This window comes from Henckelia pumila, chromosome 3 (genome assembly GCF_033568475.1).
Source record: "Henckelia pumila isolate YLH828 chromosome 3, ASM3356847v2, whole genome shotgun sequence".
In the NCBI taxonomy this organism is placed as follows: Eukaryota; Viridiplantae; Streptophyta; class Magnoliopsida; order Lamiales; family Gesneriaceae; genus Henckelia; species Henckelia pumila.
Window position 1 is genome coordinate 79,534,174 of NC_133122.1, and position 144,179 is coordinate 79,678,352.

Consider the following 144,179-nt stretch of genomic DNA (forward strand, 5'->3'; position numbering starts at 1 on the left):
GAAGAATTTATGAATAGATTTCTTTATGAATTAACTTGGTGGATGGTTAAGTGATGTCGAACCTCTAGCATTCATTGCTTATTGAATTTTTCTCTCGTAAACTCGTGGTTATTTAATTTTATTTATTGCAATTTTTAGTTATTTAAAATCAAACCATTCTCGTAGCTCTACATAGGATTAAGATTTTATTAGTTTCAAATATTTAATATAATATCATTTTATTCATTCTCTGTGGGATCGACTTGGACTTAATTCCTATATTTTAACTTGACATCGTGCGCTTGCGAGCGAAAAACACGCAACAAGTTTTTGGTGTCGTTGCCGGGGAGTGAATTTTATTTGATTTATATTAAATTGTGCTAATTAGTCTTAATTTTTATTTAGAGCATTTTATTTTATTTGTTGGTTCTAATTTTAAAATTTTCCCTGTCTATGCAGTTTATGCAAAAAATCCAAAGTTACGACTCACTGCTCTTTGATCCGGAAATCGAGAAAACTGCTAAAGCTTTGAGTAAAGCTAGAAGAGAAGAGTTGTAACAAATGGCTGAAGAAAGGGAAAGAGCTGTCAATAATGCTCCGGTGCCGATCAGAGATCACTTTCGACCGGTGATCAATACTCATTATTCTGGGATAGCTCGCCAGAACATCACGACGAATAATTTTGAGTTGAAGCCAGCTCTGATTAATATGGTGCAGCATAATCAGTTTAAGGGTGCAGCTACTGAAGATCCAAATTTGCACCTGCGTACTTTTTGGAGATCGCTGACACAGTGAAGATTCATGGTGTTACTGAGGACACCATTAGACTACGATTGTTCCCGTTCTCTCTTAGGGACAATGCTCGTAGTTGGTTGCAGTCACTACCTCTAGGGAGCATCACTACATGGGAAGACATGACATCTAAATTTCTGGCTAAGTACTTTCCTCCTGCCAAGTTTGCCCAACTAAAAATTGAGATCACAACTTTCAAATAGCAAGGTGGGCATGGCTCGGGAGGTTCGGACGCTCCAAACTGGTGTTCGGAGTACCCGAATGTGATCGGAGTCAGGATCGGAGGCCCGAGGAGTTCGGAGGATCCGAAGAGGAGTTCGGAGGATCCGAATAGGATCGGAGGCTCCGTCGGTGGAATCGGAGGACCCGAACAGGGTTAGGGCTTACTTCATCAATTACGTCAGCAAGGTTACGTCATGGCTGATGTCACTGATGGGACTTCGAAGGACCCAAAGTTAGGATCAGACGATCCGAAGTCATGATCGAAGGATCCGAACCAGTTCGGAGGGCCCGAAGCCGAGTTCAAACGGCCCGAACTTCGTCTATAAATAGAGGAGCCGAGGTTCATTTGTGGCTCGCTCATTTCCTCTCTTCTCTCTCGATTCCTAAGCCTTCTAACTCAGATCTAGGGAGATCTAGGCGTCCTACGGGAAATCCGGAAGTGGCTTAGTGATCTAGATGTCGTCGCGGAGCTGTGGCCTAGTTTTGAGGCTATCGACAGCAAAGGGCTAACGACGGACGCAGGTATAGCTTTGGCATCCTAAAAATATTTAGAAGAATGCACTAGCTTAGTTAAGGCTTTTAGAGCTTTATTGTTTATGCATGGATATTTGCATTGTAGTAGCAGTAGACTAGACTAATAGGCTTAGAGTATAGGCCAGTGGAGCTAGGTTTGGACCAGCAGTGTTAGAGGTACGTAAGTGCTGACCGAGATAGCCGGCATGATATAATTGCATGTATGCTGCATGAGTATGTGTTATATGTCTTATCATGTTTTAGCATGTTTTACCGTCTTAGCACATGCACGATTTTACGTGTGACTACATCCTGAGAGATGTGAGTCATTGACAGTCTCCATAAGGAACAATGATCTCATTTTGGACTCGAGTCAGGTATGAAAGTTTCCATATGGAACTTGTATCCTGTTTTGGATTTGGGTCAGGATGGGGTTGGCTCAGTCCTGATATGGAATATACGAGTAACCCACGGAGTCACTCTCTAGCCGGTACTGTATATTCCCGACGCCATGAGCAAGTGTTTTTTGAGTTTTAAATCATATTGTGTGTGCATATTTGTATTTATATCATTGCTTCGTATTGAGCGTTCTAGCTCACGCCCCTATGTTTGGGTATTGTGGTGTACCTTGTGGCGGGGCAGGTTTGAGGCTGGACGGTCCAGGCGGCTCCCAGCAGGATTGAGCTTGGGAGAGTGCGAGGTTGTAGAGGGTAGAGATTTGTTTACCCTGAACCTTTGATTATGTTGTATAATATTATTTATATACGATTATTATCGTCGGTTGTATTCTGCCGATTGGATTTGTTGTATTTTAATTATCCTCTCTTTACGCTTTAAATTTTAATTGCATGCGCTTTTATAGTAACTCTTATTAGTAGTGGATCCGGTACATTTTTGGTATCAGAGCGCATTGCACTGGGAATTTCATAAAGCGGATTAAGTTATTATCTGTTATTGTGTAACAGATGACAGATTACGATGAGAGCCACGATAGCGGAGGCGGCAGTCATTGGGGCGATCCGAATGATCATAGACGTCGTCAAGGACAGATTGAGGAGCGCAAGAGAGTGAGCATGCGCAGATTTAAGGAGGTTAGCCCGAAGCCTTTGACGGGAGGTGAGACAGCTGAAGAAGCTGAGGATTGGCTTGAGAGGATGGAGCAGTGTTTCCAGGAGTTCCGTTGCACAGCCGAGGATAGGATAGAGATTATTGCCTTTATGCTAGAGGGACGCGCGAGGAAGTGGTGGAGATCTACTTCCGCTCCGTTCATAGCAGCTAAAGGAGTAGCCACATGGGCTGAGTTCCGTACTGCTTATCAGAGGTTGTATTTTCCTTCAGCTCTTAGCCAGGCGAAAGCCAGTGAGTTACTGAGTTTGCGACAGGGGACGATGACGATCGAGGAGTACCAGCAGAAATTCTTTGATCTACTACCTTTTTGTTCTCATGTTGCTGATAGTTCTATGGCAAAGTTTGACCATTTCCTTCAGGGTTTGAATCCTGATATTCATCGGATGGTTGCTGTGGGCGGCGATGGGACTTACGAGGATTTGGTGGACCGTTGTCGCCAGGCTGAGGAAAGTATTCGGAGGAACAGGGGACTTTACTCTTCTTCTTCCAGGTCAGCGAGTGCCAGTGCTTTGGGCTCTAAGGGACAGTCTTTCAAGAAGCCAGGAGGTACTTCTTCTTCTTCCTCTGGATCTGGTGGAGTGCATAACTTTGGCGATCAGAGGCCGAACCGTTGTCGTCAGTGCAGACGCAAACATCCGCCAGGGCAGTGTGGTCGATCGACCAGTGCATGCTTCCAGTGTGGCCAGGAGGGTCACATGAAGAGGGATTGTCCGATGCTGGTTGGAGCAGCGAGTGGTTCCGGAGGTTCTCAGGCATCTGTTCAACCACCTCAGTACCAGCAGCCACCTTTCCAGCAGCAGTTTTCGCAGAAGCGCCAGTAGCCGCAGCAGTCTCAGAGACAGCCTACTCAGACTCTTTCTCGAGGTCATTCTTCTTTGAGGCCACGTGCACAGGGTCAGTTCTTTGCGCTTAACCAGGAGCAGACAAAGGCTAACAGTGATCGGATGATTGCAGGTATCTGTAGTTTATGTGGTTTTCCTGCATATGTTTTAATTGATACCGGTGCATCACATTCTTTCATATCAGCACGTTTTGCTAAGAAGTATAAGTTGTCATTCATTCCTTTAGACGTCTTGCTAGTAGTTTCTACTCCTATGGGTAGTGAGGTTTTAGCCAAGAGTCTAGTTGTGAGTTGTGTTTTGGATTTTGAAGGGCATCAGCTTAGTGCTAACCTGATGATTCTAGCGATGGAGGATTTTGATTGCATCATTGGGATAGATCTATTGACTGCCTACCAAGCGATAGTGGATTGCTATCAAAGGTTTGTTCAGTTTCTACCAGAGGATGACGAGTCATGGTATTTCTATGGGAGGGAGCACGACCTCTGATGCCAGTAGTTTATGCTCTGAAGGCCTGATGTGCTTTAGAGTCTGGCGGGGAAGGCTACCTTATCTATTCCATTGACACATCCTTGGGAGAGCCAGATATCCAAGAGTTACCAGTGGTTCGTGACTTTCCAGATGTATTTCCAGAGGAGATTCCAGGTTTGCCACCAGTGAGGGAGATCGAGTTTGGCATCGAGTTACTGCCAGGGACTGCACCGATTTCCAGAACTCCTTATCGTTTAACGCCATTAGAGATGAAAGAACTGCAGAAAAAATTAAAAGATCTTCTTGATAAGGGCTATATTCGACCCAGTGTTTCGCCGTGGGGAGCCCCAGTACTGTTTGTCAAGAAGAAGGATGGTCAATGTGGTTGTGTATTGATTACCTTCAGTTGAATCAAGCGACAGTAAAGAACAAGTATCCTCTTCCGCGGATAGATGATATCTTTGATCAGTTACAGGGTACTTCTGTCTATTCGAAGATTGATCTTTGGTCTGGGTATCATCAGTTGCGAGTCCGACAGGATGATGTTCCTAAGACAGCATTTCGTACACGGTATGGACACTATGAGTTTCTAGTGATGCCGTTTGGTCTGACGAATGCTCCAGCTGTTTTTATGGATCTGATGAACATAGTATTCCGCGATTTTCTGGATAAGTTCGTGGTGGTGTTCATCGATGACATTTTGGTGTATTCTCGCAGCATGGATGAGCATGTCTATCATCTCTACACTGTATTGCAAGTCTTGAGGGAGAGACAGTTGTACGCGAAGTTGAGCAAGTGTGACTTCTAGATTGACCGAGTTGTGTTCCTTGGTCATGTCATTTTTCAGGAGGGCATATCTGTTGACCCTAGCAAGACAGAGGCTATTTTTAATTGGTCGCGTCCGGCTACAGCTTCTGAGATTCGTAGTTTCCTTGGTTTGGCAGGATACTATCGGCGTTTTGTTGAGAACTTCTCTCAGATAGCTAAGCCTTTGACTCAGTTGACGAAGAAGGATGTTTCTTTCGTGTGGTCAGATGCTTGTGAAGATAGTTTTCGTGAGTTGAGATCATTTGACGACAGCTCCAGTTCTTGCTTTACCGTCTGGATCAGGTGGTTTTGTAGTCTTCACTGATGCTTCTCTCCAGGGTTTGGGGTGCGTGTTGACTCAAAATGGCCACGTGATCGCTTATGCTTCTAGACAACTGAAGACTCGCGAGGAGAACTATCCCGTTCATGATCTAGAGCTTGCAGCCATTGTCTTTGCCTTGAAGATATGGCGTCACTATTTGTACGGAGAACGATTTGAGATCTTCACCGATCATAAGAGTTTGAAGTATCTGTTCACTCAAGCTGAGTTGAACATGAGGCAGCGTCGTTGGATGGATCTGTTGAAAGATTATGACTGTGAGATCAAGTACCATCCAGGTTCTTCTAACCCCGTTGCTGATGCGCTTAATCGCAATGTCTATGTGAATTCCCTTCGTACCAGTTAAGTTTCGAAGGCAGTGGAGGAGTGTTGTTCTTTGGGATTCACATTCCGTCATAAGAAAGAACAGCAAGGGATTCATGTTTCTTCTGTGCTTGCAGAGTCAGCATTGTATCGACGAATCCGTGAAGCTCAGAGTTCTGATCTGAAGACGCAAAAGTTGGCCCGTTTGGTTGAGGGTGATAGTACTTCTGGTTTTTATCTGCAGGGAGACGGTCTGTTGTGTCTTTCTGGTCGAGTAGTTGTACCCAAGGATTCTACTTTGAGGAATGAGATCTTATCGCAAGCTCACTGCAGTCGATTCTCTGTACATCCAGGCAGCATGAAGATGTATAAGGATCTTCGCACTCGATTTTGGTGGAAAGGGATGAAGCGCAGCGTTTATCAGTTCGTGTCCCGATGCCTTGTGTGTCAGCAGGTCAAGGCAGAGTTTAGACGACCCGGAGGGTTACTTCACAACTTAGATATTCCTGAGTGGAAGTGGGAGCATGTGACGATGGACTTTGTCACCTACTTGCCTATGTCTTCCAGGAATTGTGATGATATTTGGGTTGTCGTGGACCGGTTGTCGAAGTCAGCGCATTTTCTTCCCTATAACCGCGATTATACCTTTGATAGGATTGCGCAATTGTATGTGCAGGAGATTGTTCGATTGCATGGGATTCCGTTGAGCATTGTCAGTGATAGAGATCCGAGAATCACCTCGAGATTTTGGGGTAGTTTCCAGCGAGCCCTTGGTACTACTTTGAGCCTGAGTATGGCTTATCATCCAGAGACAGATGGACAATCCGAGCGTACTATTCGCACTTTAGAGGATATGCTTCGCGTGACGGTGATGGATTTTGGCCCAGCGTGACATGATCATTTACCCTTGGTGGAATCGCTTATAACAATAGTTTCCATCGCAGCATTGGCATGGCACCATTTGAGGCTCTTTATGGACGTCGTTGTCGTACACCTTTGTTTTGGGACGAGGTTGGCGAGCGTCAGGTTGAGGGTCCTCAGATGATTCAGCAGATGACTAACGCAGTGGAGTTGATCCGACGCAGGATTAAGGCGGACCAGGATCGACAAGCTAGCTACGCGAACACTCACCGGAGACCGTTACACTTCGAGGTGGGAGAGCATGTGTTCTTGCGTGTGTCACCTTTCCGGAAGGTGATGAGATTTGGTCGCAAGGGTAAGCCGACACCGATATTTATTGGTCCTTTCAAGATTCTCGAGAAGGTTGGGGATGTGGCTTATCGTCTGGCCTTGCCACCCGATCTTTCGGAGATTCACGATGTGTTCCACGTGTCCTTGTTGAGGCAGTACATGGCGGGCGAGTCGCATATTTTGCATCCTACCGAGGTAAAGGTAGATCAGGATCTATCATATGTGGAGAAACCCCTGCGGATTCTAGACAGGAAAGACAAGGTACTTTGTAACAAGCGTATACCGTTGGTGATGGTACAGTGGCAGCGCAGAGGTACAGAGGAAGCTACTTGGAGTTAAAGAGTCGGATGTTAGCTAAGCACCCCGAGTTATTTTGAGATTTTGTACTTCTTTGTACCGAGTTTGTACTTGTTCAGTTGTAATAAAAAATATTCGTGTTGAATCCTATACTTTTCCTCTGACTTTAATTTCGAGGATGAAATTTTTTAAGTGGGGGAGAATGTAGTAACCCGTATCCAAATCTTATGATTAATAGGTAATTAATCAAGTGATCATGTTTAAATTTAATAAAACATGATTAAAGAAATTCCAAATGAATTAACAGAGTCCAAAAATATATCCAGAACACTCGAAAATGGTGGGCATGGCTCGGGAGGTTCGGACGCTCCGAACTGGTGTTCGGAGGACCCGAATATGATCGGAGTCAGGATCGGAGGCCCGAGGAGTTCGGATGATCTGAAGAGGAGTTCAGAGGATCCGAAGAGGATCGGAGGCTCCGTCGGTGGAATCGGAGGACCCGAACAGGGTTAGGGCTTACATCATCAATTACGTCAGCAAGGTTACGTCATGGCTTAAGTCACTGATGGGACTTCAGAGAACCCGAAGTTAGGATCGGACGATCCGATCGTGTTCGGACGATTTGAAGTCATGATCGGAGGATCCAAACCAATTCGGAGGGCCCGAAGCCTAGTTCGAATGGCCCGAACTTCGTCTATAAATAGAGGAGCCGAGGTTCATTTGTGACTCGCTCATTTCCTCTCTTCTCTCTCGATTCCTAAGCCTTCTAACTCAGATCTAGGGAGATCTAGGCATCCTACGGGAAATCCATAAGTGTCTTAGTGATCTAGACGTCATCACGGAGCTATGGCCTAGTTTTGAGGCTATCGACAGCAAAGGGCTAATGACGGACGCAGGTATAGCTTTGGCATCCTAAAAATATTTAGGAGAATGCATTAGCTTAGTTAAGGCTTTTAGAGCTTTATTGTTGATGCATGGATATTTGCATTGTAGTAGCAGTAGACTGGACTAATAGGCTTGGAGTATAGGCCAGTGGAGCTAGGTTTTGACCAGCAGTGTTAGAGGTACGTAAGAACTGACCGAGATAGCCGACATGATATAATTGCATGTATGCTGCATGAGTATGTGCTATATGTCTTATCATGTTTTAGCATGTTTTACCGCCTTAGCACATGCACAATTTTACGTGTGACTGCATCCTGAGAGATGTGAGTCATTGACAGTCTCCATAGGGAACAATGATCTCATTTTGGACTCAAGTGATGTATGACAGTTTCCATATGGGACTTGTATCCTGTTTTGGATTCGGGTCAGGATGGGGTTGGCTCAGCCCTGATATGGAATATACGAGTACCTCGCGGAGTCTCTCTCTTGCCGGTACTGTATATTCCCGGTGCCATGATCAAGTGTTTTCACTTGAGTTTTAAATCATATTGTGTGCGCATATTTGTATTTATATCATTGCTTCGTATTGAGCGTTCTAGCTCATGCCCCTGTGTTTGGGTATTGTGGTGTACCTTGTGGTGGGGCAGGTTTGAGGCTGGACTGTCCAGGCGGCTCTCAGCAAGATTGAGCTTGGGAGAGTGCGAGGTTGTAGAGGGTAGAGATTTGTTTATCCTGAACCTTCGATTTGGTTGTATAATAATATTTATACACGATTGTTATCGTCGATTGTATTCTGCCGATTGGATTTGTTGTATTTTAATTATCCATTTTTTACGCTTTAAATTTTAATTGCATGCGCTTTTATAGTAACTCTGATTAGTAGTGGATCCAGGTTGGGTCACTACGGTTTGTACGAAAGAAATACGGGTCAATGAGACTTTGCATTGACTACAGAAAACTAAACCAAGAAACGGTAAAGAATCGTTATCCTTTGCCTAGAATAGATTATTTATTTGATCAGTTGCAGGGTTCCACTGTGTATTCCGAGATCGATCTGAGGTCTGAATACCATCAGCTGAGAGTTAGGGATGAAGCTATACCCAAGACTGCGTTTTGAATGAGGTATGGTCACTTTGAGTTCATTTTTATTCCGTTTGGATTAACGAATGCACCAGCGGTATTTATGGGTCTTATGAATAGAGTCTTTCAGAGATATATTGATGACTTCGTGATTATCTTTATTGATGATATTTTGATCTACTCTAAGAATCTGTGTGATCATGCTGAGCATTTGAGAACTTTTTTGAAAACGTTGAGAGCAGAAAAGTTGTATGTCAAACTATCAAAGTGTGAATTCTTGTTGAGAAAAGTGATATTTCTTGGGCATGTTATATCTGGAGATGGGATATATGTTGATCCGAGCAAGGTCGAAGCAGTGATTAGTTGGCCTAGACCGACATCTGTACCGGAGATACGGAGTTTTATGGGTTTAGCAGGTTATTATCGTAGGTTTATTAAAGATTTTTCTAGCATTGAAAAACTTATTACTCAGCTTACTCAGAGGAATGCACCGTATATCTGGACTGAAGCTTGTGAAGCAAGTTTTCTTGAGTTGAATAAGAGGCTTATGAGTGCACCAGTCTTGACGATTCCTTCAGGTACTAGTGATTTTGTTGTATATTTCGATGCTTCTCACAGGGGATTAGGTTGTGTGCTTATACAGAAAGATCATGTTGTTGCTTATGTCTCGAGACAGTTGAAGCCACATGAGACGATATATCCAATTCATGATCTTGAATTGGCAGTGCATTGAAGATTTGGCGACATTATCTTTACGGTGAGAAGTTTGAGATTTATTCTGATCATAAAAGTCTGAAATATTTGTTTTTGCAATCTGAATTGAATATGAGACAACGAAGATGGCTAGATTTATTGAAAGACTTTGATTGTGAGATCAAATATTATCCAGGAAAGTCAAATGCTGCTGCAGATGCCCTAAGTAGGAAGGTATATGCTTTATCCTTATCTACTGTAGGTGTATCTAATTTAATTGAAGATTGTTGTATTTTTTGATTGACATTTGAGACAGATATGAAGCCTATTCGAGTTTGTGCTATTTGAGCTGAGTTTGAGTTGTTGATGAGAATCAAAGAAGCGCAAAAATAGGACTTGAATATTCATAAATCCATTGAAATGGTCAAATCTGGACATCAATCCGAATATAAGGTTAGAGCTGATGATGTTTTATATGTGAATAACCGAATAGTTGTTCCAGATGTTGCAGATTTGAGACATAATGTTTTGAAAGAAGCGCATTGCAGTAGATTCAGTATTCATCCTGGTGGCAGTAAAATGTATAATGATTTGAAGAATCTTTACTGGTGGAAACAAATGAAATCGGATATCACTGAATATGTATCTCGATGTATGAATTGCCGAAAGGTGAAGGCTGAGAGGAAGAAGCCGGGTGGATTATTTCAGAGTTTATCTATTCCTGAATGGAAATGGGATCACATTTCCATGGATTTTGTAACGAAGTTGTCATGTTCATCCCGAGGTTGTGATGCGATTTGGGTGATTATTGATAGGTTGACGAAATCATCCTATTTTATTCCATACAAAATGACATATCGACATGATCAGATGGCAGAATTATATGTCGGAGAAGTGGTAAGATTGCACGGTGTGCCTAAATATATTGTGTTTGATCGTGACCCTAGATTTACCTCTCATTTTTGGCATAGCATGCAACAAGCTCTTGGTACTCGATTGCATTTGAGTACTGCATATCATCCTCAAACTGACGGACAGTCAGAAAGAAAAATTTAGAAACTTAAGGATATGCTTAGAGCTGTAGTGCTTGATTTTAGCACTAACTGGCAAGATTCATTACCACTTGTGGAGTTCTCGTACAACAACAGCTATCAGACTAGTATTGAGATGGCTCCATTCGAAGCGTTGTATGGAAAGAAGTGTCTATCACCATTATATTGGGATGATGTATCAGAAGTACCTGAATTTGGGCCTGATATTATTAGAGAGATGACTGATATAGTTAAACTCATTCAGAAGTGAATGAAGACGGCTCAAGACAGACAGGTAAAATATTCAAATGTAAGACGTCGGCCATTGTGTTTTGAACAGGGAGATAGAGTGTTCTTGAAAATTTCACCTTTCAGAGGCACTGTCAGATTTGGCAAAAGAGGAAAATTGTCTCCGAGTTTCATTGGTCCATATGAGATTATCGAGAAGATAGGTGATCTTGCTTATCGACTTGTATTGCCTCCAGTGTTATCTGGTATTCACGACGTATTCCATGTTTCTATGCTGAGGAAGTATCAACCAAATGCATCTCATGTTATCCACGTAGACGAAGCTTAACTTGACGAGACTCTGAGTTATTTTGACCAGCCTATTCAGATTCTGGATCGTAAAGAAAAGCAACTCAGAAACAAGAATATTCAGTTAGTCAAATTTCAGTGGAGTCGACATGGAGTTGAAGAGGCAACTTGGGAGACTGAAGATGACATAAGACAGAGATTCCCTGATCTATTTCACTGATGTGAGTTCTTATTCAGTTTTCTGTTATTTATTATCTTATGTTTATTGATTTCTTGTGATTTCGAGGACGAAATCATATCTTAGAAGGGGAGAAATGTAAGGTCTGGGATTGTTTGATTTAATCCAAAAATATTTATTTTTAATCCGATAATATTTAATTTGAGAATATTTAGAGTTTAGATTTAAATTCTAATATTCTTAAATTATTTAGGATTGAAATTGAATTAAAAATATTTGTCGAGGACTGTTTTGCAATTATTGAAGTGTTCAGGGACTAAACTGCAATTTGGCTTGAATATATCTATTTTACCACTTGCCTTGTATTATTATCATCAGCTTCAACGTGTTAAGAAAGGAGAAGAAGAACAGCAGCTGAACCCCACGCTATTTTTGTTCCTTCAAATCTTTGATTTTCGATATCCGTCCGTCAGAATTCAGTTCTGAATATATATCTGCGATCACCTCGATGAGAGCTACGTTCTGGTATATATTTTCTGAATTTCTCTCATGTTTTGAATGTTTACATGAAGATGGAATTCAATTATTATTGCTTCAATATGTTTATAAGCCAGCATGTATTATATATTCGAAGACGGATCAAAGAAAGAACGCCGATTGGATTTGTTATAAATTTTAGAAGATATTTTCGAACACTTTCAATTTTGAAATTCTGTTTTGAGTGTGTGATATGCTGATATGAGTTAAATATAAAGTGTATGAGATTGATGGATTGATTTAAATATAGTTTCGGTTACCGATTTTGTACCGTTATGCCGTTGGTTCAAGAGTTTGATCAAATTTGAGTTTAGATTGCTTGAGCTGGATAAGATATGAGTTGTCGCTAATGTTCATAGATTAAATATCATTCATTTCAGCTTGGTATTAAAGTTGATCGAGCTCGGGAATCCGGAATTCGAATCGGCCAAAGAAGTGATCAAGGTTGAAGTTGTTTTGCACTTGAAGATTGAAATGAATTGGAATAGAGTTTGATATGTGTGTTCTTGATGATATATTTAAGATTTGAAGCATTTCAAGAACAAGAAATAAGAAGGTATAAGATAACATCGAGTGTCAGGGATTTGATACTCGAGAATGATGATTCGAGAGTTATCCCGTTAAATCACATACTTGTTTATTGTTTGTTCTTGTTTTAGAACTTGATGTTGTTGATCCATCTCAGGTAGTGGATCTTTGATTTTTATATGATATGATAAATGAATTGATTCTATTGCCAAGGTCTGATACCACCTTATTTTTTAGTCATATGTGACGACGATAGATGGATATCCATGTCAAGATCGGATATAAATCTTGATGGCAGAGATTTTATACGAATCAATTCTTGATATTTATATATATGCGTTATATTACTATATTCTTAAGTCTATATGTTTAGAGTTAAGATGATGTTAATTTAACGCATGTATATGTTGATTATACTGAGAACTATATTCTCACCGGATGTTTTCGGCTGTTGTCTTGTTTTGTATGTGTGCATGGCAACAGATGGGGCTGGACCTGGCCAGAGTCAACGTGGGTAGCTCATGAGAGAGTTGTAGATGTGGGAATTCGGTTTGTATTGTGTATTTTAGATAGCATCAAACATGTTAGAAAACTTATGGCTTGAGGTAGTTGATGTACACTTATGATACTTTATGTAGTTTTGTTTCTTTAATGCCTTTTGAACTATCTGTTTGACGTAAGAAATGCATGTAAATATGTTTGAGACTTGATAAATGGATTTGTGTAGTTTCCAGCATTGTTATATCATATTATGAGATGGTAAACGTTTGAGTTTTCTTGCATTTTCTGAACTGTACAATCTTTGCCAAATTTCTGATTTTTTTAGCAGGTCACGGACCCTGTGCATGCCTCCGTGCATGGTCCATGTGCTCTCACATTTTGAAATAAAATTTTTTTGGCTGTGCACGGACCCCGGATATGCATCCGTGCATTCATGTGGTCTCGATGTGAGGCAGTAACATCCAGAATTTGAAATGATGAGCATGGACCTGGACATGGATGGGGGCACGGGGTCTGTGTATATTTTAACTTTGAATCTTCCCCTACAGATTAATACACGGACCTGGGTCCGGACCTAGGCACGGGGTCCGTGTATATTTTAAAAAAATGTTGGTTGTTTCAAATGATCTTGGATGTTATTGTTTAACTTCTATTATTTGCCCTAAATTGATATTAGCAAATTGAGGCCCCACAGCATCAATCCCATGCACAGTTTATATGGAAGTAAAGCGAAAAGAAAGTGCAAGATTGATCAGACCACATCCAAGAGGGTGGATGAACCACCTTGAATGTCGCCACTAAAGAGAGGAATATAGTCGGGCTATAGACTATAAATTTAGTATTGACTGGAAGGCAACCCAATGTTCTTTACCTTACTTTTTAGTTTCTTTTTGCCTAGTTTTATTTTTATTTTTATTTTATTTTTACTTCTTTCCCTTCCAGTTTGTCGTGCCTGACTGATATACCTAGTCTGCTGCTACCGTCCCAAATGATACTGCCAAATAGGAAGCAGATGAATCCAAAACCAGGGGAGTTTATGTTTGTTTTGTATTTGTGTATTTGTTCTGCATTATGTTCATTGTTTTTGAAGCATTAAGGGCAATGCTTTGGATAAGTATGGGGGGTAGACTAATTTATTTCATTGTGTTGTATTTGTGTTGCATTCATAATGTTTCGTGTTTGTTTGCATATAGTTTGTTTTTTCTGTTGTTGTTTGAATGTGTGCATGAGTAGGATGAGAAATGGTAGCCAATGATGATGAAGTTGAAAAAAAAATAGATTTTTGGGAAAATTTTTGCTCTTGCTTGGATATGAGAAACCGTAGGTTGAACAGTGAATAATTTTAAGCCTCATGTTAGACCAGTGAAGTGTAGCGATATCATTGATGATGTTTGTCTGTTTGACCATTGCACGTCATTAGGTGTTTAGTGATCTTGATTTTGTCCATTGAGTTTCAATGATTTTCTGACATTACACTTATGATCTTGGGCGCACCAAAATTTTTGAAAATTTTTAATTGATATGAATTTTTAAAAACAAATTTAACTCCATCCGGGTCATTATCAAGTAATTGAAATCCAAATTACTTTTTTCTTGGCTAATAATGCAGATTCATTAATGGGGTTAAAAACTTAAAAATCTAAATTTTTGAAATAAAATTAATAACAAATCCATCCGGGCCTGGAAAGGGATTGAAATCCAAATCATCGATCCATGGCTAAGTTTGCGGGTTCAATGGGATTGTGGCTCCATCCGGGCTATAGACGAGGGGATTTAAATTCAAATCCCATCCTAGTTATAGCTAATTTTGCGAGTAATTATTGGGGCTTAAGAAAAATCCGATGTAAAATTCGGAGGTGCGTAATTTATCTCAAGGGAGGTGTTCTTGTGTTAGAGGTTGTTGAGAGGAAGGGACACTTGATTGTAAAATTTGCATTGATATGTCATAGGTCGCTAAGCAGTCGTAAAACGAATTTTTTTTAAGTTGCATGTAACTAGAATAACATGGCACACATACAAGTTCACGCTAAACCAATGGTATACTATAGAAAATCGAGAGCAGTTGTGATTTTGTTTGGTGTTTGAACTTCTCTGAGGCTGTGAATTTCTGTGACTCAATTCTACTCGTTTTTTTGTTTGAATTATGTTATTGTTAGACTTGCTCAAGGGCGAGCAAGAGTTAAGTATGAGGGTGTTGATAAGTGCATTTTTTATGCATTATTTTGTGATATTTTTATGTCGTTTTTGCATTCGTTCATATTATTTTATTTGTGTTTTCGTGCATTTTAGCTTCACATCATTCCTTTGGTTTATTTGCAGAAAACGACGAAAACTCGGTATTTATGATGAAGAACAGAAGTTGTTGCTTTTGAGAAGAAAAGAGCGCTATTGCGCATTCAAGAAAAGAAAAGAGAAAGAAGAAAAGATTATAGTGCATGCATTGGCGATGATGTTGTGTCGCGAAGAAATTGGAGCATAAGAATCCTCGCGCTGGAGCGAGACTTTTCTCGCACTCGTGCGCGCGATCAAAGTCCTAAAACTTGCAAAAAGTCGCACGCTCGAGTGAGCCTTTCTCGCGCTCGAGCGCGAATCGGCAAGGGGCAATAATTCGGAGGATTCCTTGTGATGTGAGGAATTTAATTTCCTTGTGTTTCATACCACATAAATAGAAGATATTATTGATTGATGTTTTTAAGAGACAAGGCGGCGGCTACTACATCATCCCATTCTATTCTTCTTCCTTTATTTTTTAATTTTGGTTGATGTTTTGGATTGAAAACTTTTATTGCAAATTATGTTAGACCTTGATTAGTCGTTTCTTTTCGATCAAGGCCACGTGACTGGGCCGAACAAATCTATGTAGAAAAATTGGATGTTTATTTGGGATTTTTCATATTTTGTTTTATATTATTGATTATTAGATTCATATTTGTCTTGTGAATGATCTGGCCAATTGTTTTCTTACATGTTAATTGATTCTAAATCAACAGAGGAAGAATTGATTTTGATCACTCTAATAATTAACACGAGGTAAAATTGACTAGAAATAGTATTCGATTTCATCGTGCAGTTTTAGGTGAAAACTAAATTTTCACAAATATTTAATGCATTCAAATTTGATTATAATTATGAAAATTAATCCGTCAATATTTGAATAGGTTATGTGAGACCTCGGTTCTAAACAACTAATCTCGGATAATACAACAATTAAGCATACAAGATCCAAGACTAAAAGTAATACTGAATTTTTTTTTAAAAAAAGGGGTGTGCTCGGTCTGCTAAAAACTGCAGACCGGGCGCCTCCAAACCCCCAGCCCTAATGTTCTGCTAAACAAGGGTTGCGCTCGGTCTGCTAAAAGCAGCAGATCGAGCGCGGCCAAAACAGAAAACCTACCGCTTGGCTCGGAAGGGGGTGCGCTCGGTCTGCTAAAAACTGCAGACCGATCGCACCCTGCACCAGAACAACAAAAAAAGAATCAACTAGCCAACTCAACCAAAATCCATTCTAAACATAACAAGATACATAATACATGCAACGACAACCTTTAACCACAAGGCTCGCATATTCAATACAGCATAAACAACGAAGTTCGAGATCTAAACATGTTCCAACATAAACTAGATAGACATGCTGAAACGACTTCTAAACCGAGTCCCACTGCTAGCTCTCCCTCTTGTTGTTAACCAGGTCTTCACTGACTTGATCCTTCCCCTTCAGTTTCCAAGTACACTTAAAAAACAAAGCAACAACCGGATAACTCCGGTGAGAATTATATTCCTAGTAAAAGCAACATAACAAGAAATACATGTAATATAACAACAACATGCTTTCAAGACAACATAATCAATTACAAGCGAATGATATGCATGTCTTTAAAATAGGGAAATAAACTCTGATAAACAAGGGGTTTCTGCTCTGTTTTTGGGATCCCAAGGATGAGATCACGTAACGACTCACCGACTCACCTAATCGAGGTGGTGTCGCGTATCCCACTCCCCTAGACTTTGGTGCGACTATAAGGAGTATGCTGACACTAGGTGAACCTCTACACCCAGGCCACTCACAGTATAGCCCCCAAAACGTCTAAATAAAAAGGGCTGTTCTGCCCGCTGAAATCAAAGGTTTGGCTCAATATGAATGCATAAGAAAAAATAAAGCATTAAGCCATATAACAAAAACTCAATCAACAACAAAGTACAAGTTCCACATGTTAGAACATGTATTGATGCAAGTATGTGATTTTAAGGAAAACTCGAGAACTAACTGTCCCGAGTATGCTATCCCGCTAACGATGACTATTTTTACCTTGCAAGCAAGTAGCTCCAACTCTGGATAAGCTACAACAAAATGTTATATCATAAACTATACAACCTAACAACAACAACTGTTCAAGGTAATCTCTTTACCGTTCTTTGTCCAACTCTTCGATGATCAAATGTTGTTAACAAGGCTCGACAAACTCCCAACGAATCTGTACGGAGGCAAGAAGATCAACAACTACGATCAAAACTCAATGCCAAAGTTCTACAACTCAAAAACGGTTCAAAATCTCTAAAACTCAAACCGGCGGAATAACGGCTATAAACTGATCAAACCGGAAACGCAGACAGCAGCACAACAATGATACTAACTCATAAAAATGCTAAGACAACAATAACAAAGCAATTCCAACACATCTCAAATCCTCATTTTCGAAAATAGGCTTTAAAAAATCATAACAAATCCGAACGTTGCTCTATTTCTAAACCGACAGAAAATAAACGATCAGAACTCTGCCAAGAACAACATACTCAAAACTCAATCGAATCTAACAACATCCAAGAAATAGAATGTATCTGATCGGAGAAAAACTTACGGTATAACGAATCTCTCGCTGTAGTGATCGCTAATCTGCCTTTAGAAATAAATTTCAACGGACGGATTGAGCTTGGGGAGAAATCTAAAAGCTTGAAAAGGGTAGGAGGCGTTAAAAATGGAGGAGGAACGGCCAAGGGAGGTGATGAGGTGCTTTGAAAAGTCAAACAAGTGTAGATAATATATAAAATCCAATATTTGTGTTTTAGTCCCTGAAATTTCCAAAATTTGTAAAATAGACCCTGATCAAAATCAAGTCGGCTCTTGAAATCTGTAATCTCCGATTAACTCAAATAAGCTCATTTAAGATAAAATCAGGAAATTACAATTCTCCCCCTCTAAGAAGAGATTTTATCCTCGAAATCAATAAGAATCACAACTCATAAGATAGAATAAAGAACAAAAGACAGTAATAAGAACTCACGTCATCCGAATAACTCCGGAAATCGCTGTCTCATGTCAGATTCTATCTCCCAAGTTGCTTCCTCGATGCCGTGATGGCTCCACTGCACTTTCACCAACGGAATCAACTTGGTTTTGAGCTGTTTCTCCTTCCGATAAAGGATCTGAATTGGTCGTTCAAAATAGCTCAGAGTCTTGTCTAACTCGGCTTCCTCAGGCTGAATAATATGAGAAGGATTTGGATGATACTCCCGCAGCATAGAGACGTGAAAAAACGTCGTGAATACCACATAAAGATAGAGGAAGAGCAAGTCTATAGGCAAGATCGCCTATCTTCTCGAGAATCTTGTACGACCCGATGAATCTACGAGATAACTTACCTCTCTTTCCAAATCTGAGAATGCCTCTGAAAGGAGAAATCTTAAGGAATACTTGGTCTCCCTGCTCAAAACTCAGAGGTCTATGTCTGACATTCGAATACTTTGCATGTCTATCCTGAGCTGACTTCATTCTCACTGAATGATCTTAACTTGCTCTGCCATATATCGAAGCAAATCCGATCCCAAATCAGGTGACTCGGACAAATCATCCCAAAACAATGGAGATCGGCACTTCTTGCCGTACAATGCCTCAAAAGGCGCCATACCGATACAATGCCAACTAGTGCCAAAGTCTAGCACTACTGCTCAAAGAATATCCTCTAATGTCTGGATAGTCTGCTCTGACTGTCCATCGGTCTGAGGATGATAAGCTGTACTAAGATGCAATCAAGTACCAAGTGCCTCCTGAAGACTGTGCCAAAAGTGCGAAGTGAATCTAGGGTCTCGGTCTGAAATGATAGACTTTGGCACACCATGCAGTCTCACAACATTTCTAACATAAAACTCAGCCATCTGATCGTGACGATACGTCATCCTGTACGGAATAAAACAAGCAGACTTCGTCAATCGGTCGATCACTACCCAAATAGCATCGCATCCTCGAACAGATCGCGGTAGCTTCGTGACGAAATCCATAGAAATGTGATCCCATTTCCATTCAGGAACAGATAGACTATGCAACAGACCACCCGGTCGCTTCCTTTCTGCTTTCACTTGCTGACAGTTCAAACATCGAGATACAAACCTCGCAACATCACTCTTTATTCTCTTCCAAAAGAACTGGTTTTTCAGATCGTTGTACATCTTACGACCTCCAGGATAAACACTGAACTGACTGCAATGAGCCTCTTGGAGAATACGCTGTCTCAACTCAAAAATATCAGGCACAACAATACGGTTATTCACAAACAAAACATCATCTCTAACCTGGAATTCAGACTGATGACCAGATCTGACTTTCTCTACTAAAACCTAAATGTTCGGATCAGGCTTCTGTGCTTCTTTGATCGAAACAAATAACTCTGGCTCGGCTTGAATAGCAAATACTCTTATAGTCTCTCTATTTGTTTCAAACTCTAAACCAGAAGTGCAACAATCATCGATCAACTGAGAAACATTGATAGTAGAAAGAGATAAAGAACAAAGTTTTCGGCTCAAGGCATCTGCAACTACATTCGACTTTCCCGGATAATACTTGATTTCACAGTCAAAATCCTTCAAAAGATCTAACCATCTTCTCTGTCTCATATTCAGCTCTGCCTGTGAAAACACGTATTTAAGACTCTTATGATCAGAAAAGATCTCAAAAAACTCACCATATAGATAGTGACGCCAGATCTTCAAAGCAAATATGATCGCAGCTAGTTCAAGATCATGAACCGGATAACGAGTCTCGTGCGGCTTTAGCTGCCTCAATGCATATGCTATCACGTGCTTATGCTGCATAAGAACACAACCCAAGACTCGGTTAGAAGCATCACAATAGACTGTGAAACCTCCAGTACCTTTCGGAATAGAAAGAATCGGAGCACTGGTCAGTCTCCTCTTCAGATCAACAAAGCTAGCCTCACAATCTGCAGTCAAGACAAAAGGCTCTTCCTTCTAAGTCAGCTGGGTAATCGGCTTGGCAATAGAAGATAAGCCCTCGATGAATCGAAGATAATAACCAGCTAAACCCATAAAGCTTCGGATCTCAGGCACTGATGTCGGTCTAGGCCAATTCATAACCGCTTCAATCTTGCTGGGATCGACAAAAATCCCATCTCCAGAAATAATATGAACGAGAAAGACAACTCGATCTAACCAGAATTCACACTTAGATAGCTTGGAAAACAACTGCTCAACTCGCAAAATCTGCAAGACGGTCCTCAAATGTTCTGCATGGTCAGTACGGTTCTTTGAGTAGATAAGAATATCATCGATGAAGATAATGACAAACTCATCTAAATAACGCAGGAAGATACGGTTCATCAAACCCATAAAAACTGCTGGAGTGTTAGTCAAACGGAACAGCATGACTATAAACTCGAAATGACCATACCTCGTTCGGAATGCGGTATTAGGAACATCTTCCTCTCGCACTCTCAGCTGATGATAACCTGACCTCAGATCAATCTTCGAATAGACAGAAGAACCCTGCAGCTGATCAAAAAGGTCATCTATTCGGGATAAAGGATATTTGTTCTTGACTGTAGCCTGATTCAGTTGACGATAATCAATACAGAGCCGCATAGAACCATCCTTTTTCCGAACGAAAAAAATAGGAGCACCCCAAGGCGATACACTAGGTCTGATGTATCTCTTGGAAATCAAATCCTCAAGCTGCTCCTTCAACTCTCTCAGTTCAATCGGTGCCATACGATACGGAGCTTTGGAAATAAGTTGAGTACCTGACACCAAATCAATGCTGAATTCGATCTCTCGAATAGGCGGCAATCCACGAACTTCTTCCGGAAACACATCAGCAAAATCTCTAACCACTGGTATATCAACCAATTCAGGGCTAGATTTCAGTACATCAACTGCATAAACCAAAAATCCCTCTGGACCTCTCTGTAAAAACAAGTCATAGATAACACTTAAATCAAAGGAATTCTAGATCGAGAACCCTTACCAAAGAATTTCCACTCGTCTGCCATTTCAGGTCTAAACCTGAAGACCTTCAGAAAACAATCGACGGTTGCCCTGTACTTGTTTAAAGCATCTATACCAACAATACAGTAAAAATATGACAGCCCAAGTACAATACAGTCGAACTCTAGAAAATTTCCCTCAAAACAAAGTTCACAGTTCCTGACTAATCTGACAGAAACAATACCTCCACCCAAAGGTGAAGTAACAGCTACTACAGTAGGCAACAACTCAGTAGGCAAAGCATGCAATAACACAAATTTCTCATAGATAAAGGAATGATAAGCACATGTATCTATCAATATATGAGCAAAATAACCAAAAATTGAACATTTACCTGCTATAACATCGTCCGGTGCTGCCTGAGCCTGATCCTCTGTCAAGGCAAAGACTCGTGACTGCTGTCTCGGAGGCTGGTTCGCACTAGGGTTACCTCCCTGTCTGTTCTGCTGCTGAGGCTGGAAGGAGTGAACTGCAGAAGACTGTCTCTTAGGCTGTGCTGTAGGTCTATATGAACTCCCACTCTGAGCTCGATCTCTACTATGCTGAGGGCACACCTTAGAAAAGTGTCCCGGTTGCTGACAGGTATTGCAGTTCCCAAATACTCCTACACATTGATCCGATGAGTGTCTACCCCCACACTTGTTGCAGAACATGGATGAAGATCCAGAACTCTCTCCTGAACCGAATTGCTTGGAACCACTGGAACTAGAAGAACTGTTCCCCTGCCTCTTGAATTGTTTCCCTCTTGCTTTGTACTGATCCTTTCTGTTTCCCCCACTGCTTCCTCCTTCATACCTCTGCTGTTGGTTTTGATACTGAGGTGGCTGATTCTGATACTGAGACGGTTGGTTCTGAGACTGTCTCTGCTGCTGAGGTACCATCTGATTTCCTCTCTGTCTCCACAAACCCGCTTCAGCTCCCTTTTCGTGATTCATGGCATCCTCAAAGTTATCAGGCATAGCAGTGTTTACCAACGTGAAGATGTCGGGATTCAAGCCGTTGATGAACTGATCGGCTTTGGCTTCTTCACTGTTGGCAATGTGCGGTGAAAAATGCAACAGACTATCAAACTTGTCTACATACTCCTCAATGTTCAGATTCCCTTGCCTCAGATTGGCAAACTCTGCTCCCTTGTCCTTTCGGTACGAAATAGGGAAAAACCGCTTATAAAATTCAGATTTGAAAAGAGTCCAATTAACAACTGTACCTCGATTCTCCATGGATCTCTTCGTCATGATCCACCAGTTCTTAGCAACACCACGAAGCTGATGAATGACTAACCTAGATCGGCGGTCGTCAGAGTAATCAAGGGAATCAAACAACTGATCAATGTTGTCCAACCAGCTTTCACAATCAACTGGATTTTCTGTACCCAACAACAAGGGCGGATTAAACGACTGAAACCTCTTCAGCAAGGTTTACATAGGCGTCGCTGTGGCATCCAATTGATCGACTTCAGTACTAGCTTGCTCATTCGGAGGAGTAACAGGCGGTGGGTTTCTGTTAATAACTCGACGAGGACCCATCTGATAATCAAAGGTTAGTACACAAGATATCTCAATCGCTAAAATTCGGTGCCCTTTACAACCGCTCAGAAAATCGGATACCAATAGATAACAGAAATAGTTATATCTCAAGTAGTTCATGCTTTATAAATTAAATCACAAAATCATGTAATTCAATTAATTCCCAATTAATAAAGCAGGCTCGCGTAGAATTAAATAAACAATAAAATAACTCAAACACATGCGAGGAGCCAATAGATGGGGACTCGAACTACCCCGCTCACTCTAATTCAACCAACAATCTCATCGCTCTGATACCACTTACTGTGAGACCTCGGTTCTAAACAACTAATCTCGGATAATACAACAATTAAGCATACAAGATCCAAGACTAAAAGTAATACTGAAATATTTTTTGTTTTAAAAGGGGGTGCGCTCGGTCTGCTAAAAACTGCAGACCGGGTGCCTCCAAACTCCCAGCCCTACTGTTCTGCTCAACAGGGGTTGCATTGGGTCTGCTAAAAATAGCAGATCGAGCGCGGCCAAAACAGAAAACCTACTGCTTGGCTCGGAAGGGGGTGCGCTCGGTCTGCTAAAAACTGTAGGCCAGTCGCACCCTACACCAGAACAACAAAAACAGAATCAACTAGCCAACTCAACCAAAATCCATTCTAAACATAACAAGATATATAATACATGCAACGACAACCTTTAACCACAAGGGTCGCATATTCAATACAGCATAAACAACGAAGTTCAAGATCTAAACATGTTCCAACATAAACTAGATAGACATGCTGACACGACTTCTAAACTGAGTCCCACTATTAGCTCTCCCTCTTGTTGTTAACCAAGTTTTCGCTGGCTTGATCCTGCCCCTCCTATTGCCAAGTACACATACAAAACAAATCAACAGCCGAATAACTCCGGTAAGAATGATATTCCCAGTAAAAGCAACATAACAAGCAATACATGTAATATAACAACAAAATTCTTTCAACACAACATAATCAATTACAAGTGAAAGATATTCATGTCTTTAAAATAGGGAAATCAACTCTGATAAACAAGGGGTTGCTGCTCTGCTTTTGGGATCCCGAGGATGAGATCACGTAACGACTCACCGACTCACCCAATCGAGGTGGTGTCGCGTATCCCACTCCCCTAGACTTTGTTGCGACTATAAGGAGTATGCTGACACTAGGTGAACCTCTACAACCAGGCCACTCACAGTATAGCCCCCAAAACGTCTAAATAAAAAGGGTTGTTCTGCCCGCTGAAATCAAAGGTTTGACTCAATATGAATGCATAAGAAAACATAAAGCATTAAGTCATATAACAAAAACTCAATCAACAACAAAATACAAGTTCCACATGCTAGAACATGTATTGATGCAATTATGTGATTTTAAGGGAAACTCGAGAACCAACTGTCCCGAGTATGCTATCCCGCTAACAATGACTGCTTTTACCTTGCAAGCAATTAGCTCCATGTAAGGCCCGAAAATATTAAATTATTAATTACGGGATTTGAGAATTAAATTCCATATTTTGGGCAAATATTGATTTGAGAAGTTATGGGAATTATAGATTTAATTTTCGAGCCGAAAATATTTAATTTGAGAATTGACGGATTTTGAGAATTAAATTCCGAGAATTCTTAAATTAAAAGATTAAATATTCGATTTGAATATTTATGGAATTTAAGATTAAATTCAAAGTTTTGAGAATTATTAAGATTTAATTCGGAAGTGAAACCCGATCAGGGACTGATTTGAAAATATCAAAGTTGCAAGGGCTAAAGCGCAAAAGGCCGGGATTATTTATTTAATCCAAATTTATTTCATTTTAATCCGAGTACATTTAATTTGGGAATATTTAGAGTTTTGATTTAAATTCTAATACTCTTAAATTATTTATGATTGAAATTGAATTAAAAAGAGGGTCGAGGACTGAATTGCAATTAATGAAGACTTGAGGGACTAAATTGAAAAATATGTCAATACATATCTGATTTAAATAGATAAATCAGATGGATACGTGTATTCACTTCATGGAATTCAGAAATTCTGAACAGAGGAGCCGAACTTTTTTTATTTCTTTTGATTCTTGATTTTCGAAACCCCGTAACTTTTGATCCGATCGTCCGATTTCAATTCCAAAAAGTGTTCTGGAATCCTTGCAACAAGGAATTCGATTTGATGTAAACTCTTGATGTTTCTCATAGCTTTCAAAATCAGTATATGGGCAGAGATCAGAATTTTATGTTTCGACCATGTTCTTGAACTTCTATCGATTATATATGCGAAACCAAATCGAAGATTGATTCTTGAATGAACTTGTTATGGTTTCCAACTGGTATTCGAGGATTTTAGCTGCTGGTATGCTAATTATGATGATGTTTTGCTGGTTACTTTGCATATGAATTGTATTCGAAGTCGGAAATGTATTCGATAGTTCGTCGGTTATCGGTTTTTAATCGACGCCGTCGATTAATGATTTGAAGTTATTTTGATAGCCTATAACTGAGATGAGATATTTGTCTAGATGTTATTGACGAGATAGTAATTTTATTTCTCAGTATCAGACTACTTTTGAAGGCTAATGACACAAGACGTCAAAGTCGAACCGAAGAAGACGAAGTGAGATTTGAAGCGTTCAAAACAGAGGAAATACGAAGGTATAAAACGACATCGCGAGTCAGAGATTTGAAACTCGAGAATGAAGCTTCTTGAGTTATCCCGCAAAAATCACATACTTGTTTATTGTTTTGATTTGATTATGATGTTGTCGATCCATCCCAGGTAGTGGATCTTTGATTTGAGTCATTATGATTATGATATGAGATGATATTGAATTGATTCTATGCCGAGGTCGGAGGGTGACCTTATTTTCGAATCCGAAATAATTTTTATAGATGGATATCCATGTCAAGATCGGATACGAATCTTGATGGCACATATGATATATGAATCAATTCTTAATCGAGATATGCGTTATTTACTCTATTGTCGAGTCGTTTACGATTAGAGTTGATATGATTTATTTAACGCATTTATATGTCGATTATACTGGGATTTTTTTCTCACCGGAGTTTATCCGGCTGTTTCTTTGTTTTTTTTATGTGTGCATTGCAACAGATGGGGCAGGAGCTAGTCTGAGATGACGTTGATAGCTCGGGAGCGAGACTTAGCAAGTGTGGACTCGGGTTTTAAGCTGAAGGATGGTAGTTAGATAACATCAAACTTGATAAAAACTTATAGACTTGAAGCTCACATTTGATTCCTTTTGTAGCTTGCTTGATTAATGTCTAGTATGTTATTTGTTTGATGTAATAAACGCATCATTTGATGCTAGGGATTTAGTATATGAATGTATGCATGTTCCCAAATTTTATAACATGTCTAGACTTGATTTTTATTGAAAATTCCTGATATTGTTTCAAGTCTTGACAGCAAGCAGATGCTGCAACTTTTCTGGACATAGTGCCCGCTCGATCAAGTGAGTACGTGCGATCAAGCGCGGCCTGTAAATTTCAGAAACAGAGAAGTAAAACTTGGAGCGCGCTCGATCGCATGAGTACGTGGGATCGAGCACGGCCTTGAAATATTGGAACCCGAGAGCTGAGGATTTGAGCTCGATCGATCGGACGAGTTCATCCGATCGAGTGAGGTGATGATTTTTTTTAAAAAAAAATTTAGCTCTTGGTTTATTATTGTCTTTTTGTTTGATTAATTGTTTTTATTAATCATTAATTGCCCTAAGATGAGATTAGCAACTCGAGGTCCCCACAACAGGTGGTATCAGAGCTTAATTTTCTTGGACTGAGATAGAAGCTGAGCGGGGTATACTAGGTTGCATGCATTTATAGTATTGCATGATTATGCATTACTTGATTTGATGATTTAATAAATTGCATGTGAGCATGATCTACTCTTGAAACCAAAATGCATGTCTTTCTGATTTATAAATTTTTGAGTTTCTTATACATGTTGTTTTAAGATTTCCTTGGGTGACGTAAGCACCCCAGACTGAACAGAATTGTATTGCTCAGCTAAAAGAAGTATCTCTGATTGAACAAAATAGTATATCAGCGAATGAATAGATGATATTGCAGGTAGAAGTTGGCTTGAAGAACCTGATCAGTTGTTCAATTACTTGAAAGATACAGATGAATGTCGTATCAGATTGATTGTATACAAACTCCGAGACCTAGCAACCAGCTGATAGATTGTGACGAAGAAATGCTGAAAGAAAATAGGTATATTGTTTTGTTGATAAGTTCTTAGAACAGAGTTTGATTAACGGTTCTTTGCCACAGCAGTTAGAAAAGCTGAGAAGGCAGGTTATGCCAAGAAAGAAAAATAGCCAGAAAATAGAATATATATCAATCAGAAGCAGAGAAATTTGACTACTGAAGAATGCATTGCTAGATTTGCAAAGCCTACTACGATTCTTTGAATTGTAGATGATTAAGAAGTTCAATATTGAATTGGTTATTCAATTCAGAGACTATGTCTGAGTAAATGTTGACGACTGAAACATTTTATGAAAGAAATAAATAGAGCTAGAAGAGCTGAAGCTAAGAGAATTGAAGCTGAATGATGATGCAGATGGAATGAAATTGTAGATATGCCACAGTGTGTGAGATAATCACAACCAACTACAATTGTCCTTCCAGAACGGATATGACGAAGACGATATGAAAGTAGTTTCTTTAGCTCTAGCGGACTAAGATAGATTAGTTTGAGTCTGAATGCAGAGTATGCTAATAATTATTACACTCATTGTGGGAGGAGACGTCCTAAAAATCGGTGTAAAAAAATCTGGAATCAGATTTAGAGGAAAGTAGAATGAAGAACAGATCCTGAAGTGTACAGAGGAGTAGAATGAAAGTGCATCTGAAAATAAAAATTACAGGTAACAAATTTATTTTGTTTTAACCTGTTTATGTTATTGGTACAACAGATATATGATAGTTGAAAGCTTATTATATGTTTACCTCCGTATCAGAAAAGAGAATTTGTGAATTGAACTGAAGAATGGAACTACTGATTCGAAGAAATGAAACTGAACATGATTTTTTTCATACGTGAGATATTTGGTTACGTTGCATGATAGATGATGATGCTATAACCAAGTGCTGATTAGTGATGTTTTCAGATTCTTGAATCACTTGATTCTGTGATTTAAATAATCAGCATGCTTTATGCTTTACCAAGTACATGTTTACCTGAATATCTGAGTTGAGTGGAAGCATGTATTACGTGACACTAAAGTAGAACTAGTTCTTGATCAGAACACGAGTTATTGAGAATGTATGCATAGTCTGATCAAAGGAGGGCCGAAATAGAATTGATGAATAGCAGAAGATTGATGATAAGAAACGATTGAATTAGATCAACAAGAACATAATGTGCATATGAATATGATGATATAGTATGGAATCTAGAATTAAGATTCTTTGATTTCGGATCAGTGTATATTGTGTTGATTACAAATATATTTCGAAATAAGTATATTCTATGCACTAGATATGTTCAAGATCTAAACAAGCATTGGTAGATATATCAATGAATAGAGATTACAGATATGTTCCAGTAAGAGTTCAACTTTAGTTTAAGTTGTGAACTGGAATTCAATAGCGAATTTATGAATTTATGAATTGAATACTACTTTTGTGGTTTATAGAATAGATGACGATATGAAAATCAGTTACAGTTGAGTCTTTTCTTTGATTATGCTGAATCGATTACATCAATTGGACATATGATTCTTGAAATATTTGATTTGAGTGGCTCTCCTTGTTTTGTTCATAGAGCCTGAGTTGATTTACTCATTCTGAGTTATGAGATGCAAGTTAGTTGTTTTCACTTAGCAGAGCTTGCTATCCAAAATACTTGAGTTTTTGGATGACCTTGATTCAGAAATTTTCTCAATCTTGATTTATTTCTTTTGATTTTGAGAATTATTGATCCTTTGATGAAAACTTCAGCATATTTTAAGATTTTTGGTTCGTAACTGATAGAAAGATTTGATTACTATCCAGTTTTTGGAGTGAATGTATGATTTGGCAGTAATTTGGAAATAAAAATGAGAACTGAAATAGGCATTTGATCGATTGAATTCAGATTTCTGTGTATTTTGGTTTGAATATATTCAGACAAATATATAAACAATCAAAATGATTTTCGATTAGAAATGAACTAGAATTGTTCAAAAGATGAAAGAAACACAGAAAGTAAATCAAAGTGATTAGAATTCCGTAAAGAATGTCAGATTGAGATATCGCAGATTAGAATGGATGAGTTATATTGTGATTGATTATATGATTGTGCTTGATATTTCCGAAAAGAGATATCAGATTCTGAAAGAAATTCACAACCATGAATTCAATATTCATCCAATAATTTTTCTATCCTCGGATAAAGCAAACATATGTAATAGAATTTGTACGTTTTAGAAGCTAAACGTATAGAGAGAATTTCAATTGAAGTTGAAAAGCATTGCCCAGATGGGTTCAGTGACAGTTTAGAGACTCCGAAATTGAAGTGAAGTCATGATTTGATAGATTACGTTACTAAACTACCAATATGAAGCAGTATGCATGATGTAAACTGTGGTAGTGATGATTGAATTAATTTGAATTACTGAAGAATATGATATGACTTATGATCAGATTGATTGAAATTACTGAATAAGATGATCTATAATCATGATAAAATCACTGATTTGTGACCAGAATTGTTGTGAGATTGCATAGTAAGCCAAGGATTATTGTTTCATATTGAGACAGTAGGTTACTATTGAATTATGATTCAGATTATCTGAAACTCTGAGTACTCTTTGATGTAAAAGTACAACATATTATCCTTGAAGGATAGTCAGAGCAGAAGAATCGAATTTCAAGAAGAAACTATATCGGATATGATATAGATTATCAAAAGCTCTGAGTACTTTGGAATCTGTGAATACAACATATTATTCTCTGATGAATGGATAGTCTGAACAGAATAATCAGATTTTTTTTTTCAGAATACGTTGTATGAGATGTGATACAGATATGAATAGATAGCTATTTAGAAGTTAATGATATGATGAAATTACAGGAATAATTGAAATCTATTGTCATGATAGAGACCTTAGATCTATTTAATCGACTGTGGCATTGATTGATCGATGTTCTGAGTATTTGGTTATATTGTTGGAAAACGGTGATCAGATCAATCAGAATTGATACCCGGTGCAGCGGAAGTTTAAAAAATTTATATGGAACGATTCCATATCATGGGTATCAAAACTTTACGATTAAATTGTGCGTGTAAAAATTAAATAACAATTAAATTTTTACCTTGAAATCTCGAAACGAGATTATGGACACCAACAGATTACTCTGCTCTTGTTGTATATCCCAGGAACTGATGGACGAACAATTCTTCAATCAGGTCCACGAACAGAAGTTTAATCCCTCTGATAGATTGCACTAGAAAATCTATCAGAAGTTTCTACGAAGAGAATTAACGAATTTGATCCGTTAAACCAGACTGCAAATTCAAAATTCACAGGCTGGAATTTTTCGAGCAGAGAAGGGAGAGGGGGCGGCGGCCACTAGGAAGAAAAACCCTAGTCAATTTCGAAAATTATGCCTCTGTTGTGATCAATTTCTGTACTGCAATAACTTATTTATAATGTGGGCTGCTAACAGCTTAGGGCCCATTAGTCATAAGTTCAAGCCTGACAAGCAAAGCTCGCATGTTCAGAAATTAATAGAAAATTCATCGTGACTCAGATTGTTAAACCAATTTCACCAATGTGCATAGAAACCATTTCTGCAACTTTTAAAGTCAAGATAAATTTTCTGAATCCGAATTCATTGATTTCCAAAAATGCCCATCCCTATGTCATTTTAGGAAATCTTACTCTTCTACTCTGATATAAGAAGTCCTACTTCTTTGTTCATTAAATTTAACTCTTTAAATTTAACTATCTCAACGGGGATTAAAAATCCATTACTTGTGTGACCCTCAATGGTTCAGGGATACAGCTAGCCGTGGGCTCACAACTCCTTGTGACTCGAAACAACAATTTCCTACTTGCCCATCGAATCATGGTAAGAGCGCCTAGCAACATCGCCCCATGATTCCCTAGGTATCACTGATAGTGCCTGCAAGAACCAATAGATTTTGGTTAGCGTACAGTACGGTCCCTTCATCCATATATCCCGATCGAATCAACAACCATTGGTAAATCGAGAGTCGTTCGAGATTCGATAACTATGCAATGCATCTTGAAGATCAAATAGTGACATCGCATGTGCTACTAAGAAACCATTTCTTAAAACACATCATGTACTCTGGCCAGAGATTCGTCACACTAATATCTCCTCAGATTGCATAGGATATCCACACTAGCAAGTATGTGGTAAATCCTTGACAACAAAGCATCGACTCCTATATGTGTCGTAACTGTACCCAATCCCGACACCTGATGACCCCAATAGAGTCGGTAAACGAGTCAAAGTACAGTACTAGCATATAGAGTCTTAATGATGTTTCAAGTAGTAAGGACTAATGGTGTACAACCAAAACCGCGGACTTTATCCACTCGATAAGTGATAACCACTTGGAAAGTCCGGATAGGGTAGTTCGATCATTCATCGTATGAATATCCATTTGCATGCTTTGAACATCTCTATGTTCCATACCAATGAAACGTGGTACTCGGCATCGCAAATGCTAGTCTCAATCTCGAGTGATCCTTATCCTTATTAACGGACGGCTCAATCGACTAGGAGCTGTTTAGAATATACAGTGACTATAAGATGTGTTTCATGATAGCCATCCCCATGTGCCACCACATCTTACATACACTATAGTATATTCAAGGTCTTCATCTAAACATCTTATAGTATGTCACAACATAATAATATGATAAAAGATAATGTAAACGCCATTATAAAAGTGTAAATTATATTAAACAAAAGATTGTTTATACATAGAGTCATAAAAGCCCTTAGCCACAAGTTGGCTCACCGGGCACCCACTCTTTCAATCTCCCACTTTCCCTAAAGCCAACTAGTCATACTACGCAGTCCCATTGCTTCGCGATGTTTGTCAAATAATGGTCCTGGCAAGGGTTTAGTAAGTGGATCAGCGATATTGTCTGCAGAGGCCACTCTCTCGACAGTGATGTCTCCTCTTTCCACGATCTCCCGGATGATATGGTATTCTTTCAGTACATGTTTGGATCTTTGATGAGACCTTGGTTCCTTTGCCTGAGCAACGGCACCCGTGTTGTCACAGTACACCGGGACTGGACCAACAACTTCAGGAATGACGCCCAACTCTTGGACAAAATTCCTCATCCAAACGGCCTCTTTAGCAGCAGCTGATGCCGCAATGTATTCTGCCTCAGTGGTGGAATCCGCTGTGGTGTCCTGCTTGGAACTCTTCCAAGAGACAGCACCGCCATTGAGCATGAATACAAATCCAGAAGTTGACTTCGAGTCATCCACGTCACTTTGGAAGCTAGAGTCAGTATAGCCTTCCAATTTCAGTTCTCTTCCTCCATATACCATGAACATATTCTTAGTCCTTCGTAAGTACTTAAGAATGTCCTTCACGGCTTTCCAATGCATTTGACCGGGATTGGCTTGATATCTGCTCGTGACACTCTGAGCAAATGCTACATCCGGTCTGGTAGATATCATCCCATACATGATACTACCTATGGCTGACGCATATGGTATATGTGTCATTTTCTCTATCTCTTCATCAGTCTTGGGACACATGGACTTGGATAGAGAAACTCCATGACACATAGGTAGATGTCCTCTCTTGGACCTATCCATTGAAAACCTTTTCAATATGGTTTCGATGTAGGTTGCTTGAGTGAGTCCTATCATTATCTTAGATCTATCTCTATAGATCTGTATCCCTAGAATATAGGATGCCTCACCCAAATCCTTCATCGAGAATCTACCTGATAACCATATCTTTGTTGACTGCAACATCCCTACATCATTCCCAATGAGTAAGATGTCATCAACATAAAGTACTAAGAATGTCACAGCATCCTTAACTACTTTCTTGTACACGCATGGTTCCTCCGGGTTCTTGATGAAACCAAAATCCTTTATTGTTTCATCAAATTTTTGGTTCCAACTTCTTGATGCTTGTTTGAGACCATAGATTGATCTCTGAAGCTTGCATACCTTATGCTCGCTTCCCATGGATGTGTATCCCTCAGGCTGCATCATATAGATTTCTTCCTTAATGTTTCCATTAAGAAATACAGTCTTCACATCCATTTGCCATATCTCATAGTCATACCAAGCAGCTATGGCAATAAGGATTCTTATGGACTTGAACATTGCAACTGGTGAAAAGGTTTCATCATAGTCAACTCCTTGTCTTTGAGTATAACCTTTCGCCACCAATCGTGCCTTGTAGGTCAATACCTTACCATCAGGCCCAAGCTTTCTCTTGTAGATCTATTTACACCCTATTGGAACAATTCCATCGGGAGGATCTACTAAAGACCAAACTTGGTTTGTATGCATCGAATCTATTTCCGACTGCATAGCTTCAAGCCATAAATTTGAATCCGCATCAGAAATTGCTTCCTTGAAGTTTCTTGGATCACATCCAACGTCGGGTTCATCTTGATCCCCTTCAAGAAGAAGACCATATCGAATAGGAGGTCTAGAAGTCCTCTCGGATCTTCTAAGTATAGGCGTGTCCTCTGAAGATTCTTGAGGTATGGGATCATTATTTTGTATTTCGGATTCTTCTCGAATTTCTTCGAGTTCCATCATCTCGCCTTTATTATCCAATAAGAACTCCTTCTCCAAGAAGGTGTCATTCCTTGAAACAAACACTTTTGTTTCAGTAGGATGATAGAAATAATATCCGATTGAATTCTTCGGATACCCTACAAAATAACATAAGGTGGATCGACTATCCAACTTATCTCCCACTGTCTGCTTCACGTAAGCAGGACATCCCCAAATCCTCAAGTACGAATACTTAGGAGCTTTGCCATTCCATAACTCGTATGGTGTTTTATCCACTGCTTTGGTGTGAACGTTGTTCAACAACAACACCGCCGTTTCAAGCGCGTAGCCCCAAAACGAAGGTGGAAGCTCAGTGAAGCTCATCATGGATCGAACCATGTCCAACAAAGTTCGATTACGACGCTCCGATACACCATTCAGTTGAGGTGTCATAGGAGAAGTCCACTGAGAGAGAATCCCATTCTCTTTCAGATAGTCCAAAAACTCGGTACTTAAGTATTCTCCACCTCGATCCGATCGAAGTGCTTTAATACTTTTACCTAGCTTGTTTTCTACTTCAGCCTTGAATTCTTTGAACTTTTCAAATGCTTCAGACTTATATTTCATTAAATATAAATACCCATACCTTGAATAATCATCAGTAAAGGTAATGAAGTAGGTGTGGCCAAATTGAGTACCAATTCTAAATGGACCACAAACATCTGTATGGATCAAATCCAACAGATTTTGACTACGCTCAGGTTTCCCCTTGAATGGAGATTTAGTCATTTTTCCTTTCAGGCAGGATTCACAAGTAGGTAGAGAGTTAATATCAGATATATCAAACATGCCCTCTCCCACTAGCTTGTTCATCCTCCTTGAGGAAATATGACCTAGCCTAGCATGCCAAAGGTTTGCCGGGTTTTGACTATCGATTTTCCTTTTGTTCGTTGTTACCGGTTTATCAACATAATTTATTGGAACGTCTTTTAATTTTAAGTTATATAGATCATTTTTAAGTTGTCAATTTCCAATCAAACATTCATTCTTGTAAATATTGCAAATCCCATTCACAAAATTGCAAGAAAAACCATCTCTATCAAGCATAGAAACAGAAATAATGTTTTTAATCAAATCTGAAACAAATAAAACATCTCTCAAAAGTAACTTAAAATCGTTCTGCAAAATTAAATAAACGTCTCCCACAACTTTGGATTCAACTCTAGAACCATTTTCGAGCCTCAGCTGGGTCTCACCCATTCTAAGCTTGCGACTTCTTGTCATCACCTGCAAATCATTGCAAATGTGAGATCCACATCCGGTATCCAATATCCAAGAAGTAGTATTAAGTGAAACATTTATTTCAATATAGAACATACCCTTCGCAGTTTGCAACTGCTCTAGATATTCCTTGCAGTTACGTTTCCAATGACCGGGTTTCTTGCAGTGATGGCAAACGTCCTTGGACTTTTCCATGTTTGAAGCTTTTGTCTTGTTCTTCTTCTCGGGTCCGGTTTTCTTGGATGGGTTAGAACGTTTCTTAGCCTTTGTACTTGGCCCCTTCTTAGCTGAAGAAGAGGAGCCCACCAAGAGAACTGGTTTATCCTTCTTTAAAGTGGCTTCATATGTTACAAGCATATTGACCATCTCTTCAAGGGAGGCCTCTATCTTGTTCATATTGAAATTCACCACAAAACCGTCAAACGAAGAAGGAAGAGAGAGAAGTAATAAGTCCACATTGAGTTCATGCTCCAACACCAAATCAAGCGTTACCAACTTCTGTATGAGCCAAATCACTCGTACCCCATGATCTCGGACCGAAGTCCCTTCACGCATGCGACACGTCATTAACTCTTTTATAGTAGCGAACCTTTCAGCTCTCGATTGAGCCCCAAAAAGTTCCTTGAGTTGTACGTGAATGTCAGCAGCATTCACGGTATCCTCAAATCGCCTCTGGAGTTCATCAGACATCGAAGCTTGCATATAGCATTTGGCCTTGATATCATGGTCCCACCATATATCAAGTTTGGCCAACTCTTCCGGACTTATATCAGCTGGTGCTTCCTTCGGAGGAGATTTTTCTAACACGTAGAGCATCTTCTCCGAGGTCAAGACAATCTTCAACTTACGGAACCATTCCGTATAGTTTGCGCCAGTCAGTTTATTTTGTTCGAGAATAGAGAATAGTGGATTGCGCGAATTCATCTTAATGAAATACTGAAAAGAAACAGACAATAATCAGTGATTGTTTAATTAATTTACTAAGATATAAAATAGGCGAAATTTATTTTATGAATCTCACTCCCACTATTTTAACGATTTCACTACCCTCTAGTGAAAACGGGAAACTGTTTTCCTTAGTGGGAACATCGAGTCCAATTGACAAACTATGGTCCCGAATAATATCAGCCAACCATAATTTTCAAAAGGTAGAGCCCAATTGCTTCCAAAACAACCTCCACGTTTTTACCTCATGTCCAATAAGGGCCCAATAATATGACGCCGTTTATTGTGACATGTCAAGATGACCCATCAATATTAAGTTGTGATGGACGGTCGCCATGTGGATCCCCCAATAATATGAGCCGATCTCATGGGAGTTTCACCCAACTTACAACATGTGTCGATCCAATGTACAGCTTTCCGACGAACGGGCCCCCCCAATAATATGAGTCGGACCGTATCCGCGGGTAGCATCTCATACATTGATCGTTGATGGAAGGTAGGAACATTTAAACAATATTTAAATTTCCTTTATTTATCTTGATATCAATTTTAAATCATATTTAAAATGAGGGATTTTAATTTTTGAAAATTTGTCTCATCATTTAAAATTTGTATGCTTGCGGGATTCATACAATTTAGTCTAAAACATGCATACAACGATAATATCATATATCATATAGGATGATCGATTCCATTTCTAATCGACCCCTGGTTGTCAATCACGAGTCTAAGTCCAATCCTAGGTAATATGAAAGTATGCAATGCAATCCTATTACATTGAGCTTCCAATTTACATTTCTTCAGTCTTTATTGTCTGCTGGGCCCACCTTTGTCTTCAAATCTTCATCTCCCACTAAGTCTAATGTATTTACAATAAATAACTATGACAAGTAGGGGATACATTTTAAGGGGTGGGAACGGGCCATAAACCAGGCCCACTTTTATTACATATGACAATTCATATTGGGCCATAAACCAGGCCCATTAATAAATCCAACAACAATAAAAACAAATGCAAATTTCTTAACATACACCTACAAAATTGGTCATGGCAATCGATCATCCTTATCCAATAATATTTAATTCAAAATTAATTTATTGGATAACATGCAATGGCAATTTAAATCAAAAAGGATAAAATCATATTCCATATATAAAATCTTATTTTACATACAAAATCATATTTTATCTTTTTATCAAATAAAATCATATTTTACATATAAAATCCAATTTTATACATAAAATCATATTTTACTCAATATTTCCATAAGATCATATCTTATCATCAATTGTACCAAAAATAATTAATTTCATAAAATCTGATTTACCGGATAAAATCTATAAATTTTCCAAAAATTCAAATTTATCCAAAAATCAATTTTAAAATTTTCGGACTCGAACAATTCGATCCGACGCCTCGTGGACCAATCAAAAACAATTTTCGATCGGACCAAAAATAGAATTTTAACATATTAAAATTTTAATTAAAAAATAAAAATTAATTTTCCCGGGCCGCCCGGGACGATCCCGGGCAGCCCGCGCCCCAAAAGGGGCTCGGGCCGGGCAGCCCGTCGCTGCCCCTTGGGCAGCGATGATCGCTGCCCGTGTTTTGCCCGTCAAAAATTTTAAATTTTTATTTTGTTTCAAAAACCGAGGCTTAAAAAAAAAATTTTGTACAATTGATTAATTTAATCGCTTGATCTGAGCAACCTGGCTCTGATACCACTGTTGGAAAACGGTGATCAGATCAATCAGAATTGATACCCGGTGCAGCGGAAGTTTAAAAAATTTATATGGAACGATTCTATATCATGGGTATCAAAACTTTACGATTAAATTGTGCGTGTAAAAATTAAATAACAATTAAATTTTTACCTTGAAATCTTGAAACGAGATTATGGACACCAACAGATTACTCTGCTCTTGTTGTATATCCCAGGAACTGATGGACGAACAATTCTTCAATCAGGTCCACGAACAGAAGTTTAATCCCTCTGATAGATTGCACTAGAAAATCTATCAGAAGTTTCTACGAAGAGAATTAACGAATTTTATCCGTTAAACCAGACTACAAATTCAAAATTCACAGGCTGGAATTTTTCGAGCAGAGAGGGGAGAGGGGGCGGCGGCCACTAGGAAGAAAAACCCTAGTCAATTTCGAAAATTATGCCTCTGTTGTGATCAATTTCTGTACTGCAATAACTTATTTATAATGTGGGCTGCTAACAGCTTAGGGCCCATTAGTCATAAGTTCAAGCCTGACAAGCAAAGCCCGCATGTTCAGAAATTAATATAAAATTCATCGTGACTCAGATTGATAAACCAATTTCACCAATGTGCACAGAAACCATTTCTGCAACTTTTAAAGTCAAGATAAATTTTCTGAATCCGAATTCAGTGATTTCCAAAAATGCCCATCCCTATGTCATTTTAGGAAATCTTACTCTTCTACTCTGATATAAGAAGTCCTACTTCTTTGTTCATTAAATTTAACTCTTTAAATTTAACTATCTCAACGGGGATTAAAAATCCATTACTTGTGTGACCCTCAATGGTTCAAGGATACAGCTAGCCGTGGGCTCACAACTCCTTGTGACTCGGAACAACAATTTCCGACTTGCCCATCGAATCATGGTAAGAGCGCCTAGCAACATCGCCCCATGATTCCCTAGGTATCACTGATAGTGTCTGCAAGAACCAATAGATTTTGGTTAGCGTACAATACGGTCCCTTCATCCATATATCCCGATCGAATCAACAACCATTGGTAAATCGAGAGTCGTTCGAGATTCGATAACTATGCAATGCATCTTGAAGATCAAATAGTGACATCGCATGTGCTACTAAGAAACCATTTCTTAAAACACATCATGTACTCTGGCCAGAGATTCGTCACACTAATATCTCCTCAGATTGCATAGGATATCCACACTAGCAAGTATGTGGTGAATCCTTGACAACAAAGCATCGACTCCTATATGTGTCGTAACTGTACCCAATCCCGACACCTGATGACCCCAATAGAGTCGGTAAATGAGTCAAAGTACAGTACTAGCATATAGAGTCTCAATGATGTTTCAAGTAGTAAGGACTAATGGTGTACAACCAAAACCGCGGACTTTATCCACTCGATAAGTGATAACCACTTGGAAAGTCCGGATAGGGTAGTTCGATCATTCATCGTATGAATATCCATTTGCATGCTTTGAACATCTCTATGTTCCATACCAATGAAACGTGGTACTCGGCATCGCAAATGCTAGTCTCAATCTCGAGCGATCCTTATCCTTATTAACGGACGGCTCAATCGACTAGGAACTGTTTAGAATATATAGTGACTATAAGATGTGTTTCATGATAGCCATCCCCATGTGCCACCACATCTTACATACACTATAGTATATTCAAGGTCTTCATCTAAACATCTTATAGTATGTCACAACATAATAATATGATAAAAGATAATGTAAATGCCATTATAAAAGTGTAAATTATATTAAACAAAAGATTGTTTATACATAGAGTCATAAAAGCCCTTAGCCACAAGTTGGCTCACCGGGCACCCACTCTTTCATATATGTGATTGCATTATACCATTTCTCTGATCGATGGACTATCTGAGTTGATTTTCCAGATTTTGAGAATATTCTCAGAACTCTAATATCTGATTTGGTATTAATTGATTTGATGAATTGCCACTTGATTATATGATTCTTGTAAAAGCTATCGAGTCGATATCGAGATAGTGCTTTAATGATACGACAAGAAGAAAACCATATTTCTTTGTGTTGAAATGATATGTCAGAAGTATTCGACATCGGATCAGATGTGATTGGAAATACACAGAGAATATACATATGAATCTGTATGAAATGAAAACAGAGAAAAAGAAACAGAGTTAGTAAGTGAATGATAGATATAACTTTTGAAGTTGTTACTGATTTGTCAACAAGAAAGTTATTTTTGAATTAACGTCATTCGATTCAGAATAGAGAAAGAGCAGTGTTTGATATACAAATTCATAATATGAATATTAGATATTGATCTTGAAACGATGAACATAATGACAGTATAGACTTGATATATCATCTATGCAAAGCATAGAATGATATAAAGAAAGAAACAAGTCGTCACTGAAGCTGTATTTCACTGACTGAGATGTCAGACAGAATTGATGATTTGATTGAATGATTTATTCTTTCCAGTTTGATATGATGGATCCGATTCATTCCACATATCTAAGACAAGGAAATATCAGTTCGATTTTTTCTATGTACTTTAATCAGAGATATTGACGAGATTTTGAGTTAAATCGAATATTTGACAGATCCTTGATTAAGAAAAGAAAGAACTCAGAAAAAATTCTTTTCAGTTAATTAAAGTACAAGAAAATAGAAGCAGATTCGAAGAAATAGTCTGATAATAAAAGAAGAGATGAAATACGAAGATCTGAGTTAGATGATTGAAGTGAGAATTACTTCAGATAATAATTCAGTCTATCAGATTGAATAGTTCGATTGAATATGATTTCGAGGACGAAATCATTCCTTAGAGGGGAGGAATTGTAAGGCCCGAAAATATTAAATTATTAATTACGGGATTTGAGAATTAAATTCCATATTTAGGGAAAATATTGATTTGAGAAGTTATGGAAATTATCGATTTAATTTCCGAGCCGAAAATATTTAATTTGAGAAATGACGGATTTTGAGAATTAAATTCCGAGAATTCTTAAATTAAAAGATTAAATATTCGATTTGAATATTTATGAAATTTAAGATTAAATTCCAAGTTTTGAGAATTATTATGATTTAATTTGGAAGTGAAACCCGATCAGGGACTGGTTTGAAAATATCAAAGTTGCAAGGGCTAAAGCGCAAAAGGCCGGGATTATTGATCTAATCCGAATTTATTTCATTTTAATCCGAGTACATTTAATTTGGGAATATTTAGAGTTTTGATTTAAATTCTAATATTCTTAAATTATTTAGGATTGAAATTGAATTAAAAAGAAGGCCGAGGACTAAATTGCAATTAATGAAGACTTGAGGGACTAAATTGCAAAATATGTCAATACATATCCGATTTAATTAGATAAATCAGATGGATATGTGTATTCACTTCATGGAATTCAGAAATTATGAATAGAGGAGCCGAACTTTTCTTATTTCTTTTGATTCTTGATTTTCGAAACCCCGTAACTTTTGATTCGATCGTCCGATTTCAATTCCAAAAAGTGTTCTGGAATCCTTGCGATGAGGACTTCGATTTGATGTAAGTATTTTGATGTTTCTCATAGCTTTCAAAATCAGTATATGGGCAGAGATCAAAATTTTATGTTTCGACCATGTTCTTGAACTATCGATATTTAGAGAAACCAATTAGCATCTAAATTTCAATCCTAAGCATGCTAAATTCAAAAATTCACAATTTTCATCTAATCTTACACATGCATTTTTAAAACACAACAAACAGTCAAGAAATTTCCATTGCAAATCTTAACTAAGCATCTCAATATCTGAGCCAACCAAACACTGTCCACATGAGGCCTCCGACACTATATGCAGAAAGGTACCTTCCAGATCTAGGGGAAACTGCTCCTAATGGTGCTGCCTTTGCTGGCCCTGCGGCCTCTGCGTCGCTGCTGATGCGGTCTAGGAGAATCTGAGCCCTTAGATGACCCAAGATAAGGCTTCTTTGCTGGCTGCTGCAAGGAATGTCCTCTAGATGACTACTGGAACTGCCCTTCTTCTGGAATTCAGCCTGCATCTACTTCCTCCCCTTCTCATACCGGTACGCTCGATTCACCGCTACCTTGAACGTCATCACATCCACCATGGAAACATCAAGCTTGACATCAAACCCCAAGCCCTTAGTGAAATATCGCAGCCTCACGCTCTCCAGTGTATCATTAGTGGTCACGAAGTGACACCTCCGCTCGAACTGTCTCAAAAACTCAGCCACGGACCTGTCTCTCTCTCGGAGACTCATGAAGTCACAAATCAGCTGGCCTCGTACATACTCTATGAAGTTCTTCTCGAAGAAACCCGTCTTGAAAACCCTTCACATCATCCTGGCCCGGTCAAGACCAGTCACTGCGCCCTCCCACCAGAGAGCCTCATGCTTTAGCATGTAGATTGAGCATCTAACTTGATCAGCATCCTGGATCCTCATGTAGGCAAGTATCGTCTCAATTTTTGAATCCACTCATCAGCCACAAGTGGATCAGTGGTCCTTGCTTGCGGAACTACTTAGCGATGTCCCCTTCATGGGTCCTCTTAGGCTGCCCAGTCTGATGCTCAAGTAGTCTGGTGATACCAGCTAAAATGTCCATGTTGTCCCTCTCAAAAGCTGTGAGTGGTAGAGCAGCAGGTGAAGGTAGAGGCGAAGGTGGATCCTGATTACCCGTCTCGCAACTATGTGTCTCGAAGGCATACTGGAATTCTCAACATTCCCTCACGCAACCGTAATGCATAACTAAGTATTTTAATATAAAACCTTTATAACAAAAATTTAGTGAAAATATAACTCATGGGTCCCACTATTAAAACATAATTAAAAGAATTTAAAACTCACAGACTGGCAGTGCGAATTCTGAGCTCAACGTAGCAGGCTAGCTAACCCTCCAAGGACCTTGCTCTGATACCAAATAAAACGATTTGAATTTTTTTAAAAAAATTCTACATATATTCCCATACATACATGCAACTATACTTAAAATAGATTTTCTATAAAGTATAATGTAAAATTAAAATCAATTATATGCTAATAATTTAAAATACTCGAACAAATTAAAAATCCATGCATGGATGTTAAATAACGTAAAATGCGGAAAATAGTTTAATACAATCTCATAATCAGTGAAACATAAAATCGCGAAGGTCACGGGTGTGCTAGCTCGCCACGAATGCACAGAGGTCCTCGTTGTCAGTTGGGATAACAATCTCCTTACTAACATCAAACTCAGCTGCACACCATTTAGATCTAATGAGCCTAGAGGCTCAGCATGCTCTACTCTTTAATAACAAATACTACATAATAAGGTCGCATACAAGCACATATCGCATAAAAATATCCTGAAGTTCCTTATGCATGCATGATCATAAAAACGTTTTCATAATACTGAGTCATAAATGTTCATCATAATCTTGATCATAAACATAATACGTAACATAAATATGTAACATAAGCATTGGCATTTCATAAACATAAAAATCATTTTCCCTGTGGGTGGTATCAGTGAAGTGCAACCATAAGCGATTGATCAATCTAAAAAACAACGTACGTGGCGGCGAGGTTCACCCAACCTTAACACGGGGATTCCCTACGCCTATTATGCCACTTCACCCAACCTTAACACGGGGATCCATAGGCTCCTGAACATAAGTGGAGAGGTAATCGGGCCCGGTATCCTAACTTCCAATCCCATGAGTGTCACAAATCATATCAACTTCCCAAAAATATTTTCTTTACATGCTCATAATCTTATCAAAAAATACATGCACGAATCATCAAATTAAAAATATCATTTTGTAGAAAATACCTCCTTTAAATATATATTTAATTCATTTTCCATAAAATTCATACTTATATCAAAATAAACATATACATCTATTAAATATATATTGACGGACTATTTTGTTTTCCACTGGCTAGTTCGAGTTGCTTCCCCTTAAATAAAGCTCATAAACTTAGATTGGCTCATTAACACTTATCCTGACCCAAAAACACTTAGTCTATCCCAATCACACATAAAATGACCCAATTAGACTTAGATTGGCCCAATAGTACTTTGCCCACCCATTAAAAAATTTAGCCCAATTAATAAATTAAGCCCAATAAATATCTTAAGTCAAATAAGCTTGTCCCAACAAGGAAACTTGTCCCAATAAACAAATTTAGCCCAACTGACAAACTTGTCCCAATAAATAAACTTGACTCAATAAACAAACTTGACCCAATAAGCTTACTTTGTCCAATAAATAAACTTAACACTTGCATACCTATAGACGTCTGATAACTGTGGTTATAGATGAACTCCACTAGAGGTAATCTCGACTCCCACAAACACTAAAAGTCGATCACACAATCCCTCAACAAATCCTCGAAGATATGAATAACTCGCTCTGACTGTCCAACTGACTGGGGATGCAAAGCAGTACTGAACAATAAATTCGTTGTCAAAGCTGCATGTAGACTCTTCTGATTATCTTGCCTAATTCAATTTGGATTAAGACATATCTATTCGAATCGACTGCGAATCTGCTACCAAATCTAACTCGGTATACTGGAATCCTTGTTGTGAAATTTCCTCGCAAGCGTACGAGTGTCAAGTTTTAGTATAATGAAAGAGAGAGTGTCGATCCCACAGGGAGTAAAATGAAAATATTCAATACTTGTAATTAAAATAGTCTTAATTTTATCTAGAAAATCAAACGTCGAGAATTTTTTAGAATAAATAAAATAAATAAAGAGAAATTATCAAGCTCACACACACACAAATTTCGATGAATTATCAATCAGAGAAAAATAGTCTAGAGGTTTTGATTTCACTTGGTCTCGACAATATTCAATCCTAATTAATCTATTTTATGAATTTCCTTCGATTAATAACCAAGAACACTTAGATTATTCTATTCCCTTCTTCCGAGCAACAAATAGAGTGTATCAACTACAATTCGATTTCAATATCCCTATTAAAAATCTAGATGTAGTGATATGTGTAAAATGATGTTCCTTAAAGGTTCTATTAAAGCTATATACTCTCCCGAGCTATATAAACAATTAACAGTGTAGTTCCTATTGATCCTACTCAAAATCCCCTCTCCCGAGCAATGATTCTAAGTAAATATAACAACTCAATTTATGGCCAATAAATTAAGAAGACATTCAATTCTAGAAACACAATTAATCTATAGAAATTCAACTTATTAAAATCAAAGATTCATGAATATGTCTCAACCAAGCTACGTCAACCTCTAGACTAGAAAAGTTTAGTTCATGCTCGAATTCAATAAAAACCAAATAATGTTTAATATCTCAACCATAATTCAACAATCAAAAGAAAATAAAAAAAAGAAACAAAGCCGTCGTCTTTCTTCCATGTCCGGTCGAAAAGTCTTCGTCTTCGTTCCAAGCAATCTTCAGTTCTTCAACTCCAAAAACTCACAGAAGTGTTCTCTCAAATATTGTGTGTATTGGTGGCTGATAGATCGTTCCTATGACTCGAAAAATCCCCTAAATATGACCTAACAATCGTCCAAAATAATACCAAAAATATCCCCAAAGTTTCCATAAACAATCGGACTCTAATATTCCAAACAGACGACAGCGCAGGCGCGCCGGAAACAGGGCGGGCGCGCTCTCAATTCGCAACACAAACTTTTGAACATTCTTCAACGGCGCGGGCGCGCCTAGGGTCAGAGCGGGCGCGCCCTCAACTCGACTTTTCTTCTTGAGTTCTTCAGTAACAGCGTGGGCGCGCCTAGGGATAGGGCGGGCGCCCCTCCAGCTCGAACTCAGCCTTTTTCTTCTCTTTTCCAACTCTTGAATTTCCTTGTAAACTTCCATCTTTTAAGCTTATTTCCACTTGAACACATTGAAGTCCATAACTTCCTACAAACACAAAAACAACAACAATTTCACGCAATATTTACCAATAAATTCCAAAAGTCATGTAAAACCATATACAAATTAAGTGCACAAAATGCACTTATCAAATTCCCCCAAACTTGAACTTTTGTTCGTCTCGAGCAATGCTAACACAAACTCCACTCAATTTCAAGAACAACAACCATCAAGAATGACTATGGATTAATGACCTTAGTATGGAATTCCAAAACAATTTAAATCCAATCATCTCTGCCCTACTAACACTTGAAAAATAAGTTAGCCAGAAAAGTAATTCAACCTCATAAACTCATAAACTCCGCAACTCACGTTTCAAAATACTCTTCTCTTAACTCAATTCAAACATTCACAAATCATGAGGACTTTCATGGTAGAACAGGATCAAATTCAAGGATATATCATCACAACCACACTCAATTGGTTTAATTCAAAGAACGTAGTGTGTGAGTGTTTCGATAAAGAATTCATAATCATTAAAGTTTCAATCAACAGTCCATAGGCTAAATTCTCGCAATCCCTCTCCACTAGTATATTGGGCAACTGTGACTCGGTCAATAGGACTTAATAAGCTTATAATGCAAGGCCTGGCTCATGGCTACAAATGAAGGAAAAGAATTCAAATAAGGAGTAATTCACATTTATGCTCAAACTCTAATGTCAAATCCTTTTCATTCACAACTTCACACTTATTTCACTTCATTGATTTTTCAATTTTTTTCACAACTTTTCTTTTCACAACTTTTTCAACTCTTTTTCTTTTCTACTACCTTCCTCATTTCCATTCATCCACCACACCATTCCATATTCACAAATAAAAACTAGGAGCATATAACAACTTAGCATTCAAATTACTCCCTTAAAGGTAGGAAATAGTGTATAAGCTATTTAGATAGTCAATGTATGTCCTTGAAATAATGAAGAATGGGGGTTTCATCACACGTTTACACGCATGCCATTCGGTTTTCAATAAAGCTCAAACAAGGTACTAGGGATAACATATATAATAGGTAGCTTGAAAGGCTCAAACGAATTCAGAAAAATCGCCTAAATCATTCCTAATCACAGTTTTGCCCGTATTTCGCCTCGAGGGGTGTCCGAACTAGTTCTAGACAAGTCTCAATCCACAATTAAATCATACAAATCTCAATCAGTGCAGAAAGGAATAATCATTAGCAGTAAACGATGATTTTCACAAGTAGTTTCAAAATTCTCGTACCTCTAAGTACAAATATGCGTGTAAGCTCAAATGGGCAACTAAGGATAAACTGATTCAATAAAATTCAAGGCCCAAAAAAAATCCAAACAATGCCTCAATCATTTTTATGTTTGTCTGTCTCAAGATTCAGATTCAAGAAAAATCACAGAATATATAGGAGTTCAATTGTTCACTTGGTTCCGTTTATTTCAAAATTTTGTCAGCTAGGCAGGTATTCATGAACTTCAATCACAAAACAAAAATTAACATCATTGGCCATCAATCCATTTCATTATGATTTCTCAACATCATTCACCAAAAAAAACACAATTACATAAATTTCTCAAATTCAGCCACACACCAACACAACACAACTCCTAAGAACCAAACAACTAAAATAAAAACAAAACAAAAGCAAAAGCAACTAAACAAAAACAATAAAAGTCAGAACTGACACAACTCCCCCAAACTTAGTACATTCATTGTCCTCAAAGAATTAAAACAAGAAAGCATAAAGGACATGTACCACAAACGACGACCGTCAGTGGTCGTCGCCATCATCAGCGGCATCATCATGGGACGGACCAGAAGGGCCAAAAGTGGGCGGCCACTGTGGATACAGAGGAAATGGATGAGTCGAACTAGCAGCCTGTGGAAACTGATGTCTCAAAGCATCTGTAAAATCCATCATGTAGTCCATAAAGACACCAGTAGTCTGCTGAAATGTCCGAAACTCTTGACGGTGCGCTCTCAATTCATCCTCCAGAATAGCAACACGATCGGGTGCAACAGGGGGTGCTTGAGGTCGGGGTGCAGGGCCGCTTCGTGCAGCTGCTCGCTCATTAAAATCTCGCCTCTCAGCGCGAGTTCGGTGCTCAGAAGCCGGTATCATGCGAAAAGGAGTATGACAAGCAATAGGAGCAGTAGCTTTCAATAATTCTTCATTCTGGCCCCACTCAACTCCAGCAGCTTCACAAAGATCAGTGATAAGTGCGGGCAAAGCAAACCCGCCAGTCGTCTTACCTGCCGCCACACCCTGAATATTTGCTTGACAAATCTGTCCCAAGTCGATTGCTTTGCCCTCCAAAATACAATAAACAAGAATCGCTCGTTCTCGTGTCACCTCATGCTCGTGGTCAGTCGATTTAAGACGAGCACACACAAAGTTGTACCACAGCTTAGCATCAGGAATTAGCTCGGTCTTCTTCAACTTAGAAGGCTGATGATCACGGCCCATGCGCCATTCCGTGCCCAAAACACAAATACGGCTCAGAATCGCCGCGTAATCCACTTCATTCACTCGATACTCCGCATACTCATCATGAAATACTGGCGGAAGGTTGTACAGGGTGTTAATAGTGTGAGCATCAAAAGGAACCAGCTGGCCTCGGACAAGCACTTTCAACTGCATGTGCTTTACTTTCAAGTTCGCATAAAATTCACGAACGACTGGGACGACTGCATCCTGAGGTGGCTTAACAAAATTTAACCATTGACGCCCATTCACAGCCCTACCAATTGTAGGCAAAAACTCATCGTTCCCAAATCCCAATGTCGTGTCAAACCCACGCTCCGGTAATATCATTTTGCCTAGACAATTTTGATAATGCTGTTCGGCACTCTCATTCCAGAAACGCTGCGGCTCAGGCTCCGAATTAGCATGAGAAGAGGATGTAAAAGATTTTTGTTTCTTCTTTGGTGCCATGAATCAAACACGTAGTGTGTACCACAAGTCATGCAACAAATAACCAATTTACCACAATCACAACTTCCCCAAACTTAAATCTAATCCACAATCCACACACAACAACAACCGCTTCCGCAACAATCCAATAGAAATCACACTTCAAAGATCGATTAATCAATTAAGACTTCAAGACCCACGAATCGCACGAGTAGAATTTCAAAATACTCACCACCCAAAACACTTGTAGAAGTACCAAAAGAATGACTTACTCCATATGAGTCCGAGAAGAGTAGATAATCAAAAGCTTTCCCAATGTACAATCCTCCAAAAATTAAATGAGACGTGCCCTGGATAAAAGTGGTTCGACCGTCCCGCGTCAAATAGATGATGAAAGAAATTAGATTGTGGGGGGTTGAGATAAGGAGGTAGACGAGCCGATTAAAACAATAGAAGAGGGGAAAAATCGTGAGGAAGAAGGTGGACAAGAAATAGGGAAAAGATTTGGGAGGAAGAAAAGAAAAGAGTAGGTTATATGGAAGAAATCGGTGTCGGGGCGGGCGCGCGAGTGGTAAGGGCGGGCGCGCGAGTGGTAAGGGCGGGCGCACCTGCATCTCGAAAATTTTTTCAAAAATATGGTACAGGGATGGCGCGGGCGCGCTGAAGAAGGGGCGGGCGCGCCTTGAGCTCGAAAAAATTCACAAAATCATTGCAGGAGCGGCGCGGGCGCGCCTAAGATCAGAGCGGGCACCCCTTAATCTCGAGAAAAGTTGATTGGATTGAATACGTGACTGCGCGGGCGCGCCTGTAGGTGGGGCGGGCGCGCCTTCGACTCGAGATTGGCATCCAAAATACTGAAAAAATCAAAGAAAAAAAACAAATTACTTCCAAAACAACAAAATTAACAGTAAAAACTAAAAACAAAATTAAAACGAGAAAGCAAAAAAAAAAACTAAAAAAAAAAATATATATTAGGTGGCCTCCCAAAAAGCGCTTGGTTTAAAGTCCGCAGCCCGACTTGCACCAGTCTTTAGTTGGGATCATTAAGCAATGCGCTGGATGCGGGTGGTACTTCATTGCCAAAGTAGTGCTTGACTCTCTGCCCATTGACCTTGAAAACTCTTCCATCTGTACATCGCAATTCAATGGCACCATGTGGATAAAAAGTCTCAACGAGAAACGGCCCTGACCATCGCGATTTCAACTTCCTTGGAAATAATTTCAAACGAGAGTTAAATAGCAAAACTTTCTGACCCGTTTTGAATTCCTTATGCACAATGACTTTATCATGCCACTTCTTTGTTTGCTCTTTGTAGATTTTGGCATTCTCATATGCTTCACTTCGGAATTCATCCAATTCATTCAACTGTAGTTTCCGCAACTCTCCGGATGCTTCGAGATCCATGTTTAGCTTCTTGATAGCTCAAAACGCCTTGTGCTCCAATTCCAACGGTAAATGACATGCCTTAACAAAAACCAGCCTGTAGGGAGGCATCCCAATGGGTGTTTTGAATGCAGTGCGGTAGGCCCAAATAGCGTCATCTAGCTTGATTGGCCAATCTTTCCAATTTGTCTTAACCATTTTCTCCAAGATTTGTTTGATTTCCCGGTTAGAGATCTCCGCCTGGCCATTGGTTTGAGGATGGTATGCACACGCCACCTTATGTTTGACACCATACTTAGTGAGCAAGGTATTAAAAATCTTATTGCAGAAATGCGTACCTTCATCACTGATTATTGCTCGTGGAGTTCCAAACCGCGTGAAGATATTCCTTTGCAAAAATTTAACTACAACACGAGCGTCATTAGTCGAGGTGGCAATGGCTTCCACCCACTTCGAAACGTAATCAACTGCTAATAAAATATAAGTGTACCCAAAAGAAGGGGGAAAGGGACCCATAAAATCAATACCCCACACATCAAATAATTCTACTTCTAAAATATTTGTGAGGGGTAATTCATGCCTTCTTGAAATAGTTCCCGTTCTTTGACACTTATCACATGATTTCACCAAGGTATAACTATCTTTAAACAAAGTAGGCCAATAAAAACCAGATTGTAATACCTTAGCAGCAGTTCGGGTGGGTCCAAAATGTCCTCCATAGGGGGAAGAATGGCATTGTTCCAAAATTTCATTTGCTTCTTGCCCCGCCATACATCTTCGAATCACTTGATCGGCACAACGTTTGAAAACATAGGGATCATCCCACAAGTAGAACTTAACGTCATGGAAAAACTTCTTCTTTTGATGTCTATTCAACTCTGGAGGCATAGCACCACAAGACAAGAAATTCGCAATATCAGCAAACCATGGAATAAAGGAACTTACCTCAAAGATTTGTTCATCCGGAAACAATTCATTTATGCTCTCCTTCTCCTTCACGTCTTCTAGCTCCAATCTTGACAAGTGATCAGCAACTTGATTTTCGCTACCCTTCTTGTCCTTGATCTCAAAATCAAACTCTTGTAAAAGTAGAATCCACCTTATCAAGCGTGGCTTGGCATCCTTTTTGGTAAACAAGTAGCGAATTGCTGCATGGTCAGTATAAATAACTACTTTAGTACCAATTAAATATGGACGAAATTTATCAAAAGCAAAAACTACTGCAAGCATCTCTTTTTCGGTGGTAGTGTAGTTTTGCTGTGCGTCATCCATGGTGCGACTGGCGTAATATATAGCTCTGAAAATCTTATCTCTCCTTTGGCCTAATACCGCACCCACTGCATAGTCACTAGCATCGCACATAAGCTCAAAGGGCTCCTTCCAATCTGGCACAATCATGATGGGTGTTGTGGTCAATGCCGTCTTGATCTTTTCAAAGGCCTGCAAACAATCATCATCAAAAATGAATGTAGAATATTTTTCAAGTAAATTACACAGGGGTTTTGTAATCTTAGAGAAATCCTTGATGAATCGCCGATAAAACCCTGCATGGCCTAAAAAACTTCTGATGCCCTTGATATTCTTCGGAGGTGGAAGCTTCTCTATTGCAACCACTTTGGCTCGATCTACCTCTAATCCATTGGATGACACTTTATGTCCAAGGACAATGCTCTCTTGAACCATGAAGTGACATTTTTCCCAGTTAAGAACTAAATTCTTTTCTTGGCACCTCTGCAAAACAAGAGACACATTATGCAAGCAATGATCAAAAGAGTAACCAAATACTGAAAAGTCATCCATAAACACTTCCATCACATCCTCCACCATATCTGCAAAAATCGCCATCATACACTGCTGAAAAGTTGCAGGTGCATTACACAGTCCAAACGGCATCCTCCTGAAAGCAAACGTGCCATAGGGACACGTAAAAGTAGTCTTCTCCTGATCTTCCGGTGCTATAGCAATTTGATTATAGCCTGAATAACCATCTAAGAAACAGTAATAGCAATAACCAGCAAGTTTATCAAGCATTTGATCAATAAAAGGAAGTGGAAAATGATCTTTACGAGTAGCTTTATTCAACTTCCTATAATCTATACAAACTCGCCAGCCAGTTACTGTACGTGTGGAGATTAACTCATTATTCTCGTTCTTAACCACAGTAATCCCACCCTTCTTAGGCACTACTTGAACAGGAGATACCCAACTACTGTCAGAAATATCATAAATCACTCCCGCATTCAACAGCTTTAAAACTTCTTTCTTAACTACCTCTTTCATGGCGGGATTCAACCGTCTCTGATGATCAACATAAGGAGTATACGACTCTTCCATCAAAATTTTATGCATGCAAATTGTTGGACTAATTCCCTTAATGTCAGAAATTGACCATCCTAGAGCGGTTTTAAAATTTCTCAGAACTCTCAACAACTTATCTTTTTCTACAGCAAACAAATGAGCAGATATAATAATAGGACAAGTAGAATTTTCACCAAGAAATTCATAACATAGGTGCGCAGGCAATGCTTTCAGATCATGAGTTTCAGGGGATACCTCTGGTGCACTATTTTCCAAAGTTTCAGATTCCTTAGAACTCACCATTTTTTCTTTCGGAGCGCTGTCTAGGAATACTTTTTGTTCATGTAACTCCCAATCCTCTTCCTTCTCAACCACCTCGTCCGCCACCAAACATCGTTCGAGCGGATCCGTACTTCCTGCACATGAAAAAGAGTTATGAGAATCAATAATTTCAATTCTCTTACATGTGCTTACCTCATTTGGGTCCCTCATGGTGTGATAAATATTAAAAATCACCGCTTCACCACCAACTCAAAGTGTGAGTTCTCCCTTGTGTACATCGATCAATGCGCGTGCAGTAGCTAGAAAAGGTCTCCCAAAAATCAAGGGAGTTTCTTCATCTTCATCCATGTCCAAAATCAGGAAATCTGCTGGAAATATGAACTTATCGACCTTTACCAAAACATCCTCCACAATACCCCGTGGGTATGTGATACTCCGATCAGCCAGCTGTAATGTGATGGTGGTTGCCCTAACTTCTCCAAGCTCCAAAGTCCTGTAAACAGAAAAAGGCATTAAATTTATACTGGCTCCTAAATCACATAAAGCTCTATTTACCTTAGAACCACCAATAAAACAAGGGATAGTAAAACTCTCTGGATCCTTCAGCTTTTGTGGCAACTTTTTTTGCAGGATTGCGCTACATTCTTCTGTCAAATTCACCACTTCGTTGTCCTGCAATCTCCTCTTCTTAGACATTACATCTTTGATGAATTTTGCATAATTAGGCATTTGTTCCAAGGCATCTGCAAATGGAATATTGATGTGTATCTTCTTGAAGATATCTAGAAACTTGGAAAACTGTTCATCAAGTGCCTTCTTCTTAAACCGCTGTGGATAAGGAATATGTGGCTTGTACATCGGTTTAGATTCAGCTTCCTTCTTGGGCTCTTCAACCACAATTTCTTCAGTCACTGGTTCTTCACTTTCTTTGGCTTTGCTCTGCTCTTTCTCTTCTAACTTCTTCCCACTTCTCAACTTAACTGCTTTGCACTGCTCTTTTGGATTCACTTCAGTATTGCTGGGAAACTGTCCTCTGTTTTGATCCTTCAAAGCATTTGCAAGCTGTCCAATCTGTGTCTCCATGGATTTCATCATAGCTCCCAAACTACACATGTGTGTCTCCATGCTGTCCATTCGAGTTTCAGTCCTCGACATCCGCTTGTTAGATTCAGTAACAAATGTAGACACCACATCCTCCAACGATGCTTTACCTTCCCCTTGATTTGTATTGAATCCCGGAGGGGGTTTTAACACATTTTTGTTGTTGGCATAAGAAAAGTTTTCATGGTTACGTAAACCAGGATGATAAGTATTAGGAGGAGGGTTACCTCGATAGTTTCCATAGCCTCTGGGATTTATATATTGAGCTTCCTCAGGTGGATGAGATTCATCTATGGCAACCGACACACCTACAGGTTCTGCGATATTCACCTTGTTCAGAGAGGCCACTTGTGTACTCAACGCAGATAGCTGTGCAGTAATGGATGTAAGAGGATCCACACTGTACACTCCTTTCTTGGCTCCCATACGTTCAGATGGCCATTGATAACTATTGATAGTCATCTGTTCCAGCATATCATAAGCCTGAATGGGGTCCTTGGCAAATATGGTACCTCCAGCAGCAGAGTCCACAGACATTTTTGTAGGCGCATTCAGTCCATTGTAGAAAAACTCTATTTCTTCCCAATCTGCAAAATTATGATTAGGACAACGCCTTAACAAATCTTTGTACATTTCCCATGCCTCGTATAGCTGTTCTGAATCATGCTGTTGAAAGGTACTGATCTCAATCTTCAGCTGGGTTGCCTTGGATGGTGGAAAGAATTTCTCTAAGAATTTCACAGCCATGCCCTCCCAAGTTGTTATGCATCCTAGTGGCAATGACTGCAGCCAACTCTGTGCCTTGTCCCTGAGAGAAAAAGGAAACAAACGTAAGCGTATTGTATCCTCAGAAACACCATTTATTTTAACAGTATCAGTAATCTCTAGAAAAGTGCGCAAGTGTAAGTGAGGATCAGCTGTGGCAGTTCCATTGAATTGGTTCTGCTGAACCATGTTGATTAAGGCCGGCTTCAACTCAAAGTTGTTGGCATTTATTGTCCCTCTAGTGATTCCAGAATAGTGAGCCTGGATCGTTGGCCTGAAATGATCTCTAATTGGCACCAAAGGCAATTCATTGACATCTTCTTCAGTCATGTTTAATTGTTCTTCTCTCCTAGCTTTTCTCAAAGCTCTTGCAGTTCGTTCAATCTCTGGATCAAAGAGAAAAGAATTCGCACTTTGAAATCTTCGCATAAACTGCAATTAAGAACAATAGCAATTTATTAGTACTTAAATCAAAATAAAGAAAACTCTAAATTAAAACTTCGACTAATTGGTAACAAGACTAAAAAATAATCAAAATTACTCCCTGGCAACGGCGCCAAAAACTTGTTATGAAATTTCCTCGCAAGCGTACGAGTGTCAAGTTTTAGTATAATGAAAGAGAGAGTGTCAGATCCCACAGGGAGTAAAATGAAAATATTCAATACTTGTAATTAAAATAGTCTTAATTTTATCTAGAAAATCAAACGTCGAGAATTTTTCAGAATAAATAAAATAAATAAAGAGAAATTATCAAGGTCACACACACACAAATTTCGAGAAATTATAAATCAGAGAAAAATAGTCCAGAGGTTTTGATTTCACTTGGTCTCCACAATATTCAATCCTAATTAATCTATTTTATGAATTTCCTTTGATTAATAACCAAGAACACTTAGATTATTCTATTCCCCTCTCCCGAGCAACAAATAGAGTGTATCAACTACAATTCGATTTCAATATCCCTATTAAAAATCTAGATGTAGTGATATGTGTAAAATGATGTTCCTTAAAGGTTCTATTAAAGCTATATACTCTCCCGAGCTATATAAACAATTAACAGTGTAGTTCCTATTGATCCTACTCAAAATCCCCTCTCCCGAGCAATGATTCTAAGTAAATATAACAACTCAATTTATGGCCAATAAATTAAGAAGACATTCAATTCTAGAAACACAATTAATCTATAGAAATTCAACTTATTAAAATCAAAGATTCATGAATATGTCTCAACCAAGCTACGTCAACCTCTAGACTAGAAAAGTTTAGTTCATGCTCGAATTCAATAAAAACCAAATAATGTTTAATATCTCAACCATAATTCAACAATCAAAAGAAAATAAAAAGAAGAAACAAAGCCGTAGTCTTTCTTCCGTGTCCGGTCGAAAAGTCTTCGTCTTCGTTCCAAGCAATCTTCAGTTCTTCAACTCCAAAAACTCACAGAAGTGTTCTCTCGAATATTGTGTGTATTGGCGGCTGATAGATCGTTCCTATGACTCCGAAAAATCCCCTAAATATGACCTAACAATCGTCCAAAATAATACCAAAAATATCCCCAAAGTTTCCATAAACAATCGGACTCTAATATTCCAAACAGATGATGGCGCGGGCGCGCCAGAAACAGGGCGGGCGCGCTCTCAATTCGCAACACAAACTTTTGAACATTCTTCAATGGCGCGGGCGCGCCTAGGGTCAGAGCGGGCGTGCCCTCAACTCGACTTTTCTTTTTGAGTTCTTCAGTAACAGCGCGGGCGCGCCTAGGGATAGGGCGGGCGCCCCTCCAGCTCGAACTCAGTCTTTTTCTTCTCTTTTCCAACTCTTGAATTTCCTTGTAAACTTCCATCTTTTAAGCTTATTTTCACTTGAACACATTGAAGTCCATAACTTCCTAAAAACACAAAAACAACAACAATTTCACGCAATATCTACCAATAAATTACAAAATTCAAGTAAAACCATATACAAATTAAGTGCCCAAAATGCACTTATCAATCCTCGATATCAACAGTCTCACGATTCTATCTGGTGTCCGCCAAAAACTAAATTCTAATGGTGCTATCGACCATATAAGTTACGAGCCCAAAACAAAGTCAAGACGACGTTCAATATAACTCAGCTCAATCAATAACTTGTTGGGTCATAATTAAATCGAAATCGAAGGGATATGGTTCAGAAAAATTAACAAAATACAATACTTTGGAAGACAATTCTGATAAATGGAAACAACTCACTTGCAGCTAAATACAAGGGGTGAGTGAATCAAACTCAAGGCTCCTTGAACAAGGGATGCAAGCCAATTAATCAATATCAAATTAGGTGATCACCCGTCCATGGGTAAGACATCATCCCCCATTATCAAGACAAATCAAAATCAGGGCTGTCAGTGTGGCATCATTCACAAGGAAATCAGCACGCACACATAAAAAAAAAAAGGAATAAAGTCCCAAGACATAATCTGATGTCAACAAAATATAATCGATATCACAATGGAATAGAATAACAATACTCACTCAAATCACTATACATGTCCAGAATTAGAATTCAAGTTCTCAAGAAATACAAATTTTTGCAATTCATACTCGAAATATCAATTGATGCCAAATTGATTGAATCTTCAATGACCAATGTCATGCGAATCAAGGAATGCATGAATTACAAGAAGGATTCCAATATTTCCAGAAATAATAGATAAAATGGCTCAAGTAACTGGTTTTCTGATATCCCAAAAGTACCTTCCCAATCCCTCATAATATCAACTAAGCGTCAAGAAATGCCTCATTACTCGATTAGGACTATCGCCTAATTTCCATAATTTCATATCTGCAGCAAACTAATACATTTCTATAGAGTAATCTTGAACCGAATCATTTGGCTCAACGATTCTTGAGAAAAAATAAAATCTAAATTCCTCAATAGCAATCAGTCAACTCTCTAATAGAATTCTCAAAACATTCTCTCCAACCAAACATTCGCATCTAAACATATAGAAAACAGTTGCAAAAATTCTCAAAAATTACTGAAAGAAAAAGGAATGCGTTGCTCCAGAATCTAGCAACTCAAACGTAGCAACACCTCTAATGCTAACTTTCCCTGCACGCAAAAGATTTCCCAACATATATAGATCATTCTTCTAGAGAAACAAATTAGCATCTAAATTTCAATCCTAAGCATGTTAAATTCACAAATTCAAAATTTACATCTAATCTTACACATGAATTTCTAAAACACAGCAAACAGTCAAGCAATTTCTAATGCAAATCTTAACTAAGCATCCCAATAACTGAAATTTAAGAACGCAAATTAAGATTATCCGCGATAAGAGAAGTATCATGATCTGCCTCCTCAGCCTGCATCACAAACAAGCGCCCCGTGCTCTGCCTCTTCTTGGGACAGTTCCTTGAAATATGTTCCGGCTCCTTGCAATGGTAGCACCTGTCTGAGCCAACCAAACACTATCCAGCATGATGCCTCTGACACTGTCTGCAAAAAGGTACCCCTCCAGAGCTAGGGGCAACTGCTCCTAATGGTGTTGTCTCTGCTAGCCCTGTCGCCTTTGCTGCCGCTGCTGCTATGGTCAAGGAGAATCTGAGCCCTTAAAAGACCCAAGATAAGGATTCTTCGCTGGCTGCTGCAAGTAATGTCCTCTAGATGACTGCTGTAACTTCCCCTTCTTCTGGAAGTCATCCTGCATCTTCTTCCTCCCATTCTAAGATCGGTACGCTCGATTCACCGCTACCTTGAACGTCATCATGTCCAAACATCATGCTTGAAGTAAGACCCCAAGCCCTCAGTGAAATATCGCAGCCTCACGCTCTCCACTGAAGCATTAGTGGGCACGAAGTGACACCTCCGCTCGAACTGCCTCAAAAACTCAGCCACAGACCTATCTGAAAGAGTGGGTGCCCGGTTAGCCAACTTGTGGCTAAGGGCTTTTATGACTCTATGTAAAACAATCTTTTGTTTAATATAATTTACACTTTTATAATGGCATTGACTTTATCTTTCTTCATATTGTTATATTATGATATACTATTGTTGTTTTGATAAAGACCTTGAATATACTATAGTGTATGTAAGATGTGGTAGCACATGGGGATGGATATCATGAAACACATCTTATATTCACTGTATATTCTAAACTGTTCCTAGTCAATTGAGCCGTTCGCAAATAAGGATAAGGATCGCTCAAGATTGAGACTAGCATTTGCGATGCCGAGTACCACGTTTCATTGGTATGGAACATAGAGATGTTCAAATCATGCAAATGGATATTCATATGATGAATGATCGAACTACCCTATTCGGACATTCCAAGTGGTTATCACTTATCGAGTGGATAAAGTCCGCGGTTTTGGTTGTACACCATTAGTCCTTATTACTTGAAACATCATTGAGACTCTATATGCTAGTACTGTACTTTGACTCGTTTACCGACTCTATTGGGGTCATCAGGTGTCGGGATTGGGTACAGTTATGACACATATAGGAGTCGATGCTTTGTTGTCAAGGATTCACCACATACTTGCGAGTGTGGATATCCTATGCGATCTGAGGAGATATTAGTGTGACGAATCTCTGGCCAGAGTACATAATGTGTTTTATGTTAATGGGTTATCCTAGTAACACATGCGATGTCACTAATAGATCTCCAAGATGTTATGCATAGTTATCGAATCTCAAACGACTCTCGATATACCAATGGTTGTTGATTCGATCGGGATATTTGGATGAAGGGACCGTACTGTACGCTAACCAAAATCTACTGGTTCTTGCAGGCACTATCAGTAATACCTAGGGAATCATGGGGCGATGTTGCCAGGCGCACTTACCATGATTCAATGGGTAAGTCGGAAATTGTTGTTCTGAGTCACAAGGAGTTGTGAGCCCACGGCTAGCTGTATTCCTGAACCATTAAGGGTTACACAAGTAATGGATTACTAAAACCCCGTAGAGATAGTTAAATTTAAAGAGTTAAATTTAATGAAAGAGAAGTTGGACTTCTTAACTAAAGGGAGTGGGATTTCCTAAAATGACATAGGGATGGGCATTTTTGGAAATCACTGAATTCGGATTCAGAAAAATTATCTTGACTCTAAAAGATGCAGAAATGGTTTCTGTGCACATTGGTGAAATCAGTTTATCAATCGGAGTCACGATGAATTTTATATTAATTTCTATAACAACAGGCTTGGCTTGTTGGGCTTAAGTTATGGATTGTGGGCTTTAAGGAGTTAGAGTCCTGATACAATTATAAGTAGAAATTATCTATAAATATATGTGCAGTGTTCGAAAATTACATGCAATTCATTATTAGAATTTTCGAAAACACTACAAAATATTTCAAGAGGATTTTCGAAATCTTCTATCCCTTTTCGGAGAAAATTCGGTCTTGTGATTTTTGTGAAAAATTACTATTCGGATTAACAGATCATATCTGTTTATTCTCTACGCAAACTTCTGATTGATTTCTAGTGCAGTCAATCAAAGGGTTTTGTTTTCTATTTGTGGACCTGATTGAAGAAACGTTCGTTCATCAGTTCCGGGGATATACAACAAGAGCAGATTAAATTCTGTTGGTGTCCATAATCTCGCTTCGAGAATTTAAGGTAAAATATTTAATTGTGATTATTTATTTTACTTACACAAATTTAATCGTGAAAGTTTTGATACCCAGATATGAAATCTTTCCATATTAATAAAATAAATTTTTTAAACTTTCGCTGCACTGGGTATCAATTCTAATTGATCTGAACACAGTTTCCCAACAGTGGTATCAGAGCCAGGTTGCTCAGATCAAACGATTAAATTAATCGATTGTACAAAATTTTTAAGCCTCGGTTTTTGAAACAAAATGAAAATTTAAAATTAAATTTTAATGGGCAAATCGGGCAGCGACGGGCTGCCCGGGATTGTCCCGGGCAGCCCGGAAAATTAAATTTTAATTTTTGAAAAAATTTTGAATTTTTGAAATTCTAGTGTTTGATCCGATCGAAATTTTTTTTTGATTAGATCACGAGGCATCGGATCGAATTGTTCGAGTCCGAAATTTTTAAAATTGATTTTTGGATAAATTTGAATTTTTGAAAAATTTATAAATTTTATCCGTTAAATTATATTTTATAAAATTAATTATTTTGGTACAATTGATGATAAGATATGATCTTATGGATGGATAAGATAAAATATGATTTTATCTTTTAATTATGATGTCATTGCATGTTTATCCAATTATTTTAATTATTAAATTAATTATTGGATAAAAGGATGATCGATTGCCATGACCAATGTTTTAGGTGGATGTTAGGTGATTTACATTTGTCTTATTGTTGTTGGTGTTTATTAATGGGCTTGGTTTATAACCCAATATAATTGTCATATGTAATAAAAGTGGGCCTGGTTTATGGCCCGTTTCCATCCCTAAAATGTATCCCATATTTGTTATCGAAATTTATAGTAAATTTATTAGACTTAGTGGAAAACAAATATTTGAAGAAATGGTGGGCCCAGCAGACAATGAAGACCGAAGAAATATAAATTGGAAGCACAATGTAATAGGATTGCATTGCATACTTACATATCACCTAGGATTGGACTTAGACTCATGATTGGCAACCACGGGTCGATTAGTTAATGGGATCGATCATCCTTAAATAATATATGATATTATTGATGTATGCATGTTTAGACAAAATTGTATGAATCCCGCAAGCATACATAAATTGCATGATGAGACAAATTTTCAAAATAAAATCCCTCATTTTAAATATGATTTAAAATTGATATCAAGATAAACAAAAGGAATTTTAAATATTGTTTAAATATTCCTACCTTCCATCAATGATCAATGTATGTGATGCTACCCGCGGATACGGTCCGGCTCATATTATTGGGGGGCCCGTTCGTCGGAAAGCTGTACATTGGATCGACACATGTTGTAAGTTGGGTGGAACTCCCATGGGATTGGCTCATATTATTGGGGATCCACATGGCGACCGTCCATCACAACTTAATATTGATGGGTTATCTTGACATGTCACAATAAACGGCGTCATATTATTGGGCCCTTATTGGACATGAGGTAAAAACGTGGAGGTTGCTTTGGAAGCAATTGGGCTCTACCTTTTGAAAATTATGGTTGGCTGATATTATTCGGGACTATAGTTTGTCAATTGGACTCTATGTTCCCACTAAAGAAAATGTTTCTCGTTTTCACTAGAGGGTGGTGAAATCGTCAAAATAGTGGGAGTGTGATTCATAAAATAAAATTCGCCATATTTTATGTCTTAGTAAATTATTAAACAAATCATCGATTATTGTCTGTTTCATCTCAGTATTTCATTACAATGAATTCGTAATCCACATGTTTCAATTCTCGAACAAAACAAATTTTCTGGCGCAATCTATACAGGATGGTTCCATAAGTTAAGATTGTCCTGAGTTCGGAAAAGATTTTCTAAGTGTTAGAAAAGGCTTCTCCGAAAACAGCCTCGGCTGATGTAACTGCCGAAAGGTTGGCCGAACTAGAGAAATGGTTGGACCATGATCTCAAGGCCAAATGTTACATGCAAAATTCGACAAGTTTAAACAAGTTTGCCATTACTGCAAGAAACCCGGTCATTGAAAACGTAACTGCAAGGAATACCTCGAGCAGTTGAGAACTGCAAAGGGTATGTTTTACATTGAAATAAATGTTTTACTTAATACTACTTCTTGGGTATTGGATACCAGATATAGATCTCTCATTTACAATGAGTTGCAAATGATGACAAGAAGTAATAAGCTAAGGATGGGTGAGACCCAGCTAAGGCTCGGGAATGGTTCTAGAGTCGAAGCCAAAGCTATAGGAGACATTTATTTAGTTTTGCAGAACAATTTTAAGTTATTTTTGAGAGATGTTTTATATGTTCCGGATTTGGTCAAAAACATTATATCTATTTCTATGCTTGATAGAGATAGTTTTTTCTTGCAATTTTGTAAATGGAATTTGCAATATTTACAAGAATGAATGTTTGATTGAAAATGGATAACTTGAAAACGATCTATATAGCTTAAAATTAAAAGACGTTCCAATTAATTATGTTGATAAACCGGTAACAACAATTAAAAGGAAGGACGATAGTCAAAACCCGGCAAACCTTTGGCATGCTAGGCTAGGTCATATTTCCTCAAGGAGGATGAACAAGCTAGTGGGAGAGGGCATGTTTGATATTTTTGATATTAACTCTCTACCTACTTGTGAGTCCTGCCTAAAGGGAAAAATGACTAAATCTCCTTTCAAAGGGAAACCTGAGCGTAGTCAAAATCTGTTGGATTTGATCCATACAGATGTTTGCGGTCCATTTAGGATTGGTACTAAATGTGGCAACACCTACTTCATTACCTTTACTGATGATCATTCTAGGTATGGGTATTTATATTTAATGAAATATAAGTTTGAAGCATTTGAAAAGTTCAAAGAATTCAAGGCTGAAGTAGAAAACAAACTAGGTAAAAGTATTAAGGCACTTCGATCGGATCGAGGTGGAGAATACTTAAGTACCGAGTTTTTGGACTATCTAAAAGAGAATGGGATTCTCTCTCAGTGGACTCCTCCTATGACACCTCATCTTAATGGTGTTTCGGAGCGTCGCAATCGAACTTTGTTGGACATGGTTCGATCCATGATGAGCTTCACTGAGCTCCCACCTTCGTTTTGGGGCTACGCGCTTGAAACGGCGGTATTGTTGTTAAACAACGTCCACACTAAAGCAGTAAATAAAACACCATACGAGTTATGGAATGGCAAAGCTCCTAAGTATTCGTACTTGAGGATTTGGGGATGTCCTGCTTACGTGAAGCAGACAGTGGGAGATAAATTGGATAGTCGATCCACTTTATGTTATTTTGTAGGGTATCCGAAGAATTCAATCGGATATTATTTCTACCATCCTGCTGAAACAAAAGTGTTTGTTTCAAGGAATGCCACCTTCTTGGAGAAGGAGTTCTTATTGGATAAGAAAGACAAGATGATGGAACTCGAAGAAATTCAAGAAAAACCCGAGATACAAAATAGCGATCCTACACCTCAAGAATCATCACAAGACACGCCTATTACTAGGAGATCCGAGAGGACTTCTAGGCCTCCTCTTAGATATGGTCTTCTTCTTGAAGGGGATCAAAGTGAACCCGTCATTGGATGTGATCCAAGAAACTTAAAGGAAGCAATTTCTGATGCGAATTCGAATTTATGGCTTGAAGCTATGCAATCGGAAATAGACTCGATGCATTCTAACCAAGTTTGGTCTTTAGTAGATCCTCACGATGGAATTGTTCCAATTGGGTGCAAATGGATCTACAAGAGGAAGCTTGGGCCTGATGGAAAGGTATTGACCTACAAGGCACGATTGGTGGCAAAAGGTTATACTCAAAGACAAGGAGTTGACTATGATGAAACCTTTTCACCAGTCGCAATGTTCAAGTCCATAAGAATCCTTATTGCCATAGCAGCATGGTATGACTATGAGATATGGCAAATGGATGTAAAGACTGCATTTCTTAATGGAAACATTAAGGAAGAGATCTATATGACGCAGCCTGAGAGATACACATCCATGGGAAGCGAGCATAAGGTATGCAAGATTCAGAGATCAATCTATGGTCTCAAACAAGCATCAAGAAGTTGGAACCAGAAATTTGATGAAACAATAAAGGATTTTGGTTTTATCAAGAACCCGGAGGAACCATGCGTGTACAAGAAAGTAGTTAAGAATGCGGTAACATTCTTAGTACTTTATGTTGATGACATCCTACTCATGGGGAATGATGTAGGGATGTTGCAGTCAACAAAGATATGGTTATCAGGTAGATTCTCGATGAAGGATTTAGGTGAGGCATCCTATATTCTAGGAATTCAGATCTATAGAGATAGATCTAAAAGAATGATAGGACTCACTCAATCAACCTACATCGACACCATATTGAAAAGGTTTTCTATGGATGAGTCCAAGAGAGGACATCTACCTATGTGTCATGGAGTTTCTCTATCCAAGTCTATGTGTCCCAAGACTGACGAAGAGATAGAGAAGATGACACACGTGCCATATGCATCAGCCATAGGTAGTATCATGTATGGGATGATATCTACCAGACCGGATGTGGCCTATGCTCTGAGCGTCACGAGCAGATACCAAGCCAATCCCGTTCAAATGCATTGGAAAGCCGTGAAGGATATTCTTAAGTACTTGCGAAGGACTAAGAATTTGTTCATGGTTTATGGAGGAAGAGAATTGAAGTTGGAAGGCTATACCGACTCTAGCTTCCAATGTGATGTGGATGACTCGAAATCAACCTCTGGATTTGTATTCGTGCTCAATGGTGGTGCTGTCTCTTGGAAGAGTTCCAAGAAGGACACCACAGCGGATTCCACCACTGAGGCAGAATACATTGTAGCATCAGCTGCTGCTAAAGAGGCGGTTTGGATAAGGAAATTCATCCAAGAGTTGGGTGTAATTCCTGAAGCTGTTGGTCCAATCCCGGTGTACTGTGACAACACGGGTGCCATTGCTCAGGCAAAGGAACCAAGGTCTCATCAAAAGTCCAAACACGTACTGAGGAAATACCACATCATCCGGGAGATCGTGGAAAGAGGAGACATCAGTGTCGAGAGAGTGGCCTCTACAGACAATATCGCTGATCCGCTTACTAAGCCCTTGCCAGGACCATTGTTTGACAAAAATTGGGAAGCAATGGGATTACGTAGTATGACTAGTTGGCTTTAGGGCAAGTGAGAGATTGAAAGAGTGGGTGCCCGGTTAGCCAACTTGTGGCTAAGGGCTTTTATGACTCTATGTAAAACAATCTTTTGTTTAATATAATTTACACTTTTATAATGGCATTGACTTTATCTTTCTTCATATTGTTATATTATGATATACTATTGTTGTTTTGATAAAGACCTTGAATATATTATAGTGTATGTAAGATGTGGTAGCACATGGGGATGACTATCATGAAACACATCTTATAGTCACTGTATATTCTAAACTGTTTCTAGTCAATTGAGCCATCCGCAAATAAGGATAAGGATCGCTCGAGATTGAGACTAGCATTTGCGATGCCGAGTACCACGTTTCATTGGTATGGAACATAGAAATGTTCAAAGCATGCAAATGGATATTCATATGATGAATGATCGAACTACCCTATTCGAGCTTTCCAAGTGGTTATCACTTATCGAGTGGATAAAGTCCGCGGTTTTGGTTGTACACCATTAGTCCTTATTACTTGAAACATCATTGAGACTCTATATGCTAGTACTGTACTTTGACTCGTTTACCGACTCTATTGGGGTCATCAGGTGTCGGGATTGGGTACAGTTACGACACATATAGGAGTCGATGCTTTGTTGTCAAGGATTCACCACATACTTGCGAGTGTGGATATCCTATGCGATCTGAGGAGATATTAGTGTGACGAATCTCTGGCCAGAGTACATGATGTGTTTTAGGTTAATGGGTTATCCTAGTAACACATGCGATGTCACTAATAGATCTCCAAGATGTTATGCATAGTTATCGAATCTTGAATGACTCTCGATATACCAATGGTTGTTGATTCGATCTGGGATATTTGGATGAAGAGACCGTACTGTACGCTAACCAAAATCTACTGGCTCTTGCAGGCACTATCAGTAATACCTAGGGAATCATGGGGCGATGTTGCTAGGCGCTCTTACCATGATTCGACGGGTAAGTCGGAAATTGTTGTTCCGAGTCACAAGGAGTTGTGAGCCCACGGCTAGCTGTATTCCTGAACCATTGAGGGTTACACAAGTAATGGATTACTAAAACCCCGTAGAGATAGTTAAATTTAAAGAGTTAAATTTAATGAAAGAGAAGTTGGACTTTTTTAACTAAAGGGAGTGGGATTTTCTAAAATTACATAGGGATGGGCATTTTTGGAAATTACTGAATTCGGATTCAGAAAAATTATCTTGACTCTAAAAGATGCAGAAATGGTTTCTGTGCACATTGGTGAAATCAGTTTATCAATCGGAGTCACGATGAATTTTATATTAATTTCTATAACAACAGGCTTGGCTTGTTGGGCTTAAGTTATGGATTGTGGGCTTTAAGGAGTTAGAGTCCTGATACAATTATAACTAGAAATTATCTATAAATATATGTGCAGTGTTCAAAAATTACATGCAATTCATTATTAGAATTTTCGAAAACACTACAAAATATTTCAAGAGGATTTTCGAAATCTTCTGTCCCTTTTCGGAGAAAATTCGGTCTTGTGATTTTTGTGAAAAATTACAATTCGGATTAACAGATCATATCTGTTTATTCTCTACGCAAACTTCTGATTGATTTCTAGTGCAGTCAATCAGAGGGTTTTGTTTTCTATTCGTGGACCTGATTGAAGAAACGTTCGTTCATCAGTTCCGGGGATATACAACAAGAGCAGATTAAATTCTGTTGGTGTCCATAATCTCGCTTCGAGATTTTAAGGTAAAATATTTAATTGTGATTATTTATTTTATTTACACAAATTTAATCGTGAAAGTTTTGATACCCAGATATGGAATCGTTTCATATTAATAAAATAAATTTTTTAAACTTCCGCTGCACCGGGTATCAATTCTAATTGATCTGAACACAGTTTCCCAACACTATCTCCCCGTCGGAGACTCATGAAGTCACGAATCAGCTGGCCTCTCACATCCTCTATGAAGTTCTTCTTGAATAAACCCGTCTTGAAAACCCTCCATGTCATCCTGGCCAGGTCAAGACCAGCCACTGCGCCCTCCCACCAAGAGCATCATGTTTTAGCATGTAGATTGCGCATCTAAATTGATCAGCATCCGGGATCCTCATCTAGGAAAAGATCGTCTCCAACGCTCGAATACAATCCTCGGCCACAAGTGGATCAATGGTCCCTGCAAACTCCTTCGGTCCCTGCTTGCGGAACTTCTTAGAGATGTCCCCTTTGTGGGTCCTATTAGGCTGCCCAATCTGATGCTCAAGTAGCCTGGTGATACCAGCTAACATGTCCATGTTATCCCTCTCAAAAGCTGCGAGTGGTAGACCAGCAGGTGAAGGTAGAGGCGAAGGTGGATCCTGATTACCCGTCTCGCAACTATGCATCTCGAAGGCATATTGGAATTCCCAACATTCCCTCATGCAACCGTAATGTATAACTAAGTATTTAAATTTAAAACTTTTATTAAAAAAAATTCAGTGAAAATCTACTTGTGGGTCCCATTCTTAAAACATAATTAAAAGCATTTAAAACTCACAGACTGGCAGTGCGAATTCTGAGCTCCAAGCAGGATAGCTGACCCTTCAAGGACCTTGCTCTGATACCAAATGAAACGACCCTTACTCAAATTTTTTTTTAAAAACTCTACATATATGCCCATACATACATGCAACTATACTTAAAATAGATTTTCTATAAAGTATAATGTATAATTAAAATCAATTGTATGATAATAGTTTAAAATACTCGAACAAATTAAAAATCCATGCATGAATGTTCAATAACGTAAAATGCGAAAATAGTTTAATACAATCTCATAATCGTTGAAACATAAAAGCGAGAAGGTCACGGAAGTGCTAGCGCGCCACGGAGGCACAGAGGTCCTTGCCGCCAATCGGGACCACAACCTCCTAACTAACATCAAACTCACCTGCACACCATTTAGATCTAATGAGCCTAGAGGCTTAGCATGCTCTACCCTTTAATAACAAATACTACATAATAAGGTCGCATACAAGCACATATCGTATAAAAATATCCTGAAGTGTCTTATGCATGCATGATCATAAAAACTTTTGCATAATACTGAGTCATAAACGTAAACATCATCATAATCTTGATCATAAACATAATACGTAACATAAATACGTAACATAAGCATTGGCATGTAATAAACATAAAAATCATTTTCCTGTGGGTCATATAAGTAAAGTGCAACCATAAGCGATTGATCAATCTAAATAACAACGTACGTGGCGGCGAGGTTCACCCAACCTTAACACGGAGATTTCCTACGACTCTTATGCCACTTCATCCAACCTTAACACGGGGATCCATAGGCTCTTGAACATAAGTGGAGAGGTCATCGGGCCCAGTATCCTAACTTCCAATCCCATGAGTGTCACAAATCACATCAAATTCCCAAAAATATTTTCTTTACATGCTCATAATCTTATCATAAAATACATGCATGAATCATCAACTTAAAAATATCATTTTCTAGAAAATTCTGTCCGTAAATATATATTACAACAAAAATGGTCATTGACATAAACACAACGCTTTTATGAAAAATAGTTGTCTTTTTTTAAAAAAAATTTATAAAATAAAACACTTTTTTTTGTCATAAAAAATGCTTTTGTAAAAGCGTTGTGTTTGAGCATTTTTTTATATACCTATTACAATGCTTTATTTAAAATATATTTAAAAATAAATCGAATTCTACTCGATCACTTTGTTTCAAGCGTATAATCGAAGCTAAAAGTCTAGAGGAAACCCAAATCCCCAATCTAATTCCCGTCGAGCCCTAGCCCCATCGCTCTTCTGCCGTCATACTGTCATAATCTTCCTCTCCTCACCCACGCTTTACCATTTTCATTCTAGGTTTAGCTGTGCTTCTGCAAAATCCACGCGGGGCTGGAGTCTATTCTCCCACGGTGTTCTAGGGCTTCCTCTTCACACCATTAATCTGTGTAACAATCCCCGTTCTCGATCTTGTTCTTTAGTGTGCGTGTGTGTGGTTATTATTCTCGTCTGTAGATTATACCACCTTGATTGATAAAGTCCTCATGGTTATAGTGCAGCTGATGCGTTCCCGTTGCGGCGGAGTTAGCATCGGCCTCAGGGTCTCCATGTCATAGTGGATGGGCCGAGTGCCCTGCACTTCGTCGACCAGTGGGAGAAGATCGCACGCGGCGGTGAACCCATTCGTGCGCCGTACCTGGATCGGAAAATGTTGGAAACGGAGAAGCAGCTTGATTCCACCTTCGACCCATCGGTTCTCCGGCCACCTCCGACGCTGATCCTACCTGGATTTCTTGAAGATCCTGCCAGACGTGAGCCAATTCAGATGATTGGATAACAACGCTCCATCGCTTCTACATTTTCTCTTTCGTGGCCCAAATCGGTACAAACATCGTGTTTTTTAAGAATGCTTACAAAGTAAAATTTTCTAATTTTGTCTGCTTGGGTACTGACACTACTTTGTGGGGGTGTGGAAATTGGTACCTTCAGTCATAGTTTCATGTGCTATGGAAATAAAATTACTGTATGTTTTTTGGAGGAACTTCGAGTTTTACAATGAAATCAATTTTGTTTAGTTTACCTTGTAAAGGTGACACTTTTAGGGTAGATAGCTTTTAACTATCCTAGAAGCAACTTCTTTGATTCACTTCAGGATTTGGTGAGAACTAGAGAAGTTGGCGAGTTCCTCAGCGGTGCATCAGCAGGGGCTATGACCAAAGCTGTTCTTGCTCCACTGGAGATCATCAGGTCTATTGCATCTTATTGCTTGCTGATTGAATTCTCCCAAATTTTATATGGTACCTGCTTTACTGCTATGACTAATTGCTTTATTTCATCAATCCTCATGTAATGAATTATATGAAAGAATCTGAAGATAGTAGTTCCTGATAAGCTTGTCTCCCAAATTCTTCATATTATTTTTATTAATTGCTGATTGAAATATGAATTCATCTCTGGTGTTCAGAAGCATGATTCATTAGAAGAGATTGGGCATTTATATCTGTTCTTAATGTTTATATATTTTAATATTGGAGATCAGATCAAAATATTAAGCAGTGGAGTATACAAGTGTGTTACGCACCGAGTTATGGCCATGAAGGAAGCAGAGTACAGCAGCTTCACTCAAACTGTTCTCAACACAGAGAACTGATAAAATTTCTTCTTCTATGCATCTATGTAACTGTTATGTCACCCCGTGTATTGTGTCACCCTTTCCCTCAGTTACCTGTTTTTTTTTCTCGCCTCAAAGTTAAAGTGAAGCTGTTGTACTCTGCTTCCTTACTTTAACCTTAATAAAGTCAATGTTTGCATGTTTAAGGTGTGAAGTTTGAGTATGATTAACTCTTTAGGTGCCTTAAGATCTGCTTTTAACAATCTGCTTAATTTCATATCTGAATGTAACTATTTGTTAAATGTTTTTCTCCTTGAGATGTCAGAGGCAAATATTTGGCAACCAATTCTGTGGAACAGTATATTCTATTTCATATTAGTAATAATTGTTCCTTGCAATTTCATTGAAATCACATGCTTTGTAGGAGCCCACATTCGTTGTCGATTTTGCCTTTATTTATCTTGCAAGATCTATCACCAAAGGCCATTGTTGAATATGGACCTGGCCCACATTAGGATTATTTTTACATCACATGAACATCCATTTTTATTATATATATGATGCACCTTATTAAATTCAAATGCATTCTACTTAATTTTGATTTAGATATCGAGTAGCCTATACATCTCATCTATAAACTTTGATTTGTGTTTGTATTAAGTATTAACATATGCACTAGTAAAATTGGTTGAAATAATAAAATACTATGGGTTTACCAACAACATGTGGGATTTATTTTTTATTATTTCTAGTTACCAATATTCGACTCCTTTAATATCTGGAGACAACTACAACGATATTGAATTGATGTGGCTCTCTTGAAGACATGCAAATTTGGTCATTCTTAAGCTTTCTCAGTGATTAATTTTTTACACGAACAAAAACTCTAGCATCATACTTATCTTGTAAAGGTGGAGAAATGCATGCATGTTACTGACACATGTTAATGCAGTCTTGATTCATTTAGCTGGGTTGAATTTGGTTCTGTCTGTGATAACAGGTTTTGGGACCTCAACTAGAGTGTAAGTAGAGAGTTCCAAAACAAGAGAAAGTTTGACACGTAGGCCTTTGGTGTTTCCTCTTCATTATGTGATTTCTTTCCTGACTCATCTATGTCTTGCATTTACATGGCTTTTTTCTCCAACTTAACACGGTCTTGTAGAAGTATCTTCACCCTTTAGAACCTAAACAAGCTATTAACATTGTATATAAATAAATACATAGGGACTGTATCTGATATAAGGTTTGGAGATATAATAACATCACCAGCCTATTGTTATGTCACTTTTACATGAACTAGTAGGGTTCAGCCATGTAATTCTTCCTTGTTAGCAGTATATATCAGACACTGAATTAAACCATGAATCAGAGATGAAGTTATTTGCAGGATTGAAGGTACAAGATTAAGAGTTATAGTAGAAACTGAGGAGCAGGTTGAGCTCTCGTTCTCAAGAACATGGGATCTTTCAGTTGAAGGAGAACAGGCTCCTTTAACTATAGACAGGAGGTCTCACTTCCTTTTATGTCTCTAATTCTAAAATTAATGTGATATATGGCTCCAGTATCATTAGAAAATACGAATGTTGAATAACCCCCTTCTCTAATCTAGTTTAATTTTTCCATTAGAAAATATTTATGTACTAATTTACATGTAATCTTTTTTTTTGGGTTCTTGTTTTGTTGAATAACCCCATTCTCTAATATAGTTTAATTTGTTCTTTATGGTAGCTGTGGTGGAATGTGTATTCCAAATACAATGAATTCTGCTATTGAAGCAATGGGAATGTCCCTGCCTTACAGGTAAAAGAACATTAATTAGCGCTAGCTGGAAGCCTGCAATTGTTCTTTGAGTTTTGATGTATTTGACAAATTTAAGTTAACTACCAGTCTAGTATTCAGCAGTGTGTATTTCAAAAGGTGAAGATATGCTACAGGGATGAAAATAAAAAGGAAAGTAGAAAAATAGATGGTATACACACTGCATCTATTCTAACAAAGATACTCTTAATATGTGTACATGTGAATAAAAATGTGAATTCGAGGGTGTTATGTACTGTAGGCCACACTTTGATCAGCTCTTCAAGAGAACTGGCAGCCTATACAAAAGCTTTGAAGGTAAATCACAAACTTATACATATCAATTTTTTATTTGTATAGGAAGAACACTTTATATTCTTGTTCTTGTGTTAATCAGGAATGCCTAAGATTGCGAAACCGGAGAAGCCTAGCGATGTTGAGGTAATTTATGAGGCTTATAATTGATGTGCTTAGGATAATTTTCAGGTTAGATAGGCGGACACTATAGACATAAACATTTGGAACTTGCTGTCTCGTGAATTCTTGGATTTGTTTCATTACAGCAATAAACAAGAGGCAAGATTTCATTTTCGATTTCTAAGTTTGTGTGTTGTATTCAATGTAATTCAAATACCTTGTGTCGATATAATTGTCACATAGACACCTTCCTTTCATTTCTGTAAGAACTGTACTGTATCAAGAGAAACACTTATAACAAGAGTATGGTGTCTTTATATACAGGAGGCAGTAACAAAGGCAAAACTATTGCACTATGAGCTCGTGCATTCTAGCGACAGTATGAAGATTACTTCAATGTGCTTTTGGATTATGAGAAGCACATTTTCAGCATGTGGATTATGCATTTGTTTCCATTCATACTATGTCGGGTTATTGGAGGCATACTTATGTTTAGAATTTGATTATTTTTTGTACTTGAATGATATATAATATTGAAAGATTGTATGTTAAATTTTATTTTTGAAATTTTGAATTTTGAGTGATTTATAATATTGAAAATTTGTGAATTAAATTTTATATTTTTTTTGTTTTTTATTTGAAAAAAGACAACGTTTTTTAAATGTTGTCATAATGAGATTTAAAGTGTTGTTAAAGACACTGTTGTAAAAAAGTTCATTCAACGACAACGTTTTTTCTGCGTTGTCTATTGTATAAACAACAACGCTTTTTAAGCGTTGTAGAAGCGTTGTCTTTTTCAAATACAACAACTTTTTTTAAGCGTTGTTTTTTTCAAATACAACGCTTTTTATGCGTTGTCTTTGCCCAAAACGACAACGCTTTTTTCGCGTTGTCTTTGAGCGTGGTCTTTTACATCACTGGCTACGACAATGCTTTTTCGGTGACATTAACAACGCGAAAAAAACGTTATCTTTCACCTTTTTTCTTGTAGTGATTTAATTCATTTTCCATAAAGTTCATACTTATATCAAAATATACTTGTACATCTATTAAATATATATTTACGGACTATTTTGTTTGCCTCTAGCTAGTTCGAGTTGCTGCCCCTTAAATATAGCTCATAAACTTAGATTGGCTCATTAACACTTATCCTGATCTAAAAACACTTAGGCTAGCCCAATCACACTTAAAATGACACAATTAGACTTAGATTGACCCAATAGTACTTAGCACAATTTAGAACTTAGCCCAACCAAATAAATTAAACAACTTAGGCCCATTAACAAATTTAGACCAATTAATAAATTAAGCCCAATAAATATCTTAAGCCCAATAAGCTTGGCCCAACTAGCAAACTTGTCCCAATAAACGAATTTAGCCCAACTAACAAACTTGACCCAATAAACAAACTTGTCCCAATAAGTGAACTTGGCCCAATAAATAAACTTAACACTTGGAGCCAACATCGTTGGCCTTCAATTCGATGAATCGAGCCTCATTTTCAATATATTTCTTGGTCGACCATCATTCCGGGAACAATGATATCCCGAAAAAAAAAAAATTAAGCCATTGGAACCCAATAATCCCGAGACATGTACTATGAGTATTCATGGAGACGGGTCTCATGCTACACAACGTCGATTTTGTACCAACTACCAGCAAGCCAATCCAACAAAAAAACAAACCAAGGCAATAACAAGATTGAAAAATACAAAACACAAAACTCAGAGACTTTTGGAGGCATGCAGTCAACAAGATCGCAGAGTACCAAACACAAAATATGAAGACTGACCCATTGGAAGAAGATGTGTGATGTGATGGTATTTTTCTATGTTTGATTGAGTTAGTTTGTTATAATTCGATGCATTTTGAATGATAAATTTGGTTGTTTAACTCCTAATCATTGTCTTTGAATTAATATAGGAACATAGGAGAAAAGTTTAGAAAGGAAGGAGAAAGAAGCGTTGTTGCTGAAGAATGATGCGCGATTGCACAATGACAGGCGCTGTTGGAGATTGGTTAGCGCGTTTGCGCATGTTATTAGCGCAAGGGCAGAGCAGAACAGAGGAATCATGCGTTTTTGCGCTTGGAGGATTGTTGTTTGCACTACTTCTTGTGCAAACGCACAACTTGTTTGCACAAGAAAGATTTGTTTGCACTACTTTTTGTGCAAACGCACAACTTGTTTGCACAAGAAAGATGATCATCTGCGCTACTGAGATGTGCTAGAAATTTTCAAGATAAAAGAGGCCGCTCGATAGGTCAATCTGTACCGATCAAGCGGTGCCAAAAATATTGCGAAAATAGTAGGGTCCAAGATTTTGTCTCTCTCAATCCGCAAAGTTCAACTGATCGAGCGAAACGGGCTGTTCGAAAAAAAATCTGTAATTTAGGAATTTTTATTTTTAAGGACTCTAGCCTTAATTAAAATATATATCTCGAATTTTAGAGTCTTAGAAGAATTCTGAATCAGTTTTAGACGGGGGAAGGCAAATAACTCTCTTGGCGGCTAGGTTTTTTCTCTCTTTTCTTAGATTTAATTTTTCTTTCATGAAATTTTCTGTAGAATTCATGAATATTGTTGGCTAAGTTTTAGTACTTGGTTGAGGAAGACGAACCCTTGATTTTATTCAATTTGTGAGATTTTGATTTTGATTTTTTGATTTTATTTGAGTATCGAGAGTTGTTTGGAATCGATTGTTATGCTTGTATGTGAGATTTTTGGATTGATCACCCTAGGATTTTGCTATACAATCTATTGCTAAATTATAATTTAAATCTGTAATTGTTTGAATCATCTAATTTGTGAAGCAACTATGATTAATATTTTTTGCTGTTGAATTTATTAAATCTTAGGAACAACAATTGACTAGATTAAATACAATCGCTGGTATTGTGTTGTCTAGATTCATCAGTTTGACTCATTTGAATGCTTCCGTGGATTTAAATCTAATCGTTGGTATTGGGTTAATTTATGGGGTAAGGGTTAACTTAGAACGCTGGTGTCTAGTTAACTAAAATTAAAGTGAAACAAGAATTAAATTTTCAATGATGAATATTCAATATGAATTAATTATTTTTAGGGAATCGATGATAGAATGAATAATTTCAAGGGTGTAGTCGACCGATATCAAGTCTCGTTAGTTTATTGATCTTCTTATTTTAATTCTTGCATAGTAGTTAGTAAAATCCAAAAAACCCCTTTTATTATTTTCAGTATTTTAAGAACACTATTTAAATTTCACTTTCCTCGTGGGAACGATCCCTGCTCACACTACTGCATATTTTGTTATCTGATTTGAGTTGGATAATTTGGGCGTGACACGACTAAGCGCTACCAAATTTTGGCGCCGCTGTCGGGGACGGTGTTTAATTTATTTGTGTTCTTGTTTTTTTTTATTTCTTTCCCCAGTGCTTCTCGGGTTTGTTCATGCTTTCAGGTGACTCTTCGGAAGAAGAATTTTCATACGACCTGGAGATAGAAAGAACTTTGCATAGACGAAGGAGAGAAGCTCGTAAGAGACTAGAAGAGGACGAGCACGTGGTTGAAGATCTGACAAGAGCAATGGCTGACAACGCCAATCTGAGTTTGAGACAATTGGGCACTCCTGATCTAAATCAACAGCCCTTATGCATTACTTTTCCTACTCTAGAAAATAATGCTACTTTTGAATTAAAATCTGGGCTGATACATTTATTACCTGATTTTCATGGTCTTGCAGGTAAGGATCCCCACAAGCATCTAATGGAATTTCATGTGGTGTGCACGAGCATGAAACCCCATGGAGTGACAGAGGAGCAAATCCAGCTGAGAGCCTTTCCTTTTTCTTTAAAGAATGCTGCTAAGGATTGGCTATACTACCTACCCTCTGGATCCATCGCGACTTGGACTGAGATGAAAATAATTTTCCTTGAGAAGTACTTCCCAGCTTCGAGAGCAGCAAACATGAGGAAGGAACTCCATGGCATCAAACAGCATATGGGAGAGTCACTTCACGAGTATTGGGAGCGGTTCAAGAAGCTTTGTGCTAGCTGTCCACAACATCAGATAAGTGAAAATCTTTTAATCCAATACTGCTATGAAGGTTTGTTGTCTCATGACAGGAATATGTTAGATGCGGCCAGTGGAGGAGTTTTTGTGGATAAAACTCTAGTCCAAGCAAGGAACATGATAGAGAATATGGCTGCCAATTCTCAGCAATTTGGCACCAACAGGAGTGATCATGCGCCTAGACGGGGCAATGAGATAAATATTTCTTCCCTTGAACAACAACTGATTAATCTGACGTCTCTTGTGCGTCAAATGGCTGTAGGGAATGGACAAACTGTAAGAGCATGTGGAGTTTGTGCTAAAGTGGGACATGCAACTGACATGTGTCCCACTCTTCAAGAGGGATCTTGTGAGATCTCGGTTCTAAACAACTAATCTCGGTATTAAACAACAATTAGTCAATCAAAAACCAAGATTAAAAGCAATAAATTTTTTTTTTTAAATGAACAGTGCTCCGCTCGATCTGCAAGATCTTGCAGATCGAGCGAGCCAAAAATCTCAAGCCTCTGTTCGAGGCAAAATAGCCCTCGCTCGATCCGCAAGATCTTGCGGATCGAGCGAGACACAAAAATCCTAAAATAGAGGACTGAACATTATCTCTCGCTCGATCCGCAAGATCTTGCAGATCGAGCGAGGACAGAAACATGGCAAAAAGAACAGCAGAAGCTAGCTGAACTCAATCTCACACATTCAATATACAATCATGCATCAAAACATACTATCTTCAATTAATACATGAAATTCTAGAGTCGATCAACTACGCATATGGAAATAACATGAAATCGAGGAGCTCGCATAATCGATATAACATAAACAACGAAGTTCGAGATCTAAACATGTTCTAACAAAAACTAGGTAGACATGCCGACACGACTTCTAAACCGAGTCCCACTTCTACATCTTTCCCTCGAAGCTAACCATGCCTCTTCTGACTTGGTCCTGCCCCACCTGTTGCCAAGTACACATACAAAACAAAGCAACAGCCGGATAACCGGTGAGAATGATAATCCCAGTAAAAGCAACATATCAAATAATAAATAAACAACATGCTATCAAGACAACATATTCAAGTCAAGGTTAATGATATGCATGTCTTTAAAAACCAGGATATCGATTCTGATAAACAAGGGATTGCTGCAGTGCTTTTGGGATCCCGAGGATGAGATCACGTAACGACTCACCGACTCTCCCAATCGAGGTGGTGCCACGTATCCCACTCCTCTAGACTTTGAGCAACTATAATGAGTATGCTAGCACCAGGCGAAACGACTACGACCCAGGCCACTCAATCATAGTTCCCAAACGTCTAAACAAAAAGGGCGGTTCTGCCCGCTGAAAGCAAGATTGGCTCAAGATGAATGCATAACAGAAACATAACCATAAGCCACATAACAAAAGTCCAAGAAATCAACAAGACACAAATTCTTCATGCTAGAACACATGTACAAACAAGTATGTGATTTAAAAAGGAAAACTCAAGAACTAAGCTGTCTCGAGTATGCTATCCCGCTACGATGACTGCTTTTACCTTTCAAGGCAGTAGTTCCAACTTCTGGAAAGCTACAATAAAAGATTGTATCAACAACTATACAACCTAAACAACAATCAACGGTTCATGGAAATCTCTTTACCGTTCTTCGTCCAACTCTCGACGATCAAATGCTGCTAACACAGGGCTCGACAACTCCAACGAATCTGTACGAATACAAGAGATGATTGATCAATAGCCACGATCAACTTACAAGCCAAGTTCATAACTCAAAACGGTTCGAAACTCCAAAACTCAAACCGACGGCATAACGGCTATAACTGAACAAACCGGCAACGCAGACAGCAGTTCAGTACCGATATCAACTCAATTCAATGCTAATACAACAACAACAAGACAAACCCAACAAATCTCAAAATCATGATTTTCGAAAATAGCTTCCAAAAATCATAACAATTCCGAACGTCGCTCTAATTCAAAACCGACAGATAATAAACGATCAGAACTCCGCCAAGAACAACATACTAGAATCTAAATTGATTCTAACAACCTCCGAAAAACAAAACATATCCGATCGGAGAAATACTTACGGTATAACGGAGCTCTCACTGCAGTGATCACTAATATGCCTTCAATAATTAAATTCCAACGACCGGATCGAGCTCGGAAGGAAATCTGAAAGCTCAAAACTCCAAAAGGGGCGTTTCAATGGAGGCTCACGGTTGGAGAGGAAGATGAAGGCTTCTCCAATTAAAATCTATGTGTTGATAATATATAAAAATCAATATTTGCGTTTTAGTCCCTGAAATTTCCAAAATTTGCAAAAAGGTCCCTGATCAAAATCAAACCGGCTCGAGAACTCTGTAATCTCTGATTAACTCAATAAACTCATTTAAGATAAAAACGGGGCGTTACAATTCTCCCCCACTAAGAAAAGATTTCGTCCTCGAAATCAACGAGAACCACAACTCATAAGATAAAATAATGAACTAAAGACAGTAAGAAGAACTCACGTCATCCGAATAACTCTGAAAAACGCTATCTCATGTCAGACTCTGTCTCCCAAGTCGCTTCCTCGACTCCGTGACGGCTCCACTGCACTTTCACTAACGGAATCAACTTGGTTCTGAGTTGCTTCTCCTTCCGATCAAGGATCTGAATCGGTCGCTCAAAGTAGCTCAGAGTCTCGTCTAACTCGGCTTCGTCAGGCTGAAGGATATGAGAAGGATCTGGATGATACTTTCGCAGCATAGAGACGTGAAAAACATCGTGAATACCAGATAAAGACGGAGGAAGTGCAAGTCTGTAGGCAAGATCGCCTATCTTCTCGAGAATCTCGTACGGACCGATGAATCTCGGAGATAACTTCCCTCTCTTACCGAATCTGACAGTGCCTCTGAACGGAGAAATCTTAAGAAAAACACGGTCTCCCTGCTCGAAACTCAGAGGTCTACGTCTGACGTTCGCATACTTTGCCTGTCTATCTTGAGCTGACTTCATTATGGTCTGAATGATCTTAACCTGCTCTGCCATATCTCAAAGCATTTCCGGCCCCAAATCTGGTGACTCGAACAAATCATCCCAAAACAGCGGAGATCGGCACTTTCTACCATATAAAGCCTCAAAAGGCGCCATACTGATACTCGCTTGGAAGCTGTTGTTGTAAGAAAACTCGACAAGAGGCAAAGAATCCTGCCAACTAGTGCCAAAGTCTAGTACCACCGCTCGCAGCATATCCTCTAACGTCTGGATAGTCCGCTCTGACTGTCCATCTGTCTGAGGATGATAAGCTGTACTCAGATGCAATCGAGTACCAAGTGCCTCCTGAAGACTATGCCAGAAGTGCGAAGTGAATCTAGGATCTCTGTCTGAAACGATCGACTTCGGCACACCATGTAATCTCACAACATCGCTAACATACAACTCAACCATCTGATCATGACGATACGTCATCCTGTACGGAATAAAACAAGCAGACTTCGTCAATCGGTCGATCACTACCCAAATAGCATCGCATCCTCGAACGGATCGTGGTAGCTTCGTGACGAAATCCATAGAAATGTGATCCCATTTCCATTCAGGAACCGATAGGCTGTGCAAAAGACCTCCTGGTCGCTTCCGCTCTGCTTTTACTTGCTGGCAGTTCAAACACCGAGATACAAACTTCGCTACGTTGCTCTTCATTCTCTTCCACCAGAACTGACTCTTTAGATTGTTATACATCTTACGACCTCCAGGATGAATACTGAACCGACTGCAATGAGCCTCTCGGAGAATACGCTGTCTCAACTCCGCAATATTTGGCACAACAAGACGGTTATTCACAAACAAGACGTCATCTCTAACCTGAAATTCAGACTGATGCCCAGATCTGACTTTCTCTACTGAAACCTGAATGCTCGGTTCAGACTTCTGTGCTTCTCTGATTGCAACAAACAACTCCGGTTCGGCTTGAATAGCAAACACTCTGATAGTCTCCCTATATGTTTCAAACTCTAAACCAGAAGTGCAACAATCATCGATCAACTGAGAAACACCAATAGTAGAAAGAGATAAAGAACAAAGCTTTCGGCTCAAGGCATCTGCAACTGCATTCGACTTCCCGGGATAATACTTGATTTCGCAGTCAAAATCTTTCAACAGATCTAACCATCTTCTCTGTTTCATATTCAGCTCTGCCTGCGAAAATAAGTACTTGAGGCTCTTATGGTCAGAAAAGATCTCGAAAGACTCACCATAAAGATATTGACGCCAGATCTTCAGTGCAAAGACGATCGCAGCTAGTTCAAGATCGTGAACCGGATAACGGGTCTCGTGCGGTTTCAGCTATCTCGATGCATACGCTATCACATGCTTATGCTGCATAAGAACACAACCCAAGCCTCGGTTAGAAGCATCACAATATACTGTGAAACCTCCAGTACCCTTCGAAATAGAAAGAATCGGAGCACTGGACAGTATCCTCTTTAGATCAACAAAGCTAGCCTCACAATCTGAAGTCCAAACAAAAGGCACATTCTTCTGAGTCAGCTGGGTAATAGGCTTGGCAATAGACGAGAAACCCTCGATGAAACGACGGTAGTAACCAGCTAAACCCATGAAACTTCGGATCTCAGGTACTGATGTCGGTCTAGGCCAATTCATAACCGCTTCAATCTTGCTGGGATCGACAGAAATCCCATCTTCAGAAATAATGTGACCGAGAAAGACAACTCGATCCAACCAAAATTCACACTCAACTGGATTTTCTGAACCTAACAACAACGGCGGATTTAAAGACTGAAACCTCTTCAGCATGGTTTCCATAGGCGTTGCTGAAGCATCCAACTGATCAACTTCAGTGCTAGCTTGCTCAGTTGCAGGGATAACTGGCGGTGTGTTTCTGTTTATCACTCGACGAGGACCCATCTGATAATCAAAGGTTAGGACACGAGATATCTCAATCTCTACAATCAGTGCCCTTACAACCGCTTGGAATACCGGATACCAGTCGATAACAAAAATAGTTATATCTCAAGTAGATCATGATTTATAAATTAAATCACATAACCATGTAATTCAATAATTCTCAATAATAAAGCATGCTCGCATGGAATTAAGTACACAGTTAAAATAATTCAAACACATGTGAGGAGCCAATACACGCAGACTCGATCTACCCGCTCACTCTAGTTCGACCAAGAATCTTAACGCTCTGATACCACTTAATGTGAAACCTTGGTTCTAAACAACTAATCTCGGTATTAAACAACAATTAGTCAATCAAGAACCAAGATTAAAAACAAAATTTTTTTTTTTTTTTAAAATGAACAGTGCTCCGCTCGATCTGCAAGATCTTGCAGATCGAGCGAGCCAAAAATCTCAAGCCTCTGTTCGAGGCAAAACAGCCCTCGCTCGATCCGCAAGATCTTGTGGATCGAGCGAGACACAAAAATCCTAAAACAGAGGACTGAACATTATCTCTCGCTCGATCCGCAAGATCTTGCAGATCGAGCGAGGACAGAAACATGGCAAAAAGAACAGCAGAAGCTATCTGAACTCAATCTCACACATTCAATATACAATCATGCATCAAAACATACTATCTCCAATTAATACATGAAGTTCTAGAGTCGATCAACTACGCATATGGAAATAACATGAAATCGAGGAGCTCGCATAATCGATACAACATAAACAACGAAGTTCGAGATCTAAACATGTTCTAACATAAACTAGGTAGACATGCCGACACGACTTCTAAACCAAGTTTCACTTCTATATCTTTTCCTCGAAGCTAACCATGCCTCTTCTGACTTGGTCCTGCCCCACCTGTTGCCAAGTACACATACAAAACAAAGCAACAGCCGGATAACCGGTGAGAATGATAATCCCAGTAAAAGCAACATATCAAATAATAAATAAACAACATGCTATCAAGACAACATATTCAAGTCAAGGTTAATGATATGCATGTCTTTAAAAACCAGGATATCGATTCTGATAAACAAGGGATTGCTGCAGTGCTTTTGGGATCCCGAGGATGAGATCACGTAACGACTCACCGACTCTCCCAATCGAGGTGGTGCCACGTATCCCACTCCTCTAGACTTTGAGCAACTATAATGAGTATGCTAGCACCAGGCGAAACGACTACGATCCAGGCCACTCAATCATAGTTCCCAAACGTCTAAACAAAAAGGGCGGTTCTGCCCGCTGAAAGCAAGATTGGCTCAAGATGAATGCATAACAGAAACATAATCATAAGCCACTTAACAAAAGTCCAAGAAATCAACAAGACACAAATTCTTCATGCTAGAACAAGTGTACAAACAAGTATGTGATTTAAAAAGGGAAACTCAAGAACTAAGCTGTCTCGAGTATGCTATCCCGCTACGATGACTGCTTTTACCTTTCAAGGCAGTAGTTCCAACTTCTGGAAAGCTACAACAAAAGATTGTATCAACAACTATACAACCTAAACAACAATCAACGGTTCATGGAAATCTCTTTACCGTTCTTCGTCCAACTCTCGACGATCAAATGCTGCTAACACAGGGCTCGACAACTCCAACGAATTTGTATGAATACAAGAGATGATTGATCAATAGCCACGATCAACTTACAAGCCAAGTTCATAACTCAAAATGGTTCGAAACTCCAAAACTCAAACCGACGGCATAACGGCTATAACTGAACAAACCGGCAACGCAGACAGCAGTTCAATACCGATATCAACTCAATTCAATGCTAATACAACAACAACAAGACAAACCCAACAAATCTCAAAATCATGATTTTCGAAAATAGCTTCCAAAAATCATAACAATTCCGAACGTCGCTCTAATTCAAAACCGACAGATAATAAACGATCAGAACTCCGCCAAGAACAACATACTAGAATCTAAATTGATTCTAACAACCTTCGAAAAACAAAACATATTCAATCGGAGAAATACTTACGGTATAACGGAGCTCTCACTGCAGTGATCACTAATCTGCCTTCAGAAATAAATTCCAACGACCGGATCGAGCCGGAAGGAAATCTGAAAGCTCAAAACTCCAAAAGGGGCGTTTCAATGGAGGCTCACGGTTGGAGAGGAAGATGAAGGCTTCTCCAATTAAAATCTATGTGTAAATAATATATAAAAATCAATATTTGCGTTTTAGTCCCTGAAATTTCCAAAATTTGCAAAAAGGACCCTGATCAAAATCAAACCGGCTCGAGAACTCTGTAGTCTCTGATTAACTCAATAAACTCATTTAAGATAAAAACGGGGCGTTACAGATCTACTGAGCAAGTCAATGCAGCAGGAGGATTTCCCGGACCACCACAACAGAAGTATGACCTTTATTCCAACACATCCAGGTTGGAAGGATTATCCCAATCTCAGATACGGAAACCCTCCAGCACACCAACCGCAAAATCAAGCTTATAGGCCACCATATCATCCACAACAGCAGCGTCCTCAAATTCCAACGTCTGGTGAGTTTCTAGAAAATATAGTTAAGGATCTTGCAACTAACACTGTAACTTTTCAACAGGAGACAAGAGCAAGTATCCAAAAGTTGAACACTCAAATGGGGCAGTTGGAAACCGCAATTAACAGATTGGAGGCACTAAATTCTAGCAGTCTGCCATCACAGAAAGTGGTGAATCCGAAGGAGAATGTTAGTGCAATCACCTTGAGGAGTGGAAAGGAGTTGCAGATTCGTTAAGAAGCGGTTCAAGAACCGGTAGAGGATGAAGATGACAAGAAATTTAAGGTGGGGGAGAATGAGAAAATTCAAGAGGCACCAAGAGGTAAGTTTTCTTCCCTTTCTGAGTATAAGCTTGTTGCCCCTTTTCCCTTAGCATTGAAAGAGTTTAGGAAGAATGAAGGAATTAAGGGGTTGTATGAAGTTTTTTGTAGATGTGAGGTAAATATTCCTTTGTTAGATGCTATCAAACAAGTACCTTGCTATGCTAAATTTTTAAAAGAATTGTGTACTAAGAAAAGGAAACAAAAGTTGAAGGGGTGTCAGAAAGTTGAATTGGGAGAACAGGTTTCTGCCGTAATTCAAAGAAACGTACCCACAAAATGCAAGGACCCAGGTATGTTTTTGATTTCTTTTAAAATAGGAGATGTTCATCTTGATACGGCCATGATAGACTTAGGATCGTCGATTAATGTCATGCCATACTCTATTTATGCTTCCTTAAATCTTGTGCCTTTGACTGAAACTGCAATTGTTATCCAGATGGCTAATAGATCTACTATTCATCCTAGAGGTGTGTTATAGGATGTTCTTGTGCAAGTTGGTAATTTGGTTTTTCCTGCTGATTTCTATGTGCTTGATATGAAAAGCAATGATTTGAATAGTCCAATTTTGCTAGGAAGACCATTTTTGAAAACTTCGAAGTCCATCATAGATGTTAACAATGGCACTCTCACTATGGAGTTTGATAGGGAGGCTGTTAAGTTTCATATTTTTGATACCTTGCAAATACCTGATTGTGCAAGTGTTGTTAATAATTTTGATGTCATTAATCACTTGTCGCAAGAACACGAGAAGGTTGTGAATGTGGATAAAGTTAAGGAGGTTATTACAAGACCTATTGAGAATTTTACTGCTGAAAGTTTTCGTTCTGATCTGCAGGTACCAAGGAAATCGAAGCAGAGGAAGCAAAGACCAAAACTTACTGCAAAACTGCGCAAGTGGGTGAAGGTGGTTAGAAGAACCAGATATGACCCACCTTGAGGAACTGAATCATACAGTCGGGCCGACGACTGTAAACAGAGGCGCTGCTTGGGAGGCAACCCAAGGGGAGTATTTTCTTTCATTCTTAGTTTTTATTATTTTTTTTTTTGCATTTTTTCTTACATTGGGGACAATTTAAGATTTTAAGTATGGGGGAGAGACTTAGCCAGTCATTGAGAGAATCTAGTGGATTTTTGAAAAAAAAAATAAGAGCTCATAGTTTGTGATGAATTTGACTGTTGAAAATCACTAGCCCATGATGATATCTAATTGATGGCGTTCATGCTTTTGAAAATAGATGATTTGCTAACTTTGGAACACTTTGATCTCCAATGCAAATTAGACTTTGATATGGTTCTTGAATATTCTTTAGCACGCATGAGTCATGGCTTGTGAATTGTATATGACATAGTGAAGGTCGTGTGAGCCTTGTGATAGTCTTAGGAAGTCGCTAGCCTATCAATCTCCCTTTTGAGTTTATTTGAAAAAAGAAAAAGAAAAAGAATAAAGAATGAAGTTAGTAATGTGAGGGGAGGCATTGGAATGGGGATTGAAATTCTAGTCCTATAAATTTCAAGAGCTAAATATTGAGGAGAATGTACGGAGTTGAGGATAACCGGGTGCAATTACTCGGACAAGTGAAAAGACTATAAAATTTCTCAATGGTTTAATTTGATTTGTTGGTGTGAAACTTGAGCTATTGTGGGTTTTACATTAAATGGATCTATGAAGTGTGCATGACACTTGCTAATGACCATATACACACACACGTTCGAGGCTATATCTCGAGTTGAAATGTCTGGATATTGAACTTGTTCCGTTGTTAGAATTTTAGCACCTTTCTTGATCATGCATTGAGTTTATTCCTGAGGCACAAATGTGAAGATCAGGGTCATTTTTGTTATGGATTATGAGTTTGAACTTATTATTGGTTTTGTGTTGCTCGAGGGCGAGCAAGGATTAAGTATGGGGGAGTTTGATGTGATGGTATTTTCCTATGTTTGATTGAGTTAGTTTGTTATAATTCGATGCATTTTGAATGATAAATTTGGTTGTTTAGCTCCTAATCATTGTCTTTGAATTAATATAGGAACATAGGAGAAAAGTTGAGAAAGGAAGAAGAAAGAATCGTTGTTGCTGAAGAATGATGCGCGATTGCACAATGCCAGGCGCTGTTGGAGATTGGTTAGCGCGTTTGCGCATGTTATTAGCGCAAGGGAAGCGCAGAACAGAGGAATCATGCGCTTTTGTGCTTGGAGGATTGTTGTTTTCACTACTTCTTGTGCAAACGCACAACTTGTTTCTTGTGCAAACGCACAACTTGTTTGCACAAGAAAAATAATCATCTGCGCTGCTGAGATGTGCGAGAGATTTTCGAGATAAAAGAGGCCGCTCGATCGGTCAATCTGTACCGATCGAGCGGTGCCAAAAAAATTGTGAAAACAGTAGGGTCCAAGATTTTGTCTCGCTCGATCCGCAAAGTTCAACCGATCGAGCGAGACGGGCTGTTCGAAAAAAAATCTGTAATTTAGGAATTTTTATTTTTAAGGACTCTAGCCTTAATTAAAATATATATCTCGAATTTTAGAGTCTTAGAAGCATTCTGAATCAGTTTTAGACGGGGGGAAGGCAGAGAACTCTCTTGGCGGCTAGGTTTTTTTTCTCTTTTCTTAGATTTAATTTTTCTTTCATGAAATTTTAAGTAGAATTCATGAATATTGTTGGCTAAGTTTTAGTACTTAGTTGAGGAAGACGAACCCTTGATTTTATTCAATTTGTGAGATTTAGATTTTCATTGTTTGATTTTATTTGAGTATCGAGAGTTGTTTGGAATCGATTGTTATGCTTGTATGTGAGATTTTTGGATTGATCACCCTAGGATTTTGCTATACAATCTATTGCTAAATTAGAATTTAAATATGTAATTGTTTGAATCATCTAATTTGTGAACCAACTATGATTAATATTTTCTGCTGTTGAATTTATTAAATCGTAGGAACAAAAATTGACTAGCTAGATTAAATACAATCGCTGGTATTGTGTTGTCTAGATTCATCAGTTTTACTCATTTGAATGCTACCATGGATTTAAATCTAATCGCTGGTATTGGGTTAATTTATGGGGTAAGGTTTAACTTAAAACGATGTTGTCTAGTTAACTAAAATTAAGGTGAAACAGGAATTAAATTTTCAATGATGAATATTCAATGTGAATTAATTATTTTTAGGAAATCGATGATCGAATGAATAATTTTAAGGGTGTAGTCGACCGATACCAAGTCTCGTTAGTTTATTGATCTTCTTATTTTAATTCTTGCATAGTAGTTAATAAAATCCAAAAAACCCCTTTTATTATTTTCAGTATTTTAAGAACACTATTTAAATTTCACTTTTCTCGTGGGAACGATCCCTGCTCACATTACTGCATATTTTGTTATCTGATTTGAGTTGGGTAATTTGGACGTGACACGACTAAGCGCTACCAATGTGCATACATGAATTGTCAATAAAGTTCCTGAACAACCACCACGGGGAAAACGATGGTAGAATATTAAACACAGAGAAACACACACACCCAACAAGGTACACACGTAAGTGAATATAAATATAAAACATGCTTACATGTAAGGGTATTCATATTTCGGATAAAACCGAAAAAATCAAAAATCCAAACCGGTATAATCAAAAATCAACTCGAACCGAAAACCATATTTTGTAATTCGGATATAAATATTAAAACCAAAATTTATTTGGTTCGGTTTTGGATTATATATATCAAAACCGAACCAACCAAAAAAACCGAAATTGAATTAAATTAATAATTTTATTTATATTTTTTATTTATATTTTATATGTTATGAGATGATATTTAGTGAATGAATAATCAATTTGAATAATTTTTTGTTGATTGTTGTTTATTTAATTCATTGTTATTTTTTATGTAATTTATAGTTGATTTGTTGATTATTCTTTATGTAATTTTTAGTTGATTGTTGTTTTTATATGTCATTTAAACTTTATTTTTAAATTTTTTACTAAGAAATCATGTAAAAAATCATATTATATTTTACAATGTATTTATATTATTAATTTTAATAATTTTTTCAAAATCGAAATAACCGTATCAAAATTTATTTTGTTTTTTTGAAAATAAAATTAGCATGTGGTTGGATGTTTGTCCTTGTTTTTTTTGTTTTTTTTGTTCCTTCACTACATGACTATAACTTTAATTTGTGTGTTGAGGTATTTAAATTACATGTTGGATGAAATTTATGTTTTTTTTATTGTGTTATGTATTATTAATGATCGAACCGACTAAACCGAACCGTAAAAACCGGTACATTATAGTGCAAAAACCAAACCGAACCGAAGTAGAACGGTTTGACTTCGGATTACATTTTTTATAAACCAAAAACCGAAAAACCAAACCAAAATTAGACAAATTAAAATCGAATCGATCGATGAACACCCCTACTTGCATGCATCAATCATAAGAATTTAATGGGATATCATGATTCAAGCAATAAAAATGGACACATTAAGACGGTCAAACTATGATGAAGTATTGTGGAATACAATTAACTATGCACATCATTCAATAAATTAATCAATGGTCAAACCATGGGCAACCCATATGTTAAATTAATTTAATTGGATGGATTGGGTATCATCATGCAAGTAGTGTATGGTCAAACTAATAATTGATTAATGATGGTCAACAATAATTGATTAATAATGGTCAAACCATGGATAAAAGAGAAGGGCGATAACGTAAAAACACAATTAAACTGGTATATTTATAGGATCAACAAACCATTGAGAGGCCATATTTTAGCGAGAGACCGAAATATATAAGAAAACATTGGAGCCAATATCATTGGCCTTCAATTTGATGAATTAAGCCTCATTTCCATTATATTTCTCGGTCGACCATCATTCCGGGAACAATGATATCCCGAAAAAAACAAAGTATAATCCCGAGACATTTACTATGAGTATTCATGCAGACGGGCCTCATTCTACACAACGTCGATTTTGTACCAACTACCAGCAAGCCAATCCAACAAAAAACAAACAAAGGCAATAACAAGATTGCGAAATACAAAACATAAACACAGAGACTTTCGGAGGCATGCAGTCAATCGTCGAGTACCAAACACAAAATAAGAATACTAACCCATTGGAAGCAGATGTGCATACATGAATTGTCAAGAAAGTTCCTGAACAACCACCATGGGGAAAACGATGGTAGAATAGTAAACACAGAGAAACATACACCCCCAACAAGGAACACACGTAAGTGAATATAAATATAAAACATTCTTGCATCCATCAATCATAAGAATTTAATGGGATATCACGATTCAAGCAATCAACTATGGACACATGAAGACGGTCAAACTACGATAAAGTATTGTGGAATACAATTAACTATTCACACCATTCAATAAATTAATCAATGGTCAAACCATGGGCAAACCATACGTTAAATTAATTTAATTAATTGGATGGATTGGGTATCATCATGCAAGTAGTGGACGGTCAAACTAATAATTGATTAATGATGGTCAATAATAATTGATTAATGATGGTCAAACCATGGGTAAAAGAGAAGGACGATAGCGTAAAAACACAATTAAACTGGCATATTTATAGATAAATATAGAAATATAGATATAGATATAGATATAGATATAGATAGATTGATTAATGATGGTCAATAATAATTGATTAATGATGGTCAAACCATGGGTAAAGAGAAGGGCGATATCGTAAAAACACAATTAAACTGGTATAATAATAATAATAATAATAATAATAATATAGATACAGATATAGATATAGAATATAGATATAATAATAATAATAATAATAATAATAATAATAGAAGAATATGTAAACAAGTAAAATGTGAATTTTGTTGTGAAAATGTAAAAATTTATGGTAAAAAGTAAAAAATTCAAAACTCAAAATATATGAAACTCTATACTTTCTAAAATTCTTCTCTCTTAAATTGTGATTTTTTACACAAATGGAGAGACCTATTTATATATCTCATTTGGAGATTAGTCCAAAAATTAATACATCATCATCTACATCATCACACACTAATTTTCAAATTTTACAACTCAATTTTCAACATTTAATAATAATATATTTTCAACACTCCCCCTTGTGATGATGATCGTAATATGATAACTGTCTTTATTACGTGTTTTATACTGCCTCATTAAAAACCTTACCAGAAAAAACGCATTGGGATAAAAACCATAGTAAGGAAAAAAGAGTGCAGCCACGTAAACTCCCCTTCATGTTAACAAGAACGATTCTTCACATATTTTGTATTTTGCGTATCCCAATGTTATATATATGTTTTTTGAATATCGTTGTAGGAAGTATCTTTGTAAAGAGATCTGATGAGTTTTCACTTGATTGAATGTAACAGATATCAATATCTCTATTCTTCTCAAGCTCTTGAGTGAAGGCAAAGAACTTTGGGGAGATATGTTTGGTTCTGTCACTTTTGATGTATCCTTCTTTCATTTGAGCAACACATGCAGCATTATCTTCATATAGTGTCACAGGCTTCTTGTCTATTGACAATCCACACGAGGTTTGGATATGTTGGGTCATTGACTTTAGCCACACAAATTCACGGCTTGCTTCATGTAATGCAATAATCTCGGCGTGATTTGATGAAGTTGTTACAAGTGTTTGTTTTTGTGAACGCCAAGAAATTGCAGTGCCTCCACGAGTAAATACATATTCAGTTTGGGAACGTGTCTTATGTGGATCAGATAAATATCCAGCAGCATAACCAATGATACTTTGATTGGTATCTTTTGAATATAAAAGTCCCAAATCTGTCGTTCCTCGTAGATAGAGGAATATATGTTTAATTCTGTTCCAGTGCCTCTTTGTTGGATATGATCTGAATCTTGCCAATAAATTTACAGCAAAAGATATATCAGGTCTAGTACAATTTGCAAGAAACATAAGGGCACCAATGACACTTAGATATGGTACTTCTGGACCAAGAATAACTTCATCATCTTCACATGGACGGAATGGATCTTTTTCTATGTTTAATGATCTAACAACCATTAAATTAGTTAAAGGATTTGATTTATCCATATTAAAACGTTTAAGGATCTTTTCTGTATAATTTTCCTGGTGAACAAAAATTCCACATTTTTTTTGTTCGATTTGCAAACTCGGACAATACTTGGTTTTTCAAGGTCCTTCATTTCGAATTCTTCCTTCAAGTACAACATAACTTCCTGAATTTCCTTATTCGTTCCAATGATGTTTAAATCATCAATATATACAGCAATAATTACACATCCGGATGTTGTTTTCTTGATTAAAACACAAGGGAATATTGAATTATTTACATATCTCTTTTTCATCAAGTGTTCACTTAGCCGATTATACCAAATTCGACTAGATTGCTTCAACCCATATAATGATCTTTGCAATTTTACAGAATAAAATTCTCTGGGTTTTGAACTCTTTGCTTCAGGCATCTTAAATCCTTCAGGGTTTTTCATGTATATATCACTATCAAGTGATCCGTATAAGTAAGCTGTAACAACATCCATAAGACGCATTTCTAAATTTTCAAATACTGCCAAACTAATCAAATATCAAAACGTAATTGCATCCATAACAAGAGAATACGTTTCTTCATAATCAATTCCAGGCCTTTGAGAAAAACCTTGTGCAACGAGTCGAGCTTTATATCTTACTACTTCATTTTTCTCATTTCGATTTCGAACGAAAACCCATTTGTATCCAACAGGTTTTACACCTTCAGGTGTAAGGACTATAGGTTCAAAAACATTACGTTTATTTAGCGAATCCAATTCAACCTGGATAACATCTTTCCATTTTCCCCAATCCTACCGAGTTTTACATTCACCAAAAGATTTTGGTTAATGATCTTCATTCTCATTTATGTTGTCACATGCCACATTATAAGAAAATATCTCATTAATTTCTTCTATATCTTTTCGGTTCCATATTTTTCCAGTATTAATCTAATTGATAGAGATTTCATGATTCTCTTCAGTTTGTGGTTCTGACAGAATATTTTCATCATCATGTGTTTCTTTTGGAACACCATTTTCTATTTTGTGATCATCGTGTTTCTCTATGCTTTTTATTTTCCGAGGATTTTTATCCTTGGAACCGATTGACCTTCCACGCTTCAAGCGTTTTATGACATCATGAGTGTATTCAATTTGTTTATTTGGTATTTCAATTCAAGCAGTGGCATTTACAGCAGGTATATAGGATTTTGTTACCCCTTTTGTGTCTGCAAATGCATCTGACATTTGATTAGCTATTTCTTTGCAAGTGCACAATTTGTTGTACATCTTTCTCATATTTTTTAGTTCTTGGATCCAAATGTAACAATGATGTTACATACCATGTAATTTCTTTTTCGATGCGTTTTTTTTCTCCCCCTAACATTGGGAAGATTTTTTCAGTAAAATGACAATCAGCAAAACGTGTTGTAAACACATCTCCTGTCTGAGGCTCAAGATTTTGAATGATTGATGGGCTATCATAACCGATATAAATACCGATCTTTCTTTGAGGACCCATTTTTTATCGTTGAGGTGGTGCAATAGGCACATATACCATACATCTAAAAATTCTCAGATGAGAAATGTCTGGTTCTTTACCAAATGCAAGCTGCAATGGGGAGCATTTATGATAAGCACTTGGTCTGATGCGAATTAATGCAACATCATGTAAAATTTCATCTCCCCATATAGAAATAGGAAGTTTTGTTCTCATAGTCATTGGTCTAGCAATCAGTTGTAGACGTTTAATCAATGATTCAGCTAATCCATTTTGTGTATTAACATGAGCTACATGATGTTCAACAGTGATTCCTATCGACATACAATAGTCATTAAAAGTCTGGGAAGTAAATTCTACAGCATTATCAAGTCTTATTTTCTTGATTGTATAATCGGGAAATTGATTTCGCAATTTTATTATTTGAGTCATCAATCTTGCAAATGCCACATTCCGAGTTGACAATAAGCATACATGTGACCATCTGTTAGAGACATCGATCAATACCATAAAGTATCGAAATGGTCCACATGGTTGATGAATTGGCCCACAAATATCACCCTGAATACGTTCAAGAAATATGGGTGATTCAGTTTGGATTTTAGCTGGTGATGGTCTTATAATAATGTTTTCAAGAGAACATGTTTTACATTGAAACTTATTATTCTGAAAGATCTTCTGGTCTTTCTTTGGATGACCATGTGTATTTTCTATAATTCTTTGCATCATTATTGAACCAGGATGTCCCAATCGATCATGTTAATTGGCTAATATTGATGAATTATCAATCACCATATTTGATTCAATTGGACTTATATGCGTATAATGCAATCCAGTAGGGAGCATTTGTATTTTTTCAACTACATATTTTTTTCCTGATTTATATGTAGTAAGACACATATATTTCTGATTTTCATAAGTTATTGTCTCTGTATCATACCCATTAGAATATATGTCATTAAAACTCAACAAATTTCTTTTTGATTGTGGTGAATATAAAACATCATTTATCAAAAATTTGTACCATTAGGTAACAAAAAATGTGTTTTACCACATCCTTTAGTCAAGTTTACAGGACCTGATATTGTATTCACCATTGTTTTTGTTGGTTTTAGTTCCAAGAAATATCTTTTATCTCGGAGAATAGTGTGCGTTGTAGCACTATTAGATATGCAAACTTCCATGGGATTATTTCCTTGTTTAGCTTTGCTCATACCGTTTTTCATATTGAACTTAAAAAAAATATGCAATAAAGAAAAATTAATGACAATATATGAAAATATAACATGTTTCATAATACAATAATACATGAAAATATAATATGTTACATTCTAGTCCCACCAATATATTAATCAATGTTTTCGAAATCATTCAAAAACTCACCAGCATCGAAATGAGTTGAACCACTTAAATGGTCACATTTTCAACAAAATTGATCTCTTTTCCTTTTCCCTTTATCGATTCTTTATAGAGCTTACAAAGGTGCTCAAGGGCTCGGCAAGTACGTGACCAATGTCGTGGAGTGTCACATTTTTAACAAACACTCTCAGATATTTTTGAGTGATTTTCATTCTCACTCATATTTTCATGCTGCCTTTTTTGTGGGTGGTTAGTAACGCTCTTTTGAGATGAGTTATTGAAGTAAATATCTCGATTATTTTCATATCCACGGCCTAGACCACGACCACGATCATTTCTACGTCCACGCTCACGTCCTCGACCTCGTCAATGACGAAAATCTTGTCTATGCCTTTGATTTTGGTATTCATTTTTACTTACGACATTTGCTTCTGGAAATGCCGTTGATCCAGTGGATCGGGATTGATAATTTCTCATTAACAATTCGTTGTTATTTTTCGCCACAAGAAGACATGCGATGAGTTCAGAATATCTCGTAAACTCACGCACTCTATACTGTTATTGTAGAGTTATATTTGATGCGTGGAAAGCGTAAAATGTCTTCTCAAGCATTTCCATTTCAGTAATCACATGTTCACAAAATTTCAATTAAGAGACTATTCGATACATCGCAGAATTATAATCACTGACTTTTTTAAAGTCTTGGAATCTTAACGTATTTCATTCATTTCGGGCGGTCGGAAGTATAACTTCCATTATATGCTCAAATCTTTCCTTCAACTCTTTCCATAAAACCATTGGGTCTTTTTCTGTGAGATACTCATATTTCAATCCTTCATCAAGATGTCGACGTAAGAAAATCATAGCATTTGTTTTATCTTGTGAGGATGATATATTATTTTGTTTGATGGTATCACTTAGACCCAATGACTCAATATGCATTTCTACATCGAGAGTCCATGACATATAATTTTTTCCGGTTATATCGAGCGCAACAAATTCAAGTTTTGCCAAGTTTGACATGGTGGTACTAGAAAAATAACAATGCATTTTATTAGTTAATTTCTATTAATATGACAATACAAAATAATGGAAAAACGATGAGTACAAGAATGTTTAAATTAAAATAGAGAAAAGATACGTGGTGGATAATCAACGATGAATACAAGACTTGTGAGTATGATAAACCATAATAGTTATAAAAAAATAGCCTTAAAAATGTCATCATCTTCTTCTTTGAAAAATCGAGGAGAATTAATTTTGGGAGAAAGAGTGAATTTTGATGTGATTGAAATGTGTTTGAGTGATCATATTGATAGGGCAAAAACTAGCCGTTTATTACCGTTTGTGAAATAGCCTTAAAATGCCATCATCTTCTTCTTTGAAAAATCGAGGAGAAATAATTTTGGGAGAAAAAGTGAATTTTGGTGTGATTGAAATGTGTTTGAGTGATCATATTTGTAGGGCAAAAACTAGCCGTTTATTACCGTTTGTGACCGTTGGGAGTAAGAAAAAAAATTTGATTATGTGTTGAATAAAAATTTATGATAATCATGTGATGCATATAATGATAATCATAATTAAATAATTATGTATATCATATCACATTATTATAATGAGATGTCGTAGACTCCTTTTAGATAATATTGTGAAATTATACAAATATGGTTAGTGTATATATATACACAATAAAATATATATATCATATCACTTTATTATAAGGTCGGTGTCGTAGACATCTTTTTATGTAATAATATGAAATTATATATTAATATAGTTAGTATATATATAAATATATATCATATCACGTTATTATAAGGTCGATGTCATAGTCATCCTTTTATATAATAACATGAAATTATGTATTAGTATAGTTAGTATATATACATGATAAATATATATCATATCACGTAAGGTCGGTGTCATAAACATCCTTTTATATAATAACATAAAATTATATATTAATATACATGCATAGTAAAAATATATATAAACAGTAAAATAAATATTCTTACTTGTTGAATATTTTTGCCTTTTCTTTGTACTTTTGAATCTTTGGAAATTATAGAGAACCTTCGAGTGATCGTGCTGATAACGTATTGTGAAAATGTAAAAATTTATAGTAAAAAGTAAAAACTCCAAAACTCAAAATATATCAAACTATACACTTTCTAAAATTCTTCTCTTTTAAATTGTGATTTTCTACACAAATTGAGAGACCTATTTATATATTTCATTTTGAGATTAGTCCAAAAATTAATACATCATCATCTACATCATCACACACTAATTTTCAAATATTACAACTCAATTTTCAACATTCAACATTTAATAATAATAATATATTTTCATGTTTGTTCTATTATGTCATTGTAAATGACAAATTATAAGCGAACTTCTAGAATTTCAAATCCATCCCCCAATGCATCCTTAATGTTGCCTACATAAAACTTTTACATGTAGAAGACAAACAATATTCCCGCACAATTTTGGTACAACATATACAACAAAGGATACATCAACAAACATCATGCTAACAATATAATAAACCTCAAAATCATGCTATTGCACCTCACAAATCAAATCAATCAAACTACTAAAATGTAATGTGAAAGTTCTGTGTAACTACATTTATACCCCAACGAATCTTCAACATACGGATAATTCTCCAAATATGATAATAAAAATCGAGATCAAAACAACCAAATTAGGTAGATTCTTGCCGATTGTTTGGGATGAACAAGCTAAATTTTTCGACATTGGTGTGAAATTTCAATATGCTGACGTTTTTAAGAGGTCCAAAAATATTTTGTTTGCCTTTTACAATTTCCAGTATATGCCCAGTTTATGCAGTATCCCAGAAACCACAGCCCAGAAGGTAATCTCAGCAAATATTACATACAAAAGAGTCCCCAGTCTCTCACTTTTCCACACATCAATGAAAACATGCTTCTCAATCCAATTCACCTGTCCAAAACCAACATAAATTTTGATATTTATAGTTTGTAACAAAATAAAATATCAAACTTTGCTGCTATATATATATTATACAGACAAACTTACCAAATTGTTATCTGGATTCTTGAAATACCATCCATTTATAAATGCTGCAAAAATTCCTTGAGCCGCCATCACGAAAACCAGCATTGCATTCATACCGATCCATTCCAAGAACAGGAACGGCGTTCTAATTCCCCGTACATCAATCTGTTTAAATTTTCATCAAGGGTTTCGATTCATTCCATTTGAAAAAACAGGATTTTGAAAGGAGATTCGACATCAGTTTCGGATGCCCATAACATGAAAAAACGAAAGAAGTAAAGGACTAATTATATTTTTAGTAGAAAAGTCTGTTACCAGTATGTAGAAGGCAGAGAATACAATCCCAGCTGAACCAGCAGTGAAACAAACATAGCTGAAACTATAGAGCTGCTTGTTGATAGGAATAGCTGAAAGCAAAATAATGAAAAACTTTCTTCAATTCTTGAATTTGATCATGGAATCGGATGAAAATTCCAGAATATGCTACATTTTTTACCATCTGTGAAATGTAGAATACAGGCTAATGCTAGTAAAACAACTCCCATTGAAATCCATTGCTTCAGTCTCTCAGCATGCCCCTGCATAGTGAATTCATCTTCATCTATTTTGTTACATATTAAGCAATCGAGATTTATAAAATTTTCGATTTTGAAATATGTAGTATGAACTGATTGATAGTAGTATCACCAAAGATATATACCTTGAAATGAATCAAGACATGTCCATAGTGAATGCCAATAGTACCAGACATAATTGCTGAAATCGAGCTGCAAGAAAATGAAAAAACATATAAAATTTATCGAAATCGAGTACTCAAGAAGATGAACCATCATTAGAATCATGAAGGATTGCAACCTTAAAAGGCCTTCAGGCTCGAATGGAGCGAGGCACCAAGTGGGAGCATCGTCACGAAATGGACCAGAACTAGGAGAACTAAGTGTACAAGCCTGCATAATTTCTCATTATACATCCATGAAGACCAAACTCATGAAATACAACATATTCATTGAAATTCTTTGGAAAATAATGAACCAAGAATTTGTTTCTGGTTTTAACCACTGACCTTTAAACGTGCCCAAACCGGTTGAGTGTACAGATGATTAACGCCCCAAACTTGTCGATCAACATAGCCAACCGCATTGCAAGCGGGTCCCAAATGTCCTCTCATTCCACATTTCACCTAAAAAATGTCGAAAAGTTTACAAGTCATGTTTACTGATATATATGTAAATATGTAGTACAGAAAATTGTGTTGGTTTTTCACAGTGTATCTCTCGATTTTGTCACCGTTTTGCGCTGAGAAACTCCAGTCAGGAACATAGAGACTGAATAATGTTACCATGTAGATGACAAATGCAGTGAACCCTCCGATCCTAAAACCGAAACAAACGTCATTCTGTTGTTTCGTTTGTAGTGCAGAACAAAGACATGATACATTCGAAACGTAGCTTACCATTGCCATTTGTATGCAGTGAAAATCGAGTAATGGTCGAGGTTTTGGTTCGTTGGTCTGACCTTGGTGGTGAATGTCTCTATTAAAGCCACAACGAAGTATACCAAAGCTATTCTCTGTTCCCATTTGTACACACAACACATAAGGCTGAAGTTTTTGGATTTCTTTTTCGATCTCCATAAGCTGTTTTACATAATTAATTCACGAGTTCATGAGAAAAAGATTAAACGCACTAACCTGAAGGATGCCACACCATCGAATGTGCTTCATGTCGACGCCATAAACCAGATCATTTGGTGCATGAGAGTATCCTCCTGCAGGTCACACCATGACAATATTTAAACATGCCCTTTATCCGATTTCTTGAATTCGGACACGAACTGTGTTCAACCTCATATTCAACGTTTGTTAACGAATGTGAGGTATGTTTTGTGCTCTCAAGAGGGATTTATGCTCAAAGAAAGACAAGCATAAAACTCAATCAATACCTTGTAGCAGAATTCCCCAGAACAGAAGCTTTAACGTCCGCAAAGTTATCTTTCTTACCGCATAACTGATCTCTGGAATTCTCTGCAAAAATCAATGTTGAATCCAATTTGAGAGCATTAGTTTCTGAACAAGGGGATATGCATATATGATAGTCACACACTCGACTGAAAAAAACATTCAAAATTCTTCAATCCTGATCCTATCCAGCACTAGGGATAGTAAAATAGATATTGTACCTTGAGGGCAAGAGCTATGGCAGCACCAACAATGAAGAGGAAAAAGGGCATTACAAAATCAGCTAATGTGCATCCATTCCAAGGCGAATGGTCAATGCGCGAATACGCCCCTCCAGCATCATCTACAAGTACCATCATCTGCAAAAACACCATAAATTCAGCTTGTACAACTTATTGATATATTTCAAGGGCCGGAAACGAAAAGTGTCCATTTTCGTTCAATGTAGTTGCACTAGGGAAACTACTCATACCACAATAGTGAGACCTCTGAATGCATCTAAGGTTGCAACCCTTTTCGTCTTTTGTTTGATCAATGGCTGCTCTTCCTTCTGTTCCTCGGTTTTCATGTCCAACGTTGCCACACTTCGCGACTCATTCTCGTTGCTGATATCATGAACTCCAGTTCTTGCATCGTCCTTCTCCTCGTACACGTGCTTATGATCATCCTTCTTCTCATTTTCGACATCCGTTCTGGCCCTGTATCCTTCTTCCAACTTCCTTGGATCCTCCATGGGGAACTTTACTGTATCCTCACAGTTCATGTCCTTGCAATGGGCTGTATTTATATTTAAAAAAAAAAGGAAAGAACAAGGTTATGTTAGATGCCGGCCGTTGTTGGGAGCTCTCATGGACGATTATATTGGTCTTCCCTCCCAAACAAATAATAATAACTAGTATGAAAGCGCACACATGCGTGTGCATAAAATAATATAACATATTTCTCCTTGACTCCTTGTATGTTAGTATGTTATATATAAATATTATGTTTTTATTTTTCTTTAATTAGTTTCATAGTGATTTTTTTTTTATTTTTAAAGTAATGGATGAAAAAAAGTAAAAGTTATTTATCTTATCTATAATTGTTGCATGGTTGAAAAAAATATGAAAAATATATACATATAGAATCAAATTTACATATTTATTTAGTATAGTAGCAATTTTGAAAAAAGTAATTGGGGGCTCAACTATTATATATAATAATAAATATTAATTGTTTCATTGATTTGGGTATTTGGCTAAACTGAATCATTTATATAAGTTGTAATATATATATATATATATATATATATGTGGGATCAAGTATTTTTAGTGGACCCCCCGCATATATAGATGAATGATCATCTTTAGACCTATCATGACGGTAGTGCTCTTGTATGTAGCATGAAATATTTCCAAAAACAAAAAGCTACATGATGCTATGAAAATCACTCAAATAACTATTCTTGGGCGTATACATATTGATGGTAGAGTTCAACCTACCTTATCGGTATTATCATAAATGATAGATCTAATGTCTTATAATTTATCGTCAACAATATATCATTAACTACGTCTATGTGTAGATATATGAACCATTTGATATATGTTTTGAATATTACCCTTAGTGTAGGATTTCATTAACTCATATTGAAATATGCGCCGTTGAATTTTGGTTGCTTATGTCCGAAAAATAATAAAATTTGTTTTCAATATTTTGGACTTTAAAATATTAAAATAAGATCTCCTGAATGATCTATTTTTTATGCGACGTTCAATTTTGGTTGGGTGTGTCCGAAAAATAATAATAAAATTTTTCAATATTTTGGACTTTAAAATATTAAAATAAGATCTCCTGAATGATCTATTTTTTTTCCGCGTTTATTATTTCTCAAAAGATGTTTGATAATTTTTTTTTTGATTATCAAACATCTTTTGAGAAATAATAAACGCTCAATTGCTTATAAACTCAACCATACACGGGGAGAATTTTCGCATCTGTTTAAGGCATTAGAGAGAAAAAAAAAATACTTTCAGTCGGACAAATTTAAGGTAAACTCTATGGACAGGACAAATAGCAAGTCCAATGTGCTGGTGAGCTGTGATCGTAACTCTTGTAGCCTGGAACTTAATCAAATTATTTCTACCATTATTTTCTTGATTAATTATCTAGAAAAAGAAAATATAAAAGTTAATTTTCCTTTATATTATATTAAGACAAGACCTTGCCGTTCTCCAACATTAATTTTCATTACACTTACCAATATTTTAGCCGCTTAGTTGGCGTATATATCTATATATCACCTCAACGGGGAGTTTATCCCGATTAGGTCCATTCAACGCTCGAATCAGAATGCTAAAGGAAGAATCAGAAAAATAAATAAAAATAAAATAAAATAAAATCCTACTTATATGCTATTCTTATTTCCCACACAAACCCACAAAATTTTCGCAGATATTTAGGTACCCGTACACTTAATAAAACTGAGGTGAGGTATAATTTCTTTTATTCATCTCACATTTGTATAATCATTTTTGAGTAAATTCGAGAAAAATATCTAAACCTATGTTTCAATTGTCGTTCAGTACCTATGTCAGATTTTAGTATTGTTTCAGTTCCCACCGCACCCAATTCCTTAGTTTAAGCTCCCTCTTGAAGACAAGAATATCATATTACCCTTAAATATATCCTAAAAACCAATAATATCCTTATGATTATATTACTGAGATTTAACAAAAACATTATTTTCTTCTATTTTAAACGGAAACAACATGAAAGAATCAAACTTTAATTTTTTTTTTTAAATGGTGCAATTGTTATCTACAAATTGTTGGATTCGGTAATTAATTGTAATTTTTTCTTATCTTTTTCTTTTTGGTTTAGTGCATAAATTATTTGCATTTCAAACCCAAATATAGATTATGTTGACAAATTAGTGAGTTTAAATTTTATTATTAGATTTAGAGGTGATCAAATATTTTTAAAAAAATGTCATGATCGAATTAGACCATATCAATATTATTTGTAATTTATTTAAAGAAATGCGATTAAAAAAATAAATCATAAATCATACTACATGATATGGTGCGGTGATATTTTTTTATGAAATCGCTTCGCCCACGTCATTTATTCAATTGATATATACATATATATATATATAATATGTATTCTATGTAATATTTCAAGAGAATTTTATTAGCAATATAAATAATAATTTTGTAATTTATTTTTTACTGTTGCATAAAATTTCAAATAAGATATAAATTATTAATTTTTTTTAATTTTTTGAATTACAAACTAGTTGAGGTGGTCAAATCTTGACCCAATTTATTCATGAGATGAAGTTAGCTTTTGTATTATATATATTAGTATATGAGGTACACGTACTGCGTATGTAATATAATAAACATATATTATATATGACATAAATGTAATGTATTTATATTTTTAAAATATTTTTATATAAATTATGTTTAAGATTAAAGACTAAAAATCCGAAAAATATTATTTTTTTGTAAAACTCCTAGTTGTGATATAACAATAAAATTGTTAAAAATAATTTTTTGTAATATTCGTTTATGTTGATTGTTAAATAAAAATGTAATAATTTAAAATTCAAAAGAATAGATAATGATGAAATAATATTTTGTTAGATATGATAGTCATAGATAAATAAAAAATTGACCAAAATAGGTTTTCAATTTTTATGAAGATGAAGTGTTTTTTGTAATTTTGTAAGGGTACATTTGGTTTATCAAAAATTATACCATGACTCCAAATTAGTTACTTTAGGTCTCTCTTGTATTATATAATAGTAGAGATTAATGAATCGTGATACACGCGATGTGTGTGATCCGTGAAAGAAATAGAAACAATAGAAAGATATTTGTTACTAAAAGATGATAAAGTAAAGTTGTACTTGTGGAACTGAAATTTGAACAAAAATCGGTGACAATTTATAACTAATTTATTATCATTCATCCATATATAAGTTGTGTTCATAAAAACTAAGTATCGTAGACATAAGTAAAGTGGTGTCCTTCAATTTCCAACTGATACTAAACACCGGTTGAGTGCAAATTTTAAATAGTAATCATTTTTTCCAGTGATTAAGCATTATATTTCAGAACTTGTGTACCGTTAACATAATTAAGTGATGTATTTATGGAACTAAAATTCGAATATCAATTAGTATAATTTTTCAAAACTTGACAAAAGTCTAGATTGAATATATCTAGACTTTTAAACTCTACAGAAGTTTTTTAAAGTCAATGAATGTCATGGGTTGAATACACTTACCCAAGTACGTGATATAATTTGACTTCTGAGTTTAAACACCAATTGAGTATACAATTTTTTTGTATGAGGTGACAATCCGCAGCCGCTATATGTCGGTACACACTAGGTAAACTCTTGAGCTAACAAAATAGTCTGCAAATCACGTTAGTCAGTTAAACAACACTAGACAAGCATTGTGTGACATGCTCGCACGTGAAGGTGCCGTTAGAGAGAAATCGAATTTTTGACCATTTTTCAAGAACTTACCTACTCCACCAACTCGAAAAGTTCCTAGCTCGAGACCCAATTGAGTACAATTTTAACATAATTAATCATTATTTATCATAAATTAATCATTCTAAAATATAAATTGGATATTATAGACCAAGTAAGATGTGATACTTAGACATTGAATTCAAACAATATTATCATATCAATATATATTAGGACAGTTGGAGGTGTTGATGATCATCAAATGTTAGATTAAGATTGAATAATTGAACTAAAATACTCTACATAAGTCATTATCATGTCAATCAAATAAAAATTAGCATTGAACCTTTTTATAATGTCTCCTGAGCTATATTGATGAATAAGATCAAATATTATGAACCCGTTTGGATTTCATAGATTTTGTTTTTATATAAAAAGTGCTTTTTTAAGATCTAATTTTGAGATTTTGAAAAACTCTAAATTTGACTTAAAAACTACTTTTTAAGCACTTAAATGACCATCCAAACACCTTATAAACTAAAAAACATTTTTTTAAAAAAAAAAAATTGCTTTTCTGGTCTGACTTTTGATACCAACCGGGGCCTATATATGAAGATCAATCAAAGTATATAACAACAATAGTCTACTTCTCAAATCAATTAAGTAAACAATCATACTGTAAAACCTCAATTGAAATATCTCTTTAGATAATAATTGATGAAAAATATCATATGTGTTGATGATCAAATGTCTGATGGAGATCAACCAAAGTAGAATCATTTCCGACAACTACACTATTATATCAAACCAATTTGAAGTGTATTATGAACGTGTTGAATGCACTAAATGTTGAATATTGAAGAGAATAACACTGCGTGACATATATCAATCATGATTTTGTTGAAATCGATTACTAAGGGTATTAAAGACCCTTACTTTAGTATTGTGTAATGAAAGTCTATTGAGAATGTTGATGAGAATGCACACATTATATATATATATATATATATCAGACATGATTGTGTTTAAATTGTAGTTGTAAATCTGGTATTATTGAGTCTTACTTGAGTACTATGTAAGAAAATTATATTATGTACATCATAAAAGTTCATGAGACATCAAATGAAACTTGACTATAATATCAATCAAGTTTTTAGCAAGTAAAATAATCTCAATTTTAAAATATCTTAATATATTAATTGACGATAAAGATCATTGATATTGAAGATGAAATAATATGTAAATCAAGTAAAGTTTACATGAGGACATCAAATGATATACTTTTGTAATATCAATAATGTTTTTAACACAAAGAAATCTCAATTTTCAGAAGGTCTTGCTATAATAATTGATTATGATGGTCAAAACAGAGGTATTATGTGCCTACATGATATATGATTTTGCCAAAATTGAGAATTATTAATCATATATATATATATAGTGTTTTAAAGGCTTGATTGGGTGTTATGTAGTAACTAGTAAACATTAAATCCCTTGATTAATTAATTGAATGTCAGTGTCATATATGATGTATGATATCTGTGAAAATTGAGCATTATCAATTATAAATAGAGTATTTTAAAGGTGTAATTGAGTATTATTATATATTAACATTAAAATTTGGTCATCTTGATTAATATTGCTATTCAAAATGGAGGCATTGTGTGCACTTATGATTAATCATGTAGTCAAAATTGAACGTTATCAGGTATAATAAGGGTGGAAAAAACACCGACATTTCGGTATACCAAAGTTACCATACCAAAAACATACCGAATTTACTTAACTTTCAGTATACCAAAAATTTCGGTACGGAAGGGTAACGATACCGAATTTTTAGGTACGGTAACAGTATGAAATTTGAAAAATTCGGTATATAGCGTGGTATACCAAAATAACGAAACAATATAAAAAATTAAAAAAATATATAATATTTATAAACAATAAAATTTTAAAAATTTTAAAAATATAATTTTTTTGGGTATAAAACAGTATATATCGATACCGTACCAAAATTTTGGTATACCGTGAAATTTCGGTATGATCGGTATGCTATTTATATGTATCGAAAATTTTGGTATATCAATTTTTGGTATACCAATTTTTGGTATACCGAGAGTTTTGGTACGATATCGGTATAACATTTTCTTATATTGTAATTTTCGATACGGTATACGACTTTTGGTATGGTACGATATACCACCCCTAGGTATAAATAGAATGTTTTGAAGGCGTAATTATGTACCATCTTGTAAAATTAAATTTGGGTCACCTTAATGGATTGTTGCTATTCAAAATGAAGATACTATGTGCCACGTGATATATGATTTTGCCTATTTCAAAAAAAAAAAAAAAAGATATATGATTTTGCCAAAATTTAGCGTATCAAGTATAAATAGTGTAATAAATGCGTACTTGGATGCCATATCTTAAATTAAATTTTAGTCATCTTCATTGATTAATGTTATTCAAAATTGGGGTATTATGTGCCCTTAATGTATCATGATGCTAAAATTGAGCATTATTAAGTATAAATAGAGTGTTCTAAATACGCAAATGGTTACTATCTAGTAAAACTTAGTTTATATTATTTATTAATTAATATAATTGAAAATAGAGGGTATTTGATTAATATAAATTAAATAACCCAATGAAATTTGGCCGAATGAGAACAAAAATCGAGAACACTTTGAAAAAAAAGGTGAGGTCACTTGTGTTGATGGTATTTTGGACTTTGTAGTTATTGAGAAGTGTAAACTACGTTTTGGTCAAACTAGGGATCCCTTAATATTAATGCTCCGTTTGATACGAATGATAAGATAAATAATATATAGACAAGTACGTAATGTAATGTAATAAAAAATAAATAAAAAATGATAGTGAATATAAATTTGATTTGATTGATAGATTATAGTTTGTTTGATTTGATTGATTGAATTTTATATAAAAATGATAAATTACCATTTTGTCTTTATAACAATAAATAAAATATGAATAATATTATTTATAAGAGGTAATATAGTAATTTAAATTCAATGATTTGATTGATGTAAGATGAATAATTAATGATTTGATTGATGTAAAATTATAATTAATAAATGTATAAATAATATGATGAGAAAAACGCGAGATTAAACCGGATAAATTTATACATAGATTATTAATACTCGAACCAAACGGAGCTTTAATATCTTACATAGGGACTGATCCTAAATTGAAACTTGGAGATGAGGATTTCTTTATAGATTCCCCTTATTTTTTCATCTTAATTTCTTCAATTAACTCGTGATAAGATTATAGGTGGATTGCATTAAGACATATCTCTATACCTACATGATAAGCAATATAATAAAATATGATATGAATGAAATTTTATCAATATATTTTTTTACAATCATGGATTCATGGTTGATTTAAATTTTGCAAAGACGTTTAAGAAATTATAAAATAGCAATTAACTTAGTAATCATGCAAGTTCAAAATACATACCATATAATATATTATCCATTTTTATTCAATATTACTCATCTCTATTTTATCAAATTTATTAATTACTCATCTCATTCGTAGAGATAAATGGATTCTAATGCTGATTAAGTTCTCTGACATAGGATAGAGATAATCAATTTTTTACTTAAAAAGGGGCATGTGAAGTGTTTTGGAAGTGTCTTATGATTATGGAGAAGTGTCTTGATAGTTATTTGTGTGTTTGGAAGTGTTTATTTGGGAATTAGCGCATCTCCATTAATGGCACTCTTTTTATTCGATTTGAAACATGTATACATTTTTATTTAATTTGCGCAGCCGGCTGTCCAGATGATCATGCAGATTCTTATATTGCATTGTATTCTGTTGCATGCATAATTTTAATTATTTGAATTCTCTGTTTCTATATATACCACTGATCTTTGGATTTAAATGCATGTAAACAAATTAACAAATCATGAATTAGTCTTTGTTTTCTCAAATTAATTGGGTGAAAAAGCTACAAATTTGCGACAATAATTATTCATGATTAAAAAAAAAGTAAATATTGCTGCAGTAAAGTTTTATTGGAATTCATATGTAATTTATTGCTTACTTTATAGGGAAATGGTAGGTAGCTACCTATAAACTGGTTCGATGAGTTGGTATGCTGTGTGTTACATGGAAGGTTTTGCTTATCTAATTTATCGAAATTTAGTCTTAATATAATAAGCCGATTCGTTTTGTACATTAATTTTATCGTTTATTTGTTAGAGTATATATTGACCGGACGTGAGATAGTGCTAATTAACTCATTCAATATCATGTCAATGATTGGAAAATGACTGGAAACTATAATATGATAAGACGATTTATTGCATAAATTCAAAATTCTGATCATTTCAATTGGATGATGAATGGATTCCAAATAAATTTTAGTTGTTTAGAGAAGTAATATTATAAACATCAAATCAACATCTTGTATATTTATATAGTGTTTCATGTTAATTAGGTTATATTTTAAGTTTATCCAAGAACGATGTTATTTGACATACATTATATTTTGTATTACTTATATGTAAACAATTCGTGTGTGAAATTTTATATATTATTTTATTGTAATTAAGCAATAAAACCATCATTGAAATCCATGCTCTATTTCATCTAAATAGTGTAGCAGTAAGAAATAAAAACCTATTTACTTAATTTAAATTATCGATTATATATGTTTTTTTTTTGGCAGTGAAAATGATTGCCCGTTTTACTATATATATTTTTTGGCATATTTTAATTATATGTTATTTTTAATCCTTAATTTCTGCAGTCAAGATTAAATTAATACGAAACTTATTTTAATAGACATTGTGCGTGTATCTTAGTGGATAAATGTTTTTTTTTCCTCCGTTGAAATGTGATGTAAAGTTTTTAAAATGTAAAAATTAATCAATGTCCGAAAGGTACAAAGTTGGACAATAGAGTGCATTTTGTCCTGGCATATATATATATGGTTGATTCTGCCTGTTTTTTCTGCGGTGGAGGAATCTTTGTGCCTAAATCAATAGTTTATTCGACAAATTATAAAAGTGTAAATCATGAACAAAGTTTATTATTTGTGAATCGTGGACTTATAAGTCTTTTGGTTATATAAGCATGTACTTGAGAAATTTAGTGTAGATGTTTGTGTAAACTCAATTACGGATTTGTCAATGTTACTCCATTCGGACAGCGTGATCTGAATGTGATTTAAAAGCTCATTTTAAACATCTCGCATACAAAAATATTAAAGCCGTATATCTAGCATATAAGCCGGCATCGACATAATCATTGGTTACTATGATGAGTTAGAATACTTGTTTGGGAGTTCGAGATATCCAATTTTCTAGAACATGGAAAGTTGGTAACAATTGTAATTCTGATAAATATTTTTATTATAGATTTTTTATTTTTGGAAATACCATCTGATGTTTTCTTTCCTATTATTATAGACATACAAAGAGCTCGGTTGAGATTTGAGAAAAAAAATATTCTCGAGTGTTGTTTTGTCCTGTTTTTTCAACTTTCCAAGATATATATTCTCTGTGAAACAGCATCTTGATCTTTATCAATTTGACGCATTCCACTACATTGCAATTGTAAAGTGACTGGTAAATAAGTAAGGGAAAACACATGCAGTTTGCCTTCTCCCTAGCTATACTTGCCACAAAAACAAATAAGCTGCAGTGCCATGTACAAACAAAAGTATTATAAAATTTACGAGGATTGAGTACTTGTAAGATTTCAGCTTTTTGCTCCCTGAATAACCATCATAATCCTCGAAAACGCCTGCATTTGTATCCCAATCCGCTCCGGAAGCAGAACCATTGGATTCAGACGTCCATTTACCCCGATTGTTGCCCCTAGTAAGCAAAATAAAGATAAATAACATTGTATATGGATCTTAATTGTGATGCATACATCTATTAGATTCGGTTAGTCCAACGTGAAATTCGGACTTTTTTTTCATTTGAGCGAAGTCTGATCGTATAAGGTGACAAATATAAAAGCAGAAAGAAGAAAGGAAAAAGAAACCTGCTGCTAAGTACACCAGCATTGAGTGTAAGCAAGTCAATATCTGCAGCAGATCTCGGCTCAATACTATAAGCTTTCTCATATTTCACCTCCACACCCTGTCCAGATGCCACAAAGAATGCTCCATTCACCATTATGTCCCCCTCACTCCTCCAATTCCAGTCCCTCCATTCCTCCTCCACCGTATCCACACGTTTCGTCACCTATAAAAACGATTAGTACTTCAACAATATGTAGAATATCATGTACTGCATGCGAGCGTAACTCTGCTAGATATTTAGTACTGTTTATGTATAATGTTACAATAAAAACGAAAAATTCAACAAAAGGATCTTGTATGATCATGTGCATGTTGTAGTCCTACAAATCCATGCAAATGATCACTTGTATATAGATGAGTATATATAATGAGAATATATACCTCCTTCACATTGCTATCAGATGAGGCGATATAGCGATTTCCTTGGCTATTGATGGTAGGATTCCCACTACCTCCAATGGCATACATCTCCCACCTAGTGAAGTCATTGTTCACCACATGTATGTACCCTCTTCTACACCTTGGCATTCTCTGTACAAGTTTCTCGCCAAAATGGTTAAAGGCGATGGTCACCTGCATTCCCGAATCAGGCAAGTAGTCGTCGCTATGGCCGAGTAGCATCACCTCATTATGATGAGAAAAAATGTTGTTAGATATAGTGATCCCCGTCGACCCCATGACAGCATCTATCAACCCATCCTTACAATTCGACAACGTACAATGATCGATCCAAATGTCCCTCGATCCAAATATGGAGATTCCATCACCGTCCGATTTGGTCCGCCACCCATAATGGGTGGGGCTCGACCTTATATTCGTCTCCCCTGCTTGGTGACAGTCATGAACATGAATGTTGTGGATTATTACATTACTTATGTATTGTAAAGTGATGCATCCGCCACCGGTTATTTCAACGTTTGCCCCTCGGCCATCTAGAGTCTTATATGAGTTGAAGATCAATTCTTGGGACAGATGGATGAGCATGTTGGCTGAAAATACGATCCACAACGGCTCAGTTTGGATCACAGCGTGTCGAATTGTGCCTGGTTTCGGATTTACAGGGTCGTCGTCTGATGAATCCGTGACAACGTAGTAACGCCCGCCCTTGCCCCCGAGGGCGTATTGGCCGAATCCAATGGCACAATCAGCCAATTTCTGCCGGTTCAGTTGCCAGTTGAGGTCACACCGCCAGCAGTCGTCTGTGGGATTACCGGTTAAACAAGTGGACGATTGACCGTTGGTGGAGAAGGATAGCATTTGCCTTCTTGAAAGTGAGACACTCACTTTTCTGCATGGGAAATACATCAAAATGCATGATTTTTTATTTTTATTTTTTTAAAAAATGCCGTTAGTTAAAACATGAGTAGAGCTAAATGTGTGAAATATTATTAATTTGCAAGTCAACTTTGTAGTTTCATTCAATATATTATTGATAGCGTTTCATCTTCTTTTCTTTAATGCTTTGCATTAGCCAGTGTTGATGTTATGGTCATCATCGATCTTTTAATTGTTATCACTAGCTAAAATTACCTAAATGTTAAGAATATGTCTATTGAATATAATTAATTTCCTGCATTGGTTTTTTTTAGTTATTTGCACTACCTTTTCTCATATCCGATAGCTATAGAATTAGAGCAAGATTTGGTTCCTTTATATAGTTGTTTTTTTTTTTTTTTCTGTCAAAAAGCTTGTTCAAGTTCATTGTTTGAACTAATGCAAAGTTATTGAAAAGGTATGCTGGTACCCAACAAATCCTTGATGATGATTATTTATTATTTTTTCGAAGAAACTAATCTGCAAAACATGAGTGAAGGTTTACGTATGAAAGGAAGCAGTGGTTTGCAAGACAAATTTGCAATAAAGTGGCCAACTTTATTTGTTATTTGGCTTTGCCCGTATGAAAGGAGATACACATAGGATTCCATTGCAGGGAATCGAGAAGGAAAAGTTGATGGAGGGCCCCATTCAGTATTTAAGTCAACAGCCGTTCAAATTGTCTACTAATTAAACCAAAAGTTACTTTGGATCTCATTTTTTTTTATGTTTTATATTATATATATAATATATACCAGTGAAAAAATATTGAATTTGCGCCGATTAAATAACTGAGAGATCCATGCATACTTTTAAGACTTGTGCTAAATATTGAAGGCCACACACATGATTTCATGTTATTTTTTGAATTACAAAAACATTCCGCATATATACACTAATTTCAAAGCTAAGTGTAATCATATGTATAGCATTCATCGTATATATTATATATCACATTTTTCCGCTGTTAGTATGTATATATAAAATGGTTAATATATGTATACATGTCTTCTATATTAAAAGATCTGACGTTCAAACAGTTTATAAAATAAGTGTCATAGATTTTCCATTCAAACAACAGATATGTTAAAGAGTGATGCCATATGTACATTTAAGGATAAAATTTAAGTTACACTAGGATGACATTTCTATTCTTTTCTAAGGTACGTAATTGAAAATTTAAAAATAAAATAGATGTAATAATTAGATTCAAAAATACATTTCTAATTTATCATTTAAAAGAACCTAAAATTTCCTTTGTTAAAATGGAAGCACGCGTGGGCGACTTATATGGCCAACACTGACAAATTACGTAAAAGTAAGAACACAGCAACTGCACATCTGCTATATTATTAACCCGAAAAATTTGAAGAGCATAATTAGAAAGTCATAGATAGGTTTCTTGCCTGTGGACATCGCGAGCAACGGCTTCGGGGTCGGGGTCGGGGAGCTGAGTGAAGTTGAGACCAAATGCTGATACCTGGCGAGAAAACGAGCCCATAACCAACATCATGAACACAATGCAGCCATTGCTGGTCAACATGATTTGCACTGCTTTCATATAATATTTTAGCAGAGAAAGAAAGAATGGTGCATGCATCATAGTTTTAGATCAGGTGAAGTTAAGCCAATTGGTTGGTTTTGAGTGGTGTGATAATGAGTGGCTTTTTTTTAGAAATTTGAATCTTACTATTGTGTTTTTGAAGGGCTCAATAAGCGGAATTTAAGGGAATATAGTAGTGGCATCAGTGCATTAGAATGAGAAATGATACACGAGTATCAAAATAATAAATATTATAAATTTATAAAGCAAATGTTGTTTTTATTTTTGGGTTGTTATTGTTTATTGTTTTAAATCATCAAATTTTATTGATAGTTTTAAATGAAATCTATATACAATATTGTTCCGACGTAATATACATATATGATATATTACAAACAAAATAATAGCATAAATAAATTAGTTCTTTTTTTTTAACCATACCGATAAATATATCCATTTAACTGCCTCGTCGTTAAAGTGGAAACCAAAATGTAGAGTGGCCCATAAATTATCCAAATCCAGGGCCCAAAATTTCTAGCCCATTTGATAATATGGGAAAAACAAAGCCATAGAGTCCAGGGTATCTAAAGGTAAAAATTTATCAATATATGTGAGGTTCATTGAAAAATTAATAGTGTATCACACATGTATTGATAAATTTTTACCTTTTGATGTTCTTTGGTGTAGTACTGTACAGGTAGGATCTAATTTACCGTGTTAGAAGAATGATTTTAGGAAGAACTTTGAGTTTTTTCTTTACAAGAATATATCGAACTATGTACATTTATTTTTAAAATAAAAACTTTTGTGATATTGTCTAACAAATTATTTTATATGACAGATCTTTTATTCGATCCGATCAATGAAAACATATTATTTTTTATGTTAAAAATACTATTTTTCACTATATACATACATCAAGGTCGACTTGCCTAACAAATAAATATAATAAATATATGTGACACCTATTTGCAATTTTAGCGTTTGATTTTCATCCATTAATTTGGTTTTTTTTTTCTAGGGTGATCGACTAGTTCATGAAAATTGCACTTGAATATTGACTCATATGAATTATCTCTCTTCTCTATATATTTTTTTTTCTTATGATATAAAACATGTTATCAGCACGATGTTGTAAAAAATTGATCATGAAATAATTCTTGTTTTTTATGCTATTGGCATAGCACAACGTGTACGTTTGTCAATATTCAATTTTATGAGATATTCATTAGTGCTCTAGAAGTAACACAATTATCAATTGGTATCCATGAAAATCATGATTTTATGATGTTGATGGCTCGAAAGTATCACAATATGATTGAATATTGAGAGAGATTCATGATTAACATATGATATAAGATCAAATATATTGAGAATCTAAAGAGATTCATGATTATTATCTAATATATTAAGAATCTGAAGAGTTTTTATGATAAAATATATGATATATAATTTTGTATATTGAGAAATTGAAGATATTCATTATTGAGATCTGATACGATATCAAAGATCTATAAATATTCTTGAACGTATAGATCTAGTATCAAAGTGTATCGATATCTATAAAAAAATGTTGATCAAAATATCAAAGATTTGTTGATATTCATGATTCATGAAGAATATTAATATAAGATAAAGTATTTGGAAATATTCTTGAAAATATTTATTTAATTCTTTTTTGGTCGAATGAATTTTTGACAATCTTATGAATTCAGAAATTTATTACAATTTTTTAAAAAATATCGATATGTGATATAAAATTGTCAATATCCTTAAAAGAATGTTATTAAAGATATGAGATATATATAAAAAGATACTGACTTAGATATCGATCAAAACATATATCTTTTAATGCTTTAGAAGAAACATACTACATTATTTGTCACTATTTTTCTGAAAAGTGACTTGATGCATGTTCAATGTTGAAATGCAGTGCTATTGATTAAAAATTTATGAATATGCCGCATTGAGACCGCAATGCTATCAATCCATAAAAGAACATAAAAGTTAAACCTAACGAAATAAAACCATTGTCTATATTGGGCAACGGCGATGATCGATTGACGGTAACCTTCACACAATAATGTCAATAAGTTGATTATGACTAACTTAAGTCATTTTATTTAATTATTTGCGTAAATAATTTATTTGGGTAAATTAAGTTTTTATTTTTTTAAACTAAATTTTGGAAAACTCTAAAATGTGTTTTTGATTCACATAAATTATTTTGATTACATAAAATAATATATAAAAATTTTTCAATTTATTCCATGAGTCAATATATTGCATGAGATATGACATTAATTTATTATGCAATTTCATTGATAATTTTTCTTATTTGAGAATTTTTATTTATAGTTTAAGCATATATTGAGTTGTTAAATATTTATTTCCTAAATTTTGACCATAGATTTTAAATTTCTCAATTTTGATTGTGGATATAAATTTTAGCTTGTTTCAAATTTTTTTTGATTAAAATTGAATTTTTTTTAAAGTGATATTACATTTTAAATGAATGATAAAATATTTTATTACGTGTTATTGTATTATATTTTTTGCAAATGTAGAGAAAAAATCAATGTGAAATGACATCAGTGATAAATTAATAGCATTGTTGACGGTAAAAGATATATTTGATACATTAAGAATTTGGAAAGATATGTTCATTTCTCAATTTCAATTCTTCGAAAATAATAATTAGATATCTTAGTTATAGTGTTTCGTTGATTCAAAGAAAAATAAAGAAAGAAAGTTATGAAAGTTGTCTAATTGATGTGATTCATTCTCTAGGTTGAATGTGACTGCCATTGAACACAGTTGTTACACTGTTGTTGATTATCTATAAAGAATAATATATTATTTCATATGATCAAGTGAGATATTTAATTAAAATATCGAGTAATACAAAATTTTGGGATATATATCTTAATCAAGTATGGTACTAAATGTATATCTTTATCTCATATCACTATTTATATGGGTTGTAATTGAAGTACATTAAAAGATTTTATTGGTACCAAGAACGATATAAATTTTATGGAGGTCGTTGATGTCTACCCAAATTATATTTTAATTTCATCGTATGTTAATATGAATATGTGAAAGATCTAGAAGATTGTTTGATTGACGATGAAAAAGATGATGCACTTGATATAATAAAATAATGATAGACCCGACATATATGAATTTTAAATCGAGTGAATATTGATTTGATTTAAATAGTATATTAAAAATTCTAGAAGATCTAAAGAGCTCTAAAAGTATCATTGATATAAATACTTTGAGAGTTTAGTATAATTGATTGGATTGAGCATTCAAATATATAAAAAGATGACAAACTATTGATGATGCACAAAGATTTAATGAAGACTCCAAAAATTCCTGGATCGATAAATATGAAAACTTTTTAATGAAAGATATATAAGATTTTATAAATTCTTGTTTATGGCTCATCAACTTTGATCATTATAAGCTCAAATTGACAGAAATCTATATATTATCTAGAATGAAGAAATAATGTGGGCCCACGAAGCGCGAATTTTATAATAGTATGTTGTCTTAATTGATTTATTTGCCTCCAAATAAACTATTAAACCATGAAAATTCAAGTGTCATTTTTGAGGATATCTAAAACATATATTGTAAATATAATGTCAAATGATCGTGTATTGAAATTTAATGGTTGTGCGACACATGCACTAAAATGAATCTCTTGAAGATCATATTAAAAGTATGTTGGAAATAATTTGAATCTTATGATCAAGTATTATGAGCAATGAGATTTTTATGACACATTTCTCATTTGTTATTCTCGTAAAACAAAGTTTCCAGCTAAATGCTAAAAGAATAATTTTGAGATGGATCAAAAGTGTTATGAAGAGAATATGAAGTTTAAAGTTTCTTTGATCTTGTCCATAAGATTGATTATATTGTTTACCTTCATTAATATTCAAGTTCAACAAGGTATATATAATTTCCAAAAAGTCCACTAGCTTGATCACGATAAATTAATTGATTTATATGATTTATGCATATCAGTTATGAAAATTTAATTGTTATGTTTAAATTATGTGATTTATTTTATGCCTGAAATTTTATGTGTTGCAATGTTATTTTAAAGTTTTTAGTTTTGGAATTTAATTCTGGACTGAAGGGACGAGGCTAGCCTTCGAAGCGAGTTAAGGAAAATGTTTTATTTTTCAAGGATAGTATATGCAATGAAATTTTGTAGTGGGAGAATTAAAATTTTAAAAGTTTTATTCGCAACTAATGGGCCGATTATTGAGCCCATTAGTCACAAATTAAGTAGCGTTCAAAGTTTCCAACACTTTTCTTTTATTTCTTTGGAACGCCGCTTACTCCCTCTTTTCCCCTCTTTCATACGTTAATCACTGCACCAAGCAAGATCAAGGGATCTCCAATTCTTCTCGAGGCTAGATCGTTCTTCCGTCCTGGTTAAATTCCAAGTGCATGTTTTACAAAGAACTCTTGAGTATGATGTTTAAACGTGAAGCGTGAGGTTTTTATGATGTTCTTCAAAGTTTTGAATCAAATCATTGATGTTGGTCATTTTTGGGCAAATTCTTTCCAAGTTTTGAAGCACACGTCCTTGTATGATTTCCTTTCAATTGTTAAATATTTTTGGGCAAAAGAGAGTCGTTAAGGAGCCGAAAAGTCAGAGAAAATCGCGTTGGGCAACTGCGCGTCGCTACCTGGATTTACAGGCAGTGAGCCGTGCGATCGAGCAGGATATTTCTCTTGCTCGAGCGTAAGCGTGTTTAAGGGAACGCACTCGAGTGGCACTTTTCTGCCGCTCGAGCACAGAGGGTGCTGCCTCAAAAATTAAATTTTCGTGTGTTCAGTCCAAAATTCAAGTTTTTGACTTTTTCAGCTCTTTTAAGTGATTTTAAGATGTTCCATCGGAAAAAGTTTCGAATTCGAATGTTCGGGACGGAAGGAACGACTCACGTGGATCGATTATGCTATGTATTGCATGTTTATATGATTTTCTCCATGAAAGCTATTTTATCATAAAATGTTTTGAAGTATGTTAAGCATGGATGAGTTCTTGCATCAGTTTTAGTTGCATGATGTTTATGACAACGTTTAAGAGCATGAAATGATGAAGCTATGAAACGTATGAGAAGTATGATGATATGATATATGCATGAAATTATTTTATGTATGTGAATTTGTGGTGGCAAAAAAAGACGGAATATGCAGGGTTTTGGATTTTACGGGATGAGCTCCGGAAGTGCCTTCCCAAAATATGTGCTCAAGAATGCAGGGTTTTGGATTTTCGGGATGAGCTCCGGAAGTGCCTTCCCAAAATACGTGCTCAAAAGGTTTTGGATTTTCGGGATGAGCTCCGGAAGTGCCTTCCCAAAATATGTGCTCAAACGACGGTTGCCACAAATGCATGTATTTCATCACCTAAGATGTCAAGTTTTATCACGTGTTCATGTTATGCCATTATTTTGAGAGTCAAGCTTTTTATGAAAAGTTTTAAATGCATTTTCTTGCTGAGTCTTTAGACTCGCTATACTTGAACGGTGTAGGTAATGACGATGTTTAGATGATTTAATTGATGATTTTGGAAACAGGCATGAAGTGGAGCATGGAGTCGGGCCGGCGGGGAATGAATGAGTACGAATGTTTTATAAATGAATGCTTGGAGTAAACAATATTTTTGTTTGAAAGGAGAAACAAGTTTTAGTAATTCTTTCAGATGGCCATGTTTGGCAAAATTGAAGATTTTTATTTCATTTTTTCATTGATGCACTTTTAAATACTTTTATTTTATGAAGAATATTTTCATTATCCGCAAATTTTTCCGCAATGATTTTAAGTATATATGTTCGGTTACATTCCATTAGAGTTTGGGACGTTACAGCTTGGTATCAGAGCAGTTCGCTCTGAGAATTATCGCACGCATGCATACTCGCCACAACCCGATTGCTTCGTCTTCATGTCTGTAATTTTTATGTTATTGTTTGATTAAGATGCATGATAGTATGTAAGATTTATGAGTTATGTATGCTGAAAGTATGTTTTATTATGATTCAAACATGATTGAGTATGTGGGCAATGTTGGAAATCAGGAATTATGACAACCCGCGGACGACAGACTAATGAGAGCAATGACCTGAACAACGAAAATAACCAGTTTCTGGCAGGATTGGCCAACATAATACAGGATAAGAGCAGAGCCCAGGGGGCACAAATTCAAAAGTTAATTTAGGCACAGGCGGGCGGCAGAAATAACAATCACCCTAGAATTACCAATCCGATCTTTAAGCAGTTTAAGGACCTAGGGCCACCAGAGTTCAAAGGAAGGGCCGATCCCATAGCGGCCGAGGAGTGGGTGCAGTCGTTGGAGACCATATTTTAGTTCATGCAGCCAGCGGTGCGTATTGTGTGATGTGCGCTATCTTCATGTTTCGGGATGACACCAGGGTTAGGTGGCAAGGAGCCCGTTCTACTGTGAACATGACCACTTTGACTTGGAATGGATTTAGAGATGTATTCTATGGGAAGTACTTCATTGTGAGCACAAGAACCACAATCGCTAGGGAATTTCTGGATCTCCACCAAGGGAGCACGTCCATTGCCGAGTACGTGAAAAAGTTCGAAAGAGAGCGGTACTTTGTGCCCATGATCTCTGGAAATCCTGCAGAGGAGCTGAAGCATTTCATGGAGGTCCTGAACGCCTCCATCCGCCATGGTGTCAGATTAAGTGGGGCAGCCACTTACCGTGCAACCGTTGATGAGGCTATTGGTAGCGCTAAGTCGTGTCACGCCCAAATTACCCAACTCAAATCAGATAACAAAATATGAAGTAGTGTGAGTAGGGATTGTTCCCACGAGGAAAGTGAAATTTAAAAGTGTTCTAAAATAAAATAAAGGGGTTTTTGATATTTTACTAACTAGTATGCAAGAATTAAAATAAGAATGATCAATAAACTAACGAGACTTGGTATCGGTCGACTACACCCTTGAAATTATTCATTCGATCATCGATTCCCTAAAAATAATTAATTTACATTGAATATTCATCATTGAAAATTTAATTCCTGTTTCACCTTAATTTTAGTTAACTAGACACCAGCGTTCTATGTTAACCCTTAACCCATAAATTAACCCAATACCAGCGATTAGATTTAAATCCACGGCAACATTCAAATGAGTAAAACTAATGAATCTAGACAACACAAATACCAGCGATTGTATTTAGCCTAGTCAATTGTTGTTTCTAAGATTTAACAAATTCAACAGCATAAAATATTAATCATAGTTGCTTCAAAAATCAGATGATTCAAATAATTATGGATTTGAATTCTAATGTAGCATTAGATTGTATAGTAAAATTCTAAGGTGATCAATTCTAAAATCTCACATACAAGCATGTCAATCAATCCAAAACAACTCTTGATACACAATTTGGAATTAAACAAAATAAAACAGAATCTCACAATTTGAATAAAATCAAGGGTTTGTCTTCCTCAACCAAGTACTAAAACTTAGCCACAACGATTCATGAAAAACTAGAGAAAAATTAAAAGAAAAGAAGAAATCTAGAGATAGAATTGGAATACAAAACCTAGCCGCCAAAGAGAGCTTCAAAATCTGATAATTCCTCTCCCTAAAACGGAATTAAAAACCTAATAAAAGCCTAGAGTCCAAAATAAAAGAGTTTCTAAAATTAAAAATTCTTCCCGTAAAAGCTCTCGCGCTCGATCGCACGAACTGCCAGGATCGAGCGCCGCTAATCTGGGCAACCTTCTGTCTTAAATTTTCTTTGGCCGCGCTCGAGCCTACGAGTTGATGCGATCAAGCGCACTGGAAAAAATCCGACTTTTTAATCAAAGTATGGCATTTCCTACACATTGAACCGGGAATATGTTATGTAGCTAAACGCATGGCATAAAACAAAACTAAAATAAAACATGAACAAAGACACAAGAACACATGCAAAACACTAACAAAATGACACTAAAATATGCAAACAAAACAACACTATCAGCTATGATGTCGGAGAAGGACAAAAACGATATTATCAAAGAATCACAGGCCAAGAGAACAAGTTACCAAGGTCGTGATCAGCAAGGGCCTAGTCAGAAGAGGCTGTATCAGGCTCTTGCTCAGCGGAGGCCACATAAGCAACAACAAAGGCCAAATAAGATTCAGCCTCGACCTCAGGGGCCACAGTAGTTGGCAATCACTGCTCCAAAATCGGCAAATTCACTAGCCTTTCAGAGGTATGGGAAGTGGTAATTCTAAGTCGTATCACACCCAAATTACCCAACTCAAATCAGATAAAAAAATATGCAGTAGTGTGAGTAGAGATCGTTCCCACAAGGAAAGTGAAATTTAAATAGCGTTCTTAAAATACTGAAAATAATAAAAGGGGATTTTTGGATTTTATAAACTACTATGCAAAAATTAAAATAAGAAAGATCAATAAACTAACGAGACTTGGTATCGGTCGGCTGCACCCTTGAAATTATTCATTCGATTATCGATTCTCTAAAAATAATTAATTCACATTGAATATTCATCATTGAAAATTTAATTCTTGTTTCACCTTAATTTTAGTTAACTAGACACCAACGTTCTAAGTTAACTCTTACCCCCATAAATTAACCCAATACCAGCGATTAGATTTAAATCAACGGCAACATTCAAATGAGTAAAACTGATGAATCTAGACAACACAAATACCAGCGATTGTATTTAATCTAGTCAATTGTTGTTCCTACGATTTAACAAATTCACCAGCGGAAAATATTAATCATAGTTTCTTCAAAAATCAGATGATTCAAACAATTACGGATTTGAATTTTAATTTAGCAATAGATTGTATAGCAAAATCCTAAGATGATCAATCCTAAAATCTCACATACAAGCATGACAATCAATCCAAAACAACTTTTGATACGCAATTTGGAATTAAACAATGAAAACTTCGAATCTCATGAATAAACAAAATCAAGGGTTTATCTTCCTCAACCAAGTACTAAAACTCAGCCACAAATATTCATGAATTCTTGAAAAATTTCATGAAATAAAATTAAATCTAAGAAAAGAGAGAAGAAACCTAGCCGCCAAGAGAGTTCTCTGCCTTCTAGCCGTCTAAGTCCGATTCAGAATATTCCCAAGACTCTAAAATTCGAGATATATATTTTAATTAAGGCTAGAGTCCTAAAAAATAAAAATTGCTGAATTACAGATTTTTTTCCCAAACAGCCCGTCTCGCTCGATCGGTAGAACTTGACCGTTCTACCGATCGAGCGAGAATATTTTAAGCAACCTTATGTTTCTTTTTTTCTCGGCACTGCTCGATCGGTTGAATTCTGCAGATCGAGCGAGAGTCTTTTTCCAATTCTACTGTTTTCATATTTCTTGGCACCGCTCGATCGGTTGAAGTATGCAGATCGAGCGGACAAACTATTTTTCGCAAAAAATCATCCGCAAACAGCCTTGCGCAAATGCGCATCACATAATCCTCTAGAGCGCATCATGTTGTGCAAACAACATGTGCAAATGTGCTTGTCAATCCTTATCTGCACTACTTGTTGTGCAAACGCGCATGATTCTTCCTACTTGTTGTGCAAACAACACGTGAAAACAACATCCAATCCTTCATCCTTATTCCTTGCTCATTTTCTTCCCTAAATCAAACCAAAAACATTCATTAGTAACTATACAATGAATTTAATCAATGCAAACTATTCCAATCACACCAATTAACACACATAAATATAGGAAAATATCATCACATCAAACTCCCCCATACTTAATTCTTGCTCGCCCTTGAGCAACACAAAACCAAGAATAAGTTCGAACTCATAATCCATAACAAAAATAACCATGATCTTCACATTTATGCCTCAGGAATAAACTCAATGCATTATCAAAAAAGGCATTAAAATGCTAACAACGGAACAAGTTCAATATCCAGACATTTCAACTCGAGATATAGCCCTGAACGTGTGTGTGACATGTTACCCCAGTTACATGCAACGTCAAAAGACAAAGTCTCAAGATTGTTTGCCGACCTATAACAATTCAGTGTAATGCTTCACAATCAAGAACCCTCATCTCAACAATCCTTCAACACAACACAACTCTATTGAGATATAATTATGCACCGTCAGATTTTGCATCTGAAATTTATAAAGCCCCAATAATTACCCGCAGACTTAGCTATAACTAGATAGGATTCGAATTTCAATCCCCTCGTCTATAGCCCGGATGGAACTACAATCCCATGGAATCCGAAAACTTAGCTATGAAATAGTGAATTGGATTTCATTCACATTCCAAGCCCGGATGGAATTTTTATTTTAAAATTTTTTTCAAAAGTTTAACCCCATTTAATCCGCATACTTAGCCACAAACAAGACGATTAGGATTTCAATCTTCTTGCTCGCAACCCGGATGGAGTTAATTGCATTTTTATAAACGTTTCATAAAATATTTTAAAAGGTGCGCCCAATATTGTATATGTTATATCAAATAAATCATCAAAAATCAAGAACCATCAAGTTTCACAAACACCTATTGTCGTGCAATGGTCCAACAGACATCCACAGTATCTAATACATCCCTACACTTTACCGGTTAAACATGCGTGCTTAAAATATTCAAGAACCATATCAAAGTCTAATTTTTATTGGAGATCAAAGTGTTTCAGGGTTAGAAAATCATCTATTTTCAAAAGCATGCACGTCTTCAATTAGATATCATCAATTAGATATCAGCAAAAGAATTTTTAGCAGGTTGTGCAATAACTTCCTTCAACTTATCCTCATTCACATCCTTCGTGTGTTCTTGTGACAAGTGATCATTGATATCAATATTATTAACAACACTTTCACAGCCAGGAATTTTCAGGGTGCCAAAAATATGAAACTTAGCAATCTCCCCATCAAACTCCATAGTGAGAGTGCCATTGTTAACATCAATGATAGCCTTCAAAGTTTTCATAAATGGTCTTCCTAGCAAAATTGGACTATTCAAATCACTGTTTTTCATGTCAAGCACATAAAAATCAGTAGGAAAAACCAATTTACCAACTTGCACAAGAACATCCTCTAACACTCCTCTAGGAAAAATAGTAGATTTATCAGCCATCTGAACAACAACTGTAGTCTCATTCAAGGGCCCTAGTTTTAAAGAGGCATAAACAGAATATGGCATGACATTAATCGACGCTCCTAAGTCTAGCATGGCTTTATCAAGCTGAATATCTCCTATCTTACAAGGAATAGAAAACATGCCTCGATCCTTGAATTTTGTAGGTACATTTCTTTGAATTATGGCAGAAACCTGTTCCCCAATTCAACTCTCTGACATCCCTTCAGTTTTTGTTTTCTCTTCACAGTACACAACTCTTTTAAAAATTTAGCATAACGAGGTACTTGTTTGATAGCATCTAATAAAGGGATATTTACCTCACATCTACGAAAAGTTTCATACAAACCCTTAATTCCATCATCCTTCCCAGACTCTTTCAATGCTAAGGGAAAAGGGGGTATGGGTTTATACTTAGAAAGAGGAGGAAACTTACCTCTTGGCGCTTCTTCCTTGGATGCTTCTCCATCATTCGCCTTCGGTTATTCTTGTAGCTTCTCCTTGGGCGAAGCATCAACTTCTTTCTCCTTGACCTTCAACTCCTTCCCATTCCTCAAAGTAATGGCACTTGCATTCTCTCTTGGGTTCAAAATTGTTTGGGATGACAAAGCGTTGAAATGTTGTGCTTCCAACTTATTGATTGCGGTGGCGAGCTGTCCCATCTGGGTGTTCAAGTTCTGGATGCTTGCTCTTGTTTCTTGTTGAAATGTTACAGTATTAGTAGCAAGATCCTTAACAATATTTTCGAGAAACTCACCTGGCGCTGGGATCTGAGGACGCTTCTGTGGTGGAGGATACGGTGGCCTATAAGCTTGATTGTGCGGTGGTGCCTGAGGTCCAGGTTGATTTGCCTGAGGCTTTCCGTATCTCAGATTTGTATGATCCTTCCAACCAGGATTGTATGTGTTGGAATATGGATCGTACTTCCGCTGTGGTGGTCCAGGAAATCCGCCAGTAGCATTAACCTGTTCGACCGATTCCTCTTGAAGAGTGGGACAAATATCAGTTGCGTGTCCCATCGCAATGCAAATTCCACATTCTCTTACAGTTTGTCCACTCCCTACAGCCATTTGACGCACAAAATTTGTCAGTTCAATCAATTGTTGTTCAAGGGAAGAAACATTTACCTCGTTGCCCCGTTTGGGTACTGGATCACTCCTGTTGGTGCCAAATTGCTGAGAATTGACAGCCATATTCTCGATTAAATTCCTTGCTTGAACTGGAGTTTTGTCCACAAAAACTCCTTCACTGGCCGCATCTAGCATATTCATGTCATGAGATAATAAAACTTATAGCAGTATTGGATTAATAAATTTTCACTAATCTGGTGCTGCGGACAGCTAGCACAAAGCATCTTGAACCGCTCCCAATACTCATGAAGTGATTCCCCTGCAAATTGCTTTATCCCATTGATCTCTTTTATGATATTTGCTGCTCTTGAAGCTGGAAAGTACTTCTCTAAGAAGATCCTCTTCATCTCTGTCCAGGTGGTAATGGATCCAGGATGTAGGTAGTATAGCCAATCCAACAGCATTCTTTAAAGAAAAAGGAAAGGCTCTCAGCTGGATTTGCTCCAATGTTACTCCATGAGGTTTCATGCTTGTGCACACCACATGGAATTCCATTAAGTGCTTGTGGGGATCTTCACCTGCAAGACCATGAAAAGTAGGCAACAAATGTATTAGTCCAAATTTTAATTTAAAAGTAGCATTAGTTTCTAAGGTAGGGAAAGTAATGCATAGGGGCTGTTGATTCAGATCAGGAGTGCCTAGTTGTCTCAAGCTCAAATTTGCGTTGTCAGCCATTTCTTCCTCAAGAATTTCAGTCCGTATCTCATCCTCTTCTTGTTTCCTACGAGCCTCCTTCCTTCTTCTATGAAATGTTCTCTCTATCTCTGAATCGTAGGGGAATTCTTCTTCAGAAGATTATCCTGTAAGCATTAACAAACCCAAGAAGAACTGGTGGAAAGGATAGAAAATAAAAATAAAAACAAGAACACAAATAAAATAAACAATGAAAACTTCGAATCTCATGAATAAACAAAATCAAGGGTTTATCTTTATCAAACAAGTACTAAAACTTAGCCACAAATATTCATGAATTCTAGAGAAAATTTCATGAAATAAAATTAAATCTAAGAAAAGAGAGAAGAAACCTAGCCGCCAAGAGAGTTCTCTGCCTTCGAGCCATCTAAGTTTGATTCAGAATATTCCCAAGACTCTAAAATTTGAGACATATATTTTAATTAATGCTAGAGTCCTTAAAAATAAAAATTCCTAAATTAAAGATTTTTTTCCCGAACAGCCCATCTCGCTCGATCGGTAGAACTTGACCGATCGAGCAAGAATATTTTAAGCAACCTTCTATTTCTCTTTTTCTCGGCAATGCTCGATCGGTTGAAGTTTGTAGATCGAGTGAGAGTCTTTTTCCAATCCTACTGTTTTCTTATTTCTTGGCACCGCTCGATCGGTTGAAGTATGCAGATCGAGCGGCCAAACTCTTTTTCGCAAAAAAATCATCCGCACACAGCCTTGCGCAAACGCGCATCACATAATCCTCAAGAGCGCATCATGTTGTGCAAAAAACATGTGCAAATGCGCTTGTCAATCCTTATCTGCACTACTTGTTGTGCAAACACGCATGATTCTTCCTACTTGTTGTGCAAACAACATGTGCAAACAACATCCAAGCTTTCATCCTTCTTCCTTCCTCATTTCCTTCCCTAAATCAAACTAAAAACATTCATTAGTAACTATAAAATGAATTTAATCAATGCAAACTCTTCTAATCACACCAATTAACACACATAAATATAGGAAAATATCATCACATCAGGAAGATGCATACAGTTCAGTGCATGTGGGGGACTAATGTTTGCTTTCTATGCAAGAAGCAGGGACACCATCAAAAGGACTGCCCTCAGTCTAAGGAGCAAGTCAAGGGGAGAGTGTTTGCGATGAATCATGATCAGGTGGATCCAGACTCTACCATCATCACAGTTATGATTTGTATTTCCAGTTTTCTTGCCCTTGTTTTGATAGATACTGGAGCTACGCATTCATTCATATCTGTAAAATTTGTGATTAAATTGGGAATTGTACCGAAAGAGTCAGCTTTGGGGTTTATTGTATCTTTTCCCTCAGGGGAGGAATTGAAGAGTAACCGAGTGGTGAAGAATTTTATAATCCAGATGCAGGACCGTGATTTTCGGGCAGATTTCATTGTTCTGGATATGGCGGACTTTGATTTGATTTTTAGGATGGACTGGTTGTCTTAGCATGAGACCACTATTGACTACAAGAAGAGAACCGTCTCTTTAAAAATTCAGAATGGAAATCCGTTCGTGTTCTATGCCACACCAAAGACGAGTTTGTTGCTTGTAATTTCAGCAAGTAATGCCTGGAAGTTGATGAACAAAGGGTGTACGGGTTTCCTAGCAAGTATCATTTGCGAAAGAGAGTTACCTCGGCCGAAGCTGGAAGAAGTCGTTGCAGTGAGGGATTTTTCAGAGGTCTTCCCTGATGATGTTGCAGGATTACCTCCTGCCAAAGAAGTTGAATTCGGAATAGAGCTAGTACCTGGAACCAAGCCAGCTTCTAAGGCACCGTACAGGTTAGCACCGATGAAGATGAAAGAGTTGAAAGTGCAGTTGCAAGAGATACTGGATAAGGGGTTTATCAGACCGAGTGTGTTGTCTTGGGGTGCACCGGTGTTATTTGTTAAGAAGAAGGATGGGTCAATGAGGTTGTGTATTGACTACAGAGAGCTGAACCAAGATACAGTGAAGAACAGATATCCATTGCCAAGGATAGATGATTTGTTTGATCAATTGCAGGGAGCAATGGTGTTCTCTAAGATCGATCTGCGATCAGGTTACCACCAGTTGAAGGTGAAGGATGAGGACGTGCAGAAAATGGCTTTTAGAACTCGATACAACCACTACGAGTTCTTGGTAATTCCATTTGGGTTGACCAATGCACCAACAGTGTTCATGAATTTGATTAACATGGTGTTTCAACCATTTTGGATCAGTTCTTCATAGACTTCATAGATGACATACTGATCTACTTCCGTAATATGGATGAGCATTGTCAGCACTTGACTACCGTTTTGAAGATTCTGAAGGAGAAGCGGCTTTTTGCAAAGTTCAGTAAGTGTGAATTCTGGCATGAACAAATTGCATTTTTGGGTCATATAGTTTCAGAAAGAGGAATGAAGTTGATCCATCTAAGGTAGAAGCAGTTCGAAATTGGGTTGCTCCAAAGAATGCTACAGAAATGCAGAGTTTCTTGGGTTTGGCAGGTTACTACCGTAGGTTCATTAAATAGTTATCCAAGATAGCTCTACCACTGATTCCTTTGACCCGGAAAGGTTTGAAGTTCGAGTGGTCAGATCAGTGTGAGAAAAGCTTTGTAGAGTTGAAGGAAAGATTGATAATAGCACCGGTGCTAGCAATTCTAGAAGGCACCGGTCGTTTCGTGGTTTATACCGATGCTTCCAAGAGTGGATTAGGGGATTTTTTGATGCAGGACGACAAGGTGATAGCTTATAGATCTCGACATTTAAAAATTCATAAGAGAAACTATCTGACTCACAATCTTAAGTTGGCGGCAGTTGTATTTGCTTTGAAGCTATGGAGACATTACCTCTATGGAGAGAAGTGCTAGACCATAAGAGACTAAAGTATTACTTCACTCAGAAGGAATTGAATATGAGACAGAGGCGATGGTTGGAATTGGTGAAGGATTAAGATTACGACATTAGCTATCATCCTAGCAAGGCTAATGTAGTAGAAGATGCTTTGAGTCGCAAGTCCGCGAATTTGAACTAGTTGACAGTTCAACAGGAGTTGATTGAAGTTTTTGAGTGTCTAAAATTGGAGGTATTAGAACCAATTTAAGTATGCTCTTTATCGGCTTTATCAGTTGTACCAAGTTTCATTGATAGAATTCGAGAAGTCCAATCTTCTGATGAGCAGCTGGTGGCATGGAAGCATAAAGATGAGGCTAAGGGTGGTACATTGTATACAGTCAAGGATGAGATTTTTACCACAAAGATAGAATATGGGTGTCAGAAGTGGACTCACTGAGAGTAGAGGTGATGACTAAAGCACATACTATTCCGCATTCCATTCATCCAGGGAGTACGAAAATTTTTAAGGACCTACAATTATCATATTGGTGGCCAGGTATGAAGTAAGATATCGTGCGATTTGTGAATGAATGCCTGAAATGTCGGCAGGTGAAAGTTGAGCATCAGAGGCCAGTAGGACTTCTGAAACCGTTACCGTTTCCCACACGGAAGTGGGAAGATGTCAGTATGGATTTCGTGGTAGGATTGCTAGTTACAACACAAAGGATGAACTCAATTTGGGTGATAGTTGATAGATTAACGAAGTTAGCTCACTTCCTATCGGTTAGGAATAAATTCTCGATGAATCAATATACAGAGTTGTACATTCGAGAAATAGTCAGATTGCATGGAGTTCCAGCAAGAATAATGTCTGACATAGATCCTAAATTCACCTTGAATTTTTGGGGAAGCTTACACCAAGGTTTGGGTACGAAGTTAGCTCTCAGTATCGCATTCCACCCTCAGACAGATGGTCAGTCAGAACGAGTGATCCAGATACTCGAAGATATGTTGAGGGCTTGGATGATTGACTTTGGAGGTAATTGAGAGTGGAAATTTCCTTTAGTGGAGTTCACTTACAACAATAGCTATCAAGAAACTATTGGCGTGACTCCTTATGAGGTGTTGTATGGGAGGAGATGTAAGACTCCCTTGCATTGGGATGAATTTGGAGAGAGAGCTGTGTTGGGGCCAGAAATAGTGGCTCAGACAGTGGATTTGGTGGCCAATATTAGGGACAAAATGTTAACAGCTTAAAGTCGACAGAAAAGCTATGCCGACAAACGGCGTAGGGACTTGGAGTTTGAGATAGGTGACCATGTGTTCTTAAAGGTGTAACCATGGAAGGGTATTATGAGGTTTGGGAAGAGAGGTAAATTGAGTCCAAAATATATAAGACCTTTCGAGATCCTGGATAAAGTTGGAACCCGAGCTTATCGAGTAGCTTTACATCCAAACTTGAAAGGTGTACAAAATGTCTTCCATATCTCCATGCTGAGGAAGTATGTTGCGAATCCTTCCCATGTTATTTGCCACGAGCCAGTGGAATGAACACTACACTTGTCCTATAAGGAGATAACTGTTCAAATCTTGGACATACAAGTTTGTAAGTTGAGGAACAGAGAGATATTGATGATGAAATTTCTATTGCAAAACCAATAGGTTTAGGAAGCTACGTGGGAAACCGAGCAGGATATTCGAGCACACTGTCCTGAGCTATTTGTTAATTCGAATTTCTAAGACGAAATTATATTTAAGGAGGGTAGGGTTGTAAAGTCCAAAAATTCCACTATCTTGATCAGGATAAATTAATTGATTTATATGATTTATGCATATTAGTTATGAAAATTTAATTGTTATGTTTAAATTATGTGATTTATTTTATGCCTAAAATTTTATGTGTTGCAATGTTATTTCAAAGTTTTCAGATTTGGAATTTAATTCTAGACTGAAGGGATGAGGCTAGCCTTCGAAGTGAGTTAAGGAAAATGTTTTATTTTTCAAGTAGAGTATATGCAGTGAAATTTTGAAGTGGGAGAATTAAAATTTTAGAAGTTTTATTTGCAACTAATGGGCCAATTATTGAGACCATTAGTCACAAATTAAGTAGAGTTCAAGGTTTCCAACAATTTTCTTTTCTTTTTTTGGAATGCCGCTTACTCCCCTTTTCCCCTCTTTCACACGTTAATCACTGCAGCAAGAAAATCAAGGGTTCTCCAATTCTTCTCAAGGCTAGATCGTTCTTCCGTCTTGTTTAAATTCCAAGCATCCAAAGTCAGACAAGTTTTTAAATGTTTTGAAACTCATTCAAGGAATATAAATATTTTTAATATGAACTCTATGTGTATGCGTTGATTGATGCATATTTTACAAATAACTCATGAGTATGATGTTTAAACGTGAAGCGTGAGGTGTTCCTGATGTCTTTGGTGTAAATATATTGAGGTTTTATGGATTTTTGAAGCATAGTTGCGGAATTTTGGTGTGTTTATGGTCTTCTTGAAAGTTTTGAATCAAACTATTGATGTTGGTTGTTTTTGAGAAAATTCTTTTCAAGTTTTTAAGGTTTTGCGTCCATTAATGATTTCCTTTCAATTGTTAAATATTTTTGGGCGAAAGAGAGTCGTTAAGTAGCAAAAAAGTTAGAGAAAATTGCATTGGGCTACTGTGCGTCGCTGCCTTGATTTCCAGGCAGCGAGCCGTGCACTCAAGCGGGATATTTCTCCCGCTCGAGCACAAGCGTGTTCAAGGGAATGCGATCGAGCGGAACTTTTATGCCACTCAAGCGCAGAGGGCGCTGCCTCAAAAATTAAATTTTCTTGTGTTCAGTCCAAAATTCATGTTTTCGAATTTTTAAGCCCTTTTAAGTGATTTTAAGATGTTCCGTTGGAAAATTTTTCGAATTTGAATGTTCGGGACGGACGGAACAATTCACATGGATCGATTATGCTATGTATTGCATGTTTATGTGATTTTTCCCATGAAAACTATTTTATCATAAAATGTTTTGAAGTATGTTAAGCATGGATGAGTTCTTGCATCAGTTTTAGTTGCATGATGTTTATCACAACGTTTAAGAACATGAAATGATGAAGTTATGAAACGTATGAGTATTATGATGATATGGTTGTGTCATTTTAATTAAATTTATCTTTCAGCTATTTTATTTCTTATTTCTTTTTAATAATTGAATTTTTATTTAATTCTTAGCACTCCTATTTATTATTCTGTCTAGATTAAGCTAAATAATTAAATCTTGAGAATTGACTACAGTCCCTGTGGGATCGATACTTGGACTCTCTGTCTATTTACTATAACTTGAACTAGTGCACTTGCTAGTAAATAACGAATTAAGCGGTCAAGTTTTTGGCGCCGTTGCCGGGGATTATTTGTTTACTATTAGGATCGATTATTTATTTGAGACTTGGTTTTTATTTTATTTTGTTTAATTTTTCATCTTGTGGTTGTTTGGAGCGCTTTATTTTTTATTTCAGGAGTATATCTCATGTTATGAGCCGTGCTCGAGATATTGAAAACATCATACCACTTGATTTGGAGATTGAAAGCACTCTTCGTCATATACTTAGAGCTCTGAGGCAAAATAACTTGGTACTTGATTTCGAATCTGAAGAGGAGTTTGAAGATATGGCCGAAGACGAGAATAACCGCACTCTTATGGACCTTCATCGACCATTGGTTGGAGGATATGGATCCAGCATTGTTCGCCCTAAGTTCAGGCGAATACTTTTGAGTTTAAACCAACCATCATCCAGATGATTCAAATGCAAGTCACATTTGGAGGGGCGCCTTCTGAGGATCCGAATGCTCATCTGGAGCAATTATTGTCAATATGTGACACCTTCAAATTTAATGAAGTGACTTTTGATGCTATTCGGTTGAGGCTATTTCCATTTTCTCTACAAGGAGAAGCGATAGAGTGGCTACGAGACTTTCTAGAAGGATCGATTACTACCTGGGATGGGCTGGTTGAAGTCTTCATGCACAGGTATTTTCCACCAACCAAAGTTGCACAATTGCGGAATGAAATCATGTCTTTTAGGCAAAAGGATGGGGAATCATTGAATTCCGCATGGACAAAATTTAAAAAGATGTTGAGAGTGTGTCTTGTACATGGGTTATCAGTGGGCCAACAAGTAGAGACTTTCTACTATGGAGTGGATTCATCTGTGCGTTCTATGCTTGATTCAGCTGCCAATGGCAGCCTCTATAGAAAGACTCCTACATCAGCACTCGAAATCATATCAAATATGGCTGAAAGCAATGTTGGTTGGCAAGATAGCAGGAGAGAAAAGAAAGTCGAATTTCTTGAGATGGATGCTCTGACAGCAATTACAGCAAAAATTGATGGATTGACCCATCAAGTGTCTCAACTGCAAGCTAATAAATCGGCACCAGTAAAACAAGTGAATCAAGTCCAAGGAAGCACTGAGGCAGTTGAAGGATCAGCGAGTGGCATTCCATTCATGATAGATTTATTTTTTGATGGGATGCCAGTTTTTTAAGGAGATTTGGTGAATTATGTGGGGAACCAAGGGCAACTACAATATAGTCCATTCAGTTTCTCATATAATTCGGGTTGGAGAAGTCACCCAAATTTTGGGTCGAAACAAGATGAAAATTCGGTTGAGCCATAATATTTCAATCCTCCTCAACAGCCTACACAACAAAGGCCCCCTCGGCAAATAGTTAGACCTCCACAAGGTGCTCGACCGTCTATACCACCAGGTTTTAAACCATCCGAGAATAAGTCAAGTCTGGAATACATGCTTGCAAAGTACGTAGCTGGGAACGAGATGATAATCAATTCCCTACCTTTTCCCCAAAGAGAAAAGCAACTGCAACTTGATAATCAATTTTCAAAATTTCTAGAGATTTTTAAGAAGTTGCATAATAATATCCCGTTTGCAGAAGCTTTGGCTCAAATGCCCTCATATGCTAAATTTTTAAACGAAATTTTATCAAACAAGAGGAAATTGGTGGATTTTGAGACAGTGAAGCTTTTGGAGGAATGTTCTGCAATTTTACAAATTAAATTACCTCCAAAACTTAAAGATCCTGGTAGATTCTCTATTCCTTGCACCATAGGAAATTTATTTTTTTTAGCAAAACTTTGTGTGATCTTAGTGCAAGCATTAATCTGATGTCATTTTCATGTTTTGAGAAGTTAGGAATTGGTGAGGTAAAACCAACTATAATTTTCATACAGTTGGCTGATAGATCAATTAAATATCATCGGGGAATTGTAGAGGATGTCTTGGTTAAGGTTGATAAATTTATTTTCCCAGTGTACATTGTTGTTTTGGATATGGAAGAGGATCGTGAGATTCCTCTTATTTTGGGTAGACCATTTTTAGCCACTGGAAAAGCTTTGATTGATGTCCAGAAGGGTGAATTAGTGCTAAGGTTGAATGATGAGAGTGTGGTATTTAATGTGTTTCATTCTATGAAATATCCATCCAATGTTTCTAATTGATTTCGAATTTATGCTACTGATGGGTTTGTTGAGTGTGATGTGCAGGAATTTATTAGTGAAGATCCTTTGGAGATTTTCTTGACCCATTCATCTCCAAGCGAGTTGGATAATCAAGAGATCGAAGAATATGTGCAGTACTTGGACGCCGGCAAACCACTCTCAAGGATGGTAAACTCAAGGATTGGGGAGCTTGGACATGTTCCAAGAGCATTAAATCCATCAGTTGAAGAAGCCCCGATCCTTGAGATGAAACCTCTCCCTTCGCATCTAAAATATTTGTTTTTGATTGATAATGATAAACTACCTGTAATTATTTCTTCTACTTTGATAGGGGATGAGGAACAAAAATTGACTCTCGTGTTGAGGGATAATATCAAAGCCATTGGGTTGAGCATAGTGGATATAAAGGGTATTAGCTCATCCATGTGCATGCACACAATTCTGATGGAAGCCGATCACAAAACATCAACCCAACTTCAACGGTGACTCAATCCTGTTATGCAAGAAGTGGTAAAGAAGGAGGTAATCAAGCTTTTGGATGCAGTTATTATCTATCCCATCTCTGATATTAAATGGGTAAGTCCTGTCCAAGTTGTTCCAAAAAAGGGTGGGATCACTGATGTGAAAAATGAAAAATAATGAATTGATTCCCACTAGAACTGTTACGGGTTGGAATGTTTGCATTGACTATAGAAAACGTAATGATGTCACCCGTAAAGATCACTTTCCCCTGCCCTTCATTGATCAAATGTTGGAAAGACTAGCCGGACTTCCTTTTTATTGTTTTTTGGATGGCTATTCGGGTTATATGCAAATTCCTATTGATCCTGAGGATCAAGATAAAACCACTTTTACATGTCCTTATGGGAATTTTGCATATAAGTGAATGACATTCGGTTTTTGTAAAGCACCGGCTACTTTCCAACACTGCATGATGAAAATTTTCCATGACATGATTGAGGATTTTATTGAGATCTTCATGGATGATTTTTCAATTTTTGGCTCTTCCTTAAATGCTTGCTTTCTGAATTTGTCTAAGGTTTTAGGAAGATGTGAAGAGTCCAATTTAGTATTGAACTGGGAAAAATGTCATTTTATGATGAGAGAGGGAATAGTCTTGGGGCATAAAATTTCTGAAAATGGAATTGAGGTTGACAAAGCAAAAATTGAAGTAATAAAGAAACTTCCTCCGCCATCAAATTTGAAAGGAGTGCGTAGTTTTTTAGGACATGCTGGATTTTATAGGTGGTTCATTAAGGATTTTTCTAGAATCGCCAAGCCGATGATTAATTTGTTGATAAAAGATGTGCCGTTTGATTTTTCTGCTGAGTATGTGAAGGCCTTTCAGATTTTGAAGAATAAATTAATCATTGCACCGGTGATTGTAGCACTTGATTGGGAATCACCTTTTGAGGTGATGAGTGACGCAAATGATACAGCTTTAGAAGCAGTCTTGGGGGAGAAGAGAGAGAAAACCATTCATGTCATCTACTATGCTAGTATGACACTATCAGCTGCCCAATTGAATTACGCTACAACAGAAAAGGAACTACTTGCTGTGGTTTTTTTCTTGGATAAATTCAGATCTTATTTTCTCGAGAGCAAAGTGATCGTGCACACTGACCATTCGGCCCTGAAATATTTGATGAATAAAAAAGATGCAAAGCCAAGACTAATTCGTTGGATTCTTCTCTTGCAGGAATTTGACTTGGAGATCATTTATAGGAAGGGCACGGAGAACCAAGTGGCAGACCATTGTTTAAATACTAAGATATAAATTATTTAATTTAATCTAAGCTAAATAAAATGAGGGATTTTTATGAATTAAAAACTAATTTAAATAAACTAAATTATTCTAAAGAAATTTTTTTTAATTAAATTAAAAGAACATACTAAGTTTAAGACGGATTCAAATTTCAGGAAAATGACCAGGAACACACAATGGTACCAAACATCAATTATTACCACGTATTGGATTTTATCAAGCAAGAACTATTCATATTCACGATGAAATTGCCCAGAATAATTATTAATCTATTTCTAGAATTAACAATCCTATTTTCATTTAACAGTTCAATTATTTTTAATTGAATTTAATTAAACAAAAACACATTTGCAACTATGAAATTTTAGCTTTCGCCTAAAATCGCACATTGAAACCGAATACTATTTCTAGTCGGTTTAACAATGTGTTGATTAATATTTTTGAAGCTAATTTCAATCTTTTATTTTTCAAGTCCAGATCGAACAACAAACATTCAATTAATTGTCCTGATTAAAAGAAAGAATTATGCAAAAATATTAATCAATGAATATAAAATAAATCAAAAAATCAATCAACCCATTCCATTAGCAAAAATCAATAGTCTGGCCCTATCGTGGCCCCGGTCAAAGGATGACTACTATATAATATTAAAATCAAACAACAATCTCATGTTTGAATTCATCATAAATAAATTATAAGAAAAAGAAGAATGAAAATATCAACGATGGTGCGCGATTCGTGCTTGCGTTCTTCGTTTCTTCTCTTCCAAGCTCTCAGGCGTCTTCCAAAAATCTGGAAAAATTTAAAATTCATACCGAGTATTGCTGGACCGACGAGCTTCCCATGTCAATTCATGCCAAGCTTGAGGGCATAGGAAATAAAGACCCATATGTAGAGTTGTATGATTCCTACTATGGGCGGTAACCGCTCTTTGATGGTTACTTCTGCATAGTCGGGCTATAGACTATAACTTTAGCGCTGACTGGGAGGCAACACAGTGTTTTATTTCTTTTATTTTTAATGTCTTTTTTATTTTTATTATCTTTTGCTAATCCACCATCTTACCCGTCGCCTTTATATGTGCAATATGTTTCCCCACTAAAAGAAGTTGATGTTCGTGTTCTATAGCCAGAGGAGGAGGATGTGGAATCATAGATCAGGGGAGTGTTGTTTTATTTTCATTGTGTTTATTATTGTCTTTGCATTTGTTCGTTTTGCATTTTGTTCATTATTCTGAAGCATTGAGAGAAATGCTTTGGATAAGTATGACTATATGAGAGGGGGGGGGGGGGTAGACTATTTATTTCAGTTTTTGTCATGTTTGTGTTGCATCTGTCATTTTTTAGTTTGTTTGCATATAGTTTGTGTCAGTTTTGTTGTTGTTTGCATGTGTGTTGAGTAGGATGATAATTGGGAGCCAATGATGATATGAAGTTTTGAATTTTGTGAAAAATATTTTTAATTTTTTCTCATGACTTGACATGAGAAACTGTAGGTTGACCCGTGAATATTTTTAAGCAATCATGTTAGACCAGTGAATTATAGCGATAAAATTGATGAAGTTTGTGTCTGTTTGACCATTGCATGGCACTAAGTGCTAAGTGTTTTAGTTGTGTCTGTTGAATTCTAATGATTCTCTGACAATTGCACTTATGGTCTTGGGCGCACCAAATAATTTATAAGAATGAAATTGATGCAAATTTATAAAAAATAAAAAATTTAATTCTTTGAAAAAATAATAATAACTTCATCCGGATTTCGGGCAAGAGATTGAAATCCTAATCGCCTAGTCTGAAACTAAGTCTGCGGATTCAATGGGATTAATGCTCCATCTGGGATATAGATGAGGGGATTGAAATTCAAATCGTATCATAGTTATAGCTAAGTTTGCGGGTAATTATTGGGGCTTTAAAATTGTCGGGTGCAAAATCCGGTGGTGCGTAATAATTTATCTCAAGGAAGGTGTGTTTTGTAAGAGGTAATTGGGAGGAATGGATGCATGTAAGTGACCTTTGTACTGATGTGTTAATAGGTCGCTAAGCAGTCTTAAAACGGATTCTTTAAAATTTGCATGAAACTGGAATGACAGTTCATATACACACGTTCACACTAAACCGATGGTGTATTGTGAAGAGTCGAGGGTGTTTTAATTTGACATGTGACTTATCTGAGGCAAATTTCCATGAAATGTTCCTACTTTGTTGTTTGTTGCATTGTTTGTCTTGCTCGAGGATGAGCAAGATTTAAGTATGGGGGAGTTGATAAGTGCATTTTGTGTGCATTATTTTGTGTTATTTTTAGGTTTATTTGGCATGCATTCATTTGGTTTCATGTGTGTTTTTATATGTTTTATTTATAATTAATCTCATCCATGTGCATTTCACTCTCTGGTTTGATTTTTGTAGGAATTTGTGAAGAAATCATGATTTTTGGAGCAAGAGAAGAGCCACAAGAGTGAATTACGGAGCAGCAATGGTCAAAAATTTATTTTTGATGCTAGAGAAAACCAAATCCGATCTCCACCATTCAAAATAAAATTCCAAATGTTTGAAGCTGCTGTCCAAATTTTGGCTCGATCCGACTGCTAGAACTCGAGATATGATTTTTTCAAGAAAACTGCGCGCTGGTAGGAATGTATGCACGGACCCATTCACGGATATGGAACGGGGTCCGGACTTGTCGTGAGAAAAAAATAATTTGTGGCAGAGAGCACCCGGAGGTGGGCACGGACCCATGTCCAGGGTCCGTGCATGTCGCAGAATCAGAAAAAATAGAATTTTCGGAAATTAAAATTCTTATTTTGCGGGTTTTATTTCGTGGGCTTTTCAAGCCATATAAATAGAAGATAAAAAAGCATATTGAGGGGGTTCGAAGACGCACAAATAGATCGAGGCGGCTAGGTCAAAGATTGAAGATTTGAATAACGCTCCATTCTAGTTTCTTCTTTCTTATTTTTTTATTTTTGAATTATATTGTTTTCAATTATTGAGCAATTTTTCTTCAACCAAGACGATAAGATTGGACCGAACAATTTTATGTCGAATATGTAGATTTTGATTTGGGATTTTTTTATTTCTATCAAAATTATTTATTGTTGGATTTCTATTTTATGCTTGTGAATAATCTGATCTGTAAAAACTAATGAGAAAATAATATTTTCATATATCTCAAGAATGATTACATAGGATGTTTATATACAACAATAAAGACTAAAGAAAGATAAAAATTACAAATAATAAAAGATTACAAGATAAGAGGAAACATAATATACAATAAATATACAATATATTCCAATATTCCCCCTCAAGATGGTGGACTCATAGAGACACCAATCTTGGAACATAGTAGACGCAGACGAGAACCAGAGAGCGGCTTTGTTAAGGCATCAGCCAGTTAGTCAGAGGACGAGACATGAGAAACACGAACTTTTTGGCTCTGAACCAGCTCACATACAAAATTGTAACGCCCCGATTTTAACTTAATTGAGTTTATTTGAGATAATCAAAGTTTCCAAAAGTCGAGAGCCGATTTGATTTTGATCAGGGTATATTTTTCAAATTTTGGAAATTTCAGGGACTGAAACATAATTAATGGATTTTATATATTATCTACACTTTGTTTGAATTCTTGACTTCTCCATCATCTTCTTCCCTCCTCTGCACGCCTCCTCCACCATTGTTGAGAGAAAACGCCTCTTTCAAGCTTTCCAATCCCGATTTATGCTCGATCCATCCGTTGGAATTTATTTCTGAAGGCAGTTTAGCGATCACCGCAGCGAGAGCTTGGTTCTTTCGTAAGTTTTTCTTTGATCAACTAGAATTCTATTTTCGGATTTTGTTAGAATCGATTGAGTTTTGGTTATGTTGTTCTTGTCAGAGTTCTGATCGTTTATTCTCAGTCGGTTTTGAATTAGAGCGTCGTTCGGATTTGTTATGATTTTTGGAAGCCTCTTTCAAAAATTGAGTTTTGAGATTTATTGGGTTTGAGACTTTATTGTTGTATTAGCATTGATATGAGTTGATATCGATATTATATGCTGTCTGTATTTCAGGTTTGATCCGTGTATAGCCGTTATGCCACTGGTTTGAGTTTTGGAATATTGGATCGTTTGTGTGGTTGTATAGTAAGCGTTTTGAGTTGTTGAATGATGCTAGTTCTTTTGCATCTCCGTACAGATCCGTTTGAAGTCTGTTGATCCTAGAGTTAGCAGTATTATTTCGTCAAAGAGTTGGACGAAGAGTAAGAAAGAGTTTACCTTGAGCATTGTTGTTGTTTAGGTTGTATAGATTTTGATATAACCTCTTTTGTAGCGTATCCAGAGTTGGAGCTACTTGCATTAAAAGGTAAAAGCAGTCATCGTTTAGCGGGATAGCACACTCGAGACAGTTGCTTCTTGAATTTTCCTTGAATCACATACTTGCATCAATACTTGTTCTAGCATGTGGAACTTATATTTTGTTGTTGATTGACCTTTTGTTATATGGCTTAATGCTTTATGTTTTCTTATGCATTCATCTTGAACCAAACCTTTGATTTCAGCGGGCAGAACGACCCTTTTTACTTAGACGTTTTTGGGGCTATGTTGCGAGTGGCCTGAGTTGTAGAAGTTCACCTAGTGTCAGCATACTCCTCATAGTCGCACCAAAGTCTCGGGGATTGGGATACGTGGCACCACCTTGATTGGGAGAGTCGGTGAGTTGTTACGTGATCTCATCCTCGGGATCCCTAAAGCATAGCAGAAATCCCTTGTTTAATAGAGTTGATATCCCATTTTTAAAGACATACATTTCATTCGTATTAACTTGAATTATGTTGTTTTGAAAGCATGTTGTTGTGATATTATTTTATTTGCTTGTTATGTTGCTTTTACTGGAAATATTATTCTCACCGGAGTTATCCGGTTGTTGCTTTGTTTTGTATGTGTACTTGGCGATAGGTAGGGCAAGATCAAGTCAGAGACAACATGCTAGGGGTTGAGTTGATAGAAGTGAGGCCTTGGTGTTTAGGAGTCAATTATGTATTCGAATTCGTTTGTGTTTTGGGAGTTGTATAATTGTATCGAAGCATGTTTAGAACTTCTATCGATCGAGACTTTATATTGATCTTAGGTATATTGCGAAAGCATGTTTTTGGCATTGATATTTGATATTGCACGTATTTTCATACCCCGTATTGTTTATAGATTTGAATTCATGTCGGAAGCGAGCTCGGGAGTTCTTAAATTCTTGACTTTTTCTGCCCAGGCTTCCCGCGCGCGAGCGAGATTTTATCTCGCGCGAGCGTGAGAAGCATTCCTTGGGCTCTGGTTTGGTAGCCCGCGCATGAGAGAGACTCTATCTCGCGCGAGTGCTAGCCTCCAGCTCCGTTGCTGGAGGTGAAGCCCGCGCGCGCGAGAGATGTTTATCTCGCGCGAGCGCGTGACATTTAATTTTAAAAAAATATTTCTTTATTTTCCTTTAATCTTGGATCTTGTTTGCTTATTTATTGTTTACTCTGAGTTTAATTGTTTAGAATCGAGGTCTCACATTAAGTGGTATCAGAGCCAGTAGTTTAATCCGCCTTTGTTGCTGGGTACAGAGAATCCTATTGACTGTGAGAGCTGGTTGGATGACATCGATCAGTTGTTTGATTCACTTGATTACTCTGATGACCGCCAAACTAGGTTATTCATTCAACAGCTTAGTGGTGTTGCTAAGAACTTGTGGATCACGATGAAGAGATTCATGGAGAATCTAGGTACACTTGTTAATTGGACTCTTTTCCAATCTGAGTTTTATAAGCGGTTTTTCCCTGTCGTACTGAAAGGATAAGGGAGCCGAGTTTGCTAATTTGAGGCAAGAGAACTTGAACATTGAAGAGTATGTTGCCAAATTCAACAGTCTGCTGCGTTTTGCACCGCATATCACCGACAATGAAGAAGCAAAAGCCGATCAGTTAATCAACGGCTTGAATCCCGACATCTTCACGTTGGTAAACACTGCTAGGCCCGATAACTTTGCGGATGCCATGAATCATGCAAAGGGAGCTGAAGCAGGCTTGTGGAGACAGAGAGGAAATCAGATGATACCTCAGCAGCAGAGACAGTATCAGAATCATTCATCTCAGTATTAAAATCAGTCATCTCAGTATCCGAATCAACCACAAAGGTACGAAGGAGGAAGCAGTGGGGGTAATAGGAAGGATCATTACAAAGCAAGTGGGAAACAGTTCAAGAAGTAGGGGAACAGTTCTACAAGTTCCAGTGGTTCCAAGAAGTTCTGTTCAGGACAGAGTTCTAGATCTTCATCTTTGTTCTGCAACAAGTACGGGGGTAGACACTCCCCAGATCAGTGTGTAGGAGTCTTTGGGAACTGCAATAACTGTCAACAACTAGGACACTTTGCTAAGGTGTGCCCTCAACGAGGTAGAGATCGAGCTCAGAGTGGGAGTTCCTCTAGACCTGCAGCTCAGCCTAAGAGATAGACTTCTGCGGTTTACTCCTACCAGCCTCAGCAGCAGAACAGAAAGGGGGGGTAACTCGAATGCAAACCAGCCTTCGAGACAGCAGGCACGAGTCTTTGCTTTTACAGAGGATCAGGCTCAGGCAGCACCGGACGATGATATAGGAGGTAACTGTTCAATTTTTGGTTATTCTGCTCATGTATTGATAGATACAGGTGTTTCTCATTCCTTTATCTCTGAAAAATTTGTGTTGATGCATGCTTTTCCTACTGAGTTGTTGCCTATTGTAGTAGTTGTTACTTTACCTTTGGGTGGAGGAATTTTTTTGCCAGATTAGTCAGGAACTGTGAACTTTGTTTTGAGGGAAATTTGTTAGAGTTTGACTGTATTGTACTTGGGCTCTCACATTTTGACTGTATTGTTGGTATAGATGCTTTAATCAAGTACAGGGCAACAGTCGATTGTTTTCTGAAGGTTGTCAGATTCAAACCTGAAATGGAAAATGAGTGGAAATTCTTTGGTAAGGGTTCTCGATCTAGAATTCCTTTGATTTCAGTGTTATCTATGACTCATTTGTTACAGAGAGGAGCAGAGGAATTTTTGGTTTATGCAGTTCATGTACTGAAATCTAGCCCTGAATTGGTTGATTTACTCGTGGTTTGAGAATTAACTGATGTGTTTCCCAAAGAAATTCCTGGATTGCCGCCTATTCGAGAGATCGAATTCAGCATTGATTTAGTGTCAGGTACTCAACCTATTTCCAAAGCTCCTTATCTTATGGCACCGGTTGAATTGAGAGAATTGAAAGAATAGCTTGAGGATTTGATTGCCAAGGGATACATCAGACCTAGTGTGTCGCCTTGGGGTGCTCCTGTTCTCTTTGTTCGAAAGAAGGATGGTTCTATGCGGCTTTGTATTGACTACCATCAACTGAATCAAGCTACGGTAAAGAATAGGTATCCTTTACCCCAAATAGATGACCTTTTTGATCAGCTGCAAGGTTCTTCTATCTAATCGAAGATTTATCTGAGGTTGGGTTATCATCAGCTGAGAGTGCATGAGGAAGATGTTCCTAAGACCACATTCAGGACGAGGTATGGTCATTTCGAGTTTATAGTCATGCCGTTTGGTTTAACTAACGCTCAAGCGGTTTTTATGGGTTTGATGAACCGTATCTTTGAGCGTTATTTAGATGAGTTTGTTATTATCTTCATCGATGATATTCTTATCTAATCGAAGAACCGTACTGACCATGAAGAGAATTTGAGGATCGTCTTGTAGATTTTGCGGGTTGAACAGTTGTTTGCCAAGATATCTAAGTGTGAGTTATGGCTGGATCGAGTTGTCTTTCTCGGTCATATTATTTCAGGAGATGGGATTTCTGTCGATTCCAGCAAGATTGAAGAGGTTATGAATTGGCCTAGACCGACATCAGTGCCTGAGATCCGAAGCTTTATGGGTTTAGCTGGTTATTATCGTCGATTCATCGAGGAATTCTCATCTATTGCCAAGCCGATTACCCGGCTGACTCAGAAGAATACGCTTTTTGTCTGGACTGCAGATTGTGAGGCTAGTTTTGTTGATCTGAAGAGGAGACTGACCAGTGCTCCGATTCTTTCTATTCCAAAAGGTACTGGAGGTTTTACCATGTATTGCGATGCTTCTAATCGAGGCTTGGGATGTGTTCTTATGCAGCATAAGCATGTGATAGCGTATGCATCGAGGCAACTGAAGCCGCATGAGACTCGTTATCCGGTTCATGATCTTGAACTCGCTGCGATTTTATTTCTTTAAAGATCTGGCGTCACTATATGTATGGTGAGTCTTTCAAAATCTTTTCTGACCATAAGAGCCTTAAGTATTTGTTTTCACAGGCAAAGCTAAATATGAGACAGATAAGATGGTTTGATCTGCTGAAGGATTTCGACTGTGAAATCAAGTATTATCCGTGAAAGTCGAATGCAGTTGCAGATGCCTTGAGCCAAAAGCTTTGTTCTTTATCTCTTTCTACTATCGGTGTTTCTCAGTTGATCGATGATTTTTGCACTTTTGCTTTAGAGTTTGAAACAGATAGGAAGACTATCAGAGTGTTTGCTATTCAAGCCGAGCCAGAGTTATTTATTTTGATCAAGGAAGCACAGAAGTCTTATCCGAGCTTTCAGATTTCAGTAGAAAAAGTCAGATCTGGGCATCAATCTGAATTCCAGGTTAGAGATGATGTTTTTTTTGTGAATAAACGTATTGTTGTGCCTGATAATTCAGAGTTTAGGAATTGTATTCTCCGAGAGTCTCATTGCAGTCGGTTTAGTATTCATCCTGGAGGCCGTAAGATGTATAAAGATCTGAAAAATCATTTTTGGTGGAAGATAATGAAGAGCAATGTTGCAAGGTTTGTATCTCGATGTTTGAACTGTCAGCAGGTGAAAGTAGAGAGGACGCGATCGGGTGGTCTGTTGCACAGTCTATTTGTTCCTGAATGGAAATGAGATCACATTTCTATGGATTTTTTCATGAAGCTACCGCAATCTGTTCGATGATGCGATGCTAT

The 144,179-nt window shown here is 36.8% G+C and overlaps 6 protein-coding genes across 9 annotated transcripts; 2 read left to right on the forward strand and 4 right to left on the reverse strand.

Moving 5' to 3' along the window:
• Nucleotides 1–49,167: 49,167 nt before the first annotated feature.
• Nucleotides 49,168–49,542, reverse strand: LOC140889085 (uncharacterized). The gene has a single exon (XM_073296791.1). The coding sequence runs from the start codon at nt 49,540–49,542 to the stop codon at nt 49,168–49,170; it is 375 nt and encodes a 124-aa protein (XP_073152892.1).
• Nucleotides 49,543–68,444: 18,902 nt separating this feature from the next.
• LOC140886947 (uncharacterized) lies at nt 68,445–72,648 on the forward strand. 4 transcript variants are annotated; one of them, XM_073293899.1, is made up of 8 exons: nt 68,445–68,678; nt 68,785–69,112; nt 69,383–69,477; nt 71,229–71,348; nt 71,570–71,641; nt 71,901–71,956; nt 72,036–72,079; nt 72,380–72,648. In XM_073293899.1, exons 3-8 carry the CDS (start codon nt 69,440–69,442, stop codon nt 72,584–72,586), a joined length of 537 nt encoding a protein of 178 aa, XP_073150000.1. In that variant the 5' UTR covers nt 68,445–68,678; nt 68,785–69,112; nt 69,383–69,439; the 3' UTR covers nt 72,587–72,648. The 4 variants fall into 4 exon arrangements, with proteins under 4 accessions (XP_073150000.1, XP_073150003.1, XP_073150001.1 ...); XM_073293902.1 differs by lacking the exon at nt 71,229–71,348; XM_073293900.1 differs by having other exon boundaries at nt 68,790–69,477.
• A 23,936-nt stretch (nt 72,649–96,584) lies between these two features.
• LOC140893296 (uncharacterized) lies at nt 96,585–99,363 on the reverse strand. The gene is made up of 13 exons (XM_073302357.1): nt 99,236–99,363; nt 98,985–99,122; nt 98,748–98,829; nt 98,497–98,573; nt 98,260–98,375; nt 98,071–98,179; nt 97,870–97,986; nt 97,662–97,753; nt 97,507–97,573; nt 97,303–97,384; nt 97,122–97,213; nt 96,828–96,971; nt 96,585–96,731 (listed from the first exon to the last, which is right to left on the reverse strand). Exons 1-13 carry the CDS (start codon nt 99,329–99,331, stop codon nt 96,585–96,587), a joined length of 1,359 nt encoding a protein of 452 aa, XP_073158458.1. The 5' UTR covers nt 99,332–99,363.
• Nucleotides 99,364–106,788: 7,425 nt separating this feature from the next.
• Nucleotides 106,789–112,163, reverse strand: LOC140889086 (probable pectate lyase 12). The gene is made up of 5 exons (XM_073296792.1): nt 112,027–112,163; nt 109,688–110,594; nt 109,267–109,469; nt 108,929–109,094; nt 106,789–106,833 (listed from the first exon to the last, which is right to left on the reverse strand). The coding sequence occupies exons 1-5, from the start codon at nt 112,161–112,163 to the stop codon at nt 106,789–106,791; spliced, it is 1,458 nt and encodes a 485-aa protein (XP_073152893.1).
• Nucleotides 112,164–122,915: 10,752 nt separating this feature from the next.
• Nucleotides 122,916–123,768, reverse strand: LOC140889087 (uncharacterized). Its single transcript, XM_073296793.1, has 2 exons — nt 123,736–123,768; nt 122,916–123,494 (listed from the first exon to the last, which is right to left on the reverse strand). Exons 1-2 carry the CDS (start codon nt 123,766–123,768, stop codon nt 122,916–122,918), a joined length of 612 nt encoding a protein of 203 aa, XP_073152894.1.
• Nucleotides 123,769–126,138: 2,370 nt separating this feature from the next.
• Nucleotides 126,139–129,188, forward strand: LOC140889089 (uncharacterized). Its single transcript, XM_073296794.1, has 7 exons — nt 126,139–126,468; nt 126,577–127,008; nt 127,332–127,453; nt 127,498–127,601; nt 127,671–127,837; nt 128,541–128,904; nt 128,998–129,188. The coding sequence occupies exons 1-7, from the start codon at nt 126,139–126,141 to the stop codon at nt 129,186–129,188; spliced, it is 1,710 nt and encodes a 569-aa protein (XP_073152895.1).
• Nucleotides 129,189–144,179: the final 14,991 nt, after the last annotated feature.

Bases quoted from the DNA above. Each gene is read 5' to 3' on its own strand.
- LOC140889085 (XM_073296791.1), bottom strand. From the start codon at position 49,542: ATGGATCTCGAAGCATCCGGAGAGTTGCGGAAACTACAGTTGAATGAA.
- LOC140886947 (XM_073293899.1), top strand. From the start codon at position 69,440: ATGACCAAAGCTGTTCTTGCTCCACTGGAGATCATCAG. The intron at 71,349-71,569 runs GTCTCACTTCCT...TCTTTATGGTAG, and splicing joins CCTTTAACTATAGACAGGAG to CTGTGGTGGAATGTGTATTC. The intron at 72,080-72,379 runs GTAATTTATGAG...CTTTATATACAG, and splicing joins AGAAGCCTAGCGATGTTGAG to GAGGCAGTAACAAAGGCAAA.
- LOC140893296 (XM_073302357.1), bottom strand. From the start codon at position 99,331: ATGAAAACCGAGGAACAGAAGGAAGAGCAGCCATTGATCAAACAAAAG. The intron at 98,376-98,496 runs GTTAGTGCGTTT...AAATGGGAACAG, and splicing joins GATGGTGTGGCATCCTTCAG to AGAATAGCTTTGGTATACTT. The intron at 97,214-97,302 runs GTAAAAAATGTA...TTTTGCTTTCAG, and splicing joins TATTCTACATTTCACAGATG to CTATTCCTATCAACAAGCAG.
- LOC140889086 (XM_073296792.1), bottom strand. From the start codon at position 112,163: ATGTTGACCAGCAATGGCTGCATTGTGTTCATGATGTTGGTTATGGGC. The intron at 110,595-112,026 runs GCAAGAAACCTA...TTTCCCATGCAG, and splicing joins GTTGCTCGCGATGTCCACAG to AAAAGTGAGTGTCTCACTTT. The intron at 109,095-109,266 runs GTTTCTTTTTCC...TTTGCTTACTAG, and splicing joins GCTGGTGTACTTAGCAGCAG to GGGCAACAATCGGGGTAAAT.
- LOC140889087 (XM_073296793.1), bottom strand. From the start codon at position 123,768: ATGGAGAAGCATCCAAGGAAGAAGCGCCAAGAG. The intron at 123,495-123,735 runs GTAAGTTTCCTC...ATTGGGGAACAG, and splicing joins CAAGGAAGAAGCGCCAAGAG to GTTTCTGCCATAATTCAAAG.
- LOC140889089 (XM_073296794.1), top strand. From the start codon at position 126,139: ATGCATACAGTTCAGTGCATGTGGGGGACTAATGTTTGCTTTCTATGC. The intron at 127,838-128,540 runs GTGATAGCTTAT...AAATGTCGGCAG, and splicing joins TTTTGATGCAGGACGACAAG to GTGAAAGTTGAGCATCAGAG. The intron at 128,905-128,997 runs GTCAGTCAGAAC...AATTTCCTTTAG, and splicing joins ATTCCACCCTCAGACAGATG to TGGAGTTCACTTACAACAAT.